The sequence below is a fragment of the Euwallacea similis genome, chromosome 16 (genome assembly GCF_039881205.1).
Source record: "Euwallacea similis isolate ESF13 chromosome 16, ESF131.1, whole genome shotgun sequence".
NCBI lineage: Eukaryota > Metazoa > Arthropoda > Insecta > Coleoptera > Curculionidae > Euwallacea > Euwallacea similis.
Genome location: NC_089624.1, coordinates 1562326 through 1706504, shown reverse-complemented (window position 1 = coordinate 1706504; position 144179 = coordinate 1562326). Strand labels below are relative to the sequence as shown.

General features: G+C 35.4%; 7 protein-coding genes across 11 annotated transcripts in view; 4 read left to right on the top strand and 3 right to left on the bottom strand.

Annotated features, from left to right (window-relative positions):
• The first annotated feature begins 38005 nt into the window (after window positions 1–38005).
• LOC136414116 (uncharacterized) lies at window positions 38006–43770 on the top strand. The gene is made up of 8 exons (XM_066397943.1): window positions 38006–38174; window positions 38561–38751; window positions 39420–39690; window positions 40467–40613; window positions 40958–41145; window positions 41472–41620; window positions 41680–41817; window positions 43036–43770. Exons 1-8 carry the CDS (start codon window positions 38092–38094, stop codon window positions 43690–43692), a joined length of 1824 nt encoding a protein of 607 aa, XP_066254040.1. The 5' UTR covers window positions 38006–38091; the 3' UTR covers window positions 43693–43770.
• Window positions 43771–44081: 311 nt separating this feature from the next.
• On the bottom strand, window positions 44082–88728 carry LOC136414111 (dipeptidyl aminopeptidase-like protein 6). 3 transcript variants are annotated; one of them, XM_066397934.1, is made up of 19 exons: window positions 88449–88728; window positions 70987–71175; window positions 70466–70547; window positions 62326–62496; window positions 62127–62267; window positions 61992–62066; window positions 61070–61122; window positions 56765–56979; window positions 55489–55682; window positions 55324–55427; window positions 53732–53861; window positions 51555–51784; window positions 50498–50672; window positions 49112–49297; window positions 48955–49055; window positions 48714–48873; window positions 48459–48660; window positions 48200–48405; window positions 44082–48146 (listed from the first exon to the last, which is right to left on the bottom strand). In XM_066397934.1, the coding sequence occupies exons 2-19, from the start codon at window positions 71010–71012 to the stop codon at window positions 48015–48017; spliced, it is 2583 nt and encodes an 860-aa protein (XP_066254031.1). In that variant the 5' UTR covers window positions 71013–71175; window positions 88449–88728; the 3' UTR covers window positions 44082–48014. The 3 variants fall into 3 exon arrangements, with proteins under 3 accessions (XP_066254031.1, XP_066254032.1, XP_066254030.1); XM_066397935.1 differs by having other exon boundaries at window positions 70481–70547; XM_066397933.1 differs by lacking the exons at window positions 70466–70547; window positions 70987–71175; window positions 88449–88728 and adding an exon at window positions 63506–63741.
• Window positions 88729–92514: 3786 nt separating this feature from the next.
• LOC136413945 (venom dipeptidyl peptidase 4) lies at window positions 92515–99880 on the top strand. Its single transcript, XM_066397717.1, has 15 exons — window positions 92515–92730; window positions 93984–94155; window positions 94722–94816; window positions 95289–95363; window positions 95424–95476; window positions 96448–96644; window positions 96699–96868; window positions 96938–97165; window positions 97835–98055; window positions 98108–98324; window positions 98390–98568; window positions 98632–98826; window positions 99218–99378; window positions 99432–99643; window positions 99697–99880. The coding sequence occupies exons 1-15, from the start codon at window positions 92701–92703 to the stop codon at window positions 99811–99813; spliced, it is 2322 nt and encodes a 773-aa protein (XP_066253814.1). The 5' UTR covers window positions 92515–92700; the 3' UTR covers window positions 99814–99880.
• Window positions 99881–100845: 965 nt separating this feature from the next.
• On the top strand, window positions 100846–105993 carry LOC136414006 (integrin beta-PS-like). Its single transcript, XM_066397789.1, has 12 exons — window positions 100846–101179; window positions 101464–101677; window positions 102159–102333; window positions 102389–102571; window positions 103182–103318; window positions 103495–103727; window positions 103838–104006; window positions 104062–104331; window positions 104446–104604; window positions 104653–104833; window positions 105257–105522; window positions 105602–105993. Exons 1-12 carry the CDS (start codon window positions 101030–101032, stop codon window positions 105886–105888), a joined length of 2424 nt encoding a protein of 807 aa, XP_066253886.1. The 5' UTR covers window positions 100846–101029; the 3' UTR covers window positions 105889–105993.
• Window positions 105994–107782: 1789 nt separating this feature from the next.
• On the bottom strand, window positions 107783–128904 carry Atg17 (autophagy-related 17). Of its 3 annotated transcripts, XM_066397985.1 has the most exons (26): window positions 128676–128904; window positions 125558–125702; window positions 123299–123510; window positions 123087–123242; window positions 122870–122996; window positions 122584–122818; window positions 122063–122245; window positions 121413–121585; window positions 121151–121337; window positions 120482–120790; window positions 119864–120015; window positions 117082–117223; window positions 116197–116760; window positions 114637–114960; window positions 114373–114581; window positions 113828–114034; window positions 113477–113772; window positions 113092–113231; window positions 112576–112707; window positions 112231–112502; window positions 111305–111579; window positions 110789–110967; window positions 110530–110661; window positions 110089–110468; window positions 109791–109905; window positions 107783–108138 (listed from the first exon to the last, which is right to left on the bottom strand). In XM_066397985.1, exons 2-25 carry the CDS (start codon window positions 125626–125628, stop codon window positions 109809–109811), a joined length of 5154 nt encoding a protein of 1717 aa, XP_066254082.1. In that variant the 5' UTR covers window positions 125629–125702; window positions 128676–128904; the 3' UTR covers window positions 107783–108138; window positions 109791–109808. The 3 variants fall into 3 exon arrangements, with proteins under 3 accessions (XP_066254082.1, XP_066254083.1, XP_066254084.1); XM_066397986.1 differs by lacking the exon at window positions 109791–109905 and having other exon boundaries at window positions 128676–128903; XM_066397987.1 differs by lacking the exon at window positions 116197–116760 and having other exon boundaries at window positions 128676–128900.
• Window positions 128905–129928: 1024 nt separating this feature from the next.
• On the bottom strand, window positions 129929–133652 carry LOC136414045 (zinc finger protein 501-like). Its single transcript, XM_066397839.1, has 7 exons — window positions 133446–133652; window positions 132777–132977; window positions 131896–132102; window positions 131457–131709; window positions 131229–131402; window positions 130882–131085; window positions 129929–130436 (listed from the first exon to the last, which is right to left on the bottom strand). The coding sequence occupies exons 1-7, from the start codon at window positions 133557–133559 to the stop codon at window positions 130120–130122; spliced, it is 1470 nt and encodes a 489-aa protein (XP_066253936.1). The 5' UTR covers window positions 133560–133652; the 3' UTR covers window positions 129929–130119.
• A 6438-nt stretch (window positions 133653–140090) lies between these two features.
• Window positions 140091–144179, top strand: part of ninaC (STKc_myosinIII_N_like and MYSc_Myo21 domain-containing protein ninaC) — an 8827-nt gene continuing 4738 nt past the window's right edge. Inside the window, exons 1-11 of the mRNA XM_066397758.1 lie at window positions 140091–140201; window positions 141697–141829; window positions 141947–142133; window positions 142190–142294; window positions 142346–142572; window positions 142627–142794; window positions 142847–142937; window positions 142995–143273; window positions 143324–143444; window positions 143506–143668; window positions 143801–143905. Coding sequence (XP_066253855.1) covers window positions 141741–141829; window positions 141947–142133; window positions 142190–142294; window positions 142346–142572; window positions 142627–142794; window positions 142847–142937; window positions 142995–143273; window positions 143324–143444; window positions 143506–143668; window positions 143801–143905 — 1535 coding nt within the window. The 5' untranslated portion in view covers window positions 140091–140201; window positions 141697–141740. The remainder of the gene's footprint in view (window positions 140202–141696; window positions 141830–141946; window positions 142134–142189; window positions 142295–142345; window positions 142573–142626; window positions 142795–142846; window positions 142938–142994; window positions 143274–143323; window positions 143445–143505; window positions 143669–143800; window positions 143906–144179) is intronic.

Here is a 144179-nt window from a genome sequence, read left to right as displayed (position 1 = left end):
GGTAAAAAGATGTTCGTTATCTCAACTTCATTAATTTCATCAATTCCGGCGATATTTCGGCGTTCTCTCATCGACCGACTCTAAATTCCGACAAAGTCTGAGTAAACGATGTTTTATTCTTAACTCCTACAATTCATTAATTCCAGAGATATTTCCGCTTTCTTTGGATACTAATTAACTTACCTTAAGTACGTGTCTCGTTATCTCACAAATAAATTAAAAGCGAAAATTAAAATACTGTGCTACCGAGTTTATGGTACAAGCACAAGTCTCGAGCACTAAATTAACCCTGAATGATATATGCGTTCTTTGCTCAAGATAAGTTTGAAATAAATCTCAACAACACCTGCTCCTTTCCGATTTCCTTACATCCCATTGGAGCTTTTATCACCATTTAAAGTCGACCAGTTAAAATCTTTTTCGTTATGCACGCACTCTATATTAGTCCTTGTAATTACTTTACCGAAGGTGTTAGGATGCGGCTAATGCATCCTGTGCTATTAAAACTTTACTTATCTTTTGATTTAAAGTAGGTAGTATCATATTCATTAACCTTCAGCTTTTATGTCTTATTATTGAATGATACTCCGGCTTAAACACGAAAAGAAAAAAAACATTACGACTAATTGGACAATTCCTCTGAAACAAATTTAATAAGTAGGTATCTTAAGAGGCTGTATTGTGTCATAAGAAGCATCTGCAGGCAAACGGAATTATTATATACATTACAGACAACATATTTCCTGTGAGTGATCGAAGGCATTTTTTCAATGTCCGGCATGGGTCAGTAGCTGGAAATGCGACCGGTACGATTACGTTCTGATATTATCATTCGAATCAAATTTCTCTTTCGGATGCTTTAAGATTTTTCCTTCACCAAGGTTAATGATTATAGTTATTGAAATTTTATAGATTCGCATTCAAGTGAGATCTTAAGTTGTTTTTTTAGGACTTAATTGACTTTAATTACTCCCCGCAAGAAAAAACAACCTATAGATTACATTAATGACTCTGGATGTGCCCTGATAATCGCTTTCATACAGATTTTTTCATGTAAATGAATTTGTAGATGTTGACTTGAGATTCCCCGCATAAATATTCAGGTTTTTATTACTATATATAGGTTGGTTTCACTTACTAATGCGGTGACAGCTGTGGTTTTAAATTATATTTCCAATAAAATATTTCACTTTGTCAAGTTTTTATTACACTATATAACGAGATTAATAAATTTAGCGACATTGTGATGCAAAAACCTTCGACAAAAACAGTAAGATTTAACCTAATTTACTTATCTAAAAGTTAACACTTTCATTTTTTAATGTCTTTGGGAAAGTCAAATGTACAAATCATTCGTGTTTTTCAAAAATTAATAAATAGTTAAAAAATCTTTGGCATACTTGCCGTATGAATTTTCTGTTTACCTTCCTAATACCAGTATTTTTGACTATACAGAGCGTTGCTGTAGTATTTGCCGCCCGATTCAATACGCTTTGCAGTTTTTGTTGCTTTGAGGGTTTTTCTAAGTTGGACGCATTGGCCACTCCCTGGTCAGCGTCCCTTAATATTGTATGTACAGCACGCATTCTTCGCATTCTTTTGTGCAACCTTCTCACAGAATTGAGAAACACAAAATTCTGTGATATTTTTTCCCGCATTGATAGCAACTACTTCTGCAATCAGCATTTGCCGTATCTGTCAATTTTGATTTGTTCTTCTATTTTGCATGATGACCAGAACTAACTAGAATTAATCCGAATTTACCTTAACAAACTTTTTTTTGTATCTGAGGAGTTGAAAATCTTTAAAAACACTTGACCATTCGAGTGTCCATTGCAGACAGCCCGGTAGTCATAGCCGGGTAGCGTGGGGTTAAGAATATTTTCATCTACTCACTAAAACCATCCTCTCTCTTTTCCCTGGCCCCGGAATTGCCTTGTCAGCATTACTTCGAGGCACAACAAACGTGCACACACACATAACTTCTCCTTTTTCCTTTCTTCCTTATTTCCTCTATTATTTTCCTTTTTTTAATATACTCCACCATAATTTAGAATTCTATACATTTCCTTTCTTTTTCCGTCAGTTTTCTCCCCATTATTTCATGTCTCAGTCTTTATTCATTCTCTCTCTCTCTCTCTCTCTCTTTCTCTTTCTTTCTCTCTGTCTACTTCTTTCCCTCTCCACTTTCTACTCAAAACCCACCAACAGAGTATGCTTTGAAGTGTCTTCAGCTCCCTCCTGGTAAAACTCAGCAGCAATTCTCGCTTTCCACTCTTATTCTGCACAGACATTTACCTAAAACTCCATGCTCCGTAGGCATCTGTGTGAACATATAATTGCACTGTGTCTATTCTGCCCTATACCATTCAGTAAGGCTTGGAATTTTAACTAACCTGAACTAACCTGAACTGACTCGAAACAAGCATAAAAACATTCACGATGTTTTAACGCAAAATCCCCATATTATTCATCGTTAGTAACGTTTTCTCACTTTCATCGTTCACATATTAATTCACAGCGTGGTAAAGGCGATAATCAAAAGCGAGTAGCAATTTTTAACGTTGACACATGCGGCTAGAGAGGTATTACAGAGGTAAAAATGGTAAGTAATTGCCGGGAATTATCGGTATTACGCCGAAGAATGTACAGTAGTTTATCATGTTTTATTTACACTGATGTTGAATCAAATTTATATCTTTCGCTTCTCATCATTTCCACACCCCTACATGGACGCGAAATGTGAAAGAACCGTAAAAAAATTAAATTGTCGTTTGTATCATTTGCCTCTCAAATCTGTGGAACGTTATTGCCGAAGTCAGTTGATTCGTGGACGTACCAAAATTTTATTTTAATCTTCCTTTGAATTTGAAAATCTCTTTCACCTAATTTTCGATTACTTTAATCGATATTAAAAATCGTTCAACTTTCAAGAAATGTTAACATTTTTTCTTTACGAGCCTCAACATTTTTGGGATATTCAATTCGGGTTTTAGGTGACTTGGTACTCTCTAATGTTAATATACACACACTGAGAATTCTCAAAAGGCACAAGCAATATACAGGGTGATAGGCAACATTCGGATTGGGCCCTTTGTCCTCCCCTCTAATGTTGTCTGTTATCTTGTCTGTTTTCGTTTCTCTTTGCCTTCGCTTTAAGAATACATTCCCACTGAATAAAACGTGCTCGTCATAATCGCCTCGCCAAATCGGCGGAATATAATGTTTCAATGAATCTTCGTATTTTTCATCGCGACCTTAAGTACCAACAAGTGAGCCGTGTAAATATTAAATGAATAACCGCAAATGGTCATTCGTTTACTGGATAAATCGCGTTGGTACTTCGAAATTACGCTTATCGGAGTTACTTTGACCATACCGATTACGTGAATTTGAATTATGTGATTTCTTCTGATGGCCTAAAATTCCGCTAAATTCATTATTGGACAACATAAGAAGTTACTTATTTGACAATAGTTTGTTGTTCTACGAGTGACGAAAGTAGCGTTTTTTGTCACTGGGGGAACAGTTTCAGCCTCCTCGTCAATCAGAAGTTAAAACGACGCTAAATCAACATTAAATCAAAGACATAAAGAAATTGAGACTCAAAACTCAGTTTGAGGACATAATTGCCGTTTTATAATTTTTTTAGCTCAGTCAGTAACTCTTGATGATTAAATGGATCATTTTAGCTTTTTACCATTTGTTTGGGTTTTACGTCGACACCGGTGTGAGCTCGACCACCTCATGTGAAAAAATCTCCTCAAGTCTCCTCAAAAAATCAAATTAAAAGCAGGAAATAAAAAATCAGACAAAAGGATACACAAGTTTACTAAAACAAAATAAAAACAATCAAAACGCACTCTTATGTTATGAATGTGATGTGATGATGATGAATGATAAAACTAAATCTCTTACAGATGCTTTTCCAATCGCCTTTTAACGGATGCAAAGTAATTGATCTCTCAGGGACATCAACTTGCAATTAGAACAGACACTTCTGTACTTTTTCTTTCATTTGAATTTGAGGAGTGTTATAAAACCTCATTATTAGGTCAAATTATATGTCTCATTAACGCATATTTCAACTCATTCAGCTGAATCATTGGAACTGGTTTCCAGTCCCTAATGGCTCTGTTACGTATTCCCAGCTTCAAAAAGGCATCACACTTCGTAGTAAAGAAAAACTTTAGAAAGCACTAAAGTTTTATCACCTAATTTAACGACTTGTCAAGTGTTACTAGCAGTGACAATTCAAAACCACTTTTTCTTCCTACCGTCATTGTCGAGATGTTTTGATGGCCTGGTGACAAACTTTTATCACTATCTCTACCTCAGACTTTTACGGCCTCGTAAACATCGGCCACTGAATAGAATCGAGGTGGTTTTTGCGGGACTAGAGCATTATGCAAATTTTTACCACCTGTAGTTCTTTTATCGCCTAATTTCAAATAAATATCATTCTTCTCATCTGAATTCATTACTACATGGTAGTGGAAAGACTTCTTTTTTTATCGAGATAAATTGTTTTTTACAATGTGCTGGTTTGACAACTTTCTACTACATATTTATGTGTTATTTGACATCGTACAACGATTGAGATAGTAATTTTTGGTATCCTCCATTTCATTATTGCTCCTGTTTTGTAGGTCCACTAACCTGAACTAACCTTTTTTTGGCTGAGGAGTTGGAAATCTTTAAAAAACACCCGACGGTTCGATGTTCTCCGCAGATGGCCTGATGATAACATCCAGGTAGTGTGGGATTTTATGATAATCCCACTTTACTAGTAAAACCACCCCTTTTCTTCTCCATAACCCGGAACTACCTTGTTGATATTATTTCGAGATACACCACACGTATACTCCCTTTTCTCCTCTTTTCTTCTACGGCTTTCCTCCCATAACCTCTTCAATCATCTATTTGAATGTCTCTCATTTCATCCCACATTTCGTGAGTTTTCTCTCTATTGTTTCACGCTCACCATCAGGGTATGCTTCGGAGTGTCTTCAACTTTCTCCTGGCAGAATCAGCAACTACTCTCATTTTCCACACCTATTTTGCACAGATATTTATCGAAGACTTCATGTTTTGTAAATATCTCTGTCGGTGCATAATTACATTGCGTCCATTCTGCCTTATATCATTTATTTACATTTGGCACTAAAGCTTTTGTCCATCCTTCGCATAGCTCCCATATTTTCTCTTAGTGCTTTAGTATTCTCTTTTTGGTACATGATTATTCTTAGACCAAAGAGACATCCTACTCTCTTTCATATTTTCAGACGTGAACCTCATCTCATCCACTCTCAGCCTGATCGACTGGACCTTGGTTAGTACCAAGATCCAACCAAAGGTCTTTTGTCATCGTCTTATAAGCACTTGTTACCTTTATCGTTAGGGTGCGATTCGCTGGTTCTAGTAACCTGAACTAACCTAATGTCAAGAGCTGAAATCTGTCAAGACATGCGATGTGTTGTTAGGGGATCGGGTAGAGCGGGATTAACCTCAGACATTTTCCTGTGGCTCTTTTCCCTATTCTCCCCCCATTGATATTACGACAACAATGACACCATAAAATCAGATTGTTGGTCGAATCTGGGCATTTAAAAATTAACTTTGACGGGTTAGAGGCATTTTTTTGTCACTCTATGTATGTCTGATCGAATGTGCTCCAACTTGCACGTCCTCGTTGTAGCATTTGGCATATAGATTTGAATTATTTCTAAATAAATCCCAACTCAAACCAATTACTACCAACTCCATCCCATTTGAGTCGATGCCCTGAAGCTGTAGTTAACACCATCATATTATAACTCATCATGGGTAAATAATAGTTTTATCAAGCCAAAGATCTTTAAAATCTATTCTTCGAGTGTGTTAAAAAGTAAATCAGTATTTTTAACGATCACTGAATCGTTAATAATGACCTGCATCTCCGAGATAACTTCAATGGGATTTCGGTAGCGTTTGAGATATTTATCTTTAAACACTTAATGAAGGATATGGGTTCTGTATTGAGACAAACTAGCGTGAGTGCCATTATTGGTAATAGAATGCTAATAGGTTCCGTTAAAGAAACAAACATTAACACATGCCAAAATAGTAAAAATCGGAGCTATCGTAGAAAAATATCGCACAAATAACGCAATCAAACAACTATTAGTTGCTCATTCAATATCGATACCAGTTCGAATTCGAATAAAGAGTTACGATGGTTGAACAATGGGACGCAAGAAGGGGTGATGGGTTCGCACGGATGTAGCACGCGACCCCCCCACCGATTGATCTCATTTATCATTTGGGCGCAGAATGGGAGCATATGTCGAAATGTTGAAGTTATTTATTTTACGTAGGATATATTGAGTTTGGGCGGTTCAGTGCCATCGTTGAGAAAATGCCATGCGAGTTACTCCTTTCATCTGAAGGAGTTGGAAGCTTGGTCTCTTTATAATATGATAAAACTAGTTTCTATTTTCCCTTAAGTTCCTCTTTTAAATGGCTTAAGAATAAAGGCGTCGTCGTTGCAGGTTTATAGTTAGTCTTAGCATGCTTCAAATGATCCAGAATAAGAAATATCTGACCCAAAAGAAAGCAGAAAAAATTGTGAGGCGCTACTGCTTTATTACTTTAAGTGTGTGATGTCTTTGTTGAAAAAAATCTCGTACATTAAGTGACGATCAGAGATGAGAACAAATTTTTATTATTTAATATTAAATTGTTACTAATAAAGCAGATTAATTATTTATGTGAATATTAAGTTTTACTTTTTATCTGAAAATTTGTTTATTCTTGTTTCTCTTTCGTGGGCTTCCTTTAGTATATTCTCACTACATCAATGTTAAATTGTCTCTGATAAGCAGCTTTATTCGAAAAGTTCTAAACCTGGCGCATAGTCCCAAGACTCAGATAGTACCGTTAACACATTGGCAAAACACCAGCAGATATTATCAGACGATATTAACACATAATTAACATCACAGTAGCAAAATTTGCATATTATTGTAACTTACCGGCTAATAACTTTTGGGCCATTTACTTCTCCAACAGCGCTGATGTAGGTAAACGAGAAATCGTGTGGGTTTGAAGCAAATACCTCACTTATTCCTTTCTTGTTCGAAATCACGCATTCCTGGAATACTTACTTGTGCAAATGGAAATGAAAAGATTTGACCTGCAAAATATATCTTTAATTATTTAAAATTGATTCAGCCTCCCAGAAGTCCAAATATGGAGCGAAATTCCATTGGAAGGACGGTAGGAACGGGGTTGCCATAAAGTTAGAGCGAGTAGGCACAACGTTTGTCAAGATAGCTTCCGTCGACCGGCCTAAAATTTCGATTGACCAATTAACTCTGTCCATCATTCAAAAGGCGTTAGTCGTTAGCCCAATAAGTCGATGAGACCTACCTGCGAAACCATTAACAAGGGCTTTGTCACCAAACGAGAAGGAGAAACTCGCTTTCGACAAACATCAGTAACAGCAATCCAGCAAGACTGAAGGACCGTTATCTGCGATCAGCATTCACACAACACGTTAGACGAAACAATCAAAATCAAAAAATAAATAATAAAAAAACCACATGTGTGGAACTCACGCATGAATAGAACCGGGACCACCTTTAAGAATGGATCCAAGCTGTGAAATATTATCACTTTATTATTCGTGTGATCTAATCGGTGTCAAATCAAAGACGTCTCGATAGGGCGCTGAGGGCTGAAAAAAAGCTGCAAAGGGCGAATGAAAGGGTTTCGAAGGGCCCGACCGCTCGCCGAGTCTTAACGGTAGCAACTTATCGAGATTTTTGATGGGTCTGTTATTTTCAAGGTTTGTTTGATGGACTACGAGGTATAAGCGTTTTTTTTTAAGATAAAACTGCCCATGTGTAATAAAAATGATCCTCATGGACAAACAAGGGGCTTACCAATTTTTTATCTCTCTCTTCTGACCAGTGTTCGGATCATAAAACAGTGCTTAGGAGGCTCGATTTTTGAATTTCTTTGGAAACTGAAGTTTGCACTGTTAAGGATGAAGTTGTCCATTATGGACAAACACGATACTTATCTGAACTTCCTCTCTCCCTCTCCCCCTCCCCCCTTTCTGTCTACCTTCTCCCTCTCTTTCCCTCGTTCTTCGAAGTGGTGTTTAGAAAGCTGCATTTTTGAAAATCTTTGAAAAATTGAATCCCGCACTGTTTAGCACGGAGCTGTCCAGGTTGGACCAGGGAGTTCAAGAAGATGGTGACCGTGTAGATGTTCCTCAACAAGATCGATCAGTGGGAAGCGGACTGATTGAGGGGCTCAGTGGCGTGCTTACGTTTGCGTAATGATCGCTCGGGAGCAAGACAAGTTTTTATCTCGTAAAAAGTAGATGTCCATTGTGTTATTTTCACATGCCTACAACTTATTTTATTGGTTTTCACAAAGATAACAGCTAAATCAAAATATGGCTGAATTCAAAAGAGATCAAAATTTACAGCAACACTAAACAAGAAGTGATTCTTAATCACCTTGTTTATTAATCCACATAAAAGTCAATATAGTGACCTGCTAGGCGAGAAACAGCTGAAGCAACTCAATTTTATTCGCAGCATCTGCCTAGTTAGGCCTCTAACCTACCATTGATTGCTGTTATATATTGCACATTAAAGAGGACCATAAACGAGAAACAATAAGAGGATTGCATCGTCATTAAATTCGATGACTGTAAATCTGCCCGATTGAAACCTTTATTTGCTCTTTCACTTGCACCAAAAGTTTTTATTCAAATTCGGGGAACAATACGCAGACGTTGGTTTTCTAATCTGATAATTCTGAATGGTTTTAGGAGCTCCATGGAAACCTAAACAGAAAACCAAACAGACAAAATGTCCCTAATTAGCGTAGATTGAAGTTGAACGATTTCCCATCGCGGATATATTGACTTTGAGGGGCGAAAACTGCCGAACACAATGGTGTAATTTAACCCTTGTTATCCGGAGCTTATACCCTTTATAAAGGGGTTTTAAAAGGGTTTAATAGTAGAGGTTAACGGAAAAGCGTGTCAATAAGTCAATGCGTTGGTATGAGCAACAATACCAAAATCACATAATCGAAAATTTTACATTGAAAAATGTCGAAGTTATCGACTAGTCTGTCTGGGTAGTTTTAAACTGGAACAACCATGCTATATGGTATGGTCGAAATTTATGCACCCCCCATGTGCCCTAATTTAAATAAATAGACTCACTTAAGGGTCATCCGTAAATTATGCTGTCTGTCGACCGTGGAAGAGAGCGATCAACACATTTAAATAATTTTTAATTTATACCATTCATTCCCTTGACTGCTGCTATTTGTACCCATTTGGCGTTAGGGCGCAAAAATTGAACATTATGGATTTCATCGCTGAAGCATTGAAGCTAGAAAATTTTCCGAATGGCAATTTAGCAAGTAGAAATTTAACAATGTTAGATGGAAATTTTCTTAGTTCATTTCTGTAAAGATTCTTTTTCAAAAATTACCTTTTTGGGTTCGAGGCACTCTGTGTAATTAGTAGACCGCAAAAATTGGGCATCAGATTTTCTTTACGGAGTCTGAATTTTACAGATAAGTGTGTGTAATAAAGCCTCAAGCCGTGCATAATAACATTACGTAACAGTGTTTAGCTGGGACAAACTGATAAATTAGCCTCACCACGACAACCACGCCTTGATGCAGGTGTTATATTGGTGTTAGTGTTAAAGTAAGGCGTGTTATTTGGCTGACCGACTTTTTAAAAAATTTTTTATACTTAATTATCTTTTCTTTTAATTTTATTTAGTAAATTTTTTGAAATTCTTTTACCCAAAAATTACATTTCAGGTGGTTAAGCTGACGTTCCCTAAGCTTATTTATGACACGCTGTATGTCTATATAATTAATAGAGCATTGAATTTCTGTTGGTTTTATGCGGAATGTAAAAGAGGTAAAATAGTACGAGCGCGTACTAACTACCACCTGCGCAACCGTCTTATCAGAATGCAGTTTTTCCACGTAAACGATTATGCGGGCACGTGTCGCGGTTCTATTTTTATTTATTAGATATGAGACTTCTTTTTGTAACGGTTGAGGACGTTTGTTATTTGTTGCATTAAAATCCCCAATAAAAAGCCATAATGCACCGTTCTCGGTGGAAACTAGTGAGCACTAAATGGGGGAAAGTCTTTAAATGAAAAAAAAATTCTGAAATTTATAGGAGGATTGATTTAAAGAAAATGTAGTTCCTATCCTCTTTTTGCTCCTAGGGGTTTCCGCTCAGAGGGTTTCGTGACTTTCTGAAAGTAAGAGATTCAAAGTTTCCTGGAGGATAAAGACCAGCAACTCGGCACTTTCATGTAGAAGACTTTACACACTTTTTTGTCTTCGCATTGCACTATACCAATAAAGAAATTAATTTTTTTCACGTCATTTAGAGGCTAAAAACTGTACTTCTTCAAATGTAAGACTCTGTAGATGTTTGTCCACAAGACTAGTCCACCGGTAGTCGATTGAGCGTTTCGCGCTTTGCCGCGATTTGCAGCTGAAGAAGCAATCCGTTTGACAAATTTTGTGTCGATTTCTTCTAAAATCCAATCCTGCTGCTCGGTTTCCATCCGAAACAAGAACCGAAGCAGGTGTCTAGGAAAGAAAGCAGCATTGAAGAAATACGAATTCCGGATGTTAATTCTAAAGTTTTCCGTATTTGGTCCAAGTTTCTTCCTAGCGTTTTGTCCACGCATGCGCTGGACATTATCAAAGACAATGAGGCAATTTAAATTCTTCTTTTTATATCTTTTTCCTGAATCTTTTCTTTTTTTTTCTGTTCGCTCCGCATCACTTGAACTTGCAATGGACTTCTTTTGCTATAGATGCCTAATAAACTTGCTTTGCGGCAACAAGACTTTACATTCTCGCAAATCTAAACTTAATCTTGACTAGAGTATTATCAATTCCATAATGTCCTCCACTTGTTGCGTTGTTTATACTAATAATTTCTCCCTTAGTTTCAACCATTTCTCTGAACATTCCGTCTTCGATCGAAGAGAGACTTATTGACGTCCTCCTTTAGAATTTCAATTTAGGACATCATGTCATTTCACAAAAAAATTATCTATAGGTTTGATTGGGGATAAAGCCACTCTAGTCTTTTTAACGATGTCGTTATGGGGTTTGCAGATGCTGCACGTAACATCACAAATTCACTTTATAACGTGGCGTATATGCCATACACGGAATTCATAATATCAATTAGGATACGTATTATAAGTTTGAAATATTTTAATGAGGTGATGGAGCAAGAAACATCACTTTGTATAAAAATGGTAAATTAATCGACTTAATTCCACTCTATTAATTGACGGACAAGCTTGTACACACCATTTTTTATAACCTTTATCCCCATGGACATAAAAATATGACCGTCCGGTAGAATGAATTATTAATAAATTTGATCCAACTAACGAACTTGCTTTGACTTAAGCAACACAGGCGCTCGTCCCGTCACAGCCTTGATGGAATTTTTTGCAGACCATAGCGAGGATTCTGCAACGTCGTAAGTGATAGTGTTAAATGTTACTACTAATTTTGAAATAAATTTAATGAAGTCCTCGTACCTCATCGAGTGAGGATTTTCATGTGGAAGTTCATTAGAAACTAAATGAACATTGTTGATTTAATATGTGTAACGGTCTGTCGAGTTCCTTCAAAAGTTTTTGTGATTCTACTACTAGATTTATTCTCAGTTAATGGACGATGTCCGAAGGAAGAATTTGAAATTCGCAGGAAGATGAACCAATTATAACGTCTCAAGGGAATACTCTACAATATCGGACGAATAAAAAAGTCTTAATTTAATTGAATAAAACTAAGTTCATCATTAACACTTTTCACAAAAGTACTCATTAAAATGAAGTCAAGAAGATCAATAACTTCTTAAAATGCAAATTCTGGGAGATTATTTTGAAACGATGTATTGATTATTTAAAGCGTTCAATATACTAATTTTGCATAATCCCTTCAGACTGATTGCATAATTAATTAGTTAATTCAAAAGCTCAAGTTATTGTGCACCTTTTGTGATGTGATTAGGAATACACTTGCAATATAAATTGAAAGAAAAACGATGATAAACAAACTGAACCTGGTTTTCCTTCGGACCGGTGTTTTGTTTTGTAAATTTCAAATTCATGGGTGTTAAATCCGGAGGTAAAAGAGGCCATTCTGCAGTTATTTGCGTGATTTCTAGGATTTTGTATCAAAGAGGTGAAAATAAATTATTTTCCTTTTAGTAGGTTAACAAACTAAAAAGCGTCCGTCACCCTTTTATCGACAACTATTGGAAAATGCATTAATTACCACCCGCATACAAATATAAAAACGTTTTTATCTGTGGTTTTAGAAATCGTTTCACATTTTGCTTTATGCACGAAAACAACTAATGAATATTTACATAAGAGATGTGCAACTAGTGAATTTCAAGTGATACGATATGATTTGGCTGATATTTAAATACGGTCGCTATTTGAAATATTATTATGTCTCGTGAGGCCTGGGTATGCCTGGTCATAACGATTCATGGTATCAAAACAATGGAATATAGATTTTGCAGTACCTCTAGTCAGCGGAAACAAAAGTCGACTTATCTTAACGAAAATCACTGACCTCAATAATCAAATACACTATCTTAAATGAAAATCTGCTCCGCATTTCTTAATCGTCCGTATTAAACCAGGTGTAGGAGGTAGCTGATCCGATATAGCACATCATAAGTGGCCCACTAACGATCCTGTTTAAGACTACAATCTTCAGAATTCTCGAACCGCACAGGTTCCACCGCAAATATAATCGGTAGGTACCTACTTATCAAAGGCAAAAAACGCGCAAATTATTATTAAACTCAAACGTGCAAGAATACAAATTATCAGGAGATGCCGCAGTCGTGACTTATGATAGAGGAGAGATGTGGCCGATCTTTTAATATTGCTAACTACCGATACGTACCTGCTAATAAGAAAAAATACTGCAAATGACCAGTTGGTGTAAATTGGATTTGATCGTTAAATGCAGTGAACACAGTCATGCCAGTGCGTTTGGTGTTGTTGGTACCTGGGGACGTAAATCATAACTTAATTAGATACAACGAGCAGCGGTTAAGAGGCAAGAGTAGAATTAGTAGAATTAGCTCAAGCTAAGTGGTGTTAATATGAATCAGATACATAGGTTTACGTACATATCATCAATCAGCAAAAATAAATATTTGGAATATGCCAGGATTAGTAACTTCCCTGGTCTCAGTTTTGTTAGTAGTGGTAATTTATCTCACGCTTTTAAATTTATTTTGTATATAATTAATTAAAATGAAACTGCCAGTAATTAACTATAATTCAATTAGGGTTCACTTCGAAAAAGTACCAATTGTGCGAGCGAATGAGCAGCATGATGGAAAAAGACACCGGGCCACTCATCTGAGTCCTCCTCAGAGGCAGCTCCATCATTGAGAAGATTAGGCACGTCGGCCTCCTACAAATCTCCATTTTCAGGTATACAAACGATTTCTTCGCAAATAAATCCTTGAAGTGATGACAGAAATACCATGATAACCCTAAAATCCTAAAGTCCATGAAGTTCGGAGCACAGTATGAAGCAAGCGGCATTCTATCAAACGCCACAATACTAGTACTAATAAATATACAAGAATAGCAAGACAATTTAAAAGGGCATTACAATTAATTTTACGGGTTAATGTTTTGTTCGCTATTTTATACAAATCGACCGCGCAGACCAACCGCCTTAAGTGAGAACGTATTTTTCAGGGCATATTTATATGTCAACCAAATGACTCCTGCGAATGTATTAAACATGTTTAAATGTTTTCTGTTCGTGTACTTCAAAGTCGAGGTCGTAACCGAGTCGCGGCAACCACACGAGTGCCGCGCGGGCATTATAGTTGCTAATATACATTATTCTTACTAAATGCTTGTACATCCTGTGTAAATGAATATAAAAATGGCCATAAAATTTTTCATGATAACAAAAAGCGTGTAAATTTCGCGAATTCCACACCCCGGGTCGATAGTGAACGATTGAAAACAGTTTTTCATTTACGTGCGATAAATTTTTTAACATTCTTAGGCGCGGCGGTTTCACTACGCGTCCAATTGCGTGCATTATCGCGCGTCAGACTATGTCGTAATTGCCAAATAAATTGTGAACGTGCGATGCGACGATCGCATCGCGTGTAAGCGCGATCATCGGGCTCTTGTTGTCCAAATTGAACAGGGAATTTAGTGAATTAAATGGTAAGTTAGACAAAATGGCATGCAAGCAGAATAAAACGCGAATAATTTGGGAAAACTACATTACTAATCATGAAGGACCAGATCATTGAATTTTCAAACGACTTTACGACAGAAACAAATAGTTTTTCTAACCTTAATGCAATAGTTTTGGTTTGGGCAAGATAAAGCTTCTGTTTATGATCCTGTACATAAGAGAGTTCCAGAATGCGAATTTTCCACATCCACAGGGCAGTAAAGATGCGTGGCCACCACAAAGTCCCGACTTGACCCCATTAGATTTCTTTTTGACTGCGTCCAAAACTCGTTTGCATAATTATTTCTGGGACATCCTATGCATTTAACGCGTTTTAGTTTAAGGAACTGCGTCAATATGCTTCCGAAGAATTACAAATTGAGTTGGTCTTTAAGAACGTGGAAAGACTGCAAGCGCGTTTGCTCTGATAATGTGCCTTGAATGTGTTATAATGAAGAAGATAACCCACCCACCTAGCCCAAAACAATAAGAATCCATTTAACACACACGTGTGACTTTTTATGTGATACGAAATTATAGTAGGCATTAAAGTAGTTGCGTAGATATACTCATACATAACCTGGCCGGGGCAGATGTTCCATCCTAGCCATTGGGGCAGCTGAATACTGTCATGTGCCACTTCGGTGTGAATACCTGGCGTGTGCCGTTTTATTCCGTTATTTAATGCGATTTACCTCTTTCGTTACCGATGTGTTGCTTTATTACTGCAAATTTTCCAACTTCATTGCTACGCGTGAAGTGAGACTCAGTCTTCATTAGTGTAGACTTGCTAGCTTGTCGTCAGAGATCAGGATAAACACATTACCCCTATCAATAGACAAAGGAGATCTACGAAAATAGCAGGAAGATAAGGGGAATCTGGTGCAATTAGTCGAAGCGCAAGAAACGTAATAATCCGCGCTTATCTTTCAGGTCTGTCTTATGCCGCTCTTAACTACGGCAATAGCGGGATGCTCTTATCTGAAGCTGTTAATACTGCCAATTGATGAACTTAATTATCGGATAACTTGGCCTGGTGCTAGGTAGCTTTTTGTTTGATTAGATTACTAGTTTTAATAGGGCCGCAATTTTCCTCGTCACCTTCTGCATCTAGATCGTATAAGCACGTTTGATAAAAAGGGACATACGCGAATCTTTAATTTTCTCGCAGTTTCACTTGAAAACGTTGAATAATTGTGGTATAAAAGAGCATTTACGAGCATAACCCTCGGACCAACGTTTTTCACTAATAATTCCATAAACTCCCTTCCCAACAATGCGTAATAAACGGAACATCCGCAGTTGGCAGCGTAACAACGCACTGAAGATCACACGTCAGATAATACACAAACTCCCTTAATTTCCCGACACCGAAATGCGCCGTTTTGGCAGCAGTCCCTAAGGGTCAGATTCCATTACCGACACTTTCCCCTAACGTTTATTAATTCTATTGTCAGGGTGAGCACGATTGTGGCCACATTGTAAGTTGACCTGATCCTATTTGTATGTTTTGTGTTGCTCAAGTGATGTCAATAAATATTTAGCTGCAATTTGGATGACCGGGAGGGTTTATACAGACGTACCGGAAATATTCACGTTTTTTTAGGTTTAATAATTAACGTAATAAATTACAATTTGGGGCCTTTATTGTCAGAGTCGATACGCGAACTGCCATTCCTACTCTGTCCAAGTAGAATGAATAGGACTAAAGATTTCCGCTTTTTTGTAGCAGGTTTTTAATAGATTGTACAATAATGCAATACAGAGTGTCCGTTTCTGGAGTTCAACCATTACGATCTAGGTGACCATATATAATTCCGTACATACATTATCTCGACGAGGTCGATTGGATTGGGGTCAAGTTGGGCAGTTTTAAGTCCGAGAATATGCCCCTTCGATTATTTTTGGACTCAATCGAAAAAAACTGAAATTTATTGGCACTTTGATGTCGCAACTTTTCCTGCAAAAGTGGCGATATCATATTTGAAATCCGACGTTACGGTTTCTGGCAAGCATCATCAATATGCTCTCATGGAAGAACAGGATTTTTGTAATTTCCACCAGACTGCAACGCCAAACCTTAACACCTTCAGTCGATCATCATGATGAGAACAAAAGCTGAATTTAAAACTGCGAAAATCTAAGATGACGCAAATAAGAAAAAACAAAGTTGATTGGTACTGAAAATTGAAACTCGGATTTCCAATATGACATCACCACATGGTAGAAGAGGAAAAGTTGCGATGGTGAAGTGTAAATTTAAAAACGCTTAATAAGCTGAGGAAAAAATAAAAACATTTTTCCAAAATTTTATTTTTTTTAAATACTTCTGAAAGGCATCGGAAACGACATATTCTTGAATTCCATTTAAAAAAAAATAGCGAAGTACATTTTTGAATCAAAAGGATACCTGGAATACGCCTCATCTTTCTCTAAAAAATCATTTAAGTAAAGACAAATGAGGAATATTGTGTTTTAAAATTACAGGAAGGTTCTATCCGAATTTTACAATTCAGAATAAAATATAAAAAAATCAAAACTTCGACCACGGTTTTGGTGTCTCCATTAGTATTGCTTGTTGTATCGAAGAGACCCTGATTTTCAATTTCTTTATTTTTTTCTTTTTCAGTTTTTTACCCTTAAGGAATATTGTATTATTTTATAAAATTACAGTAATACTTCATTTTATTTAGTATTAGAGATACAGAGCACTCTTTACACTTTTTTTTACTTGTAGGTCTTCTTCGCCATAGATTTTCCAATGAAGGTTCACATTTTCCTATTTTTAGGAGGTTCGTGCAGTTCTCCTACAACAGCTTCAACTGTAGCCAATTGCCAATGTTAAATATCTCTTCCTTAATTCACTATTTTTTTCCCTTTGACTTGCAAAAAACAAAACACAACATGTAAAAGAAGAAATATTCAAAATATAGCTCCAACCGGTTTATTCTATTGTCATTCAACAGACCTTGAAGAGATTGAAATGTATCCAATATTTTATAAATCTCATATAATGCATACGATTCCACCTCATTTGATGCCTTGAAATGATTGCCCTGTCTGATTTATGCCAAATGAGTTGTACATAATCAGGCAGTGCTTACTTATGTAAAAGAAATCCATGTACACCTATTGAAAATTAAACTTGTTCAAATATATGACGACAAGTTTCTGAATGAACGTAGATTTCTTTCGAGTTAATGACGCGAATGATGTTGATTTGGCAGTTTTAAGTATTCATGAGTCAGATTCAGAAAGGCGATAATTTATTTGAAATGAGCGAATGAAAAGATAAGCAAATATTGGTACAATTGATAGGGGCTTATAGGTGCTTCTTTTTTATTCAAAATGGAATTGATCGTGCTGTCTCTATTTTAAGTGTTGTCTATCAGAGGAATAGGCAAAAGATGAAAATGCTAAATTTTTTATGAAAAATCTGTAAAAGAAGCTGAAAAAAAATGAAAATTCTATGGTCAGAAGAATTCTCTGCTGACACAGTTTTTTCAGGTGAACTTAATATTGGTGACATTGATGAGAATTCCCAAAATCTGATGAATATTATTCCGGAAAACTATAGACTAACATTGCTTAATAAGATATCTTCAGTATATAAACTTCATTTAGAAGATCTTAGCCAGTCTTGGTTTATCTTTAAAATCCTAATAATATTTTTTAAATATCTTCTCTTTACATTTATACACGTCTTACAGTTATGTAATGTGATAGGTGCTAACATGAGCATGGCACTTGTACTTTTTAAAATATTCTAAAGATTGCTAAGATAAAGATTTACATAAATTTTCTGTTATCTGTACAAGAATATCGAAGGCGCCGCCAAAGGTTTATATTCAATAGGTTGGGTGTCATTATCCGGCGACGTTCCTACTGGTTTGCAGATGAAGATATTAGAATTTATTTCAGTACCCATGTTTTCCAATATTTCCTTTTTTCTTTCTAACATTAGCAGCAGATTAAATATTTCTTAGATCCTTGATTACCACTACTGCACCATACAAACCATCAAACACTGAATACACAGGGTGGTCCAAATTAGATGGGATTTAGGATTTTGTTAGAATACGGACGAGATATTAAAAAAGTGATGTAACATACGTTTTCTTCGCGCGATTTAAAAAAAATAATCATTGGGGCAAACCGGACTTCTTTATCGTTTTTAGAGATGTTGCGGTTTTTTTACAGCTTTAGGATTTATGAGATATTAAGTTCAAATTTGAAATATAGCTAACTTTTTTAGAGCCTGCACCCTCAAGTAATGCTGGCGAGAATCTACATCTACAGGGTGTTATTTTTTCCCCGCCTTACTTCCCAAACTTCTATGCGCCACCTTATCTTCTAAACTTTTTTATTGCGTGCCAAAGATGGCTTTTTCGTTGATTCAGTGGTTTTTCAGTTAGATATTTGAAAAATAATTAGACAAACCTCCCTGCTTTCATCATAATTTATTATGTATTATATATTCCAAAAATTTAAATGTATTATTTGTCACCAAAATATTTAAGTTAAGGTAGATTTTTCTGTTTATGTGTGGATCATATCCCCTGTCTTCTTCAATTTAAATTTAAGGAGAAGTAACACCTAAAAAATTGACTCCCTTTTTCCGTAGGTTTATAAGCCGAGAAGTTTAAGTATTGCTTAAATTGACAAGTTCTACGTATAAAATTGGTAATTTAAGCCACTCCTAGATTAGAGAATACAGAGCTTGGAAATTTGTCTTTCTTTTGGTGCAAGCGGGCATTAGTGACTAAACTTATTTAGATCCTAAGAGACCTTCTGCAGTGAAAAAGGCAGACAAATTCAGTAACTCATTCTGAAAGTTCCATTAAATTATGTCATACTAATTTTATGATGTAAAATCCGTGGCTTAATAGAAGATATTATAAATCTACTGTTGTCACTATGCTTAAAAAGCGATTACTTAGCAATTATTTAACGAGCAAACCTTGCAACAATTAGTAAATTCTCTCATACATCAACATTTTAAATTAATCTGCATATAACATAGGTACTCGTTTTAACGTCGTAGGTAAATGAAAAATCGTTTAAAAAGTTTTTCTTTTTTTCGTAATTAGCTATGAATGGCCGTGGCCGTTAGACCGGTGGTAGTTGATAAGCACACGCGCTTCTTACAGATAAAAAAAAAATTATCACCTGTACCCCCATCGTCAGCACACGCCAGTAATAAGTTCTATCGTTCAATATTTATTATCTATGGTTAGCGACGAGTCAATATACATTTATGTATGTGTAATGCATTTTTACTGTTAATGATTAACTACATGCATAATGCGGTCCAGATTAGTGATGATAAATTTGTTTTTAAACAAAATTTTCTGGGTTTTGTAACTCATTTCAAGTTAAAAGTAGAATATCATTATCCCAAGTTGCGAAGCAGATTACACTGTAATATAATTCATTTCAAGCTAGCTAAAATTGTTTTTTTAAATAATTTTTTTCGAAAATTTTTATTTCCTGTCATGTTTTCTACATTTTTAGTTACTCTATATATTCCCATTTCATTGTTTGTTTCTCTTGGCGAAACAAACTTAATTCCAAAAAAAGCCCTTTTTCGAAAGGGGTTGAATCTGGAGATTTCGGAGGCATCAAACCGATAATTTATGCAGAAGTTCTTTCCAAGTATTTCACACTAGATAGAAAATCGTATCTATTAGACTTAATCGTCTATATTCATTGAATCACTCAATATAACTAAAATCTCAATCAATCGTAATCATTTCGGTTTACCGTCTGCGTGTGAACGGGGTGGTCCGAAGCTCTTATCTGAAAATCACTCGGCAGGGTGGCACTTTGGTCTACGCAATTTGGACGCAAGAGCTCTGAAGGGTCGCTATTCTCTGTGAGAAACTGTTGCAATCGGAACAGAAGTTCGTTACAACTTAAACTTTAAATAAAGACTGTTTCAGTACTTCTACTGTGGTTTAAAGAATGTGTAATCCATTTGAGATTCTTAACAGTTACAAAGCAATTTGAAAGCCTCTGGAAAGACAATTTTCGTAAATTTTAACTAAATTTTATGTTTATGTTTATAAAAACAGGATCATACTCTAATTTGTTGTGTTCAGAAAAGTGCTATCAAATGTGTCAACATCTGTAGTTATCTACCTTCCTATTAACTTATTCATTGATTACCCTAATTGATTAATCGTTTTTCATTCTTGCATGATGTTGCAAATGTGATGACCCAATGTGATCAACTAATCGCATTGCGTTAAATGTCTCTAATGTGATCAGTATCTCTCATTTATGAAGGTTTTCACCTTTAACATTAGAAGTTTTCAATTTCGAACGGAAGAGCAAAAATAGAGTAAGCAGAGTGACTTTTATACTGGTTTGTTAAGTAATTATTATCACATTCGTTTATGGCAAAGCACGACATTCAGGTTGCGAAGGAGTGGGATAAAGTGACTTTACCGCACAGTCGCTAGAAATATTTATTTTTCATTAACGTGTGGGAAAACGCACTTTTTGCACCCATTTTACTGCAGAAAGCGGTGCTTTCAATGGTAAACTTAAATGAGGTATTGCATAAATTAAAAATGGGAATGACATTGGACTAAATTGAGTAATTTTCAATATTCATCAACGTTGCTCAATCCGTAAATTAGTTCAAACGGAAGTCAAACTGCTTGTAGCAAGTATTGCTGCATAACAAACTTTTTGTTTCAACAAAAAGACCATCCGAAATGGGCCTCCTTAATGGCGACCCTTAATTTAACTATAAAGGGGAGGCGCCCCCAACAACCAAAGAACTCATCCGAAATCGAGGTTACCAAGTGGGTCACGTGACCCGTACAAATCGGCACGTGCCTTACTCGTCACTCTGCCTTGCCTTTATGACGTAAAACCGCCTAAACGTTTTATCCTCCCCAAAACATGGGCAAAGGGCCCAACCATTAAATTGTGTAACAATAAATTCATTTAAAAAAATACAAACTGCACGAATTTCTAATCCATGCAGTTTGCACTATTTTGGTTTCTATGGTAACAGAAAGATTTCAGCCAGTCTCAAGTTGCATTAACTTAAAGTTTTTTTTGAACATACAAAAGTAATATAATATAAAAGTAATTAAAATTTACATTATGATGAATACTAATTAATTCAGTTTTCTCGGTGCCAACAGTAAACGAGCCTAAACTTTAGGCACGTGTCTCTTTACTTCTGACCTTTTCATTGTTATGCTAATCAAACTCTGTATTCGCTGAAAGGGTGACTATTTACATAATTAAACGGACGCCTCATAGATTAACTAAATGACTAAAGTCTTAATGTTTATTGCCTTTTATCAATACAACTTAGCAGTCTCAAAAAGTTGACACCATTGTCTTCTAATCAAGGGAAGCTAGATAGGGGTATAAACCTAACTAATCTAAAGTTTCTAAAAGTGTATATTAATTTTTACGATGTACTAGTCGTAGGCAAGTGGACCAAAGTTACACGAGTGCAGAAACTATTTCTTACCGAATACCTCTGCTAGACTGCTTAAAAAAGGTTTAATCAAGTATAACATACAACAATTTGTACTACACACGCATCTTAAAATAGTTATTTACTTAACAAGTACGAAAAGTGATATTTTACCGCACCCGAAGTGGGGTTTGATTAGCAATGGAGTGCGGTAAAAACACCTTCGCACATGTTAACTCTCTTGTCTTCTGTAAGTTCAATTAAATATATGTAGTGCCCGGGAAAACCTGTACACCCACATGTGCGATAAAAGTTTTACTGCCGCATATCAGTGACCATAGTTTAACGTTGCCCATAAAATCTTTTTACACTGCCATGTGCCAGTCTGTTTTGCGTGCGGTAAAGGTTCTCATTGCACACGGTAATGTGCTACGTTCGTCCGAATGTTGGCGTTTTTTGTTCGTAGAAAATGTTTGGAAAAATACCAAAATGTTATGTCTTTTGGGGGTTTGAGATTTTGGTAGGTTACAAGCTGACAAAAATAAAATAGAAAAAGCTTACAGCTCATAAAAACCTTAACGACTTTTAACATGAAATCTGGAACACAGCACTAGGCGTTAACGTTCACAACCAATTTTATATTCTCTATTTGAATAGGCATGAATTTCGAGATGGTTATCCGTATTAAACCACTTTAGAACCGATTCAAAGAGCAAATTTACGGTTTATATAATGTAAGTTGGTATTTTTGTTGCACAGTATGCCTCATTTACATATTTCCCTTATAAATTGTCCATGCAACGGCAGCGGCGGATATTTGCACTATTCAAATGGCCGTTGGTCAAGATACTTATGATTTTTTCCGGAATATGCTTATTCTCAAGAGAATATCGGCATCACTGCTTTATTCGACTGAAATGTTTTGTGGATGTTTTCAGACTTAAAACTGCGAATATTTCAGATGTTCTTGAATTTCATTTACAAGCGACTGCTATTTTTCTTTTTTTTTAATTTATTGTGGAATCCTTTACAGCACAGGCGTATATACTTTATCAACGACATCAACAAAAAGAAGTTTAATAAGTAATTTGCAGCGAAGCTTCAACTAAGTTTTTACGCCTCTTGCGTAAATTGTAATTCATTTACTATAAGTAATAACTAATAAACGCAATAAGGATCAAATTTCGCCTAAATATTCAACGAATGCGATATGTTCGCAGATATGCGAGTTTAATGCCAACTCAATTCATTGTCTGTGCCGAGGATAGTTCTAAGGGTTAAAAAGTTCATTAAAAATATAAGGCGTAAGCTGAACCTGTTGAAAGGGATGAATTTTTATCCTGACATACACTCTTTTGATTCCATTATGCGATGGACAAAAGCATATAATAAAGTAGAAAAGAAAGCCGATATCATTATGTAGGTGGTCCTAGTACAAACAAACATGAAAAAATTCTTTTTGTCCATAAAGGGCCTTACACACACGCTCCATTTTACCTTGATACTTGCATGCGCAGTATTGAGTTAAGGTATGCCTTAATATCTGCATTAACTTCACACGCCCTTTCTACGCATGACTTTACAGTTATTTGGTACTTTGAAACTGCACTTGGATTTAAAAACTACGTGAAAATATTTTTTTGCTCTAAACATGACCTCAAAAAATTTTGCTGAGAGTTTTCAAAGGAGCTGGAGATACCCAATTTTGCCCACTTTTCAAATTATAAACGATGATCTTTTGGGAACCCAAAAAGCAATTACCTTAAAATACAGATCGTGTTAATCGACTCAATTTAGGTCTATTAGTCTGAGCTTTATGGGCTCCTCTCTTTCTTTCAGTTCCTGTGTATTTATAGGGTAGGAGCTTCATTCCCAATTTAGGAATTTTATATTTTAGAAGTTGAGAACATAAAATTGCGGTATAATGGAAAATTGAATGGAAAAAATGCATACCGCTACTGGACCTTAACAAGGTGCCCAAAATTCCTCACAGCGGCGCTATATTGCCTTACAGGTTCATGATCGTAGATGTCTTTTTTCCGATTACGGAATCTTCAAATTGAAGCAGTTTGATTTGGGAAACGAAAATATTATCTGTTGGAAAAATGGTAGATATGAGAAATATCCATTACTCCACTTTTCGTCCGCACTGTACATTATCATCCCAAATTTTAAAATTAGGCAAAATGTTTGTATGGCACCCTTCATACATCCGTTGTTGATCTACCTATATGCACAACCCTCAGCTGCTCTAATCCTTTTTGCTAGTCACACTTCTGCATTATACTTTAATATCAAGTTTCGATTTCTACCCTTAACTTTTCGGGTAAACCAGCTATTATGCTCTGCAACACCCTTTGATGGGATGATGATTCGAGTTGCCTCCTCTCTATGTGCGAGCGTGGGTGACCGAATAATAAGTTTTAGTGGAGAGAATTTCGACTCTTCATGAAATTACAGCAAGTTTTATTTTAATTAAAATATCTATCATGTTATATATAATTTAAGACATTCTCTGAGCATTTGCAGCTAGAAAGTAGAAACAAGAAAGAACTTCAAATCTCTGGATTCCACAATGACGTACCCCAGCTCCACTAATTTCTAATATAAAGTTACCTCTCACAAAAGAGGGAAAACTATAATCAGTCTATTATTTCCTCATTTATTCACTTTTGCTATTTTGACTAGTGTCGGGGGAGGAATTTTTGTATATGATGGTATTGATAAGGGGTGATTTTGTACGTTAAGATAGCACAATGGATGGCTGTTGTGCAAGGCCTCGTATATTGATTATTCCTGTGGGAAAAATAAGCATATTCGAATTGATTTTTATTTACGTTTGCCATTTGCAGCTGGATATTTTTGGTGAATATAAGGATAATTGAGATACTATACAATAGTGTAAGTAGAGCATAATTGATTAACGGTATTACGGTATGTACTTCATAAGGAGTCTCACTTCTGTGTTATGTTTAACTATTATATTAAATTACTCGTCAAATTTACAACTTAATTTCGTCGCCGAACTTGTTAATCCGTTGGTTCATCGTGTCACATCATTTTATGTAGAGATTAAAAGGGCTTTGTTATTGGCACTGGTTTTGTGACCCTCACTTTTAACCCTTTACCCGCTGCTAATTTTAAAAGGCTTAGAAATTTTAATGAACTGGAGATGTTTGGGGTATGAAGGAATAGTTAGTTACGTCATAAATCTAGAAAGGTGGCTTGTTACCGTTCGAGTTTACAGTACGATGTCAGTAAACACTGTGTTAATACCTAATGGGGATGAAGAGCATTTTGCGAATGGTACACGCAGAAATGTGCTAATGATCAAATTGTTCCACATAAAATTGTTTGATCATGTGAGGATCAAGTGACAAACAGTAGAAGTTTCAGAAAAAGAAATTCGTATGACTCCCAACACGCGGAACATCCTTGGCCAGCCCATTCACCGGGCATGAACCCATTAAACTTTTTTCTTAGGAAACTCTTCAAAAATCATGTTTATCGATATACCTCTGAGATGGAAGAAGAACTACAAAGAAGAGTTCTTTAAGCTATCACCGAACTTCGTCGGTATATTAAACAGATTTCTCCCTAACTCTCCAAATTACCTACCTACTTCCCCCCTATCCCACCCGACCAACAGTGCAGCAGGACAGAAGTATGGGTGTTACAGTCGTCATCAAACATACCGTCAGCTGCAGGAATGTACACGCGTTCTATGGCTCTATGACAAGCTGAATTAAAACACTTTATGATAATGTAGGGTCACATTCTATCAGACAGTGTTACAGGACACATGTTCTCGCGTCCCATTGTCTAGCTGACACGAAAATACATTACGTCATGGCGAATTTCATCGCAGGAAACCCGCTTTTGTGCAGGAGTTAATTATCAGACTCAGTTTTATCATCATATGGCACAGTTTTGGTAAATTATTCCCTTTGTTAGATAATAATATGGCAGTTGATGTATGGCGTTCTTTTCGAGTTCTGGACGATTTAATATGAGCCTCTGGCGCGTGTTTTTAAAGTTGGATTGATGGATAAAAGTTAGTTTGAGGGGAGAAGACTTGTGTGCCATTAGGTGTTAAGTGTGTTGATGTACTCCGGAAATTCTCTTCTTATACAGGGTGTCCGTTTATAGAGTTTAGCCATGAGGATCTCGGTTAAAACGGGGCACAGCTGCGCGATTTGAAGTTCAAGAATATGCCGTTTTAAAATTTGAAAAATCCCAGTGACTTTCGGGGATATTCGAAATTTCGAAAAAACTTGTTCGAAAAAATTTGTTCCTCAGCTTATTTGGCGAGGTAATTCGCAATGATTGACACTTCATTACTACAACTTTTCCTCTTCTAGGACGTAACGATACCACATTTGAAGTCCAACATTTCGATTTTCGACACTCATCATCAAACTGTTTTTTTACGGGCGCTATCTTGGATTTTCACATTTTTGAATTCGGCCCTCTCTATGATTTCCAGGATGTATCACATGTTAAGGTCCAGTCTTAATGTGTTTAAGTCGGTCTGACAACTCTGTCAATAGTCCGAAGTGTCAAATACAACATTAAAACTGTTGACAATGTTTGTTAAAATATGAAGGGGGCGGGGGTAATGTGTCAAAATTTTACGGCACGCTCCGCCCCCAATATAAAAAAATGTATTGCTTGTAACGGCACTTCCCTAATGGGTTTTCGTTACAATGTAATGAAGCGTTCTTCACTTAATACCATGTCGCTGCCATAAATCTGCATAGTTATCACACGTTCCGACCGAAAATTTGCATTGTCAGTACCTAACGATCATCAAGCACTATTTGTTAAGGCCGCAGCACAAAGGACAAAGGGCAATCATTGACCAGGCCACACGTCTGATGTCAATATTCTGTCAAATTACAAGATTGATACGTTTTAGATAGGCCGATGGTAAATGAAACACCATTCATCCCGCCCTTTGGGTTAATAAAATAGGAAAGCGAAAACGACGTGACTATTTGGGGTTTCCGCTTTTATGGGATGATGCAGAAACCCATCGCTAACGAGCCTTTTATTTAATATTCGGGGAGATAGTTGAGGAATAAAGATTCAAATTTTGAATTTTTCTCTCCTGTGCAAATCATCGCAAATGCAAGGTGCGTGAAGTTGTTCGTTAACGCAACAGGTAAAAACCAATTATCCTTGAACATCGCAATCACTAATTAAGGGACACTAATTCGAACCTCAAGTGTCTGCTTTAACTCCGACCGTATATGGTCAAGAGGAAACGGATATATTTTTTCGAAGTCTGGACTAGTTTTTACCGAGTGCAGATTATATTTAACAGAAGCCACTTTGCAGTTAGTACCAGAGTTATTGGCAGATAAGTGATTGTATCAGGCGATGACCATGATTGATTAGAAGCCTAGAGGTGTAATGACATAATATTACCACGGACTATTTCTCCCTTTTTTAGCGCACAAATAAAATTCGAAATTCTGATTCATCGCTAAGAGAATTATTCTTTGTTTTTAAACAGATTTTTTCCGTACAGACTCAACGTTTGCAGGCTCGAGGAACACAAACCCCTAGACGAAGAGCCAAACAAGAACAATTCGCACAAGGTCTTCATGCGTTGTAAAATTCAAATAATACAAGAGCTTATTTGAGCTTAATCAAGCAGAATAAGAGGTTCATATCACCCCTCAAATAATCATTTTCGAATATCCATTGTGTCACAGTGTTCAAGTGGCATTGTCCATTAGAACGTTAAAGCCTCGTGCGGTTTCCCCCGTGCCAATCACAGTCCCATGTGACATGGTTGGACGATGAATATTATGAAAGTCAGCAGGCGTCCAGCAGATACTTTTTGTTATTTTTGGCCACTATCGGGTTTTGAACATAAGTTATAACGGTTGAATTTTGAGGTTTTGTAGTCGTGTTGGGGCTGGCTGCTGATGTTTATCATCGTATAATTGAAACCGTACTCTAAGCCACATAAAGAAATCTAGTTGTATCAGTGCATAGCCACCACAGAAAGTATCAATTCCGGGCACTTATACAGTCGAGAATATCAGCAGTAAAAATTTAGACCCTTCGAGGTCTTAATAGGACTTAATTGGTAGACGAGGGGTGACCCAAATGGAACTAATAAAATCTTGTTAAGGTTTGTAACTGAAGGAATTCTATTCATATGTGTGTGGTATTAGTCCTCTCAGCTCATAAGATTGCCTGAAATGTTGAATTGCAATATCATTTTCTACGTTTCTTCAATTTTACTCTGACGCATTAGTAGGAAGCGCGCTAGGCTAAAGGACGTTTATCCTTCTAGAAGTGGGTTCGAGGCACCCGATTCCAAAAAGAATTGATTTTTACCTCATTTCCCTTAAAAAAATTCACTGACGGGCACAACATTTTAATCGCTAAAATGATTCCTGTATACAACAGATGATCGTAACTCACCCCCTTTTGAACATAAATTAACATGCCCAGTCAACAACTGACCCCCAAAGGGTACCAATCTGGTGACGATCTAAAGCGCATCTACTTGAGATAAACCTGTCAGATAAAAAAAGGTGACGCATCAGAGCTCATTAAATATTATACAGGGAAGCAAATAGTAATTACCGACACCAATTAAAAAAGCATAGAGATAGTGTCGGTAGCAGATAATTGTAAAATTAAATTGTGCAATATGGCTGTGTTATGTAGGGTGAACTGCTTTTACCTCGATGAATATTTATGATTCAAAGGAAATTGAGCGTGAATTTTCTCTGCCCGTATGTTTCCATGTTTTACCATAGACTCTGTGTTTTATTTATTGACGTTCATGGGCTATTTTAGTACACAACATATAAGTACAGAGTGTTTTGTTACCGGGTTTTTCCCGTAGAGCAATTTATTTGATTTTTTTTTCACTGGTCGGACATTTAATCTTCACAAAGTCTCGGACGCTCATGGTTGCTTAATCTGGGGCTCTACACCTATTTTTCATGCTTTCACGCAGCTGTAGGAACTGGGAGCTCCTCCTCCTTGAGCTCACGCGTTCACGCTTCTTTGTCCAGGGTTATTCGACTAGAGTTGGGACAAATCATCTTTGGTAGGTTTGGAATTATTGACCTGAGCGACTTCCGTAAACTTGTAACGAAATTAAGAGCTTGGCATGAGTGGATGGAATCGGAGATGTTTTGCAATGCATATTTTGTTCTGATGTGCATAATTTACAATGTGTTGCGAATTTCTTGAATATAAGAAGAAAAAAGCCACGACTGTACAGGGTGTTCCAGAATTATGGAATCAAACTTCTAAGAATTATTCAGCGCAACAATAGAAGACATCTAAGTATAAGAACCCGCGCCCGCAAACGTCTCCTTGAGGCGCTACGATCTTATGACGCTTTAAAACAGTTATGTGCAAAAATGTTGTTATCGAGCTTTAGTACATTTCATTTTAATTTATTTGCACAAAATAACACTACAGCAATTGGTCCCAATGTTGTCCTTGAGCTTCATTGTGCCTGTTTAAACCACGTACATGGTTTCTGCGGACTTAGTTAAAAATTTGATAATCGTTTTGAACGACTTCAAATGCCGCAAAGATTCATGCAATCAGGTCTTGCTCTGCTTCCACTAGTGTTGCATAAACCAGAGACTTTACGTGTCCCAACGGAAAAAATCTAAAGATGTTAGGTCGGGCGACCTAGGGGTCCACGGAACTCGATTACTTCTCTCGATTCAATGTTGTCCCATTTGATGAAGTTCAAGAACGACATTTTGAGCAATTTCTGTAGTTACTTTGTACAAACAAATTAAAATTATACGTACTAAAACTGGATAAAACACATTTTCGCACTTAACTGTTTTAAAACATCATAAGGCCGTAGCGCCTTAGAGAGACATTTGCGGACACGGGTTGTTATACTCAGGTGTCTTCTATTGTTGGACTGAAAACCCCTAGTAGTTTGATCCCATAGTTCTGAAACATCCTGTATAATCTCGCTTTTTTTTAGTTGATTAAAGAACAGGTTTTCGTTAACAATATTTCAAGTCGGCACGTACTTACCGCCAGCACGTACGTACCAAAAATTCACAAAAACTCGATACACACATACATATGTGTATTAATATTTATTAAATCTGGTTCTGGCTTAACCCGAACAAATCATTCATTTTTCTTGTCAGGAATATACTTGTGCCCCAAGGACGAAGTGATTGCATATTGATGATTTTGTAACGTCGTCCTAAAGCTTCCCTATTTTTATTCTGCTCTGAAAACAAATAAATGTCAACACAATGAAATTACTTAATCTCAACCACCAAATGACCAAAACAATGGATCCAAAACGATTTACAATAACACTTTCCCACGGTCCAGAGAAGTATCATTGTATAAACTTCACAATGGTGTAGTGTTACCCATTGTTTACCCTTTCTCGATAAAACAAAGTGAAGCATTTAGACAATGTTTTGTCTCTATTATTAGGGGCTATTAAGGGATGAAGTGCGTCTAACCCTTTCGTTTAGATTAAGTCCTGCGCTTAGGGTTCGAAAGCTGATCGATATGGCTGCTTTGAAATTTGCTCTTGTGGCATTATCTTTCGACCTGCTCTACTTTCAGACAGAATAATATGCAGGCTACATCTCATTTTTTATTATAGTAAAAGAAGTAGCACTTCAGGACATCTTTGTTAATCCACTCTGCCTTCATATATTTTCCACGATTATTCAATTTCAATGCCCCATAAATAAGGCGATTTTAACACGAATATGTACTTCTGAAGACGGAGATATTTTTTAAATGGTCTCCAATATTCGCTAACAACGTTTCCGAAGTGATTTATATTAATTTCGAGTGTTAAAAGCCTTTAAATTTATAACACCAATGCTAAATGCCGACTCTAATGCATAAATAAGGGAATAAGCAATTATGAAAAATGGAATTTGTAAGTGAATATGACGTGCTTGGAATGCCTGCTGCGTTTTTAAATGAATCCCTGGAAAAAGTTGTATATTTTTAGGAAGTAAATTACAATAGGTTATTTTTAAGTCGTCTTGAGCCTTGAAGACGAAAGACTTATTGTTTGATGTGTCTGATACTTTCAAAAAGGTGTATGCTGAGAACGTCTTAATGTTACTGTGTCGAGGATCGAGGAAAGAACGATTTCGATTTCATTTGATTTTGAGCGAAGCCCAAAAGAATCTTCAGCGAGGGTGAAAAAGTTTGGCAAAATTTAAGGGAGTTTCGGCGAGGGTCAAAAAGTTAGTAAAAACAAGTGCGAAAAGCGTCGCTACTGTGTAACGAATTCGTGTAAAACCCCGTGTCGATTTGCTTCTAATGAATTGAGAATTGTGTCCAGATCTCAATATTATAATTATAATCTTATTTCTTGATATTAGAATTAAATGAAAAATTGATAATTTTAAGCGATTTTTACATTAATATACAGCATGATATATATATTTTTTTATGTTTAAACTTTATAGAGTTTCTAAATATATTATTACGCAGAGTCCTTTGATCCTCACTAGGAAATTGATGAAAATGTAAACAAATTATATTTATTGCTACAACATTTAATTAAATTTACATAAGAGGACAAAGTTAACGCAAACACGTGCCAAAGTATCTTTACCGCACTCGATTGCTGACGGATCTCTGCTTCGCATCGTTTGGTCAACTGCGGAAATCAGCATCGGTGAAGTTTCACTTTCCACACTTGTTAGGTAAATGAATATTCATCCAAACATCTCTTGAGACTAACATACACTGAAAACAATATTACAAAATTTCGTATTTTTTCTAAGCTTCAAAATTATTCCAAAACAGCATTTCATTGGGAAGGTAATTGTACAATTGTGCCACACCTTAATCCACCCTGTAGAGAGTTTTCAAGACCTACAAGAAGCTACTCTGATTATCATTATTTGACAAGTTTAACATGCCTATATGTGAGTTAGCGTTTACCACCATCATTAATTGATTAAATTGATGTCTAGTCCATTAATCGACATCATAAAACCCCCGAAAACTGTTACGTTATTGCGTATTCAACTAACACGTGCTTTCTGAATTAAAATTTCCAAAATTTTTTATTTACCATCTACCTAATGAGATAAGTAATAGTCATGAATGCCTGCCAGATGGTCGGAATCACGCCATGAGAAGCCCCGGCATTCAGATTCTCATTTAGTTGGCCGAAAACTTATCAAATAGTCACGTGTCTGCCCTAAGGTCCACGGAATCTAGTAGATAACAAATGGCCTTTTTATGATGTGAACGCCGAAAACGGGCGGGTCATCTTTGTAAATTAAATTTTATCCAACACGAAACACTTTTTCGATGACTAATGATTACCTGTAGAGCGTGAGAAAATCCCTTCGGCCTTTGATAGGAACTACAAATTTTTCGGATTTTCGTATGTAGTAAAATGGCATATATCTCTGTTTTATCGTCCTTTAAAACCTTTTGTTGGGAAATATCCCGAAAATGTGACTTTTAACGTAGATATTTGTAGATAACAGCTTATTGTTCGCATCAGTTCCTGTGAATAGCGACCGCACTATTTGTAGTAATTTTTAAATACAGATCTCGGAGAATAGAACATAAAAGATTTTATATTCCACTTAAGGGCTACTTCACCTTAGGTGGTTGAATTTTATTTGTGAAGTGGAGTTTTCGCATGTGGAAGCATTTTTGTGTTGGCAAAATCTGAAGCGAGTCTAAATAATGCGCGTTCATAATGTTGCAAATTATATTCTTAATTCATTCGTGCTTGAACAAATAATTTCAGAATAATTAACCTGAGTTATTCACAGGTGATGCAATAATGGATATTTAACAGGAGAGTTCCAGCAATTACATATGTGCGAAAACTATTTAAAAACCTCAAATTCCTTCTAATGCAACGGTAGGATCTCTCAAAGAACAATGCTCGACAATGGCAAGTGGTTTCGGTACCCATAATAGGGCTCAATTTTATTGTCCGCAGCTGTTGCAGTTATGTTTAAACATTAGCACATTTATTTAAGAAACGGTGTACCGAAGCATTTGTACAATGTCTCTATAGTTCTCGAATTGAAATTTATTTTTTTTACCCAATGGTGTAATCTAATTCGATTTAAAATCAGAAAAAAGAATTGACACGTAAAATTTTGGATATTTTCCAAAAAACGTTGTTTGTCGCCATTTTCAGCTCAAATATCCACTTCTGATAACATCATTGTAGAGGAAGTTTTATGGTATTTTCCGAATATGCAAAAATATTTATAATTTAAAAAGTGAAGTTGAGATCACTTTTAGTTAAAGTGAAAGGTGAACATGAAAAAAAGGAAAGATATTAGGTACGTGATGAAAAATTGTGTACCAGACGGTTGGAGTATTTGTATGGGATCTAGTGCTCACAACTGCTGATAATCATCAAGACTAATATGAATGATCAGCGTTACATCCAGAGAGTATTGGAACATCTACCCTTCCCTAATCCAGTTTTTCAATAAGACAACGCATTCCTGCATTGTTACATGTATATGTTGGACTACTTTCAATAAAATGAGATTATTTTTTATATGGCCACCTGAATTACCAGATCTTTCACCCATCGAATAAGTGTGAGACGTTGATAGATACAAAACTATAAAATTTCCTCGCAAATATTAGCGGCTCTTTGTAATGCTACATAAATGGCCTGAAATGAAATCCCTAATGAGCAGATCAGTCGCCTGATTATACGTACATACATATATACATATATATGTACGTATGTCCATGGGTAAGTGTGTATACGAGTGTATGCGATATGGTGGAGGGCCGAGCTATTATTATTTCTTTGAAGTCTTATTGATACTCAAATTTGTTTAATTTTTATTGATGTAGTGACTCATCTTGATATAAGAAACATGCATATTAAAAATCATTTAAATAAAACCATTTTTACAGGGTGTTCTGGTTGTTTTTTTTATATCATTTAAGATGTTTGCACTTTGTTGGACTGCCATGCATTTTCTTGTAAAATCACGACACCTTATGAATTATGTACATAATATGATTTTGAATCACCGTGCAAAACGCCCAAGTTATAATGCGAAGATTCCAATAATTACAAGGGCATAGTAGCGTTCGCCATAAAATCCAGAAAATATCAGTCTGTAATAGTAAACTTGTTAGTCGTCCGACGCCTTCACCATTTTTGTGCTCCTGTTAAATAGGAAACTCAACAAATTTTCCAGTAGGCCATGCATGGAATCCATTGTGACTGACATTTAAAACAATTGCCAGTAGGAATATGGGCCTGAAGTATTATTGTTTACTTCTATTTATTTTTTATTTCCAGTCCTGCTTTTTTATATAATTTGTTGCGTTTATATTGATTATGTTTTCATTAGAGCTTTGTCACGTATCCGCAAGATAAAATTTTATCCGTCGAAACCTGTGTGAGCACCTTAATTTGTAAGGTAAGTTAATTCAGTCTTTAAATGTGATAGTACCTTGTTGGCTTAAATCAAACTATGCCAGTGGTCCTTAATTCGAATATAGATCTGGTAGGAAAGGTATTTAGTTACATTTTAATCTATCTTAAATTGATTACTTGTTAAATTTATCAACTAAGCGCAAGTTATTGCAAGTTTTCAAATATATCAGATGTCCCAAAAATTGCATTTTAGACCTACGCAATGCAACTACATATAAATGAATAGCCCCGAAATTAACATTAGATAAGAAGATGGTTCGACGCTACTTGAAGTTTTTGAATGCAAAAATTTATCGATTTTAAATTATTTTTAGGCAAATATTATTGCTTATTGTTCTCCCAGTAAGAGAAAATTATTTAATTTGAGTAGAACAGTTGTGGAAAGGTTGCTGGTCGTAAATCAGCAAAGCGCAGTATAGGGTAAACAGATTGAACTGGACAGTACAACGTAAAGGCACTTTTACATGTATTCGGCTAAATGTTTATCCTACAGGAACATATGTGTTAACTTTATTTTTTTCTGTAGGTGGAATTAAGTATTAGTGTGCGGAAGAACCTTTACATCCACATGTGCGGTAAAAAGTCATCACACACAGAAATAGTAATGACACTAACACATATCACTATGATTTGCGAGTGGTAAATTTTTATTCGCACATGTGAGATAAAGTGTTACTTTTAGCTCGCAAATGCATGCGGTAAAATAATTTGCTGTGCGGTAGTAGGAAAAAAATCTGTATATCTTTGCTTGTGGGCAATTGTTGTTTTTTAAACTAGAACATCTTGTAAATTCTAAAATGTTGATGTTCTCTCGTTTTTCTTCAGAAAAGATGGAAAGCCCCTCAAGTTTTTTGCTGAAAAAGTTCTTTAGTTCCATGTCTACTAGCGGTGAAACGAGTTTATGGAACTCAAACATTGACCCTGAAAGTATAGAAAGTGCAGCTTTTCTAACAGAGCAAAACGAAGACAAAACTGCAGCAATCGAACAGCAACTTGTAAATGCAGATATTAAAAAACTTGTTAAAATAGCGGAAGGTGAAAAATCCGAAATTGAATTTTTCCCTTTCTTTGAAAATGTTAGTAATCCATCTATTACAGGTAAAAAAGTATCTAGAAAACAAAAGCATTTAGCTGATTATATGCTAGATATAGAGGGTTCCAGAATTTTATTGTGAATTATATTATGTACATGTTTTGGAGTTTGGTTTCTCAGACAATTTTGCACAGGTGATTTTGAAATTGCACAGGTGGTATGTTTTACGGGGCTAATCCTGTCGACCTTTTTACTTTCCATCAGTGACCGTTTTTATTGGAAAATTTGAGTTGCCTGTTCAGAAAGTTGTTTGATCCTTGAATTTTCCTCGCATTTATCTCCGTTTTCAAACTTTTAAAAACTGTTTTGTCAGTAACCTTAGAAAGCACACAGTTCCGCTTCGCCTCGTTTGTTAGTGTCTAAATAACAGAAAATGCTCTTTTCAGTTGAGCAATATACTATAATATTATGTCATTATTCACTACAAGTCTCTATGATTATTTTTGTTTACTTATTATTTTTAAAACAATGTTCTTCTCAACATTTATTCACAAAATGACTGAGGAATGGTATCCTGAAATATGTGCATACGTAGGATTCTGGAACTCCCTGTATAATCAAATAAAATGAATAAAAAAGTTTATTTAAGAAATGGAAAAAGACTAAACGACCCCAAGTATCTGTAGTTAAAAGAGAAGGATTATTAGAACCGATTGCAAAAAAGGTGTCTCGTAAAAGAAAACTTTCAAACAAAACGAATAGCAGCCCAGAAGGACATGAGATTTTACTACGATCGCAATCGAAGGAAAAATTAAGGTCATCATCAAATTTGAGTATGCAAAATAATTTTGATCCACATAGCCCTAGCTCCGATTCAAGTGATGCAACTGAAGATCTGGATAGCAATTTTAAAGAAAACTGGTTCCTAAAAAATTCGGAAAAAGAGTACAAAATGGGAAATGATGTGTTAGAAATAAGTTGCCGGCGTAGAAAGATTGGAGGGTTTAAGGGAACAAGCTTATTACTACACCAACCGAAAGGTACGTTAACGTTACGAGAGGGTTTCCTAGGAAAGCGGTACCATAATATAACGGCCATCATAAAATGTCGCCCATGAATTTTACCATGGAGTTTTTTTAACTAGCAGTAGGGAAGACCATTTTACGGCCAATATATTGCAGTATTGCCTCTAGACCCTTCATTTCACTGTACATACATATTCAGCTGGTACGTTTAAAATACTTTGATTTTCATTGAAATTCACACAACTTTATTTCTCCTGTTATAAAAGTGTCATGACATTGTACGAATCTAATTTATCCTACTCTCCCAGACTGATAGATTTCGGTTCCGTGGGAAGCGAGCTTTAGAAAGGCACGCTGTCGTTAGAACCGTCATATACTAAAATTTACTCTAATAAAGTACGTTAATTTTTAGATTTCTGCATGTAATGTTTTATTAGCAGTATCCAATAATATTATAATTTTTTTAGTTGTCAATCCTGAACTTGATCTAATAGACAGAAAACTATGCGATTATTTAATTAAAAGCCTGTCTATTCGGAGAAATTGTTCTTGTTTTCAAGATTTACTTTTGAAACACCCACTAAACCTAAGTAATATGATTTGGGGATATTTGTTCTCCTTTTAATTAGCTAGAGATATCAGAAATGGCTTTTTTGAAGTTAATGGTAAACTCTAACAAAAAAGAGACGAAGAAATAATACTTAATTCAACTTGGTCTAAGTACGATTTGCATTTTGCTGCCTCATTTTAAATGTTATCTTTCAGTTGCATCCCTCTAAAGCACAGTACATGCAAATTTTATATTTAACAATTTATTTCAATTCCTTGTTTTTTTAATTACTTTTCAGAATGGCCTTTAAAAGAGAACGAAATTCACAATAAAAAAATACAGCAGAATCTCTGGTCCAGTGAGGGTTTCCACGAATCCATGTCATTAGAATATTTTAGTGACCCAAGTGCTAATAATAAAATGAGTTGTGAGGGCAAAGGCTTTCGGTTTGAAGAAAATTTATATAAGCAGAATAGATCAAGAGATGATATATACACGTATCAAGCTACCAACTCGAAATCTCAGAAGAAAGACGAATCTCAAAGAACAAATAGTTGTCAATCAAAAACAATTCAAACCGAAACGGAAACTAATAGCTCTATATTTACAAGGAAATTTTCTTTATTTAGTGAATATTCAGACTTTCATTCAATTTCTAGAACTATGAAACTCATAACGGCAAATGAATCGATTTATTTGAAGAGGGAAAGTCAAAGCAGCGACATAGTTCAAGATAAAAGACGACCAATTTTTGATTTTCTAAAAGAGCCTCATTCCTTATTTGAAAATTGTTCAAAGTATGACACACAGAGTAAAAATTTTCAAAGATTAAAAGAGAGTGAAAAATCTCAAGATTGTGAGAAACCAGAGAATAATTCACAATCTGAATTAGCTATGACATCCAACAATTTGGTTGGCATTTCTGAATCCCTTGTTCAAAATGCTGAAATGTCGTTAAAAGAACAGGAGGAAATGGATGCCAAGTTGTTACTTAGGGAAGCATGGATGATAGCAGGAACATCCTCAAATTCTTTAGAAAAACAGCAAAATATTGTTCCAATAAATGGTACACAAATTAACAGCATCCCTGATCGTGATTGTATTGCTGGCACATCGACATCTCCTTTAACTGAGAAGATGTTAACAAACATGCCTGAAATAAAGTCAGCACCTTTACTTGTATCTCAAAGACGGATATGTAAACCATCTTACACTTTAAATGAAAGCTGCATTTTGTATAATGAAAATTTGCTAAATCAATTGTTAGAAGAAAGGTCCCAAATTATGAAAACCCACAAAAAATATTCTCAAAAGAGGAATTTAGTGAGGAAAAGTGAAGAAGTATTAGCGTGTACTTACATCAAAAGGTTGGTATCTATTATATATTCTGTTTACGAATTAAATGTATCTCGTTAGCCTTTTTTTTATTTGCTTTGACATGATAAAAGATTTGCCAAAAATTACAATTTACAAAGGTGACGAGATTATTGTCATAAGTTTCCACTGGACTTAATTTATTTAAGCTAATCTGACTGAAATATGATTTTACACCGGGGGTCAATGTCTGTCATAGTATACAGGGGGAATATGTCAAATATGAAAGGTGTACTCTGCTGCAAATAAAAAATGAATGGACTATACTCATTTTTGAATGGTTTCAAAAATTTGATGAATAAATAAATTTAAACCGTATTCGTAAAATAAGAAATGTAATGTATATAAAATAGTGCTAAAGTATGTTATACCTTTTCAGGTACCGTAAAGGCAAGAAAAAAATATTTGCAGTAAAAAAACGAGACAAGCCTATCTGTAAAGGACAATACAAACCACCAGAACATAAATTTGTAGAGAAGTTAACACGTCGAGAATTTGCAGACAATACATCAGTAAGTGAGATCAGTGCAGAAGGCGAAAGTATTTCGACTCCAACGTCATATGTAACAGGTAGCAAGAATTTATTATATAGCAATAATTTATAATTATGTGCAAAGTGAGACTGCATTTACAAACATGCCCGGATAAGCCGCAATAATGTTAAAAAATCACCAAGGATTGAATTAAATAACGCTTGTGTCCAACTGCGCGGATACTTTAAGAGTAACTTAAATTTTAAGGGACATTTTTATTTTTTAACCAATGCTTTTACAATTAGACACTAAATCTGCCTAAGGTGCGTTTTTTAAATAGAACACCCTGTATATTAACAAATGCGTTTGATTCAAATATTTGTGGGTTTATATTGCTTTAAAGTAGTGTGACGTATCACATTGTGGTAAAAGTACAGTGGCTTGAATCCAGGTCAATGGTGCCGATAACAAATTAAGTTTTATGACTACATTGTAAAACAAATGTGTTATCTAACCTTGTTATGCAGCATTGTTTTTTTTTCCTTTAATCCTATTTGGCAATAAGGCCTCACGCCTAAATAGGTGTAAATTATTCTCAGTTAAAACTAATTGAGAATAAGATTCATCATTTACTAACGACTTGAATGAGCACTGAATAGTTATAATAAGAATAATGTAGATGCAAAGACAGTAATAAATTTATCCAATGGAAACCTGGGGCGTGAAAAATGGGACACACCGTGTTATATTTTCGCTTTTTTACAGACGAAACAAGATCTGACGTGTTGTCAACCACAGGAAATTTATCTGAATACCAGAAAATTTTGCGAGATGAAATTGACAAACTTTGCAAGAATCGAAAATTGCTGTTCTCGAGGTTTTCTGATTCCGTACCTGAAGATGTTGATACCACGGAATTGTTAATTTCCATTCATAAGATTATTTTCAATGTCTTAGATGATTTTGAAAATGGTCGTGTGCCCTACTTCTGTATACCTAAAGATAGTGCCTCGAATTACACATTTAAGGACGGTAGGTGAGTGCTGTCGTTTACATACTACAGGATGTTGCAGGTGTATTTTTAAAAAAACAACAAATTTTGAATTTGGTATGCTACTGTTCCGGTCCCCATTTTCTTACGACTTTGGAGAAAGCGCGTTTGAAAACCCAAATTTACTTCTTAGAATTACCCGCTCTCTATATCCCTCAAAGCCTAAAACTACGTAAAATTCTACAATCATAACACAAAAGGGACAAAGGTATACAGGGTGCTCCAATTAAAACGAAACTAAGTTGTTTTCTTGGTTGATGAAAAGTTATGTAAAAAAAACTAGGACACGTCAACTTTAATATGGAGGGAGAAAGTTTTTTAATTATAATAAATCGACGGTGATTTTCTTCAAATCCTAGGCAATGGAAGAATCACCTCCAAAATTTTAAATGGCAAGAGAAGGTCGAGTCATACATCAAATTAAAGGTTTCTTGAAGGGCTTTATGGTAATACCAAAATATCTTACTTTTAAACAACCGTTGACGAGTAAATCGTTTATTTCTGTATAAACATTATTATGATGCATAAAGCGTAAAAACATTTAAATTAATTGTTCAAAATGCTGTTCATTATATTCCTAAAGTAAAGCAAGATTTTTTCGAAAGGCTTTCGCATCTTTTGGCATATTTCGGGGCTAATTTGACGGTATTCATTGAAAATGTGTTCCCAGTCATTAGATGGCAGAGCGTTGTAAAGAACTTTTAGAGATACTATGTACGATGTGTTCATATAATGTAATAGGATATTATTATTAATTATAGGTATCAAATGAAAGAACATATTCACTATCAGAAAAAATTTGCCAAATTTAAAACCAGCTCGATAATAAGGCCACGATTTAATTTGGTTCTGTTTATACTGAACAAGATAAGGATTCTGTTAGAAACTAGAACAAAAGTAACAAAAAGGTGGGTTTTTATTATGTAGGTAGTAATGGTACAGGGTGGTGACTATCTACCCTAATTTATTATTTACTTTTTTATTAATAAAGATACAAATTGGGTTAGATAGGTAAATTTGTTGCGTATAGGTAATGTGGAATTCAGAAACGACCACCAACATTCGCTTATACTCATATTATATTTCCACTAACTTTAATTAAGCTCTCGCCCTTACTTATAAAGGCATATTTTTAGATATGTTTGTCAAATTGGATTAGAATGAGTTAAATGTGGGATTGAGTGAGTGTAAGTGAAAGTTTGGGGATGTTTATGAATTTCCTATTAATTCTTGAGATAACGATTATTTTAAGGGAAATTTATTACATGCTTAAGCCAATGGTAACAACTCAAGGCATCACAGATCGAGTCATCAGAACCATATGTAGGATGTTGGGAGTTGGCCCTTGGGCCCTCAACTTAACCACCCAGAAAGGCCTGGTCTATGGTGACATTAAGATAATACTGACAAATGGCGAATCTATAGATTGCAGTGTACCGGGTATGCACGACATGAAATTCATCGAATTTTCATAGAGTACGGTTCAGCCAAATGGAAGAAATTCAGTATCTTAATTAATACGGATAAAAAAATAAATTATGCCAATTTTAGACTTCAAAATGGCATTCTGCAAAGTATCATCAACCCTCTTCCAAGAACAAATACAATTCCTAAATTCATAAATTGTTAGCATGGACTTGCCATACGTTATTTGAAAGATTTTTTTCACTCTCTATTAAGAAAAACATAATCATTGTAAAAATTAAGTGTACCCACTTTTTCAGGACTCATTGAAAACTCATTGTTATTATTGCTTGTATTTTCAGGTACTTCAATACCTATAAATATATGCGACATATGCGAGGTACAATCAAACGCATATTTTATTATGGTTGTAGAGAAGGAGTCAATATTTCATAAATTATTGGAAGAAGACTTACCAAACAGGTTACCGCGACCATTCGTTTTGATCACAGTGAGCCATATTAGCTGTAAAAACTAAAAAATTCCTAAACAATTTCTTACCCGATGTAGGGCAAAGGTTTTCCAGACAATATCACTCAGCTTTTCCTAAAGAAATTGTGGATGCTAATTTCAGTTCCAGTCTTCATCCTTGTTGATGCTGATCCAGATGGTATAGCTGTAATGCTGAATTATCGGTTTGGCTCAATTGTGAGTTCATTTTGAGTTTACAAAATTAGAAACTTCCAGACCATTTATTATCCAAATTTGAACAAGACAATTCCGCATTTGAATGACGTCAAAACTAACAAGAACTTTAATCATTATTGTAAATATTATAATTTCGTCAAAATGTGCCATTTTGACGTCATGAGAATATGGAACTGCTCAAATAGAAATTCGAAAAGACTCTCAGAGTGTCTTATTTTAGTCACTCTGAAACTTAGTCACACATTTTGGACTTTCCTTTTTTGTTATTGGTTTTAATCAGCTAGGAAGCAATTAATTATCCAACTGAGTGTATGTTGAACGATGAATATTTCAGGCTAGCGCACACATTTCCCAGCATCTAGCCATCCCTAAAGCCAAATGGCTAGGGGTGTTTCCTTCTGACATTCAAAAATTTGAGGGAGACACTACACATTTAACCCATAGGGATGTGAAGAAAATTAATGACATGCTTGAATGGCAATGTGTCCAGGAAAACCCTGGCATTAATGAGGAATTGAAGACGTTATTGAAAAACAATGTAAAAATGGGGATTGAAGGGCTAATGAAAACTCAAACATATCTCAGTCATCAGTATTTAAGTGTGAAGTTCCTTTCCAGCAACTTTATTTAAATTCATTTTGGATAATCGAGTTTTTTTTTATTTAGTCTATTGATTGTGGAAAATCATTTTTTATTTCTTCTCACTGGTGTCTGCGTTGGAGAATAATGAGTTGAATTTATTTAATCATCATAAATAATTTCTTTTTTAAATGTTTCTTTAGTTCAAGTTCGTTAAGGTTAGTAAACACATTGCAATTAATAAAAAATTTCGTTTTCACCATTCGACATATTTTGGGGCTGATTTGCTATAGAAAATTTGGAACTAGGAATCTCCTATAGAACTCGTTTAAGTCTGGAGGTCTAGATCTGTCAGAATGTAAGCAACTTTATGGGCAACTTTCGCGTCGGTCTTGGAGATCTTTTATATTTTAGCATATTTACCTTTGCATTCATGATAGCATGACTTAACAACAATGGTATTCCAAGCAAATTAAATTTGACAATCCGTCAAGCAATCTTGTATTGTCAATAAACTGGGGCTGATTGTATCATTGTCAGCCCCGTGAAAATTGTTCCTTAAAAATGCATAGAGGGGTATGTAGCATTAAAAATAAAACACTTCCGAGCTTTATATTCAAGTATCAAACACATTTGCAGGCGCCTAAATTACCCATTTTCCGGAACAACTCAAATAAGGGAGTTAAAAAAGGGCAGAAAAAGAGGTGCGAGAAGAGATCGAATAGTTTCGCAAGTAGATCGAAGAGAATTACATCGAAGCCCGGGAAGGCCCCGAAATATTTTAACGGATATTCCCAATACAACTCGAGCAGAATGGATTTGAGCCGACCTCATCAACTTCAAAAAGCACCACCAGATAATTCAACCATTTACGTTGAAACTTTCCCTGAAAGAGAAACATTTCCAATCATCGATTTCTCAAAAAATTCTCACAGCACCTCGTCCTTGGCAGTAACCTCCAGGCTTTCTAGATCCACTTCAATGAGGCTTATTTACAAATTCAACAACTTCAAAGCCAAATTGCAAAAATACTTATCATCATCACTGTTAACTTTTCCCATGCCCAGAAGCAGCGAGAGTGTGAGAAATGTAAAAGGCACCTCAAATCTCACAAGGTGTAGCAGAGAGAGGTTGTCTATTTTGGATATACCCTCAGAGTTTCTTGATGAAGACATTGGCGGTAGTGAGTACGGTTTCTATGATCTTTCGAAGGCTGATTTGAATGAGGAAGATAGGAGTATGATTGAGTGCATTGCTATGAAAGAGGATGAAAACCTTTCTGTTTGCCATTTGTAAAGCAAACAAAATTAAATATTGATTTAAGTTGAGAATATTTCTATTGTTACAAGAAAGAAATAAAGTTTTTTTCTGTTTTTCATGGTTTTTCTCGAGATTTGTATGTCTTCACTCATATTAAAATTTTACTGCTCCATACCACCTCTTCCATACATGTAGCATTCTACACTGTACTATCCTCCCTTAGACGATGGGGGTTTTATCCCCCATCGTTTAAGCTTAGACTGCCTAAGGGCGTTGTTATGATATTTCAGCTAATTGCACAGATCTTCAGATTTCAGATTTTCCAAACAAATTTTAACCTCGGAAACAATGTGAAATTATTTTCATTATAATTGTTCGTATCTCCCTAGAAGTAAGAGCCTAAAGTGAATAATTAGAATTAGCAGTAAACTTTAATCATTTATTTCCATAATTTAATAGATATTACAAAAACGAAAACGTTTAACATTTGATTTCTAACGTAGCTGCAATCTTAAAAATTAATGTTTATCCTTAGTTGGTGTTTTGTATTTTATTATTACTTACCACGGATGACGTACAACAGTTAATAATATTTTGAGAAAAACGAGAATTTTGAGAGGATTGAAAATATTTTAGATTGTTTTGATTTAATAATCATATGGTACATTTGAATATCTTCAACATGTAGGCAAATAACGGAAATAAAACTAACATAAGCTGACTAAAATTCTCACAAAAATAATAACGTTTTTTGATTGAAATACAAATTGCATACCTATTGAAACACACACATAATTTATACAAATTTAGGAAGACTTGCTCTCACGAAAGTTATTTTTATTCGTAGAAGGTAACATATTTTATTGTGAGGTCAACAGCTTACAGTGTGAAAATCAGTTATTAGATATTTTAGAAATAATCCTTAGATAGTAGAAAAGCCTTGTTTCTTAGTTCCTACGGAATTTCTGAATTATTGAAAACTTCCTGTCTTCGTTAGTTGGATCTTTTGAAGTTTATTAAAATTAAATAACTTTTATGGTTTGAACGAGTAAATTGCGAGAAGTTTTCAATAATTATATGTCGAAATGTCGATATTTATAGTTTATGTTCAGATTGTCTGATCTGCGATTACAGCATAGCTATGTAGAGATTGAAATAAAACTAAAGGAGAGGAACATAGTTTTAGTATTTGATAATCATTTTCATTAGTTATAGAAGAACTAAGGGTGGATCAAAGACCATTCACACTAAGACCACTAATGCGTAACTAAAATTCGTCAATCCATGTACATCTTATTTTCTTTTAATGTTATTGGTTCAGGATAGTTTTTCGATTGCTGCATTTTGATACCAAGATTTCCATAATTTTTTTCGCAAAATGTTGAAAAATTTAAGATTAAAGATTACCTCACTTTATCTCCAGGCAGCCTCATTGTTCTGCTTGATTTGAGACAAAAGAAAAATTAATTTTTGATATCATTAACTCCAAACAGTTACAACCTCATATAAAATATTTCAGGACTGATTATGTGATTGTCAATTTGTACAGTTAACTGATTTGGCAAAGCCTTCTTCCCTGAACCTGGCTTTAATATACAGGGTAATCGAAGGGCGGGCGCTGGATGCATAGCTCTTTTGCTAGTCAATATATCACTGTGTGGTTTTCGTCACTTACAGGTACATCTATGTGTCATAAATACTTTCATACAGAATGTGCGTAGTATACAGGGTGGCGATCTAAAGATATTTTCACAGTACACTATCAATTGGCTTTTTATTGGTGATGCTAATCAATTCCTATTACCACTATTGTGACAAGGATAAGGGGGTAAATTCTAATAAAAGGCACATCTTATCCAATGATCTTCCTATATTGAAGTAATTGGGCAACAGTAGAAGAGACAATGTTTCGAGGGATAGGATGATTATCCCCTTCTCGGGGGCCATTCCCCTGGGGGTGTATTGATCAATCGAAAAGAGACGGCTGTGCATAGCTATTTATACCCAATTCGCTATGATCAATTATAGGTGACTTGCTTGCGAGATGATCGACTGTAACTTGGTGATGAATATTAACTTAAAGTACACACTAAGTGCACACCGTTTAAATTTCTAGAGTTGCCCAAAAGGCAGAAAAAAATCCGCAGTTTTTGAGATAGTGACACTAGTATGTCGCATATTTCTTATTTTTATGGGTTTTAATTTCAAATTAATTGAAATAAAATATAAATTTTTGCCGTCGTGTGGGTGTAAAGAGGCTGATATACGAACGAACTTTCCCATTGGCGGATGTGCATTTGACTTCTTTTTAAAACTAGACACTCTTTGAATTTCAAGCTTTTCTTACCACTCATCGGCGAGTCTGTAAGAGATATCGAAATGTGATACGACACCCTGAAACCACCTATAAATCACTCAATATTTCACTTCCTAATTCTGCACCTTACCTTCTTCGCCATATATATATTTCAAATCTATGTGTGGATGGTCTTGGTCTCTAGACGGAAGTAGGGTATTAGGAAATTTGATTTAAGAAATTCATGCAGATTGTCAAATACTAAATTATACTACATACACTGGGTGACCATAAAAATAACTGACAAAAATTAGTATACTTAAAGCAGAAATAAACAAACTGGTGATGAACTGTGCATATTCGACAAGACATTAGTACCTATCACCTATACAAAGTCATAAAAATAAAATGCTATTTTTGTGGTCACCGTGTATTTACGAGAGGGAATGAGCGCAAAAGCTAACACTTTCACGCTAAAAAAAGTTTATTTTCACAACCCTTTTTTTGAATTTGTATAAGCTCCAAATAATTATGATGAGCAAAATTTCCTCTTTTTTTCATCAGTGTTTTAAACTCATACCATCCCTACCTATCTACTTCATTCAAGATTATCATGCCCATAACAAACATCAGAGAAAAACTTGCTCCTTTATAATCTCACAAACATTACTGGAATAATACATAATTGACTGTTGCTTTTCTAACTTCAGTAATACGACTTAACAAATATTTAAAAGATGTAACAATTAATATATCTATCTATTTCATTATATTACAAAACGAGTCGTAGAAATACAAAGTTTTTACACGCATTCTACAACTACTTTTATACACTATTGAAACGTTTTAATGAGAATATACAAAATAAACCATCTATATTACCATAGTAATTATAAATACCTTGTATTTCTTGTCTATTCACTTCTATAACTATACGTAGAAATAATCTTTAGAAGTCCGATTTGTTCCTAGAGATTCTTCGGTGATAGAAGTGGCTGGTTGGGGATTTGAGGTTTATCTAAGTACATTAAGTTAGATACTAATTAGCTATCTACGAGTAAGTGGAAGAAATTAAGTTACACGTTAAACTATATTTCAAGCAGTCCTATAGAAAACCGTGGTTGGGGATTTCTTCTAATATTCCTTTAGAGTGGAGTGAAGTTCTACGATTTCTAACGAGCCTTTCCAATTTGAACTCTAATAGTATATTGTCCTTTCTATGCTTTATCACATTCACTATAACCACTGTGAGTACTTCTCTAGACCTACTACAGGTACAATAATGCTTCTACAACTTTTATAGAAATCGTCAGGCTTATCTTTAGCAAAACAATGCTAACTTTGTTGGTTTGATTTTCGAGAACACTTTAACAGTAACTTGCTTGTAGCTGTAATGCAAGACTTGTTTGATCTTTGCGTTGGTCTTAGTTTAAATGTGATTTGGAATAAAGCCGGGAAGATGGTTTGAAATAGAACCCGAAGTTGAGAAATTAATAAAATAAATTAAAACAAAATTAATGAAATAATGTGTTGTGTTTCAAATAAATTGAATCATTGGTTTCAGTTATGAAAGTGAAAAACATACTCACCGCTGGCAGCAATCTGGTCTTGATCGGTATTGCCCAGGAAGACAGTCAATCTCAAGTTATCATTATAAAAAGTTTTATTTTAGAGACTCCTTGCAGGCCTATTGATAACTGAAAGGCTGCAGAAAATGGATATGGGAATGGTTAAGGAACAATGACTCATTTTCGATCTCGTTTCTCATCAAAAAATTATGTTTCCGTGTACCTAATTAGAAAAATATACAGAAAAATTTACTCCAAATCACATGAAATCCCTGATAAATACTCCTCTAAAAAATACTCAATGCCAATTAACGGATTAGCCTAATACCTCCTTCATGAATCAACTTCATGAACCAACTTCACTACCTCTCGCAGTCTTTAGTGCACCCTAAAAGCACTCGGCTTTTAGAGCATTAAATCCCTTCACTCCTATTGAAAAGTCTCCTAAAAGCCGTCACGTGACTGTGATAGGGCAAAAGGTGTTTCAGCCAATTTCAGGTGTCCTCAGTTTCGAGAGGTTCGCGCTCTTCAGTATCGAGCTTAAGGCACTCTTCGAAGAAGTTTTGCATCGAACTGTAGACGTGTTCTAGTACTCCGGATAATTCGTGACCTTCATCGGGGTAACTCTGTGAAATTAAAAGACATAAAATTGGTACTTGTGGCTGTGTGGTAATATTACCTGATATTTAAACAATACCCCATTTTCCGCTAGAGCCCTAGAAAGCAGAATGCTGTGTTGATAAGGGGCAGTAAGATCGGCCATTCCATGAAGAAGGAAGAAAGCTTTTCGAGGTATATTTTTCGCCGTCTGAGTAGCATCCGCTTCAACGTAACCTTTGTAGTTTTCTGCGGGGAAGCCGAGGATTTTTTCCGTGAAAGCGGAATCTGCAAATTTTTTTAATTACATTTCTCCGAAAAACGATTTTTTGAATGCATACTGTAATACAGCCAGTCAGTTATGGGGTTCACTGCAACGCCGCATTTGAAAACCTTCTGCTGATTGCCCATGCCCAAAACCATTGTCGTGACGTAGCCACCATATCCCCATCCCCATATCCCTATCCTCGATTGGTCTAAGTATTTATGGTACTTGTGGTCTTTATTCAAAAGGTAATCTATTACTGAGAGTTGATCTTCCACCTAGGTTCCCAAACACGTTAACGACTACAAATTCCTTTTATCAGATTTTTTACCTCCACGCCACCAAGCTGGTGATATAAGGCTCTATTTGTCTGTCCCCTGGACCCCCTTACGTCTAACTTAACATAAACTACATCACAATGGCTCGACATAAAAGTGGCCCAATCTACTAGGAATTCCTCGGTTACTGCTTTGCTACCTGGCCTACCATTTCTGTAATTTTCAGACATGATGAGGCTTGCTATTTGACACTTAACTTGATCATGATCGTTACGAACATGATCATTAACTTACACTTCGACAACTACAGGATATGCTGCATCTCGCAATTCTTCCCTCCACGAGGGGGGCAATAGTAACTGCACCTGAGCTAAATTGCCTTGTGGTAGTGGAATCTAAGAAAATTATAAAAAGAGCATGACACGGGTTGAATAAGATTTTTTATAGATACCTCAAAGGACCTCTTCTTAGGCATTGCAAGATCCTGCAAAAGTGCCCCTTGGGTGATCCTAGTGTCATATAATATCTTCAAGAGTTTATGACTGGTTGAATTGTGTATACCAGCTAGTGGAAGACCCGGTCCTTCACATTGGAGGACATAAAATGGTGCGTGGTACGTACCATTTTGTGGACTGATCTAGAAGGGAATGAGAGGTGAATATGAGATGGGACTAGAGGGTTTTCGCTTCCAAACGGGCTATTCTGTAATTACTTATGTGACTAATTTGGAAGTGCATCACTTTTGGTAACAAATTGGATTTTACGGGACAACGGGCGTAAGAGCCTGCAATTTGTTCCGAGATATGTAAAATCATATTTTCTAATCAGTATGATAAAAACTTCTTTAGAAAATGGCATACATTTGACCCTATTCAAGCTGAGTTTTGAAATGAAGATGCCGAATTTTTTTATGTAACTAGTTAGGAAACGAAATCTCTTTAGTCACCAGAAAATTCTCACTTTAATTGTTCAAATTGAAATGAGGCAATACAAATTTAAAATTAATCAAATCACATTAATGCCATTTTCAATGCTTATTCATTCATGAATTGGCATATTAAGCAATTTCCCAGTTCCATGTAACCAAGTGCAGTGCAACAATTTGCAAAACCGTAGTTTCTAAAGTTGACCCAATTTAACGTTTTCAAAGTTTCAGGTCAAATTTCGAAAACTAGCAAAGTGTCGTTCCTAATACCTTAAATTCTAGACGGGTTTCAATTCCTCAAGTCGGCATCTGTTCTAGATCGACCCTGTTTCGTCTTAGTTACTTCTCGTTACAAAGTTTAAATGAGTTTCATTCCACCAATCCTTGATCGTTTTCAATTGGATATTGAGACAGAAATTTGAACAAAGTAAACCAATTCTTTTGCAGCACTTGTTCTACATAAAACTCTTTTGTTAGTATTTGATGCTGTTCGCACAATACGGGCGTTTTAATAACTTGATTGTGCTGTGATATTTCAGAGGGAGGGAATTAGGGTACATTAAGAAAGGGACATTTTCATTAGTGAATAAAATACGAACTATTTCAAATTTTCACTCTGTTGGACCCTACCGAATGCCGTTATTTGCAAGTAAGAAACTATCCGAGATATTTAAATAAAATGAACTAAGTTCTCAGCACAAATAACCCTTAGAACATATGCTCGGATTTAAATTAGTATCGAGAGATTAATAAAATCTCATGAGCAGGAATTAAGGGTATTTTAGGGATTTGCTCAAATTTATTGATATTACGTTTTATATTATTCTGCTTCTGCAAATCAGATATTTGAAGCTCTGGTAAAATATGAATATTTCATTATTGAGATCTCAATTTAGGATACAGTAAACTTACCACAGCATTAAAATGACTACAATTTCCATAAAGATATCTACTGCTCCATAGCACGTCTCCTAGATCACACGTGATACAGGATGATTCCAAACGACGAGGATCATCAGTCGTGGGGTCTTGAGAAACGTACAGGTGTTTTTGACCAGGTTTATGTTGTTCTGTAGCTAAATACCATCTAAAATATCATTAGTTTGATGAGAATGCATATACGGGAACGTTCAAGATAGTGGCGAATTACAGACCAATTTAGTAACGATGTAACCAAATATTGTCAGAAAATGAGACTGAACCACTAAGTACTAAGCTAGTCTCTTCATAAATTATTTTAGATAAATCTTTCTTATAAAAATATCGGAATATATTAAAATTGGAGGAAACATTTGTGAGGTATGGGACACATGACAATGGGCGCACTCCCATTAATAATTATTTTACCTGAAACACCCCACCTTTGTTCATGGATGTTGCTGGTCGATATTTTCAATATTTACTTTTGTGACTAAGTTTATGACTAAAATTTATTTAATTTTTGCATGTTTAGATAAATTAGTGACATTTTAATTATCAGTAACTCCTAAGCGAGATGAATGAATAGCAGGAAGCTTCGGTACATGGAAAGGGAAAAATCTTTTAACTTAACTTGGAAAATATATTTTTGGGGCGGCAAATTACCTCGTCGACTCTTACCACAACACATCGATTTCTTGTTACATTGGCGAAAATAATGTTTAAATTATACTAACTTGAAATACCATTATTTAATAAATAGTTGCAAAACCAGATGTTAATTATCTAAGACTATTAATATCCTTAATTGAGGCAAGTGCTCTTGAATAAACTTAGATGAGACTTAAGAAGGGTTGCAAGTAGCGGTTGGAGTTTTAGCAATTCCTGTATTATAAAATTCCTAGCCGTGATCGCTCTGATATTAATTCAAAACTATTTTCACTGCCCTACCATCTTGCAATTAATTTTCGATTAAACTCGTAATCAATATCTTCATTATATTCCGGTGAAACCAAATATCCAAAATTACTAAACGATAAAGCCCACTTACATTAGATGACTTGTGGTATCCCAGGCCAAAATTTTACTAACTTCATGCGGTCCGTGGCTGAGCACAGCGATATGTTGCTGAGTCACTGTTATGTGTTTAATATGGGTGTAGGTTTCTCTGCTCCCTTCTTGAACGTGAGCTAGCATTAAAAAGCTATCACCATCAGGAGAAAATATGGGATGTTCTTGTGCCTCCAGCCATGCTCTCTCCAGGGCTCGCTCCGTGTGACTCTGGAAGTTAATAGTAATATTTCAGCTCAAGAGCTTAATATATTCCATGAGGTAGTAATCTTGATTAAGAATTGTGGTCGCATATGAGTTTTGAAGTGCAAAATAAGTTAAATGACAAAGAGTATTTACAACTGGGACTGAAAGTAATAATTAGTTTGCGTGCCTACTTCGTAACCTCGTTTGTATGTGTTTCCTAGCCATGTGTGATAATCGCACTCGTACGTGGGTTAGTAGCTCGCAGACACGCGATTTTTATTTCTCCCTCTTAAGATAATCCGGATTTTAAATGGTATCAATGTTTAACGATAATTTGTCTCAACAACCTAATGATTGAGAAAATTACCGTTATTTGCAATAACTACTATGTATAATAATAGCAGGTTAAGGGCGATAGTGTATACAAATACTGTCCTAAAGGAAAACCCTAGAAGACTACAATAATGGTATAAGTAAACGATTTTTCTCTATGCCATAGTATATTCATAACTAAAGGCTGATTTTTCACTGTCCTGCTAAAAGTGCATGTGAAGATACTTACAGTCAAGGGTAATCATCAGTCAAAACGTCGCTGTTAATTATGGAGATGTTCCAAATTTGTCTTGGCCTTAAAGACCATTATTATACCTTCCAAATCCGATAGATTTAATACTTTCTTAGCCAAAATTAGAAGCATAATAATTACATAGAGATAACATCACCGTAATCTACATTTAGAACCTCTACTCCTAATGTCTTGACCTTAATTTCTCAAGTACAAAATAAGGCCAAGTATGCCATAAATCATTAACGGCGAGGCAAGAAAAGCAGTTTTGTCAGAAATTATTTTAAAGATGTAGGAAGTATTTAAGGAGTCCGTGGATCTAGATTTATGTGGATATAAATAATTTGCCTAGATCTATATTATCATATTTGCTATCGCGCTTAAAATATTCTTCTAAAGCTATTTTCAGAGGTCTCTGCTAATTATGCATTTCATAGGGAATTTCTTCAAACACGATACGATTCTAAAAGTAAAGGGAAACTACATATTTTAAGCAGTCTATTTGATTCCTCTATATCAATTACAGAACAAATATTTATTAACAGGGAAAGACTCCAAAGGTAAAAATTCTACAAGTCACATGTTGACCATTGGCGCAAATATGCCTTACATAAGGTCCCAGACAAGAATAATTTCCACCATGGTGCGTATACTATTTTATTTGCAACAAAAAATTAATGAAAATAAAAAAACAATTATATTTAAACACTATTGAAAGTTTATTATTATTATTTAAACGAGCCCTGCTATGTGCAACCAAAATAGTATGTAAATAAAAGATTAAGCACTTCATCAAATTTTGTAATATCTGGCGCCAACATGCGCTTTTAGATTCGTTTCTCATTATAAAATTTTTGGTTCGAGAAATATGGACAGTTTTATGACTGTAGATTAAGAGGTAAATATGTACAGTTCCCTTTTGAAGTTCATTTCCCTTAACTGAAACAAAACTCCCTTATGTTTGAATTGCTTCCATGCACGTACCTTCCGATCCTAATTTCCACACGCAAATTTCCTCGATAAAACGATTTTCTGAACTTTCGGTGTTCTAGTTCGGCTGGCAACTTCAGCTGGTACAAATTGCACGTTTAATGAAAATTCAAGAAATTTAATACATTATCCTGCAAGTGTAACCTGTGCATGTTTTCAATGCAGTGAACATGCAGAAGCAGAGTTATTTACCACGTTTCTGGATTAAATAATACTGCTAGAGCCTCGGAATGAGTGTGACCGTTAAACATCAAAATCTAATTGAAATGCATGTAACTCAATATGCTACCTGAAAGACCAAATAGACAGTATGGTTTCACGAGCCATCTGCAACTGAAGCATAACAATTCCGCGGTTTTCTAGGCGAGCTAATTTATAACGATTGGAGGAGTTGCAGGAGGGCTTTGATCACTAACCTCAATACAGGTCCAGTTCGGAGCCAGGCAAGCGGAAACGATGCTTAAATTTTGAGCCCTGTTTATCCACACCACTGATACTTGAGAGTTCTTCTGACCGATCCATCCTGCAGATGTTAAGTAATAATCTCTGAAAAAATAGGAAATAAAATGTGAAACGCTGATTTCACCCTTGGCAGACTGAGGTAGCGACTTCTCTCCCTCCTACGAGGGATTAAAGTGGATCATTTATTCCCAAAGGGGGTAAAAATCCCTTTGATGCAATCATTCGTATAATATCATGTAATAAAAAACTTTGTGGGAAATGCCAAGCCCTAGGCAATGACATGCTTGCGGTAAAAAATGTCGATTCCGCATACATCATAATGGGTGTTCCATGCATGACCGGTTACTGGGGAAAAATATTATTAACAATTCAGTTCTGGCATGTCTAAACTCTTTGACAAACGCACAAGACTTCTTGACGCCTAAAAGAGTTAATCAGTTGTAATAATGATGCACTTGCAATGAAAAATATTATATAACGTTCGTGTCTAAGAGCCTTTAAAGCCCTATCGCCTTATAAAACACTTCGCTGCATGTCGTGTTTTGCAACATCTCACGCGTACTTCAAAGGTCTCTTTACACACCTGTATTATAATATATTACGAGTATTATCGCCCGTGTACTTGTTTCTACCTAACTCAAACACTTAATTAAACTTACAGAAGGCAATAAAGCATGCGCTAGTAAGAAATATATTATACTTAACACGTGCGAAAAGTGATCCTTTGCCGCACGCTGATTGCATGTGAACGAACGACACGAAGCGGGTGCTTATTCAATTTACACTTAATATAAATTGTATATTTTATATGATTTTCACTTTCAATCTCGGGATTTCGCAACTAAATGACCTGAACTAACCTAAATATCAAGGAAGAAAGGCAATGTAGGAATGACATGTTTTTATGTAATTAGTTTGTCTAATGCGTAATGAAAATGGCAATAGTCATAAAGTAGCGCTGATAGCTCAACTAATAATATTAATCTCCTTCGACAGTGAGATAGAGATGGTAATTGTGATATCATTCGCGTAATGTTTGATTATCTTCGTAAAGAGGCAAATTATGTTGTAGACGTATATTTAATTGTTAAAACAACATGGCAACCAGAGGCACTTGATATCAGTTAATGGGAGCTTAATTGGGTCATAGAGGAATAATTGAATGATTATGAATGTTAGTAATGGCTCGTGCAGATGTTCTTCCTATTATTCATTGTCTACTTAAACGACATTCGGGTACATAATACCATCCAGTTCCTTAAGCTTATTCCCAAGCAATTACTACAAAATTCAAATCCCCAGTTTTGTTAATGAACAAACATTAATTTGTCTCTATATTTATTGCATGACTGGTTTTCTACGTCTGAGCATCTATTTTTCCCCGCCCCAAGAAAGTTATTTATGGTCGCCTCCAGACAGCCATTTAAAGGGACATTAACTCCCTTATCGGGTCCCGATTACTCGTTGAAATTAAACAGCAAAATCAGTGAATCCAAAATAATTATTTATCGAGCTGTTAATGTGGATCATTACAAAGAATACTTACTGTCCCTCGAATGCTTTGGGTGGTACGACTTGATGGTATTCCAATTCGGACACATTGGCCATATCTAAAACCCACAGTTGGACTTGCGGAATAGGAGTTCCTGGCTGAAGGTAAAAAAAAAATCACTTAATATTTTTGCAGTATTTTAGGATATATGGTGCTTACTGTGGGATATCGAACGCTTCTGGAAGAGGGAAAAGACATAGGCCTTAACGAGGCTTTTCCTGTAGTCAGTACTGTCCCAGTTTGAAACCAGGGGAAATTCAGGATGCCAACTTCGCTATCGTTGAAAGTGGCATATAACAGGTGGGTGCCATCATAAGAGGTCCAGAGGGCTTCAGACGCCTGGAGAACTTCCTCTGGAACATAATAATTAAAAAATGCTATTTGTTAGTGAAATTTAAGTACAAATTTCATAGGGTTTTGGGTTTGATGGGTTGAAAATAGATCGGGTTAAAAGAAATTTCCTAAAAATACCAAAAAAGATGTAGGAATTCTCTCTTAGAATTCTCTAAAAATATGTTTAGATCGAAAAACTTGTAGACTTTGGAATGATAAGACTTCTCATCCACGGTACGTGTTCTCACATCAAGGACCTTATGGTCGCCCTAACAGATTATTTCAAATCGCGGGCGCCGCTTAGAACTCGAAGAAATCCGCATAACAACACAAGAAGAACACAATTTAAGGATAGGAAATGAATATTAATGAATGAGAAATTCACAGGCAAATCTCTATCAAATTTGATTAACATCTTAGTGGTAAGAGCTCAACAAGTTTTTGCAGACGTAATGGAGACACTCGCGAACAGGACATCGGAAACAGGAAACGTGTTGCATCAGTTTAAGCGGCAGGCATCGCTGCGGAAAATTGGGTCTGCATAACTCACCTGTTGAAGAGCTGCCGAGAGATTTAAGACAGGTATTTTATGTCTGCATGCGACAAATTATTCATAATATGCCTGAAATTGCATAATAAAGACTTCATAAGTAAACGTAATTGGGCGAGTGTTGATATGAATCTTGGTTTGGCATGGAAAAAGATGTTCTCCCCTTGTATAAATAACGGGGAGTCGCACGGGCCTGAATTTCGAAAATATGTATGGGTATGGAATGTGCCAATTGGGTTAAGTACACAGGGCGTCCGCTTTTGAAGCTTACCCTCATGAGGATCTTTATGATCGTCTCAATCGTCACGAGGATCTCAATAACCGTAAGAGATAAGGGTCGGTTAAATTGGGGCAAAATTGCACAATTTGGAGTTCAAGAATATGCCGTTTCAAAATTTGAAAAATTCGATGGAGGTGATCAAATTTCAAGTTTGGAGAGAATTGTTTTGGTGCTTTATCGCGCGGTGGATTAGAACTGGACTACTCGTCTTTCTTAATTTTGTGAATGATGCCGTTACCGTTTTTACCCGATTTGATTTTAAGGTGACATACCTTGGTACAACCAATCAGGTATCCCGTTATAAACAACATCAGGTTCTCCTGTAAACGTAAGCCTAGTGTCAGTCTCATCTTCTGGGGAGCTCCTATAGTAGATATCGTTGTTGAAGATTATCAGTAGTGACGTAGTGTCACCCAGCCAGTTGACATACTGAAGACGTTCCGGTTGGGCCTTCGGAGAAGATTCTAGTCGAACGGGTATATGATGACTGCAAGTAAATGTCTTAATCTTAGTTTAAAAAATCTTAATTCGATCAGCACTCCCTGTTGATCGAATTAGTGTTGATTTGATAATTCGAGTTAATTATTATTTTTTTAACTGTGTGTAATGATCATCTGGAAATTTTTAGAGTCAAAAAAATTTGATTCTTTGAACTGACCGGGATAACGGTTCAACTTAATTGAATTTAAGCGAATGTCGCACAAAGTACCGCCCATTAGAGCAACGTATTATGTGTACAAATGTTGCTATGGAATGTGCAGGTTTCACGCGTCCCGAACGGAGTACTTGGGACAACAAACCTTGATATCCAACGAGGTCCAAGAGTTACACCCCAAAACACGTACATGGCAAAGGCACTCTTGTGCGTACCGCCTCTTTTTTATTCTCATTTTCTATTCTCTAGCTCTGTGAACTGACTGAACCGCACCTCTCTACTTTCCCAATCTAGCAGGGTCAGGTCAAAATGTTGCGTGCAAATTTCCTCAAAGGAATAGCCCATTTCGCATGACATTCGACTGAAAAGAATAGCTAGAAATGCAGCAAATTTAAATTTTCAAATGAAAACTAATTGCCTATCGCGGGTCGTTATTTATTCTAGGGGTAGCGTTTAAATTAAAGGTCTTTCTACAGCAATCACTATCTTTCAAGAAATTAATGGCGGCGGATGTTATGTCGCGTGCCAAGACAAGGGAAATTTTCAGGGAGCGCATACGGTTAACCTAGATATTTAATTTTACGATTCTGCTCCTGAAGAAAATTAATTAGATTTTGAAGGCGATATCCCACTTCTGAAACCTCACACCGGTGGCATTAGGGAAACATAACTTCTCCAGTTCGTGAGGTAGATCACTCTGATTATGTGTCAAATAAATTTTGTAATTTTCAATATGGCCCTATAACACCCTATAACGGAAATTTCCAATTCGAGCTCGCTCACACCCGGGAGACTTTCACTCGATATAAATTTCTTTCAGCAGTCATCACCGCAGGGTCGATTTGAAAGTATTTGTCTCTGAAGGAGAATAAAAAGGGGAAAATGCAGCGATTATTATTTGCATAAAAACTTCTTTAGAAAGTTTCGCGTCATAAAAAGCGGAAGAGGCAAAAAGGCCTTTTCAAAGGAAAATGGCCGAATCAGATAAATGCGGGAGTGGGATGCTTTATTCGAAATAAACTTTTCACAAAAATAGCCGAAATGACACTTTTTTCAGTCGTTTGTGGTTGTACGAGGGTTTTTTGATTTTTAAAATTAATTACAAGCAGGTGACAACTTTTCGAAAATACCCCGTAATTTGATTAAAAAAACGAAAATGTACAATAGATATCTTGAGATTTCAAGCAAGGCGACCACCTGAGGTTACTAAAAGAGTTCGAAAGTAGCCGAAGCTACCAAAAGCAGTGGGTTGGAAATATACAATTTTGCAGGGCAATTTGCTTCGCCCTGTGTGGCATTAAGATCTTTTTTGAAAGCGAGTGTTCGTCAGTGATTCCGATTCATCATGAAGAGACGTGTTTTTAGAATTTCAAAAATGACTGAAGATTGCGCCATGTCTTCTAATTCTGTGAGTGGTATATTTACAAGAGGACGACAACCGGGAACAAGATTTTTTGAAAATAAACTGCTGCAAAGTTTTAAAGTCGTATTCTATAAAAACCGGTAAAGTCGATACCTAGCGGTAATTTCTGATATTAGGTATAAAAAGGAACGACCTCTAATATAGGTTATCAAGTCTCCTGAAACGAGACGCTATTCCCACCGCTATAAAGTCCAATTTCTCTGGTTGCGCTCCGAGGGATTTGCAATCGAATATTGAAAGAGGGCAGAATTACGAGATATTCACTCCTATTTTTAGATGTTGGATATTATGTTCCTGACTTAAGAAATCTGATTTATGAGGGTGGTTGAATTTCGCTCCAAATATGTCTCAGACTTGATTTTTTCCTAAATAGCTGAGAGCAATTAAACGCCAGAAAAATAGACATTAACGACTTCGCAACGCATCCCAGAACAAACATTGACAAAATAACCCTCCTAGGTTCTTTTTAAAAGGGATTTAAAGTTTAACAACAGGGTTCATTAAATTTAGTTAATATTAAAATGTTTGGTGAAACTTCGTTGCATGTTTGGTGTTAATGTGGAGGAATTAAACTAACCTAAACCAACCTGAACTAAGCTGTAGATATGAAATTATATGAAATATAATCTGAATACATTTGAATTTTAATGGCTACGTGTAGATTCTAGTTCCTCGAGATCTTCAACTGAAAGTTCAACCAAGCAATTCAACTGCTCCAACTCCAGAAACTAATCCATAAACTTCAAAATCGAGTTACATATGTTGATGTTTTTGATTATTATCATGAACATTTGTTGTATTATATGAAAAGTTCTATTACTGCGAAATATCAAATACATGCTTTGCCTATAGAAATCCAAATGTAACATACAATATTTTATCTTTTGGTATTCTACGTTCGAGAGATAACGCTTTTAACACAGTTGGAATGGGAGGAAAACAAAGAGTCTCACGGACGTATTATATTCGTATTGTGTTTCGAAATATATGTAGCAAATTTTCTATTCCGAAAATGTATTTGATAGGAAAGTTTTCATTGGATAGCGTGGCTCAACTGGATACTTACATACATGTATGTGCTCTGGGGAAACTTGTTAATTTAGATTTCTGTACGTACGAGTTGAAATGAGAAAATTCTCGCTTTTATTTTGATGTTAATACCATTATCGAAATATAATAATTTTAACACGAATTTTCAAAATATACATCAGAACACAAGACGAACTCACTACAAAGAAGCTGGAAAATTTAGTTAAGACGTAAGAAATAAAGGTTTTGTTGTCAGTCAAAAAGCTCTTTGATGTGCCAAACATCGTGAATTTAGCTACAACCGGTGCAAGTTTGGTTAAATTGGTTTGAATGCAAAATTTCCTAAACGCAAAAGAAGCCTGAGGAATAGAGATAGTAATAGGCCCGAATGCACTAGTGGTCTGTTCCAATAGAGAGGAAAACCGATTGCGGACCATCAGAAACAATTAGAAATATGAAATATTACTGGCTAAAAAAACGATATGGCCAAAAATGTAGTTTGAAAAATCTTAATTTTGAGACACTTTCAAAATGAGGAAAACCAGTATTAAACTTAGTTCATATCTCGGGAACGCCTGTCGGGAAAAAATCAACTTTTTCAAACTCGAAAATAAATTGGAAGAATATTTTTAACATGAACGACAGGGTCCTCTTGGGAGGAAAATTCTCGGAAATGCTTTATTCAGTACATTTTACCATTTACCCATGATTTACAAAATGAGTGTTACACCTCCGAAGTTATTCCAGATGATAGCAAAGTAGTATCAGATAAAAAGGATAACATTCATTAGAATTATAGGTCAATATTTCTATTGCTACCATTTTCTAAAGTTTGTGAAAAGGCCATATATCGCACAGTTTTAAACTACACGTGAAACAATAAGATATTAGCAAATCACCACTTGGGATTTGTCCCAAAAAGGTCAACAAAAATCGAAAATTTAAATTGTACATCAACACTATGCATTTAAAAAGTTCCACTAAATAGCAGTTACTGTTAACACTGAATTGCAGCTGAAAGTGAAATATTTTTATGCACATTCTTACAAATAACTCGATAACGGTTTGGTGTAAGACAACGCCGAGAGAATTTTTTTTGTGCGTGGTCAGTGGGGTACCAGAGGAAAATTTGGGGGTGGCAAATTGGCCCTGAATAAATTCAACACCCCATAACAAGAAATTTAAACCTCTGCAAACGCATCTTTACACGAATTATTCTTCATAAACTGAGGAATATTTCTCTGATAACAGGACATTAAGGAACGCCCTGTATGGTTTCCGAATATAAATTTTGCCTGGAGTGTCATGGAGTATGTACATATAAGTAAGTACCAAATTACGTAACAAGTACCTACTCACTTTTCAGGCAGTATAACAATACGAGTAATCCGTGCTTATAAGGTATGAAAATGTTATGTTCTGTGTACCTACCGCTTAGTTGATAGATTTATTTGTGCAATTAATACTTACTCTTTATTTACGTCATAGATAGTATAATGCGCTGTATAGGATTGTCTAAAGACCTGCAACACCAAAAAGCTCAATTAATGCTGGAAAACTCGTTAAATGTAAAGGACTAAAGGGTCAAATATTATTATTTAACTACTTTTGTTGTAAATGTGTTCTAGACATCCGAGGCGAAATGGTAATTTTTTTTAATAAAAAAAATTATAGATAAACGTAATAATAATTCAAAATAATAATAATGAGAAGAAGGGTAGCTAAGTGTTGTTTAATTCAGGTAAAAAAATCTGTTAGAGATTTACTGTTAATTAATCACTAATAGGTGCATGTTCAAAGAGCCTATTAAGATTATCTGAATCAGAAAAGCCAGCCATTAAAAGTTTCCCAAAAATACAATTGAACTTGTACAACTACAACTTCAGTTGTAGTTCAAACAAGTACAAACTAGATACTTGTCGTAGCATGAGACGCCGATTAGATTGGGTAATAGGACGAAGGGCAACTGAATTAAGTACAATAGTTATGGATTTTCAAGCTCTGCCTCGGGAACAAATTGTTTTCGTCACGCATTCGTTTTTTTTTGTAAATGGTTTACATTGTTCCTGAAGGGTTGAAATGTATGTTTTCCGGTACGTACCAAACCATAAAAAGCCGACACTTTTTTTAAGTCGTTTTGGGAAATGTGTGGTATGCACGCAAATCTACTGAAGCTCGTAAGAGGCCAATTTGCTTATACAGAGATTAAAGTAAACAAATAAGTTTTAATAACCGGCAATTTTTCAATCCACTGTTAAGAAATATCTATCAATTTTCCGTGAAAATGTAGACAATCCATTATCGAATTTTCTCTCGTGATAAATTTACCATGTGATGAAAAAACTACCCCCAGTAGATATGAACTCATTTATCTACGGTGTTTGGTGCTTACCGATTTAACGTTGTGATGAAAAAGTACATATTTTAAGTTTTTTGAACACTGGTATCCTCTAACGTTTAATTGTCTCTGAAACAGAACGGAATAATTGAACTTTACTCTTATTCCTTCATATAAGAATATACTCACCAACGTATGATTAGTAACTAAGACCGAAACGGTAAAATTCTTATCAGTATCTAAAATAGATAGGCTACCATCATCAGCTTGGAAAACGAAATGACTGGAAGATATCCATGATGAGGGAAGGCGTTTAGGATTTAATTCACCCTGGAAACCAATTATCACATTCATTTTCAATTCATGAATCTCTGGAAGATTTCGTTGCCTGTAAAAACTGCTCAAGCTTCATTCTTTCTCCTTGCCAATAGAGAAGTTCGTCGACGTATCCTACTAAAAATATGGCAGCTACTATGCCAGATATCACTAGGCCGATCACTAGGAGGGCGAAGACTATTGACCACCAGTTGTGTCCTTCATCTCCGTGTAGTGCTAGCTCCTGGAGGATAATAATAAAATTAAGAATATGTGTATGACACTATAGTTAGTTACGTGACAGCTGCAAAGGTGACTCTTTACCACACGCTGACTGCAGTAGAACGAGCGCCACGCAGCGAAGTTCAGTCAGCAATTGAGTGCGGTAAAAAAATGTACATGCATACGTGTGCTAAATGCTAAAAAATACAAGGTTTTTGTTAGGTCAATGGTTAGGAATTGTTGTTTGATATTATTCGTAAGAGGATAAATAAATAAATTGAAGATGTATAATGGAACTTTCATCGATATTGATGTTTCTTCTATTGTATGAAAAACTTAACGTTTGTGGATATTGCTAGGCCCTATCGAAGTATAAGAATACAGAAAATATTTTAAGCTAAAGAAAATACAAATTTAGATTGGCCAGCGAATTCACCGGATCTGAAGTCCTTTGAGAATTTATGAGGTTTGATTTCTAGGACGACCTTTAATCGCAACAATACGCTCAAAACTTCGAATAAATTTGCTCAAGTCGCGTATGAAAGCCGTAAAAAACTTTATTAGTTCCTTAACTGAAAGTTGCACTCTTCACTTACTTAATAAAAGCGTTCGATAAAATCGAAGTTACTCACAATAAGTCTAATTTATTACAAAATATTTTTAATCTTATAACTAAACATATAAAGAGCTTTGCTCCATCTTTCAACATTATGTGCGTTGTGAAATCCCAGTCCAGAAAAAGGAAGCTTGAAATTACTAAACGAATAAACGCTGAGCTGTATAATCCATATTTATGCTGCTGAAGTTTCGGGTTAAGCTTAAATCAATGAAAATAACGTATGAATTATGACTCGTAAACTCCGACCTGCAAAATAAATTCTAAGAAAAATGATAAATTATCATGAGCAAAGCTCAGATCAACTCCAAAAGACAGCTTTTGCATGCAGTTCTATATGAGAACGATTATCTCGTTATATGAACAGATTAACTATTTTAAATAAAATTAAAAGCTTTTTTCATAAATCTCTTACTTTAGGAATCTCACAAAGTCCCTGATGCACTGTGCCGCACTGAGTGCAACTAATCCTGCTCTGTCTACCTTGTGAAACCACACTAATTCTTTGAAGCTTCACATTATGAGTCTCATCATAGTCCATATCATAATCCACTGAGAGCGTCGATCGGGGATTTGCTGACATTTTAAAGACACTTAAATTTATCTACGTATTTATTTTTCAGCTTTTCAAGGAATTTTCTGGTGGAGGTACATCAGACGCGAAATTCCTTTAAATTCATTGAAGTTGTTACGCTATAATTCACTAATAGAAAATATCATACATATATACACAAGTTGATAAATACTAAGTTCAGATTTACAGGAATTCATTATTAAACTGCCGCGTTTAAAACACGAATTACCGCGTTCCCGATTAATTACCGAGTTGCAAAAGAGGATTAAATATTTATTTTAAAACCCTGTTATTTGAGTTAGGTCTACGGTTTTGATAGTTTTAAATTAAAGTCTTTTGTTGTGAAATTTTTCAATTTAATGCGAAGTAGCACTGTCGAACCATATGCAAAAGTTTCAATGTGAACACTGTTCGACAAGCTAAGCTGAGCTGAGAGCAATCAAATTAGCGAATTATGTTTTGCTTACGTTTCATTAGCGTAACATCGGAGTTTCGTAGATCAAAAGGGAAAGAAGAAAATCCATGACAGTTTCTAAATAATGAAGTTGGTAAAACTAAAAAAACTGAATGGATTTTTTGGGCCTTAAATTATTTTTTTGTGTTTGTAAATCTTGAAAATTGCAAGAGTTACGGAGTCAAATGATAAAAGTTCTGGGTAATTATGGCGGTAATGCAATTGTAAAGATGGGGCGGTTGTAATCGCTCAGGTTTTTGAGAAAAACCAGATTACGAATTTTCAAACATTTTTTTCTCAATATTTATATATTTTGTATTGTATGTATTTGTGATTATTATTTAAAATGTTTCTGGACATAATCGAAACTTTTAAAAAACATATGCAGCTCAAGTCCATTTTTAAGTAAAATGGGCCTGTGCAGTTGCACGTTCAAAGCATCACTTTGATTTCTGGAAACATTATTTACTTGTATGTATGAAATTTTTCCCAAACGAAGGGACACAACAGCCGTACATGCATTCAGTTAGGAAGTGCATAATTTTATGTAACGAATAGGACGAACGAAGCAAGCTTCCGCAATATGAGGTGAGTTACATAAAATAGCATTTTCTAATGAGGACTATTTTTTTCTAATTTTGCTGTACAATAAAGGAACCATTAAAAATTGCACACATTTGAGCACATTCAAACTGCGCCCTGTGTGAGTAAAAAGAAAACTCTAGCGGTCACTGTTTTTAGTGATCCCATTTAGAAACTGAGTTATGGAATGAACATTTGCGAAACGAAACCCATGCGGTGATCAGCTTTAATTAAAGAAACTCTCACTTTATTTGCCAAAATTAGAAAAATTATATTATGTATTACTTTGCGTTGCGCTAAAAATGTATAATTTGCGAAGACATGTTGAGTGTGCTTTTGTGGGACACCTGACAATAATTCATTTTCAAGCCTTCATATAACTGATATTGACTGAACTGAGAATTAAATCATCGATTGCGAAACTCATCGTTTTGTTCGCTCGAAGTATATTGCATTATCCTTTTTTGTCTGCATCCATGCTACTAATTAACGAGTAATTAGATTCCGGACTGAATTTCGTGATTTATTGAAAATCCGTGTGATACGCCTCTGTTAAGCAGTACTGTAGAAGATAACTGCCATAAAATTATCCAAGGTAAGTATACATTAGAAACCCGATAATAAATTTCGAAAAACGATCGGACGTTATGCTAAAAATAACACTCATAGGATATGGACCAGTAATACAGTTCATATATCGTAAGAGCATTGGAAAGTTGTTTTAATGAAGGAGAGCCTTCACTTTTTACAGTAGTGTTTATTATATTGGGGGAACAGAGAGACAAATAAATTAGACTGAGCCCTAAGGCACTAGAATAATGAGGGTTATTAGTGACATTCGTTATTTCCGTGCTATGATCTAATTCCGTGTTGAGTTCTTTCATCATGGTTTCACTATTCGATGATATTCCTCACGGATGTAAAATCGTCGGTTTCTACTTTCAAATATTTTGTGTTCAGGGAAAAACACCTGCAAACTTCGTGGCATCCTCCTTCAAATTATCGTGAATTCTCGACTATTTCCATCCTAATCTCGTATTGTTGTTAAGTGGCACTAGTCACTCCGAAAGAGCCTCTATTGCGATATCAGCACCGCTCAACAAATGGAGGGCAGAAAAGTCTGCCACGCCTCTTTCTACCTATAAAAACACCACTCACAACCGCGACTTAGCTCGTTTCTTTCAGTTCTGGTTTTAATACTGTTTTCTTACTGTTTCTCTAGAAGCACAGTTTGGATTTTCCGAAAATATTATAGGGTCTCTTTGAGCACCCTAATCAGTTCTAGAGCAGCCGTAGATTTCGTGCTCCCCATGGGCGCGCCAGAATTTACGTGAGTAACTACTTCAGCACCGACTCTCCAGTGACGATCCAGACCTCGCCTAAATCGGAACGCAAACATTATTTTCGATACGAGAACTCCAATCTTTTCACTCCACTATCCGATCCCGCATTGATAACATGAAATATTCATGATTTGCTCTTCCTGAACGTATTAACAGAATTTTCTGGAAGATATTCCACATGGATGAAAAACAATTGGTTTCCATATATGGAAGCAACGCCTGGCGGAAATAACTCCGGCGAAATTAATTCGCAACATTTCCTCTTTTCCACACGCCAGAGCTTTCATGAAAAGCGGCTCAAGTCTCAATTATGTTATTATGTCGAAATGTAGCTGTGTGTTTCTTTTCAATTTTCTCTCTGTATTGTTGAGTACATTTATTGTCGTATTCACGATAAATTGGCTTCTAATGGCTATCGTGTAAAAGGATACTTAACAAGTTTCATAATGGGGCCAGAGTGTGTTGGAGGGCCTTAGTTGAGATTTTATCGAAAAGCGACTCGTAGATAGCGAGAGTGGCTTGCAGTTATGATGTTCATGCATATTAAATTAGCTTGAACACCCACCCTATATTAGTTTCTGTTTTAGTCAAAAACGATGAAAATTCACTAAAGGAAGAAGAATGGAGGAAAAACGAAAAAGAACATAATGGAGATTGCCGTCATAGTTTCTTGATCTTACTGAGGAGTTTCTTAAGGAAACCTTCTGTTCAAAATGATCAAGAAGGTGTTCAGCTCAGGAACGAACCTTTCTAAGGGTCGTCAGGAAAAATAGGGGTTCCAACTAGGAAGACAAGATTTCGCAACTCGCGGCGTTTGCAGGAATAAGTAAAGATCAGGAATTGGGGCGAAAATGTTCGGGAATGTTCTCAATTTAGAAGAGGAAGAGAACTCGTAACCTTCGCTCACTTCTCTGATTCACCGTATTAACCGGCGATCCGCTGTCCCTACTATTAACACTGGACATACTGAGCACTCATTTGACGTCTGGCGAAAGAGAAAATTTATCCTTCAAATTTCACGATTTTTTTAAAACATTCCTTGTTGGAAAATTACATAAGAGTCATTGGCGTAGTATGGCTTCATAAGCCGAAACATTAAACTTACTTAAGGTTTTCGTAGGTAATTTCGCTCCACTTCATCAACCCTATGTCTATTCTAGTTTATCTGAAACGTGCTATACGGGCTCAAAATTGTATACTGTGCCTTTTACACTTTAAGACGTTTTGTTTTGTCAAGCTCTTATCTTCGTGATAAATAAAAGATTAAGTAAATTACTGAATTTCATGCACTATGCGATATTCCATTTCAACCCCCATTCATAGATTGATAAAACAATCCTTAACCCTAGAATCACCGATATATTAAAAGTACCTAGTTCTATATAATGGAAAAGCATTTTCTCACTAGTTTGGAACGTTTCTGCCACACGTGACTTTCATATATATAGGGACGGAATAAGGACGTCCAGGCAAACAACATGTGATTTTGTTTTGAGTGTGTAACGAATATTAATAGTTGTGTAAATAAGGGTAGGTAAGCGAATTTTGGGGCCAAATGTACCCTGTCAATTAGGTTCTGGAGTACATCCGCTATGAAGTAATAAACGAACTGTCTTGTGTGCATAGAGCGGGCAATCAAAAACCAGTGACAGCATTCGGACTAAGAGGTAATAGCTTATTGATTTCGCTAGTTTAATGATTTATTATCGCCACAAGTCGTTAAACTATTATATCTTAAATCCCTGTGCAAATCTTCATGTATTAAAATCAGTATATACACGGTGTCCCATTAAAACATAAAAGTGTCATATTTCAAAAAGAAGCCGCTTAATTGTTTTTTCCTTACGCTTCTGTAAAAATCCACGTTAGTGCCTATAACTTGTGTATTTAACGTTTTACTCTAAAGCTATGAATAACAAAACACAGGGGATTACCATTTTGATGAGACCCCTACCCGCAAATTCTGTGCTACTGACTGACCCCGCTCTCTTCAAGGCCAATTTTTATTGAAATTCTTTCTTATGGATTTTCTGAATTGCGGATCGTATTGGCACTTTTTTTTAAGTTGAAGCCCCATTCCTCGATTTTAGTACATGTAAATTTCTGTAAGTACCGTATTGATCAAATTCCTGGATTAATCATGCGCTAATCTTCACCTTAAGGCCCATTAAAATAATTAATAAGTTTACTTGAGCTAACATTATTTAAGTAGATCAGAAGTAGTATTTCTAATTAATAGTGATATCTACATCAAAGAACTAAAAAGAATGTTATCTCGTTACCCTTGGAAATTTGCTTCGACATTCTCAGCATATTATCTTTTCAACATGTACAAATTGGACATAAAGAGAGAAAAGGGTAATGGACAATATTAGAGAAAAATGAAAATGACAAAGCTAACGAGACACATTTAATTCATGAAAAGTGCTAGGGTTACCTTGTAACTCTAATCGTCTAATATGCTAAGGGTGTTTCATACTCAAAAGTGCTGCGTGGCTGTGAGAGATATAATAATAGGAGGTGTATAAGGACTAAAACTATCTATTATAGGGGTATTGAATACTCCTACTTGGTTAACTTGAAGCTCGATATGACATTAAAACGGCATTAATCCTCCCAAACTTTAAAACTCTGTTCAAGTCGATATACACCCCAAATTTTCCTAGACAACTTCCAAGCTAGAAATGAGAAAAGTCTATATGAGTGTACTAGTTTCGTCCTAAAGTTTGAGCTTTTCTTAAACTAATTAGCCACTCGTCCGGAATTGCAATTTTAACAACCGTATAATGGATCATTTAAATTTTGCTGCAACTTGAACTGTACTTAATTTTTAAGTTTTTCAGGTTTTTAGCGAGAATTCACCAGAGAGGAGAAGTACGCTTGATGCATGTAAGATTGATGAATTAAAAAAGATGAGGGAGATAAAAAAAAACAGGAGGTGCTGAATTTTAACGATCCAGACAAAAAGCTTGTATCCCGCAAAGGCCATTAAAAGGATAAAGAGGCTTAAAGTAACCTTAGCAGATAATGACGGGAATCGATTGATCGAATAATTTGATACTTTATTAAGTTCCATCTAAGAAAGAAAATGAAGTAAATAATGCCATTTCAGACGAGTAAATAAGAAACACAAGGTATTGGTTAGTGTTTGTTTATGATAAATAATTTATTTCTTGGCGGCAAAAACATAAATGCCCGGTATTTCTTATTGGGTGGAAAATACTAGTCTAAATATCTAAAACTAGAAAAATATACCAAAAATTTCAGTCAGTACTCATTCCTGAACATACCACTAGTCCATTCCGGATGCATAGTCAAAATTGAACAAGAAGTTTCCAAAGTTTACTCTTGATCTCAAGCAGGTGCCCATTAACGTTACACATCAACATTTAACAACAACGTTGAGATTTGAACAGTTGGAAAGAAGGAAAATATTTTGTAAACTAATCAACTGTGAAATACCATTAGGCGGCAATACAGGGTGTGCTAGTCAAACGTTCCTGCAACTCAGAAACCTTTAATTCTTAGACCAAAACAAGAAATTGGGGATTGGGATGGAGCGTCTGAAAGGCTCAAATGTAAAAGATTTCAAAGTCAAACTATCCTTTGTGAGTAGATTAGTCCTGGCAGTTAGCTAAAATTTCTATTTCCATAGGATGGAGTAGCCTGAATTCAAATACTGCTGCTTCCATGCTGGACGGAGCTTCCGATAGAGTTAAAAAATCACACCGACAAGGAAAGAAAGAGAGGCATGAAGTGCAACCACAAACAGGGATTACTCGGGAATGAGATTAAGGAGATATTTCAGGGATTGAGAATGAGGACTGCTTTTGAAAACAGGGCGATAGTTTCGCCTTCGTTCAAGAAACTGGTATCATTAAAAAGGCTGAAGTCTGTTGGCTTAGTGTGTGACACTAAAATAAACATTTTGATAATTTTCATAGTGTGTTTGCATCACCGTTATACTTGCCCCACTTGTGTATTTGCACTAGACATGCCACTCTGTAACTGCAAGAGATTCGTCTTGGTATTTTAGTTGAGGTATAATTGAATCTTCGAATCAAGTAATATTTTCAGGAAATCTGCCACATCAATTTTAAACCGGAATCTCAGAAAGGATTAAAGGACGGATTTGGGTATTTGCCAAAGGTTTTTAAGTTAAAAGTTGCAAAACTGAACAGGTCATTACTTTCATTACTTTTTCGTGGAATGCAGGAGCAAAAATAAAAGTCCTCTACTTTTAACGAAGTAAGAGGCAAGTGAGACGGGACAAATGATAAATAGTTATTGTTAAAAATATTTAAATTAAATTTTCCTGCTTGAGATCTCCTATTAGCATAAAAAATTAACTACTACCAAAAACTGCATTAAACCAGGAAAACATGGTGCAGTGGTGATTCCTCTGGTGTTGAGAGTACTGACCTCTTCATCACCTACCTCAGCCTTCTTTGCCTTTGGATCGGCAACCTGTAAGGTCTCGTCTGGAGGTAGTCTCCACGAGTTTCTACAAAAATGTCACAAATAATCTAGTAGCAAAACAGGGTGTACAGAATACCAACTAGTACTAAGGCCATCTTGATAACTATAAAGCCCAGTTGTTGAATTATGGCTGAAGTCCACAGCTCAGGGTCCAACACCCACGAGCAAATGTTCAATTGTATCCTGTGAAATTAGAAAACATTTGATCGTGTGTGCGGCCAATCATCCAATTTTGGCATATTTTTAGAAAATCTATAGTGTAATCATACGATTATGAAGTACTGCAGTGCTGGATCGGATGGATGACGCCTTTAGAGCTAGTCACGCTTGCTCGTTTAGAACGGACCATACTCAGCTTCAACCGTGATTCAACAATTCGGCCGACATACTACCACATGTGATATGAATCATCCTGTATAATTTCAATGACGTTGCAGTTTTTTACTCATAGAATTAACGCTTACCTGTCGGCATGCACATTGGCGTGCATCCCGTAGCCGTCGGCGCGTGTAACGCCGCCCTACGTCGCCGCCACGTTGCCTGCCGAGCCCCCGCCACTGTCCCGACTTACCGAGCCGACGAGACCCGAACACTGTCGAAACTCACACTGGGTTGGGATGAATCGAATCCAGCCGGAGAAACGCTGGATTTTTCTGGAAAAAAAATGCATTAATCAATGCCCCGTGAATTGATATTTGTGCGTAAATATGACTTTATCCATCTGCGACACTCGAGTGCGGCAAAGACATTAGCGCAAGGGTTAGAGGTGCACAATTTTTCCCCCGTCCACGGCGATAATATAACGACAGAGATTTTTTTTCGCGTTCGAAGTTTTGGCGTGTTAAACTAAATTTCTGTGAGATCTCTATGATTATCATGTTATCCGTGATTTCTGACTGATGTCCACAGTTCAAATGCATCCGGCTCATGGGCAATAAATCACTAAAATTAAGTTTACGGCAAAACAGCGAGAAATATCCAGGGACACTTTTGGTCCATAACCGAATGCCCCATCTCGTGATGAAGCTCATTTTTCTTTTTTCCGATGCGTACTTTATTTTTATTAGTACTCGAATGCTCACGTCTCCGCCACTGGAAACGCTTGATATTATTTATTCTTCTGATGGTTTATCAGAGCTTTCAGCGTATCAAATTTGATTTGAGACGCTGTGACTCTTGGGAAATGAAAAAAACTTTTTTTTTTAAACTTTATCATCCAGTCACTCAGAACATTATTATTATGCCAGAAATCCACCTTCAATGTGCTTTTTTTGACCGCTCCTGAGGTCCTGGCCATAAAACCTGGGACAGCCTGTAGATGTTAAAGGAGTATATCGAGTTGGAATACGCTCAACATATTTATTGTACTACTAGTGAAACCTAGACCTAATTCCACAATGCCGTGTCACTGCCATATGCACACATGCGACCTTCTTTCGCACAAATTTCTCTGTGATAAATAACACATTTTCAGGCACATACCTTATTATTTGAAACGAAATCCACCAAAATCCCCAATAGGGAAACTAAAAGCGTAAAATAGGATATACAACGCGGGTAAGGGCTTATCCGAGCCTTATCTCAACAAATGAAACGAACGCCACCTCAAATATACGTTTACAGCTTTCAATTTTTCCCAAGTTTAGTTTCGGCGAAATATTATGGCTCAAGTTTCTAGATTTTATTTTATTGGAGAATTTTATTGGGGTATTTGAGTTTCGTCAAATAAAACATGTAAGTTATGGTGATGTAAGATCTACGATATCTATGCCTCAAACCATACGAATTTGCGGCTTAAACCATAAAGTACCACAGTTGAAAGATCATTTTTCAACTACATATATTCGAATGTAACCCTGAATGACATCAATTCTAGCAATAAGTGGGCAGTAAAATTACTCATTTCGCTATGAGAATCTTGGAGGAGCTCGAAAACGTTTTACGACGCATATATTCGCTACGCATCACGTGTTATTTGAAAAATGACTAGTCTCTTCAGTCGCAGTTTAAAGATTAATACGAGGTATGTCAGCATTAGACTTTCCTATCTCTATTAATCGCATTATGTTTTTTCACGAGCGTGCGGTAATAGTAACGGTTATTTACGTGACAAGCGAAGAAAGTGACTCTTAACGCACGAGAGTTGCATACGAGCTATAAGCGAGGACTTTCTAATCAGGGTTTTCGAACCGTAGCGTTGTTGAAAGTGTTAAAAAACCACACCCGAGCACATACCTCTGACTTAGAGTGAGCTCACCTCAAGTGTTTTTGCCTAGAAATACGTCTGAGGAGGTCCCGCTCCATTGACGTTAAAGAATATGCATCCTGTTCTATCACCGTCTAGACAATTATTATTTTTGTCTTTACATAAGCCAAAGCCTCAGCATAAGTAAAAGTGGCCTATCCATTTTTCCTACGAGAGAGCGCTAAAGTGGCACTACTGCATACATTTGCAAGTTGAAAGTGGCTCTTTACCGTATGCTATCAATGTGGCATGTGTCAGCGTCAAAACTTTTTGCGGATGTTTGACTTTTTACCGCACGTAGGTGTGTAAAGATTTTCCTGCACGTTAATATTTAATTTAACTTACAGAAAACTACAAAGTTCACACACATGCGCTCCAGGCAAAAATCACACGTAACACGTGCGAAAATGTCTTTACCGCCCTGCAGTCAGCGTGTGATATCGCTTTCCGCACTTGTTAAAAGTTCAAGCATCGAACCCACAATACTTGTACAGTATGTAAGCTTTCATATTTATGTAAATATATTTAGGTAGGAGATGTGTGAATTGAAGCCAGGGTTGTTCGCAATGTTATAAATACAGAGCCTAAAATCGTGCCAAGAGCACTGAAACGATTTGTGGTCGCAGTCGTAGATAAATTATGTACAAAGTACTCGACATACACTTAAATGATGCACTTTGAAATATTATCATGCCGCTGTTTGTGGCGAAGGCGTTAATCTCAACTTGGCATTTCCAAGTTTGACCTACAATTTTGTGTTAGTTAGCGTTAGATCCGCAAATCGAATAAAACATATAATATCAGTTGAAAAGAGGAGACATATAATGCATTTAATGACTCTTCTTAACGATTCGCGTTGACCTTTAGCATTTTATTATGCACTCTATCATTACGTACGATTGTTAATAGCGCACGAGGAGTTAATGCGGCATTTTAAAATCGGAATTTGAAAATGCACAAATGTCGGTATCTTTTTTTTAAGGAGTCTCTAATGAGAGAAGCGAACGTTGCAAGCAGGCGTCCCAGCACTGAAATAACCTCGTCTGTTTGCGACTGCTACCTTGATCTAGAACTTTCCTAGAAAATTGCTAACCATATTATCTAGGTTTTCATGCAAAATTTAAGAATCTCATGCCCCATCGAGAAATCTGGAAAGTTCAAATTTGCGTCCAAAGCGAGACGCACCTGCCTGTGATTTCAAAGGCTCGCTACGCAGTCTCCTTCAGATCGATACGTTTACTCCATTTCGGGAGAAAAAGATGTAATCTCTTCCAGTTATTTATCCTCCACTTAAAGACTCCACTCTATCGGAAAATGTAAACACGAGATTGGGCCATATTGTTGCTTCTCCATTGATTGCCATCACAGGTTTTTGCCCCATAATAATTAGTTACTTAACATAGAATCACCTGGTTTTCTAATTGCCAGCCCCCTTTAACTGCACAAAACTTGCACTGCATTAATTATAATTAACTGTATGAAATTTGTTTCACAAATCTGGCTACGAAAACGGCAAGCGTTTTTCTTCTGTCCATTAAAAATTAGGGTCATTTATAACTCTGGATTCCCATTAGTCTCTATCCGGGTTTTCCAAAAATAGTTTCAACAAGCGAATATCGCCTGTGCTTGTATGTGCAAGGGTTGGATGCTAATTTTAGTCCAATATTTCCTTTTAAAATACGGAATTTAAAGTTTGAGTGTCTCTGCGACCTTTAAGCACGACGATGATCTGCCACCTTAAATAGTAAAGGGTTCGCCCCAGAGAAATTAAAGGGTATTTTCCATGGGAGGTACGATTAAGAACGTTCTGGTATCGACAGAAAGATGAGTTGATGGTTGAAGGAAAGAAGCTGGAATCTTGCAGACATCTTCTCCAATTCCATAAGAACCATGTTTCCTGGGGTGGTGGGCACCTAACTACTTATAGACAATTTTGAAGGAAGAGTGTGTATTTAGCTGATAATGCATGAACAGCTAGTTCAATCATTCAATCTTCTCATCATACATACCTCACTTATTATATAGAATATTCTATAAGCTCCCTTCTTGAGGTTTGGCTGGGAAAATGCTTCTGGCGATTTAGGGTTAATGGAACCACTTCACCAGTTGCCACATCAGGCAACCAATCCCCCGGGATATTACACTGCCCAAAATAATCAAGTGAACAAGGACGATTGTTCACAAAGTCTCATATTTGATACATTTGTGATAAAAAAATTCAGCTTCGATCAGTTGTTAATCGAATGTGAGCAGGATACCAAAAAACTGGAGATGTGGCAGAAAGGCATACTAGCCATACATGAATTAGGACAGCAGCGCAAGGTCATTTTCTGGTCTTTCAGGCTATGCATACAAGAACACCTACAGCTAGGGATCTTATTGGAAACCTACACGGGGTACCCGGTATGTTGATTTCGGACCAATCTGCTAGAAACCGATCACATAATTTTGATCTACACTCTTCATCCAATACGGATCCCTGCAACGGTAACATTGGGGTTTAGAAGAATGGGCTAATATGTTATTCACAGATGAATCTTGGTTTGGATATCGACCTGATACCTGAAGGCAATGGGTTTGGCGTGAATCAAGACAGTTAGAAAGAAATTCTATGTGAATTAAAGTCATTAAATAAACCCTATAGCCAAAGTATGCTTGTTGGTTAAATTCTTTTGAGCAGTGTATTAGTGCCAACCAATAGTAACTGCCGGGATGGTATTATTAATGGGTTGAGTTTATATTGTAGAAATTCTGCAAGACCTGAGGTGTATGCTAATCATCAGATAACAATGCGGGATACTAACCTGAATTAAATTTATCTAAAATTGGACCTGTCCATACTCACAGAAAAGTGGACTAAAATTTAAACAAACCGTTCTGTTCGGAGTTATTTTTTGCCACGAAAGAGTAACTGACAACAAAGTACTGATGAGTAAATAACAACGGTCATTTATTAAATAAATTCCTAATTTTTAACATTAAAAGTGCGCATTTGTGGCAATATTTTTAGACCATGGTCGATATGTTGTGTAAATCCCACTTTTTTGTAGTCCTGAGGAAGCTTTAAGGTAGAAAGAACCGTCGAGCGAACAGGAAATCTCTGTTTCAATTATCGCCGATCCGACGAATAACCTGAGATATAGTTGATTATCAGCTTTATTCCCATGGATTTTATGCTTTGTCTGATAAGCATTCAGAAGGCCTTTTCAATATTATGAACCACATTGACATATAATAGATGATAAAGAAGGAAATACATAATGGAAACTGGTTGCATCAAAATTCCTGGCGGCAGTGTTTGCTTGAAGCTGTGTTAAGAATGTTATTCCTAAAAAATGATCCTCGAAACTGCAAAAGTTTTTGTTTTGTATTCGAAGCATTCCTTGAGAGATAATCTACAAATTTCGTATTCCTTATCCGTGTTTTTTCACAAACCATAAAATATAGCCCATCAAATTCGAGGGTCCTGGTAATCGAAAAATATAGCCAACTGCTAACAACTCTTGTAGGGAAATGCTGTTGGAACGTGGTTTGATGTTTACGGTAAATAGAATTCATATCAAATTACTACAGAAGAGCGTTGTCAAAGCGAATATGAGGTGAATATGAAATAACCAGGACCAAATAATCTAAATTAATTATGAAATCAAATGTTTTGAATATTTATATTCCTGTATGAAACTGACCGATCGACTTTCCATCACTTTCCATGCTATTTTAATGCGATAAATATCGGCGAGGTATTGAAAACCCCATTGTATTAAACGGAATTCCATTTCATTCCCTTCACGATTCGTGAAGCACACCAGCGAGACGGATTTAAGTGGAAAATTTCCGATCTTAAGAACCTCAAAGAATGAAAATATTTCCCAGTAAAGGAGGAAATGCCTTGAAATGAAGGAAATGGATTTGCCTGTCATGCTGTAACGGGGACCTTCAGAGCCTTTCAAAATTACTAATAAGTATTTTTGATCATCAATATATTGAGATTTGATTTCAGGGAGAACGAGGAACGTAAGAAAAAGTTAATTATAATCTTGGGCATGGACAATAGTTTCTTGTCTAATCCGATTTGATGAATATCGTAAAGGCAAATTCTAGAAATGCAATTCGTCTCCGCCTTTGGAAAGTTTCCTCCAGAACTTTCAAGGGAACGAAACTGGATGAAATAATTGGAGTAAACGATGTGAAACTTAATGTTATCGTTATGTATTAACAGTGACAAATCTACAGAAAGTTTCCGATTAATTGAACAAGTTAATGGTCTTCCAATAAACCTCATATATTGTTCACGTTTACTGAAATCTTCATGATCGAGACCCAACAAAATCGAGAGCGTAATTGCTTCCTCGAGAGCAGACTAGATCCTCGTTCTCGATACGCCAAACCGAGACTTAATTGTAAATACGAGACTGAGAGCGAGACCGCAGAAATATCGCTCTCAGTTTCACTAAGCCTCACACGCGCGTATAGAGCCTGAATTTCCGATTGCACTGTTGGCTAGTTTTCCTCGATTTAAAAAAAAATCCAAGCAAGTTTTTCATGAAGCTAAAAGTATAGATTCGTGCTATTACGATTCTCCAATGATATTGTTCCAATTTGGACTTAAACTTCAAGTTTTTCCAGAACTCAGGAAGCAACTCGTCATGGCATCACTATTATCATTAAGATTAAATCTATAGGTATCTGAACTTGAATATTTCGTTATCTGCTTGGAGGACCACCCCCACATTAATTACGACTTAACATCTAACTTAATAGTTTTTACGTAAAAGTTCTACAAAGAACTTATTAAACTTATCATTAGAAAACTAACCGGGGGATATGTTGGACGTCCTAATTGTGCGAGCTACGAACTGGGAAATAGAATTTCATCTTTTTCTGGAAGCTTGAAAAGAGTTGCTGAAGTTCTTGTAATTGCGCCCTTAATTATTCCGTGGAATGAAATTTGTAGGAAGTTCGGTTATTTCACAGAATTTCAGATTTAATAACGTAATTACTTCTTCGATCTTCTTCAAATTGCGTTGTAAATCTGCTACAAAAGCGGTCAAGATACCCCGCAATTTAAGTAGTTGTATTAATCACTGTAAAATCATTCAAAGTTGTTCCAAGTTATTCTTAAGATAAACGGTGGTTACGCAACGCTGAAGTACTGCATGTATTGAATAAACCACTTGCTATTTTAGGGTCTAATTTCCTTATATTGAATATAATAGCGAACATTTTCACGTAATGGGAAGTAGGCAAGATGACCCAAAAATCGATTATCAAACTATTTTTAAGTAATATCAACACTCTATTTTTTCATTATTTGGAAGTCCTATACCGATATTGAACTATTAGGAACCATCATTTCAATACTGGCGTCTAATCCGGGTCAACAAGACCACTTGGGCAATTCCGAGTCGTCGAAGGTTGGTACTTAGGAACCCCACAGTTCTTAGGGTGTAGGAGCTTGGACGAATCACGTGTCACAACGATAGGTAGGGTGTCTTTTCGAAGATTTTCCTTGTGGCGAAAAAGGTCAATAAAACCAGAAATGAAAAACTTGAAGGACAATAGAGAAGGCCCAATTAGGGAATTGCAGGTACGAAATTTTCAGGAAAAGGCATTTTGTATAACAGGGATTTTTTTAATTACATCACTTAAATAACCCCATCTAGGCTGCTAGCACCATTGAAGTTTAATCCGAAAGTTTTGCATCATCCACGCCAACATTTGAATTGAGATTGCGTTAATCTCCATCCGAATATCATGTTTCAACTTTCTAATTGTTATTCTACTCGGAACTAGATCCCGTGGATTTAAATGAAAGTTACGATCAAATAGATGTTGGATGGTTACAATAAAATTATTACTCTTAAGATAAATTTCTACAGCAAAAGAACGTTGAATATTTAACTTACCCTCCATATTCACAACTAAAGAGAAAATTCTTGCGATCGTTTTAACAACTTTTTAAATTTCCATTTATCGGGAAGAAACGAACTAACTTGGAAAATGAATATTTCCTTCTGCTTAATTCTGTATTTAAAAAAATCGTATTTTTGTAGCGAATTTACTATTTGCCCCCCCGATCTTGTTATTTAAGCTCATAACCAATAAATATGTCTCCTAAATGGACTTTCTGCTTTAAATTTAACTTCCAACATATTTCAAAACATTAAAACGCATATATATGGGCTCATTAGGTTTTTGCAGAACTCGCACGAGATTTCAGTTTCTCTATCCAGTAACGGAAGAATATGCCGCAATATCAAGTTTTTCAGTTAGCTGTTCTTCTTCGGCTCAGATTCAGCAACTAACCGATCTGAAATTTTCCCGACTTTACCTTGATCCCGAAAATGCAAATCCAGTTATGCATGCAAAATGCCTTGCCAGAGTAAATGTAAAGAATTGATGGTTATCGTCGCTTTTAACATAAAACTTTATGGAAATCAGCTAGATGAATTTCCAATAAAGGATTTGGGAGCTTGGCTTGGTAAACATATTAGTTAACATTTTGATACGTTTTACTTTCCTGTTTTCAGAAGCGAGCAAAGGACAAAATGTCTCTATTTTTCAGCTGTACCTACCTAAAATTTAAATATGATCGGTCATCAATCAACTTTATCCAAAGTACTGTCTGCTGTGGCTGCAAAAGGCGATTCACAATATCGGTCAGGTCACGGTCAGGTCAAATATTGAAATTTATTCACATTGGCGGGCACGTCACGGTCAAACAATACGAAATGAATGTTCCAATCTTTGACCTGATCGTGACTAGACCATAATCTGACCGACGACGTGAATCATCCAGAAATTGCAATTTCTAGAAATTTATCCTCACTATTTGTGAAGTTTCTTGCTCCCGTCAACTCATTCTTCGAATAATAAATAATGTATGTTTCCTAGGAACTATGTATATAGGGCTCAAAAGTGCTAATTAAAATTTTAAATATGAAAGGCGAGTTTCGAACGATTAACCCGCTCTTAACTCGTAGTTCAGGTTCTAAATAGGGCTCATTAAATGCCGGAAGTAGTACCAAGATTTATGCTTACGGTTGCGTTCATTGCTTTACTACTTAACGCTACATACGAGGATTACAATCTTATTATGTTTTGAAATTCTGAGCGAAAAAATCGCACGGTCAACTGGAGTTTATAAAGGGAACCGCTTTGTCTGCTCTAAGGAAAATTTTACATAATTTTTGAAGATATGACGCTCATTTACTGTTGTAGAGCTTCTATATACCGGGTGATTCAGACTTCAATCCGGAGGATTTTACAAGTGATCCAACTCGTAAAAATAGAAAGTTAATTTGGATTCTTATAATAAGCTTGGTACGTAAAACTTTGTTGTCCAAACGGAAATGTAGAACTTCTAAGATTATTTTTATAGCTCCTACAGATTGTGAAATAATCAAGACAAATTTTGAGAGTTCGAGAGTCTCCAGGATGGTGTTTTCTCACGTCCACATAAGACACTGACCGATCATTTCTTGACTTGTCCAAGTAATGCGGCGTTTCCGATTAAAATTCCTTTAGATTTTCCTGGAGTTTATATGGCACGGAGTGTTCACATATGTCTCGAGGTCCTGACTCGTGTTACGTCTTCATTTCTGTGGAATTATAGGGCTCCTTCCAGATTTTTTTAATGTGCAAAAAGTGTTTCTGTCAGATTCTGAGCCAGCCAATGTCATGTCCTGGACGGTTCTGCCATACCAAATTTACAATGAATTTCTACAAGTTCTCCGATCTCAATAGGGATAAGTTGCCTCGATCAGTTCCACTCCCTTAGCAATTAACAAACAATATTCAAATCAATAACCAGGAAGCCCCATTCAGTTGAGCAATACAGTTAATTAAACTCTGTGAAACCTCAAAACGTGCAACCAATATCTCGTTCAATTTAGCAACCTTTTATTTATTAGGGAGTGGCAACTAATTTTCCATTCCAGTTCGTGCTTTACCCATACATCCACTTGGAAAAGGAAAATCCCAGTGCATTACCAGATTGAAGGGAAATTCCGAAGCTTAATCCGACGTTAATCCCTTCGGATCAGGTTTCCCAGTTGATGCGTGATGGCTTTATTGACAGTTGGTTTCATGATTTGTGACTAACATGCAACAATGTGATCTTTGATTGAAACTTTATCGACAGAGCGATCAATTTCGTGAAGTTAGCTGGTTAAGTAAAACAGAAGTGAAAATGTTTAAACACTACGTAGATTAAAGAGAGTCCCGGAACGTCGATGCAAAATTTGGGAGAAACGTTGAATAAGAGCCAAATGTTCCAATGGCTTTCCGATATCGGATAGTAATTAGTCGGATTATATATGGGATATTTTCCGAGAAATGTGGAACTGGGCTGTCACAGCAGTAATAAATGTTTTTGGCGTCCACCTATTCGCGTTTTCATTTATGACATCATCTACAAATTTGCTCATATCTGTCCGTGACAAGTTTACCATAAAAATCAGATGTGAATACACCTAAGTAGATTAGTAGCTACTGCCTGGAATGAAAAGGAATTAATTATGCAATTATTGTTCCTGGAAAGTGTTAAACGATTCGAGACAAAATTGGGTTTCACACTCGGTTTTAACTGAGTTACACCCCGACAGCTCTGTTGTTTCCACTAATTTGACCCACATTAGTGCTGAAAGCGTCTAGTTCTAGGACTGACTCACTAAATTGTTTACACTGGTGATGAACGGGAATATTGACTTGAATAAAGATTTATATACTTCGGTTATCTCATTGCTTAGCCATCGATCATATTAACTTAATTCGCCATTTTACACGCCTTCTCAGTTAAACTGAACGTTTTGTTTTTTTTTTGCTTTTTAGCATCAAGAGCTATAAGTGTTAACAAGACATGCTTAGACGACATGTTATCGCCTCATATTAATCCTCCACCCTATGATCGCGACAATCATGATGACGATGATCGTTAGTTCATATGTGACAGTTGCCTAAACTCCAGAGGTAAATCTCTCTAGCAGCGAAATCTCCTAACGTAGCATCTTTAATACTCCTGGTTTAAGTATTATTAATGAATTTTGTCCAGTATCAACAATGGAGCTTCGCGAGATCAAGACCGGCGTCGGTCCCCTATTTACAACGAAGTCTCCGTCTGGGTTTTAGTCTTGGATCTTAAGACCGAGACGGACGACCCCGGTCGAATCTGCAGGGTCCGATAATTTAAAAATGTTAAAATTTAAGTATTGTGAAAATCGGGACATTGGAAGAAACCCAAATTTGTTATGTTATTAATATCTCTATCATAATACTCAGAATTCGCTTCCTGGCATTAGTAGGGCAATTACGGACCATATCTAATGTTCATAAACTATTTCTTGACATAATGGTGTTCTTAAATTGCATTAGAAATTCTAATTTCCTCATGTTAGTCTGCTTCCGCAATATTTCTTGGCATCAGAAGCAATATATCCTGAATAATTGATGCTCTGACACACTGTTCCCAATCAAGTAAATAGTTTAGTGACGTCGAAAAGAACTAAGAACGCGCCCTTTTCCGAATCTTACTTATATCGATGGCCTCAAGTCAGATAATGATTTATGAACGTACACCAAAATTATGTACCTCTTCCCAATATTTGGATCGTGTGTTTCCACGTAAACGATGAAAAATTATTAGAGCATAATGGCCCTATTTTTGAGTATATATTTCGCCTATACAGACAGATGCCAAGGGGGCCATAAGTCAACTTTTTTGGCAGCTGGCTCTCGACGCTACTTTCCGCAACATCCGCAAGGTTGAGTCATCATGGCGGCCTTCTTCCTTCGAATAACAATACCACCCTCCAATACTACTTAATAATTTATTGTCTTTTGAGGAAGGTTATGTAAAGCAGCAAAGATCACTTTTCAATATTGAGTAAAATAAAGGTTAGCGGAGTTTCAGGAACGCTCCATCATGTCTAATTAATCCTTCTCTTCTTGAGTGGGGCTAAGTTTTTCATCTTTGTTATTTATTTTAAAGCGAATCTAGTCCAAGCCAGGCAAGGTGACAAGTGAAAGGAGGACTGAGCATTATTATGCCAAGATAAGAGACGAAATTCTACATGTGCAACATAGCATACTAAGCATTGTGTTGCTACACGCCATTCTTGCATAAGTTGTAATAATCTCGGAAACAGCTCAAGCACGAAGGCACGACACAGTACGATGTATTATTCCTGAATGGAGTTGTGAGTGATTCAAATTAAATCATCATGGAAGTTGAGGTATGAGCATGAAAACTTTTTGTGTCCAAACGTTTACATGCGGGAACGAATTCAAACAATTAGTTTCTAAAATGTACATAGGGGCTTAATTTCTCAAGATTTACAGGGTGTTCCTTTCTGAAACTTAACCATAAAAGATAGGAGATCGGTTAAATTGGAGCAAAGCTGTGCAATACGCTGTTCAAGAATATCCCCATTAGATTATTATTTATGAAACTACAATAAACCCTCATTTATAAATCTGTACTCACCGATATTAATGATTTGCAAAGGAAGATCATCACAAATTTAAGGACGAAAATGTGAATAAGGGACGTTTTAAGATCAATGCAGAATTTAAGAAGTCGCACAAGACGCTTGGAAGTGGTAGATGAACCTTACGAGCACCTCTTATAATTAACTTTATTTACTTTTTTATTTTGTCGTTTCCAAGGCAATCGCATGACGTTAAGTTGTACTTAAGCTGAAAGTAGTGCTTTTAGCAGAGGAGGAGAGTCTTAAATATCTTTGAGAAATTAGCCTCGAAGAAGTGTTATTTCAGTTGAAATGTTAAAACTTTAAATGAGATTTTTTTGCCATTCAGGGCAAACAACGAGAAAAGTTATCTAGCGCGTTAGTCCATTTAATAATTTAATTCACTTTTACGGCATTATGCTGAAAATCTCAGTTTTCCTGTTTCGGGTGCGTTATTTTAAACAATTGAAATTATTAACATTCATTTTTGGAATAGAATTTCATCAGTTCGTGTTATTTTCCATGGAGAGCCAATTAAAATTGCTATTTAATTAATCCGCAATTAATAGAAATCTTATTTTAATAAATGCTGTTCACAAAATAGCACTTTATGTTATTAATTTCGGTTCAGAAAGTCCAATTACGTATCTAGGTCGGAAAGTATGCTATTACCACTACTGCTACTACACTTCCCCTTAAATTTACCAGTATATCTGGCCCCTCAATGTCTACAAAAAAAGGGGAAGTAAAAGCCGTTTATCATAAGCGCCCCCTCAGCTGAAAACAGCAGTCTAAACATATTTTCTTTATGTCACAAATATGATAATTCAGTTACGCATTCTGTCTAAACGCATTTTCCTCGTGTTTTCAACTAAGCCGGAACGGTACCAAGTATTTTTGTGTATATTTAGTGAGGGCATTTAAAATCTGAAACCGCACAATAGCTGCTTAGATGGAGTACCCTACCTAAATGCTTTAAAAAGGACACCGCAATGATGATCTGAGACGTGGTAAAACGATGACAATGGTGGACTAATTTTGGACTCTACAGGGTGTTCATGAAACTGACATAGCTGACAGATCACGGAGAGTAAGTCCAGTTTGATAAATAAAGCTCTGTTCGCAAATCTATAATTTTTGAGATACGGGCTTCAAATTTTTATTAAAATTATCGGAAATCTAAAAAGTCTGCAAAGTCGCTTGTGCGATTTTTATGAAATTTTTACACAATGCTTGCAGTGCGAATTATATTTTTAGTTCCACCCGTGGCGTGCTTAACAATACTAATCTGGATCTTAAAAAAATAAAAATTCTACGCCACTGCCCCTCCGCATAGCAAAAATCATGCCTGCGATTTGTAGTGAGTTTGAAGCGAAAAATTTCTCATAACTTTTCCTACTATGACGCACCATTTTTCATGAAAAAATTAGATGATTTTAATTTATGTCATAACAATTGATGATACAATACAACCTCCTCCCCAGAGAGTCCGATAGCTAAGGTGTACAGAGTTTATGAGTCATCGAAAGGAGTACAGTCTGCTTAATAAATTAGTGTCCCCCCGTGCCCTGTATAATGGTTTTCGGCGTTGAGATTCTTCTACTCCACATCAAGTGTTCTAGATGTTTCCATTTGCAGAAAACGGAAAATTCCATACCGGTTTAACAAAGAGTTTGTCAAGAGTATGTAAATCACGCACGTATGCCGGAAAACGGATTATGTAGAAATGTTTAAGCATTTACAGGAAATATCACGAACATTCATCCCTCCTCGAGCGTAGACGCAATGGAATCAATGTGTAGGACTGTTACATTTGCTTTAGCTTACGAAGGTGTTGCTGTTCGATCAACCCTACCACACACCTTGCACAGTTGTGCAACTGTTGGGATGTTGCTAAATGACATGCTACTTTTCAAATACTTAGTTTCGAAATTTGCTGGCATTCTTACTATTTAGCTCGTGGTAAACCGGTTTTAACTCAGAGTAATGGACAATTCCATCACTCCAACAACCCCTACTGGGACGTGAGAGGTTGTTTCTAAAAAATAATAAAAGGAATGAATAATCCGCCTCAAACTTGCAAAAGATATTGACGAAAAAATGATAAATTTTGTGTGAAGTTCTCGTGGGAGGCAATACGGATAACCAATGCATCCACCACAATACTGAAAGCTGAACAAAAAGTAATTGTTTCCTCTGTGCTTTTTATTTCGATCTGAAACCCTGGCAACTATTGTCATAACGCCCTAATAAGCCAGTTGAAACTGGTTTCAAAGGCTGGATCGGTGCCTCAATGTCCTAATAACCGTACGAGAGAAAGGAGAGAAGAGCGCCTGAAAATTATTTCTCTCCTTGAAATGTCTGTTTGTTGTGCTTCCGTTCCAGCAACACTGCGACTGCTTAAAAACTTTCCAAAACTAAACGAAATAACTTCTAGTTTAAATCGAACTTTTGGAAAGTATGTGCAGCCAGATTCTATTTTCTATTATGGTAGTCTTTTACTGAAATTCGTGAAATATCTCGATACAGTGTCTATCAGTACAAGAATCAATTGAGAAATCATATAACTCGGTTGACTGAATGGATGGTAATAGCAAAATATGGGGGAGGAATTCAGTTTATCACCTTGCAGGTATTTCGTTTATTTATTACTCCCGAATCTGATTTCAAGTTTTTATTCCTTGCGAATTGAAAAGCCGAACGATAAGAAACTGACGTAGCAAGTTACAACTTCCAGTAGCCGTGTTCCTTTTGCTGCCTCCAAGTTCCCGAAACGACCTATAAAACTAATTTTCATTAGCAAAATTTACGTCTGCCAATTTAGCTGGGCCCATTAATCTGGAAGAAAAATTACCGCTTTCCACAATGTTTCGCCCTTAGCCAATCGAAGGAAGGAAAAGTTTTTTTTTCAATTCGATGGATAGTAAATTTCTGTTTGGGCCATAATCAAATAAATGCGTCCTGTCCCTGAAGAAATGCAACACTCTCAGAATAATTGATGCAGTACGGTTTTATCGCGCTGGGCGTGGATATTTCATTATATTATCCAATTATTTCATTGAGATGCATTCAAAGTCGTTTGCTTAATGATATGAAAGCTCCTACAGATGGACGACTTGGTCTTGCCATCCGGGAACAAATATTTATGATAGAACACTCACTTGGCTAAACGCCCGAATACGCTACCGATAGCTCGACTGCCCTTACCTCTTGTCTCGCACACCAGCTAGAAGCAATGAAAGCAAGAACTTTATTTACTTATAAATGATGGAATTGTGAATACAGGACACTCTGGGTTCTATCAGCGTTTCGCTTTGATCTGACCATATCAAAGCTTTGAAACCGAACTTTCTATGATAAATATTTGTTCAGTGACGCCACCGAATAGCGCCACTCGGTCCCTATAAAACGTTTCTCATTTAAATTAAAATAATTGTTAATGTGTCTACTATAGAATTGTTCAGAGGTCTATCAGTCCGTTTTGTGTCCAAAGATGTCCGATGGCCTCAAATCGAGAGATTCCGCCGGCCCAACCATTCAATTATAACATTTCTCTGTAATCCATGTTGCCTATTATGCAGTTGAACCTCAATAAATATTTCATTACTCTGTTGGTTGCTTATTTCTATTTGCAATTTATTTTTCTTAATCGAAAATGACTGATTTAATTTTATTTTTTTTTAAGCGGTTGTATCTGTAATAATAAATTTCAATCAGTGGAATGGCCGTAAAGTAGATTTGCTTGCTGATTTTCATATTATAATTTTATTACTTACTTCATATACATTGATCCTAAATACTTCTGCATAAACACCAAAAATTACAAATTTAAACTATTTCCTGCAGAAAATAAATCTTCTATTCAATTCTAAGTTTTCAAGTTTTTTCAATGATCACCCGTTAGAAGAAATACAGTTTTAAAAATAAGCAGTTTTATTGCCAAAATTTTTCGGTGACACATTGAAAGACGAGATGAAAATAGTATACAGTGTTTATTTCTGACTACTGAACTTGTGGTCAGTTATAAATTCTTCTTATTTATATCGCAAAATAATTTAATATCATGGGAATATCACAATAAGGTATTGCGCCATAGAATCCAAGCATAGCTCTATGCGTCTTTTAAAATTCTGCATTGATCTTAGAAAGTTCCTTATTTCTATATTGGTTCTTAAAGATGTAGTCATACTTTGCAGTTCTTTAATATCGGCAGGTACAGATTATTTATTAATATTATATATATTATTTATAAATGAAGTTTTTCGTAGTTCTCCATAAACTATAATCTAATGACGCAGATCTGGTGAGTATACCGGCCAACCTAAGTTTCCATTGTTTGATATGACTCTATCGGGAAATATTTGTGAATTTGTGGAGGAAATGGGTATTTTGCTTCAACAATGCCATGATGTACTACAAAACGTGACCCTCCCTTCGGTATACCCTGGATGAAAGACTTAGATGATGCAAATCTTAAGCGGGCGATAATAACGATGTTTCCAAGACTCCTCACACAACCTCATGAGATATGTTTGCTAATTTTTTACCACCCAAAGTGATCAGAACTTTTCAAATTTTAAAATTGCATATTCTTAAACTCGAAACTGCGCAACTTTGCCCTAATTTAACCAAACTCCTATCATTTATGGTTACCGAGGCCCTCATAGTTGAGCTCAGAAAGGGGCACCTTGTATGCTGTAGCACCTCATAGCTTCACTCCTTGTTTTGCAACTTGGACTAGTCCGACTAGGAGTTGCTTTGTGGGACAAGGTATACTAAGGCTTGTATGGATTTTCTTTTTTATGTGACATTTGACAATAATTTTACGTTTTGCTAATTAATTAATTATCAATTTTGTAATTTTTTCTCGAAATTGCATCATTCTATTCTCTGACTTGCTCCAGTGTCCCTATTTAAACCGTGTGTAAATCGTATTTGGTTCTTTCCTGCTATTGACTGTGGTCATAAACCTTACGTAAACATCCCGAAATCATTAGAAGGACCTCCCATTACGCATACCAGCTCAAAACGCCAAATCTGGCCAAAATATTCCTCAAGGGCCACTAATGAAATTCTTTCATAACGCATGTCACTTCCCCAAACACAGCTTTTCAAAATCATGACTTAAAAGAGTTCTCAACCAAATCCCTGTCACCTGCTTTAGTGAGTATAAAACCGACTCTTCTACATCAAAGCCCAGTTTCACTCCCCTTACCTTATCTCAAGGAATAAAGCCACATCAGAAAGGATGCTTTTACTATAATACAGGTACATTCACTGAAAGCGTCTCCAATTTACTGTGACACATTTACACAGACTTAAGCCAAACAAATACAACTTTAACTCTCGGCAAGTGAGTTTATGTCATAATGCGAAGTTTCAAACTCTATCTTGGGTCAGACAGAGTCCAACATCATCCATTGATGACGTACGTAGGCGAAGCGTCGCGACGCATGGCGCACCAAAACCGACGGAATACTGCATCAGCAGGGATCTCCGGGACGCCAGCAGATATCCTGCTACTGTGGCGCCCTCCAACGGAATCCCAACTCCCGTTATCCTTCGGGATGGTTTAGGGAGTCGGCATCGTGGTGAGATTTTATTGAATGGTGCCAATTAAGTGCCTTAGAATACGGGAAGCACGGGAAAGGAGTTTGGGGCTGAATGTGATTGCGTATTTTCCATGAAAAGTGAATGGTAATGTTTAACCATGGATAATTAATGTGAGGACCTTTTGGGAATATTGGAATATTGACGAAACTTTTGCTATGTGTAATTCTTAGGTCATCTTTTTTTTTTCGGTGTTTCATTCCAAAAGTTAATTTCCTGGCTGTTTTCACACTCCGGCGGCCTCATTGGAATGATCGTTGGGTCTTCGGTGAAATATTTTTCAAAAAGTCCATTTTTCACGAACACGGAAAAGTCATTTATATTTCAAAAACTCATCTTTTTAATTTTGATTTTGTAGTTAATTCAAAACTTAATTCAATTTGACCGAAATTAACATATTGAATGAATTTTGAATTTTATTCTGTATTTAAATTTGGTTTTGTATCACCATTAATTACGAAATATGCAGTGTGAAAAGGCCCTCGCCTCTGAGTGGGTCGTTTGAAAATTGTTGTATTCCAAACGCAGCTCGGGTCATTAAAAAAACCTTTTTACCATGAAAAAACGTTTTATTATGGAATGTAGATCCACTAAAAGCCAAGTTTTCCAGAATATCCAAATAGAATTTGAAAATAGTTTCGAGTATACAAGGTGGCAAAAATTCGTATCGGCGCTGCAGATCGAAAGTTTAGTGATTCTCTGATATATTGAAAAGTTACCAAAATAAAAAGGTCAATCCATCACTTCGATGCCATTGGCACGCGATCATGGAAATCACGACAAACAACCTCTTTCCACACCTCAAAATTAAAGGCGAGTCAATTGAGTTATTTATAAGTTAATTTTCATTGTGTTTATTGTTGAGTGATGAATAGGCACATTTAACCTGGAAAAAAGATTTCTTTCGGAGATTTATTTTTAGAGCCTCTATTGTATGTCCCACCAGTAACGCAACAATTTGCATATTGGTTGAACGAAAATAGAAAAAATAATTTAGATTCCTGGGAGCGATACTTTAGGCAGATTTTATTAGTATCAAAATATTAGTCGTGTGTTAAAATTCGGTTCGATTTTAAAGTCAAAAGGAATTACAAGGGATATTAGTCTTGTATAATAAGCATCTGAACTCTGAATGCTTCCCAATTTCTATGTAAATAGTCTTTTCCCAATTAATTTACATTCAATTTCATTAAAATCCAATTTCCAGTTCATAGACGTAGCATTTAAATGGAATGCATCAATTTTAGATCCCATTTAAATGTGGAACACAAATATTGCAATTTATTCTTTTGGCGTGTAGGTATTTGGATCTAATAATTAGGTTCTGAAATTGCCTCAATTTCATGATTTCATCATGATTGCTCCCTGTTGCTTCCATATCTGTTGGAATACATCAATAGGTAATTAGGTGATTGGCAACGCACGAAGCCATCAAAACAATGTTGTTCTATTTATTTTATGTAATTGAAATGGCAGGTATTTAAGTATTTAGAACACTGAACAGCAGTATGTTCGAATGCAATTGTAAATGCAAAAAAAAGTTTTTAATAGAATTTAAGGTATCCAGGAATTAAAAAAAAAATAACGTGCAAAATTATCGATAACTCTTTCACCCCTCTGGACTACAGCCCTGTTTAGATTTTATATCTCGGCCCTGCAGAGCAACAACTGGCGTTTTATTATTGGTTATGCAGTAAGTAGGCAAAAGATAAATATGAAAGTAGGTCAAAAACGGTTGAAATGAAAATTTTATGATTGATAATAAAGTATAAGTTCGGGTCCCTTCCAATGCTCATAGACACGCGTTTATTTTCTGCATATTTGCACTTCAGTCATACTTAAGTTGCAAGTAAGTTTCAATCAGATTCGTCATCGAAATTTACTGTGGTGGCATTGTAGTTGCTATGGTGGCACTGTGGTTGTTGTGGTGGCAGTGTAGTCACTGTGGTGGCAATGTGGTTACTGTCGTGACACTGTAGTTACTGTAGTGGCACTGAGGTTACTGTGGTGGGACTATAGTTACTGTGATGGCAGTATAGTTACTATGGTGGCAATGTGGTTACTGTGGTGACACTGTAGTTACTGTGATGGCACTGAGGTTACTGTGGGGGCACTGTAGTTACTGTGGTGGCAGTGTAGTTAATGTGGTGAAAAATCAAATTTACAACTGGAACGTATTCTTTTCTATATCTTGGTAAGATCGATAAATACGATATAATAATAAATAAATCGTATACCACATTTTCGAAAAAATCCACCTTATTCCAACTGTTTAAGTTAAAATGCATTCCGCTTGACAATTTTATTCATTATTCCATGCTGAATAAATGCAGTGAGATTACAGCGGTTTATGCATGCGCTAGAAATGAGTTCAGCATGTTTATATGTTAGGTGTATGTGTCAGGCATACACTGGAAAAGAAGAAATTTATGTTGAGCGATATTTTCTCAATTGACCGAATCAATACCACATTATCGATATTAGGTACTGATCAAGGCGTTTAGCTTTTTTAGAAATGGTTTTAAAGTCGTACATTCTACCTTTTTTTCAAACGTTTTTTGTCGTTTTTAATAATACTTCTTAATAATACCTACTATTCTGTTCGTATTGTCATTTATGCACGCAAAAACGTTAAAAATGCACTTCTACAGTGTGTGGTTGCTTTCCACGTATCTAACGTAACTACTCAAATTCAATTTTATTTTTTATTAAATTAATGATAACCGGTCGGAACAAAACGAATAGAATATAGAGAGAAAAATCACATTTCACAGAGTTTCAACAAATCCATTATATCAGATATTAAAACAATTGCGCATTTTTCCTAAATAAGCGACGAGCAAAATGAACGTTTGGAAAACTGTTTTCTTTTAAGCGTATTTCAGTTGAAGAGGATCAATCGCATGTAGATGTGTTTTCGAATACCACTATTGATTTTATTTAACATTTTGGCATCTATAATTGAGTTATTATTTATTTTCAGCTGGTCATTGTTTTAGTCTGACGAATAAAATGAACGAAAAATGTAATAATCAATTATAAATACGTACATTTTTATAACCGTTTTTCTTAGTCCTTTTTCTCTCAGCTTTTCACATAGTTACCATTCATTTCCCTGTGAGGTAATTATATTCAGCCACTTCCCTTTCTCAAACTCAACTGGATCAACTAGAGCACGTAATTAATGGGTCGATTATTAATGTCTCAATTAGAATATTTATTGTAGCATTATTGTGCAACTCATTTGAACAGCTAGAAAATATTACCTGTGATTAATAAAATAATTATTGCACCATACAAACTACTTTGGTATTGACCATGTACTCGTTTTAACACAATTTTTTAGTTCCCTGTGTAATTCGGGTCTTGTATCTGGAATTTGTGTCATTAAGAGTACTAATCTCCTGCTTATCAGAATGCCGTATATTGAAATAAATACTCGTGTTTTGGCGTAATTATGATTTATACCTTGATAAGCAATCCTTTATCTTAGTGAAAGACAATTTGATGATAATATTTGATCGATAAATCAATTTCTTTTTTGCCCCAAAATCCGTTTATGTTCCTAATTTTCTATCCTGTCATAAAGTACTAATGGTATTCTTAATTCTCACAGATCTTATCATAATTCACTGCCGAAGAATGCAGATAACGTAAGCGAGATTTGTCGTACATTTGAATTTATTCTTATCAATTATTGTTGTTTAACCCTATAAAGTTTCATTATTCCGGCAAAATTCGATATGAAGTGTTGTTTTGTGCGACATCCTTCGATCTTTGTCTTATGTAAAGTGAATTGTTCGTTATAGTTTTGGTGAACTGCTTATATTTGGGAATCAAAATCTATCAGAGTCGACATGAGTTGTTCACTACTTCTCTTTAAAATTGTGAGTATTATTTTGTCATCACAAATTTATATAATTTTAAAATGGAAGTCTATCGAGTCTCTCTAATTTTTCAAAATTTACTAAAAAATTCATTTAGCAGCATTAGCAGCATTAGCTGCTTGTGCAGCAGCTAATGCTTCAGCGTCAATTTTTTAGCACTTCGTTCTAATAATTAGTGACTTGCATGTTTCAAGTATCGCACCGTATCATAAAATATTTAAAAAGATTTAGGAATTTTATGTCAAGCGATCATGATGCTTAATTGAATCTGCCATTATCCTTAACGCCTTTAGATGGATTTGAGGTATGTTGGTTAAACCCTTTATTCACGATATAGTTAAAAAACGACGATAATCATAATACATAACCGCTTTTATGTATATAAACCGTCGATTACTATAAAAACCATACGAGAGCGAGCAAAATGTTAAACATAAAAGTTTTACGATATCTCATAAGCTTTAAAATCGAGGTATCCTCGAGATTAGCACAGAGTGTCCCAAAAAGAATCGCGACGGCTACCGCCTTCTCATATTTTAAACAAAACGCCAAATATAATTGTCTATTATTTAGTTGGATTATTTGTGGGATATCCTGTTTATGAAAAAGGGGGGTAGCTGTTACGGTTTTTACTTTTTATTGCAGTGTGAGGCTTTTCATTAATTTTTTATGTTTAATGTTTTGCTCCGCCTCACCTTCACCGACCGTTTTCACACACAAAAGGGCACCTGTATATTAAGAGTGTTGGAACTTATCTTTCAGGTTCAAATCCAGTGTGATCTATTGAATAATTCTCCAATCGATACCATTCTTCATTTGAAGAAGGGTAATTTTAAAGGCTCCTGCTCCTACAAATAGGAATTGCCCCAAAAAAATACCACCTTGTAGATTCTTGCAGTCAGTTGACATATCTAACGATGTAGGCCCTAAAATGTTAACTACGTCCTCAATTTGAGTTAAATATCTCATAAAAATAAAGAGAACATTTAAACAAATTTATAATTTTAATCCTCTCTATTTCGGAAACGAAGCACTTGAGGACCTTAAATATATGAACTTTTTGTCTTATTTTTGATTGTAGTATCTTTTAGCGACACCCTCTCTTTAACTATCTTATCATTCATATGTGCGGGAATTGAGAGTGTATTGTTGGTCAATCCAGATGCCATTAAATTCTACCTTGTTAACTAAAATGAAATTAATTTAACTATTTGCTCAATATTGTACTGATAAATAATTGAAAAATATTGCAGGTTTCGTTCTTATTTCTCTTCAATCTGTGGATACAAATAATTAACGCAAAGGCGGTAAGCATAGAGTCAAATCACTTAACAAGGGATGATGATGGTAAAACTGCATTTACTCTGGAAGAATACTTTTTAGGAACATTCTCTGCGTCTTCTTTTAATGGCACTTGGCTGAGCGGTAAGAAAATGTATAAAGTATTAAAACAATCTCTGTTTAAACGGACAATATTAATTATTAAGGTATTATATTAGGACCCTAAATTTGGAGTAAATATCTTATTTACTTTAAGGGTCGTAGGGAATTGAAGGGCTCCAGTGGCGTAGAATCAAATGACTAGCCAAATTGACGTTGCATAAAAATTTTAATAACATATAATAACATAAGAACTGGTATCATTTCTCGATTTAGATGACATGTTTAATATATGAAAGTTTACTTTCAAGACATCCTGTATGCCCATTCCCAAAAGATAAATAGCCGAATTATTCTTAAAATTTCTTGGGCGGTTTGCGCAACAATAAATTATTGATCACCAACCAATGAGGGCAGAGTGTTCGCCGGGGGTTTGCTCTCTTCGTAACAATATAAATATCAACCATTTCACTTAAGAAATTTTTAAACAGACAACTTTAAATTTGAGGTAAGGAAATTTCTTATGGTTCAAAAATTATACTTTAACTTTTTGTGGTCGACTTAGTATATTAGACGACATATACCATCTATAACTTCGTATTATATTTTAGGTAACGAGCTTTTATACAGAAAAACAGATGGCAATTACTACAAATTTGATGTTTCCAAAAAAACGGAGGAAATTTTTTTGGACGGATCGTTTTTGGTCAGTTTGCACATACAGAGTGTTACATGATGAAATGTGCATACTAATAAGGGTAATACGTTTTGCCTAGAACGACACGACCTAATCACTATTATAAATGTTCGGAATCCAGTTGTTACTAATATACAAGGCGTTTTATGTGAATTTGGCACAAATTTTGAAATATCATATTTCTCAGAGTTTCAAATTCTTGAGTTAATTATTTATGTGCGTTAGACATTTCAGGATTGGAAAGGAGGGAAGCAAAACATAATTTAAAAATATTCTGGAGTATGTTTGAGAAGATAACTTTTTAATCCGGGTTTGGAAAATTTAAAAAAAATTACTTTCCTGTTTTGTTATCTTCAAATGCCTGACCCACACAAAATGTGAATAATTAGTATATTTTGTCATGCAACCTCTGAATAGTATTTCGTACTAACAAAACGAAACAACACCTCAAATAAATATATCCTCCTCACGATTTTTTTAGTCGGAATATTTGGGAGCGTCCATAACATTATCACCAGACCAAACTTACGTCCTTATCAGATACAATGTATCTTCCGTAAGTAATTGTTCCCAAAGCTTAAGTTCCAACAAGAAATAACACTTCATCTACTTCTAGGTCTTTAGGCATTCAACCACAGCCTTGTACGCAGTTTATGATATCGCTGAGAAGTAAGCAAATTTATTATATTGTTACTTATTATACAGGGTGTATCAAAAAATGTGCGTTGACTATACATAGCGGGTTTCTACGTCTAAAAATAAGAAAAAAAATGATATCAACAGGGACCTGGAAATGCTATCTAACGGAAATAGAGCCCTTTAAAGATGGCAACCAAAAAGTGGTTTTTATTTAATATCAGTGGAATTACTTTGGGCAGAGTTTTTAATTTTGGTACAATATTTACTAGTGCTAGTACCTACTTCTAGCAATTAATCGCAATTTTCTATCATGTTCAGGAGCGGAGCTTAGGGAGGGGCGCTTTTGATTAATTTTTCATAACTACGGTGATGTGCAGTACTACACAGAATATTCAACTCAATTTTTCTCGAAAGCGATGCATCTAAAAGCTTTGAAACAAGAGTATGTTTTCTACGTAGAAACCGTTAAAAAGTCATGTTCCGTAACAAAAAATGTGAAAAAGTCAGTGGAAAGAGTTAGAAGTAAAATCCAGAGCGGCCCTCCCTCAGCTCCGGTTCTAAACATGATAGAAAATTGCGACTCATTGCTAAAACTAGGTACTAACACTAGTAAATATTGTACCAAAGTTGAAAACTTTGCGCAGAGTAATTCCAGTGATATTAAATAAAAACCACTTTTTGATCGCCATCTTTAAAGGGTTGTATTTCTGTTCGGAAGCACTTTCGGGTCCATGTTCATATAATTTTTTTCTTATTTTTAGACGTAGAAACCCGCTATGTATAGCCAGCCTACATTTTTTGATACACTCTGTGTACTTAATGAGAAACGTAATGCGATTCGTGTCGCCTAACTGTATCGTTCCTGTAAAATGTCATTTTTAATTTCGTTTTGGACTATGTACATAGGTATTTTACGACTACAATAAAACTTATATGTGACTAAAAATAAATTAAGATGATTTTCATGGAGGTTAATATTTACATGAATAATGGACTTTTAGAAAACACTATAACATAAATAATAAAACAGCAGTCCAGCTGGCAACCTTCGACCCTGTGGGCCATGGATTTGCTTACGTTTATTTAAACAACATTTACTATCTATCCAGCGTCTTAGATACCGAAAATCCCACAGCCATCACGAATGATGGCATCGATGGTATAATTTATAACGGTGTTCCTGATTGGGTCTATGAAGGTCTGTATATGAAACAGCGATTTTTTGCTATACCTAAGAAATCTCCTCCAACAGAGGAAGTTCTGGGAAGTGGTTCAGCATTATGGTTCTCCCCGGATGGCAAGAACTTGGCCTATGCCAAGTTCAATGACACGGATGTAAAAGATTTTTTTTATTACGTTTATGGAACGCCTGGGGACTTGGAAGATCAATATCCCGTTTTCAGGGAGATTAAGTATCCAAAGGTATTTAATATTTTTGCACTCATTGGATTGTGGTCAATGTTGCATCAACATAATAATTATATTTTTTAGGTTGGACAGAAGAACCCAATAGTAGAGACGTATGTGTATAACATTGAAACTGATGTACGGAACAAACTTAAACTCATCGACTCAATACACGACACTGAAGAAAATAATGACTATGTTTTGTTTGATATCAAATGGACATCTGACTCAGAATTGGTGATGATATCTTCGAACAGGGTCCAGAATGAATCAATTATTATTAGGTGCAATTTGGAAGGGAACTGTGAAGAGGTTAGTTTAGACTAGCTATTAAAACAATAACATACATGGTACTTAGTCATCTTATCAAGGCGCAACCTTACATCCATTTATTTGCCTGTGTAGTCCTAATAACTCTCCAGATCTCTATATTGAGAGAAGATTTTGGAACACCCTGTATGGTGCCCTAAAATGCAGGTGGCCATTAGGACCCCTGAAACTACAAGACACTGCCACTTCGGCACTGCTTCTTTATTTTGCATGCGGTAATGGTTATCTACCTGTCAAAACCTGACGAATCAGCGTGCGGTATGACACCGCCAGCTGCTTTTAGTTGAACGAACTACACGTGACGGAGTTCAATTAGGAAGTAAATGCGGTAAAGATACTTTCGCGCACATCAAGTAGAATATTTTTCCTCCAGAGCACATGTGAGTTAATTTTGTTATCTTCAATTAAATATCAGCGTGGGGTAAATACTTACGTCGCTAAAAAGTTTTGCACCACGCATGTCAAAGCCAATTGCTTAACTACCCACAAACATTTTTGAGAACTACGCATGTCGCCTTGTTTCGCGTGCGGTAAAGTTTCAATAAACAAATGAGTGCGGTAATCCAGTACAATAAATGTGTGCTATTACGATGTTAATTAGTTTTTATTTATTTACTAGTTGACTAGTATTTTAATTATTTATTATTACAGGAAGTGTCTTATCAACAAACTAAAGGTTGGTTGTCCCCAGTTATTCCAACTTATAACGAAAATAGCACCATGAGACTTCAAATTCTGGCACAGCCTGAAGGAGACGACTACTTTAACCACTTGGTAATAACGGAGATCAGCACAAACACACCTAAAAGACTTACTTTTGGAAACCGGGTGGTTACATCTATCTATGGATGGGATGAAGAAAATTATTTAATGTAGGCCAGCCTGCTTAAATCTTCCATTCAAACTGAAATGTTTGGCTTTCAGATATTATGCAGGCTCAGTAAACGATACTCCATCGCAACAACAAGTTTCTGTAGTCAATACTGAGACCCTCGAAGATACCTGTCTGACTTGTGATTTTAAAGTCTATAATGAGACTTGCAAATATGCGGGGGCATCTTTCAACTCTCCATTTACTTATTTCGTCAAAACGTGTCAAGGGCCCGATCCCTATTATGTAGTCCTGCAGAATCTCAAAAATGTAAGTTACAATCTTTTCAGGAAACAGAAAAAAAAAAGAAAATAAATAATCGAATAAATCTCCAGGAATCGGATGTTTATATTTGGAACGAAAATTTGGTAGTCAGGAAGAGATTAGAGGCAAAATTGAGACATTCTCAAATGGACCTAAAGGTGCCATTGAGCAGTAACTTTACTGCCAGAGTTCGGCTGTCTTTGCCTCCAAATTTTGATAATACTAAGAAGTATCCGACAGTAGTTAACGTGTAAGTTCCCTCAACTCATTCTTCCAAGCTTAAGTTAAGTGACTCTTTTGTAATTGTTATTAGGTATGCTGGACCAAATTCCAATCAAATAAATGACGCCTTCTCAAGCGGTGTTATGAACTACTTCGTTACGAATAGAAGTTATATTTATATATACATAGACGCGAGGGGCTCTGGAAGAGATGGACAAAACAAGATGTTCCAAATTTATAGGAAGATGGGAACGGTGGAAATCGAAGACCAAATTGAAGTAACCAAGTAAGGTTTATTAATAGTTTGTGGGCGAAAATTTGAAACTTATCTTGACTAGTAATTTGAACAACATTTAAAGAACAGAAATTTTTGATGATCGCATTGGTTTGACAACCCATGCCATTGTAGGAAAACCCCGTTAAATAATTCCCAGATTAATATTTTTTATAATTGCTAGAGGTTCAAGCACATCCCTATATTTTTGACAAGTTTTAATATCGTCATATTCAAGCAAAAACCTTTCTCCGTTCTTTTACGTTTTGTTTGCATGACCTTCCGAGCGAGCCGTGTTCCCACGTGCTCCCTAGATCAGCACCAGACTAAAACTGAACTCAAGAAATATATTAAATTCAACATATCCACCACCTCTATCTTCCTCATTAACAATTTTTTGCAGATATCTGCAAGACAACTATCCTTTCATAGACAGAGACAGAACTGGAATTTGGGGATGGAGTTATGGAGGTTTCGCCTCGACGTGGGTTTTAATAAAAGATCAAGAAAAAATATTCAAATTTGCTCTAGCCGTTGCGCCAGTTACTAGTTTTATTTATTACGGTTGGAGACCGCACTATAATCACATATTGTGAATGAATAGTTCAAATTTTCAGATACTATTTACACGGAAAGGTATATGGGATTGCCATCACTTGAAGACAACTTGCTTGGCTACAACAATACTGATACCACGAGAAACGTTGAAGCTCTTAGGGATAGGTTGTATTACATAATCCATGGAAACGCTGACGATAATGTCCATTATCAAAATGCCCTAATGCTCATTAAGGCCTTGGAAGAAGCCGATATATCTTTCTATCAGCAGGCACGTATTATGCGAAAAAGTCAAAGCATACTATTGAATATATTAATTTTTAGAGTTATCCCGACGAAAATCACTCTCTTTCTGGGGTCTATGCGCATCTGTATCATACTATAGATAAATTTTGGGGCAGAGCTTTTGAGATTGAAGGTCCGCCTTTAGCCACATGGTGAGATCTGCATTGCACCAAGCTTGATTTTTCAGCCAACGCGAACGGCAGTTACATAAAGTATTTGTTGTAAATAAAGTAATATTCCTAGAGTTTGTTCAAAAAGGTCATTTTTTATTTACATCCCAGAGACTTTTTAGAACTTTTTTCACGAAACCTTAAAAACATTTTCGGAGATTTTCTTGAACTAGCGAAACGGGCAAAGAGAAGTATACATGGTAATGGAGCATACCGAAGTAAAGCTGTGCGGTAAAAGCTCAGGCGTTTTGATGGGTAGGTGCCCAGGGTGGTTCTTGTCTACGACCCATCGGGGCAACGTAAGGCCGAATGAGGCGTAGAAGAGAATGCCTAGAGTAAATTCCACACTATCTGGTCACAAGAAGACCATATCGGGTGTCTTCAAAAGTCTCCTCTCGTGAGAAAGTAAAACACATATTGTCGCACTCGCTTAAATGTAGCAAATAAGTTTTCAGACATGTTAAGAGCAAAAGTTTTACTACTGCTTGAAAATAAATAGGAACACCCTAATAACACAATCTGAATGGTAGATTACAAACTCTTGGATGCACAGTCATATGTGTGTGGAAAGTGAACTTTGCACACGCTAATTAAGGAATCGTTATGTTGACAATAAAAATATATCAAATATTTTCATTTTAACTTCGTACCTTATCTACCGAATTAGTGACCTAAGCGCAGACCCCCCGTATAACCCATGAGTATCCGATAACATTATAAGAACCACCTATAGATTTTTCCAATGACTCATATCTACTTATTGAATTTCCGTTCTCGCCTCACTTAGCAGTAATTAAAAACTTATTACCAGCATTATAGGTACTTACCTAAGGTACGAACTTAAGGAATTTGCTCAAAGCAGAGGCATAATATAACCATAGTTGCTTATGCCTAGTGGAGTCGATGGTCAAGATTTCATTTAATTGTAATAAATGTATAAAACAAGGAAAGAAACGGATAACTAATAAATAAGTGAATCATAAGACTTAACGAGTAGTGGTTTCTTATCAACGTAATAATTTCCGCTTCAAACAATAATGCGCGATGTGAATATATTTTAAAAACCCAGACGTGTATCATACATTCTTCCGGCGTTATTGTCTCAAGCGAACAGTGTGTGTGTATAAGTCAATGTATAAATAAGAGTGAAAGTGAAATAGCTTTAGAACACTACGATATGACCCTCTAAACATTAGTGTTTCATGAACGATTGGCTCAAAATGAAATTCTACGCTTCCTGTCTGGTGATCTCCCTTTGGATATTAAAAATCAGCCAAGCTCAGGATTGCGAATCGAAGGATACGTGCGATAAGTGCATACAAGAGCTCCATTGCTTTTGGTGTAGTTCACCGGTAAGTTGTAGTTTCTTCCGATTGCAACAAACGTACTTCCTAAAAGTACAAAAAAAAACCATGAAAAAGTGCTCCGTCAATTAGCGCATGAAAAATACACTTTGCACATGCCTGTTAGTGTGCAAAGTGCGGCAAGTGGCCTGTTATTTTCATTAATTGTTCATCCGAAATTTAAAGTTGCTGGTAAGTTTCCAATGAAGCTAATCCGAACTGTTTAAAAACAAGGTATGAAACACTTTAGCCATTCGATTTTGGACGCTCTGTATTAACGCAAACATTTGTAGAAATCGGGGACGTCACATTGCTTAAGCCGATCCGAGCTGAGTTCATGCGACAGTGAAGACACTGAAGATCCTAAAGGTGGTTTTAAAATAATAGATGCGAACCAACTAACGGAATCTGAACAAATTAGTCCTCAAAGAATTCGACTTCAACTGAGGAAAAACCAACGATATGAGATCAATTTTCAATACAGACAGAGTGCGAATTATCCAGTAGGTAAGTAAGTACAACGTCTGTGATATGCACACAGAATTTAAATTTCAGTGGTTTTGGTTTTTATTGCTTTATGTATAATGGAAATGAAGACGTTTTCAGACTTTAGGAAATTGAATAGCTTCCTTTGTGTTTCGCCAAAAACATCAACGACGAGCTTTTTCAATGCAAATGATGTGAATAAATGCTGGTTTGCAATTGTATTAGGAGCATTGAAAATAATTTAGTTAATATATCTTCATTGCCCCCCATTAAGTACCTCTATCCTAATTATAGTAATTTAGTTTGATATGGAATCGATTCAGAGATTTTGCATAAAGCACTAAAAGAAGCTTACCGCTGGCATTGTTACCTCACGTAGAATTTTCAACAGATTTTATGCTCTTTCAGAGCCAAAAAACTTCTTCATTTCCTTTCTAATCTTTGCGTCACTTGAATTATACATGTTCAAAATATCCCACCTATAAATACGTGTTTTATATAGACTTATATTATATAATGGACCTTTCCAATTCAATGTTGGCGTCTAAAGACAAATTAGCTACCCTAGGAGGAAAACTCGTAGAAGAAATGCGACGTAAAACAACAGATTTTCTTATCGGATTCGGAAGTTTTGTAGATAAGCTCACTTTACCCTTCGTTAATACACATCCCGAGAAGCAAGTTGCCATTTACTAATTTACTATATTCCATTTAACATTCTCTACACCGCAGACTTAAAGAGCCTTGCAGGCGATGTGCTCCTCCGTACAGCTTCAAGAATCATTTGTCTTTAATCAATGATTCCAGATTATTTTCTAATGGAGTCAAAAATACTCAAGTCTCTGGAAATTTAGATACTCCTGAAGGAGGCCTGGATGCTGTTATGCAAGCCATTGTGTGTAAAGAGGAAATAGGGTAAGTTTTACTGGACGCATGTACAAGCTACGCCACAGAAAATCTAAATAGAATTTTAATTATGTACTTATTCCTCGTTATTGTTGAGGAGGCACACCTATTTCACAAAATTTTACCCGGGTCGCATTGGTAAACGGACAACTTATTGGTCTCTTTGTGCTGCCAAATCGATTAACCAGGTGTAATTTATTTTTACGAAAGAACTCTTAGAATATATCCCTTTAGATGTACGTCAGCAAATGTAGTTCTTACAAGGTTGAGCACTCCCTCACTTAAATCGTTTTTTGAATGGTCCCTTTCAAAAATCAATGTGTTAATCGTGGTGGTCCATTCTATGGCCACCTCGGTCACCCGATCTGAAACCTCTTCGTTTTTATTTACGAGGTGTTATGAGGATCATGGTGTACACCAACAAAATACGTGATGTTGAAGCACTTTGTAACTCTGTTGAACCAGCTGCTACTAAAATTTGAAGGCAGGGCCTACGTCTTGCAAGTTATGCGGATTCCTACAACAAATCCATAAGTGATTTCTGTCACATCAATAAAATATTATTAAAAAAAACGTTACTGTTTTCTTAATTGAAATAATATTCAATTTGCTCTTTCAGTTGGCGCCCTAATGCTAGACATCTTTTGGTAATGTCTACAGATGCAGAATCCCATGTGGCTGGAGATGGGAAATTGGGAGGGGTGGTGGAACCGAATGATGCGACTTGTCATATGAAGAATCATGAGTACACTCATGGTAAGTGAATTTGACGAATAGTAATTTCTAGTGGTCCAGCTTAAAAACTGTTTATAAACTTTCGTATTTGACAACTCTTAAGGTTTGTGAGGTATTGAATCGTTGTCAGACTAATAGGTGACCGAAATGATTTTTTGGAAAATTATTACAAATTAATTTTTGAATTATTGTTTTAGGGCTAATATACGACTATCCATCAGTTTCACAAATTAACTATGTGGCTCGCGAGAATAACATTAATTTAATCTTCGCCATAGTATTAAACACCTCAACAGACTCTAAGGCAAGACAATCAGCTTCCTCAAAGACCTTCTATCAGGCATTATCCACGGTCATTGAGAACTCTAAAACTGGCACCCTTGACGAAAAATCTGATAATGTCGTCAAGTTTATTTCGGATATTTATGATGTAAGTACGCCGAATTTTACGTGTGGAAATTTAAACAAACCCCATGCTAGTCATCCTTATCTTGGATACGCTGTATCCTGAATAACAACGCCAACTTATTCATGTTTCAGGAAATCAGGGACTCAGTAAGAATAACTTCAGATGCTAATAAAAATGAAGTAGACGTAAGCATAGCAGCGAGTTGCGCAAGTGCCATTCCTGGGGGATGCACTAATGTGAAACCTGGGCAAACCATAAACTTCAGAGCCAGCATAAAACCACTAACGTGTAGCGAGGATGGTAAATATTTCGAACTTTCCCGCAACTAAACACCATTTCATTACAATCATTGCAGCAAATCTAAACAGGAGAACTATTACAATTAAACCTGAGGGACTCAAAGATAAGTTGGTTATTGACCTAGAAGTGTTATGTGACTGTGCGTGCGCCGCAAATAAGAAGCAAAGAGACGCGAATTGTAGCTTGCAAGGCGATTTGGAATGCGGAATTTGTCGTTGCCAAGAAGGGAGATTTGGAGCCAATTGTCAATGTGACTGGAAAGATAGCAAAGGGGAAGATCCCAGTCTATGTATCAAACCAGGAGGAAAAGGCGAAATTTGTTCAGGTAGACATCGGATCTTTCTTCCAAAACCAAATGTTTTTTTCCTCAATTCAAATTCAAATTTCTTAACCATTCGCACACGCCAGCGACGTCCACACGTTATTATTAAATTTACAGGACAAGGAAAGTGCATATGTGGCAACTGCCACTGCAAAGTTGTGCCTGACTTTAGCGGACTGATCTATGGAAAATATTGCGAATGTGACAATTTCAGTTGTCTCCAAAAATGTTCCGGAAGAGGAACTTGCGACTGCGGAACTTGCAGATGCAATAATGGTAAGGGAAAAAAAATTAATTTGCATGCTAGAATGGAGCTTTCCTTAGGATGGACCGGTCCGGGATGTGACTGCAGTACGGACCAAAGTCAATGTATGACCTCCAAAACTAACGAATTGTGTTCTGGACACGGCAATTGCGTTTGTGGACATTGCCAGTGCAACACTGAGGGGGATAAGAGGTATTCGGGAAAATACTGCGAACGATGCATAAATTGCCCTGAACAAAGGTAAGAAGTGTGCTGCGAAATTGCATACTATTCTATTAACTGCAACAAAGTTATAACAGAGTAGATTCAGCTGAACTTAAAAAAAAATTCTTATGTCGCGCCACTGATCATTTTCCCCTGAAAATATGAATCCTGTGTTCAATTTACATTTTTTAACTTTCACACGTGTGATGAAAATTGGAATCTCGTTTGCGTCAAACCCACTCTTCTCCAGTGTTGAGTGCAAATCTCATGCAAAGTTAGTTTTACTAATAGAAAAGGCTATTAGTCAAAAGTAAACTGTTATTCGAATGATTATTCCCAAACAGTTTTAATTAAGATTAGTGCCCACTCCCATTTTTCCCACAATCACAAACTCGGAAAATCTTCAACTTGTGTGTCAGGCGTGGTTCCAAAAAATTTTTATTTTTCTTATGTAATTAGATGTGATGAGCTGAAGGATTGCGTAGAATGTCAGGCATATCAATCAGGCCCATTAGCAAACTCCGCGGTGTGCGCGGACAACTGCACCATTTTCAAAACTCAAATAATTAAAAAACTAGATGAAACGTCCAACAAAGGACAGAAATGCAGAGTCTTAGTAGAGGGAGACTGTACTATACAGTTCGAATATAGTTACGACGAACACGACAATCTAGTTCTAGTGGCTGAGGAGAACAAAATTTGCCCATATTTACCACAGTACCTAGGTAACTTCTTCCATTATTTATCAATCTTATCGTCATAGAAGTATATCTAATCATTATTATCATCACTTAAATCTTTCAGTGTACATCTTAGGAGTGATTGCTTCAATCCTGCTAGTGGGCATAATAACTCTGATCATATGGAAAATAGTGACTACAGTCCACGATAAAAACGAGTACGCTCGATTTCTGAGAGAACGAGACAAAACCACATGGAGCAAGGGAGAAAACCCCCTGTATAAACCGGGGACTAGTCACTTCCAAAATCCAGCCTACAAAAGGGCGAGTCAGAGAATGTCTACTGTGAATCAAGTGCCTAAGAAAATTGAAGCTGAATTTAATCCAAGTCGGTCTAGCCAAAATAACTGAGAAGTAAATAATTCTGACCTAGATCTCTGAAATTATTAATGTATTAGTGAGGTGGTTCGGAAGGCTGTTAAATTTAAATACAGAATTAGTACAGAGTTCCTTATAATTTACCACTTACTCATTTTCACTTGAATACATTTTCTCAAATAATATAGAAAATTTCTTTTTCCTTCGTCTTCATAACAGTTTTCGTGTTTTTCAATATCTGGAACTCAATAAAGCTATAGAGTTTTTTTTGCTTTATTCCCGTAAAATCGCTAGGTATGTAACTAGTTACAGCTATCTACGTGCTCGAAATCCTCGCGTCAGGTGTTTTTCAAGGTGGATTACGAATTTTCATCCCACCTATCCAATTATCGTGTTTACAATAACTTTGCTTTTCCATCCTTTTATTTATTTTAAATGTAACTAAAGATCAGCGGTGGCACTCCACAATTTCATATTTCTACCCTTTGTGTTACTTTTGAATCAAATTTCAGATTCCCCGATTTTTTTCTTATTTATAATATCTATGATGAAACGAAATTTTCTTCCGAGATGCAAGAGCCGAAGCGGACCTCTGACAACCACTCTGTTTTCCTTCGCTAAACAAAAACACCGAAATTCGATAAAGGTTTATTAATCATATGTTCGCAACATATAAAAATGACAGTCTATATGTACAGACACCAGGTATCTGTGTAATAAAAATAGTCTTAACGTTTATAATTATAACAAGCCGATGATTTCTATGGTCACTTGCTTTTGATTTATCTCCAGCAATCCAGCTTGCTGTGGTCGATACGAAAGTGCAGAAGTCACAATAATAAGTATCATATATTTACGTTATGCTCGTTTGTGACTAGTGACTATTGACTATCATCCGCAATGCTGTACGTCGTATTCTGGCCAATCAAAAACCACAATATAAATTGGTATGAAATTCTATATTATAGCTTAACTACTATGAACGAACGACGAGTCTCGAACACTTACATGTAAGGCCTTAATATAGGAATATCAATTAAGCATAATTTTCAACAATGACCATCGATTATTATCGTTATACATAATGTATAAAGTATATGCTCGTAATTTAGTTCACGAATATGTACACTTTAAGTATAATTGGCCCACTACTCATTGATTAAATTATGTCGGTGGCATTCCGAATGGTGCAGAGATGCGGTATCAGAAGTATAGTGCTAATTATTAAATTTGAGTAAAAAGTAAAAAAAAATTAAGCTCCAATAAATTCTGGGATCTTCTATGGACAAATTGCAGGAAAAGTTGCAAACAAAAATGTTAGGGCTAAAAATACCCTAAACTGGCCCTGTTTAACATAACCCTAAACAAGATTTTTATACTTCATTTAAATTTTCGAATTCGGCATAAAATTCTAAGTGAAAATTCTACAACTGTCTCAAACCGTTTTGTTTATATCGATACATATTCAACCTTTTAACCTTTTTCAAACTTAAAAAGGTTGAACTTTCTTAGGGCCCATTTCCTGACCTTTGTATATATGAAGTTTTTTGCCATACAATCATTTCCTGAAATATCTACATTCAACTTTGGAACACTCTGTATCCATTGAAAAGTGCCACTTTTGGGGGCCTAATAATTCGAAAACTAAAAGCAATATCGAGGTGCGGTGTGGAATGTTACCAAACTTTGAAACTTAACAATGATAGCTTTCTGTTTTTTAATATCACTGGGCTTTGTTACGATCAGAAAACCAAATCATTTTAATGATTAAAAATATATCCAACAATACAATTAATGAAGCTCTAAATGTTGGTACTTTTCGATGGGACGCCCATAGAATACGAATTTGCCCGATTAATAGACCTACCTTTAATATTACAGCTATGAACTAAATAGTAATAAAAAAAAGGGTCAAAGAAAAAAAAAAAAAGTAAAAAACGTTTTATTAAGTATATCACTTTCATAATCATAATATTATCTACTACTCTATATTCTAAGGGTATAATAATATCGGGAATAAGCTTAGCACTCTACTAATCAATACCAACTCGTCCTTTAATAAGCATATAACGAACGAATCTCCAATCAACGCACGTAAAACACAACCTCTTTGTTTTGATACATATGAAACAAGGCATTTAATATCACAAAAACAACTACGGCCCAAAATTATTATTATTTAATACCACTTAATTCTAACCTAAATTTCAAGTGCAAATTGTTATTTGAAAGTCGGTTAGTCGGTTGTTGGAGAAAATTGGCGTTTCACTACCACTGGACTACCTGCAATATCATAAAAATATATTTAATTTTATAAAATATTTAGAGGTCAAATTAAAACTTTTGACATCTTAGGTTAATCTCAGGAATGATCTCTTGTAATTGACTGATCCCTCAGCTTAACTTTCAGATTTACTTTAGGTGAAACTATAAGTCTAGCCGTAAGGGTAAGAAAGATGTAGTAATAATGTGTTTCAGTTAACTACTTCCAGTTATACAAAAATCAGCGGTAATCTTATCAAACGTGTCTTACCATATTTTCTTTTGATCCTTGGACACTTGCTATGCATAGCTGGTGAACACACATTTTTAAGGACGTTCTAGTCAATGGGTTATTTCTTAAATTATTAATTATCAATTATATTTTAGCCCTTTCATCTCTTTAAAAGTGGATCGAATAAGTTGTAAAAATGTACCAGAAAAAATGCTAATTGTTCTGTACCATTATAAATATTATAATTATAGGAAAAAATGACTTTTATTTACCTTTTTAACGGTAACACCAAGAAAATAATGAAAAAGTGTGGATACCAATGTATTAAGAAATATACAAGGTGTTCGGAAAAAAGTTGTACAGGTTTTATGGGGTGTCCTGTAGCGATAAAATCGATAGCATGCTTTAAATTTTATACTTTTAAACAATTACAAAATCACGTTTTCCTCGATTGTGGCCAGGTTGCGAATTTTGGTTATAACTCTAACCATATCATAAAAATGCGCCAAACGACTTGGTCGGCTTTACTAAGGCGATTTCATCCGCTGGTAAGGACGATTTAATGAATCATGGCTTAAGCTTGGTTCATTTAAAGGCGGTCCTTGTACATTTTGATGGCCTTAAGAAATGTGTTGCTGGCTTTTTGACATAGACAAGTTCCTTTTATGTATTCGACGTGGACGATTATAGGAAAACCATATAACATTTTAATTTGAGGTTTAGAGTGATTGAGGCTATTTTCAAAGACACATTTTAAAATTATCTGGAGTAACACAGGGTTGCTTAGAACAAAGTCATATACGAAATTTACTTTTTTTCAACCGAATAGCCTATATATGAACGGATTTTTGAATTCACTTAAGAATTTTTCATATAATAATACTCTGTTACGATTTTCATGTGCTTTCGAAAGGAAAATCCAAATGTGCAATAAAAATGGGTTTCTTTCAAAATGTTTAGCAGTATTACCTCTATTTGTTAATGAAATGATCTACACTCTATGATTTCAAATTTAATACATCGTCACTGGAAATCAGAATTAACCTTCAACTAATTTTAGTTAAATTGGGATGCTTGATAAACAGCAATACAAATATGATTAAGGATCTGAAGCAAATATTGCTTGTCCATCCAGGTGTTCACCTAACTATTTTAATACAAACAGAACTACGTTTTGTTAAAGAAAATTAAAGACAGTACTCTATTCCTGTTTCTTCAATTCCTATATTTACCGAGATTTCGTATATAAACTGCCAAAATTTCTTACCTTGTACATAGGCTAGTTCTGATGACTAGTGACGACATGATCGATATAAAAATAATGGATATCTTAATGCAGCGTTAAAAAAAGCACTTCATAATTCGAAAATAAGATGCCTTATGTTATTAGCGCCACAAACCCTTTTTTGTGGTTATATGAAAAAAGCCATATAATACATACTTTATTCAAGCTAAAAGTTTATTTGCTAAACATGCTTCGAAACATCGCTTCTAACCAATTTGTGTTTACATAGGTCGACTGCTCAAACACCTCTTTACAAGAGTCACCCTCAAACCTGACAAAATAATAAAAAAAGTTCAGAACTTTCATGGATATGGCCTATAGTTGAAAGTCATTTTATTAATTAAATGTTGCCTTAAATTTGTAATAGAGTTGGTAGTGTCACGCAAAACGAAAAAATCGAATATTCATCGATGTTCCCTGTTCCCTTAAAAAAATATTTAAATTTCCAACTTACCGATCACTGTGTTCTATGGCAACAACGGCCTCTTCAATCCCACTATCTTCGGCCAATTTTTTCTCGATATTTCTGCTCTCCACATCTACCTGTTCGGGCACATTCTCCGAGGCCGTTTCACTTTCGCTTTTCATCTCCCCCTCAAGATCCTTATCGATATCTTCAGAAGACAGTTGCGGCATTCGATCTTGGGGTTGGCTTTCCTCCATTACTGGATCAAAAGTGGTGATTACCGAGTGACTGGTCGACATACCAGAAGAGTGTTTGGCCATGTATACAGATTGCGACAATTCCTTGGAATCGCGATGAATGGGTGACACAGGTTTTACTTTCACTCTAAAGAATTTAGCTCCTTTGGGGAGATTGTAACGATTCTCGTTCTGTAAATTAATCCATTGATGTTTTTACTACGGGATGGTAATGTAAGAGTTGATTAATTACCTTTTTAGTTTGGCAATACTCTTTGTCCGCCACTTCGCCAGTGCAGTACATTTTGTTGGGTTTACCTTCTGTGATGTTCAGACCTAACTTGTCCAGACAATCCGAATGTAAGAAATATGTGTATCTAGATTCCTAAATAAAAACAAGACGTGTCACAATAAGAGTGTGTATATATATATATATACATGGCCCTAATATTTAAGAGTTTGAAATTTGAGCAACCTGAATAAAAGTTACAAAAACCATACATGGACGCTACCTGTAGAACTTTGAAATTCTCATGAGTTTGATCCCATAATAGCAACACCACATCGCCTGCTTTGCAAGTGTCGATATTAAGCCGATGTTGCCGGCTAGAACTGGAAGTTACTTCGCTTCTAGACATATCCGACATGGGAGGAGACATAGCTAGAGGGCTCGTCATCGCATTTACCTTACCTGAAATATGGATTTGCAACGTCATCAAGATTTCACTTTATACAAATCATAATTATTTATAATTAAAACCAATGGGAACTCATGAATGCAACTTTTGATGAGCAACATGCAAAGGGAAGAAAGCTAGTAATTTTAAAATTAGATTTAACGTGCAATGCCAGTTGAGATTATAATTTAGTACTCGTTTTCCTTGGTTTGTTTACATTTAGCAGCGCCTGTCAGTAGTTTCCGTTTCCAATTATTATGATGGAATTATTATATGGATGTTTTAGAGATTTAAGTCATGTACCTAAAGCTGCGTTACGTGTGTGCAACTAACATAAGTTTATCAACTTACCCTCACACAAAGCCATCGAAGAAGACATAAGTGCCTCTTTTTCACTCTTCACTTTGACAAGTTCTTCTTGGAGTTTTTCATTGTCACTTTTTAAAGATTCTAATTCCACGGATTCCGTTTTAGTGCTATTTTGTGATTTCACCAGCTGCTCTATAGTACTTTTATACTTGGAAATCTCTAGTTGGTACTGTTTTTCTCTTTCCAAAAACTCATGGAGTAATCTGTCACGGTCATCAGAAATGTACTGCGTCGACCAGAATGTTTCTTCAGCATTCCTAGTGAAATTGCGATATTTATTAGCACAGTTGACTCAATAGAAGATAATATATGGATTCTGAACATTATTGGGGAATATGGGGAAAGTCCGATACATCTAGAATGCAACAGAAAAATGGGAAAAACTCCTTGATATGAATTCAAAAAACTCTTAGAGTAAATTAAAACATTTAAACTAAACCTATATATTTTATGTTACATATAAGCAACCTGTAGGTAGTTGTGCAGACAACACGTTGTTCACGGAATAATGTACTCGAAAGGATTTGCGCTACAAGTATTTTACTGTTGTGCTGGTTTGTTATGTAAGTTGTGGTCTTCATGATATCAAAACTTATTTAAAACATACTAGCAAGTAGACGATATTAGCGCGCTAATTCTTGATAAATTGGTGAAAGGTTTATGACACATTGGCAAGGAAAATTATTTCATCATTAACAGAATTTAATATGTCCAACAAAATTTAAAGTTTTATTACGTAAATGTAGTTAAAGGATATTAATGAAGAAGTTTTTCGAAAGGTAGGTAAATCTTTTTATTGACTTTGACTGATGCTTCAAACCATAGATATATACATATATATGTAAGAGAAAAGATTTACTTCCTAATAGAAGGGAATCCCCAACTTAAAAATCGCCCTGTATATGTACCTCTCCGGATCCTCCACTGCAGCAGCGGCCTGTTCAACGTTCTCAACTATACCAGTGTCTTCTACCAGTTGCTCTTCAACTCCCTTCAAGGTCAATTCCAAAGGTGACTGGATGATATTAAAGTCCAGAACAGGGGGTTCCTTTGTTTCGGACAGATTTACAGCATTGGGTAAAAGGTACTGGGATTGTAGGATATCATCAGGAGAAGCCACTGACTTTATTTTAACTATGAAGAATTTGGATCCTTTTTTAACTTTATAACGATTGTTGTCCTAGAAAATGAAACAAAGATAGGCAATAAGTGCTCTAAATTCTAAAATCCTTCCTAGATTAACTAAAACTTACCTTACGTGATTCACAAAATTCTACATCCACAACCTCACCGACACAATGACTTATGTTGGGTTTATCATTTGTTACGCTTAATCCAAGAAGTACTAAGCAATCCTGATGTAAGAAATACATCCGTTTTGATTCCTAAAAAAAAGACAAAATAAAAAATTTTAGACATGTGGTTTTTCACACCAAAAGTTATTATTATTGCAAAAATTCAGAATCCACTATAATATGCTGGATCTATGCAGTTTTGATCGATACTGGTTCCAGCATTTGAACAATTGCATTTGAAAGAATACATTAATAGATCGAAATTTGAACTTTAGAAAAAACTATTTTTAACGTCATTAAACACTACTTTTTGGTACTAAGTTTAGTTATTTTTGAAATAAGATTTTTAGACTTTGCAAAGAAAAATACAAAATAGCTGGTTTAAAATTTCTAAATAACACAGGGAAAGCCTAAAATTTTGTTGTTCCATCCTCAGTGGGATATCTTATATTTCAATTTTAACCTTTCACTAACCTGTAATATCTTAAAAACACCACGATCCTGATCCCATAGCACCAAAACAACATCACCAATTTTGCAAGTGTCTATATTTACTCGCGCAGACACTACTTGACTTTTAGACTCAGCAGCAATCGAGCTTTTTAGAGTATCACCTGCAACAATTATTATACGGTCAGACATGAATACGGGGTATTTCGATATAAATTAATGTTTTGGAACAACACGATATTTTACGTTTTTTAGAAATGTTTGTAAATCTTTTCCGATCCAAAAATTTGATTTTGCATTAAAGTATGCAAAGCAATTTTTTACACAGATTTCAACGACCTAATTTCACTTCTCAAAAGCAACATTTTTGCTACAAACAACAAACTAACAAATAAATTGTTATTTTCACCTTTAGAAACCGTAGCCGATGTAGACATGACATCACTTCCTTGGATTTTAAACTGCGACAATGTGTTTTGCAACTCTTTATTTTCCAGTCTCAGTAATTCTAATTCCTCAACTAACATAGGATCTTCGATCCTTTCTTCCTGACATTCTGTTAACTGCTGAATAGTCGTCTTGTGCTTAATAATTTCAAGGCTGAGATTTCTTTCTCGTTCCCTCAGTACGTCGATTTGTTTTTCTTTATCTTGAGACAGTCTTTTGGCAAGATCTTGGCTTATTATCTGTTTGTCTAGGTCAAATCTGCAAACCAAATATAAATAGAAATACAGTAATATTTGAGGGTTTATTGACTTACTTGCGTTGAAGTTCTTTTATTTTTTCCTCCAGTAAATTTTCCCACCGCTGCCTTTCTTCTGATACTGCCTTTTCTTTATCCAACTCGAAATTTTCCGTCATTTGCACCAAGAGCGTTGTATGACCAGATAAACTGCTAAAATCTCCGGATTTATCTTTCTCCAGTGATGTTAAGGAAGGACTTCTCTCCATTGTCATTAATTTAAATCTGTAGTATCAAAATTATGGATAGAAAAATAGTGGCTGCCCTACGCAATATGACAGAAAAATAAAACTAAAAATTATTGTCATTTGCTTGAAAATAGGATAGTTAAGTGACCCCTGATCTTCAAATTTATTTATTCGTACACCAATAACTGTTTTAATTTTTCTGGTTTCTTCAGAATATTGAAATTCCTAAAGCAATATTACTATGTGAACATAAAAAAGAGACAAAATTCAATATAACCAAATCACCAAGACAAACATTAATTAAACTCATGAGAAAGTATAATAACATTTTATGGCTGACGGTTTTTTTTGTAACATCCTGTACGACCAATTTACCTGGACTTCATATTGTCTATTTCTGCTCGATGTTCCATTTTCAAATTTTCGCTCAGTTCTTTCAAACACTGCTCCTTATCCGCGTCTTTTTCACTCAGTTGCTTTAAGAGATCATTGATTCTACTTGCATTTTCACTATTTTGTTTCCTTAATTTTTCTTCCAATGATGCTAAATCTAGGCACGTCCCATGTATCCGATCTTCCATTGCCTTAATACGAAACAGCATAATAATTTTATTAAAGTTGGGGAAGAAATTTAAATACCCGTTTATCTTCCTCAAGCCTACGCACAATATCTTCTTTCTCCAAAATATTATACCTATATTGTTCCTTCTCCCTTTCATTTTCCCGTCTCATGCATTCAAGTATTTCTTTCTCGTTACGATCAAATTCGCTCAAAATGGTTTCCCACGAAGTGCCCAATTCTTCGTACTGTTTTCTCAATTCACTAGACTGCTCGGCGAATTGTACTTTTAAGTTATTGAGGTCCCCACGTAAGCTTGTAGCAGATGATTTGGCGATGTTACTTAGAGTTTGGACTGTGGTTTTAAGCTTCTCGTACTCTGATCGTGATATTTGTAGGTTATCCTAAAAGAAGAAATTAATTGTTAAGTAAAACAGCAAATAAACATAGTTCATGAACTTGATGCATGGAGATTCCTGCTCAAAAAAATTTGATTTTGAGTTGGAGACATTTATTACTAAACGTTACATAGCTTTTTTCATGGTCACGAGTTTACACATATCTGGTGATTGCGATATACCACATTTCTCTGAAAAATGACCCCCTTCTCCTCCGATTTCCCGTAGCAATTTCTATATCGTCAACTCGTATAAATCTTAGAAGCTGTAGGATAAAATTGAGAACCATTTTAAGCCATTGAGTTTCCCCATTGTGTTTACCATTTCTTGTGTATTCTTCACCATCTAAAAATTGACTTAGGATCTATAGAAGTTTCTTTGTCGCTCAATTCAAAGGGTGGTGCTCGAGATTTACTGGAACCATAAAACAAATCCAGGTGCAACAAGTTACTTAAACATATATTGAATAAAGGGGAGTACAACAGTTCAAATACCCAAGTTATATATATAGATATGATGAATTTTCTATTTCCAACCACTCAAAGACCCGTCTGAAGCGTTCTACCCTGTATAGAGTAAATATAAAACTGAAACCACATGCAAACTATTTACAAACTAAAGACATCCCTTGTATAATTCAGGGAAGAAACATTATGGTTTTGAATGTGGGGCTAAACTATCAGGTATCCATCTACCTATAAAGGTCTAAAAAAAGGAAGGTAAATAAAACATCTCCGTTATAAACCTCTGACAAGCAACCTTATAGATTATCGGCTGCAAGTAACTAAGCACAAGCGCAACATAAAATTTTGTTAAGTGATAACAAAGTGGTGCATATACATATGTAGGATATTATAAGAGTGCGAATACAACACACAAGGCTAGGTCTATCTCTAAGGAAATCAATAAACAGCAAGCTGCTGCAATGCAAAAATCAAAATCCGATAGAAAAAATTAAATAATGGAAACTGAATTCCTGAAAAAAATTATTACACCACCAAAAATTTGATGAACTTTGATGCTAAATAACTTAAAATAAAAAAGCCTACAATTAAAAAATTATTAAATAGGACAATAGGTTTAGAGATGGCATATTAAGCATCAACGTTGTCGCATATTTATTGTGGTGCGATAATCGTGTCCAGGAGTTTATTAAACTAAAATCATTCAAACTAGAATGTAACTTATCGACGGGGCTGCAATATATGCATATACAACAACAACGTACGAAAAGATAGATACCTGAAGCATAGCGACCACAATGTTCGCGGTGTCCAGCTGTCTGACAAATTCAGAACCTTGACTGTTGCCGGTGCCGACACTAGAGGGCAAACTTTCGTCGATATAAAACTCATCGGTAGAGAAATCCGACTGGTGTATCAATTGAGGAGAAACAGTCTCTTGAAAACTCATGTCTCTGGGACTTTGAGGGGAAATGGACTTTGAACGGCTGAGCATCAGGCTACAACCTTGGTAATGCGACAATATATTTGCTTTCGAATTAATCGACAAGCTGGTTACGTCAGTCAGGTGCAAGGAACTGGTGTTAGTACTTGATAAATAAGTAGCTTGATCTTTGCAGTAAGCGTTTTGATTGTAATGGGAGTTAAAGCAACTGTCAGTAGTACTGGAAAAGTTTTTGATACTGGATAGTTCGTCGATGGAATCAAGGGAGATGTTTTTAATGTTAGAGAAACTTTCGTTTGTGCTGATGCTCGGCGTTCGTTGTAGGGGATCTGCTTCGAAGGATTGGACAACACGGAAAGAGCGAGGAGGTTTTTTTGGAGGAAGAATTTGACTGCGTACCTAAAAAATGTATTTTAATGTTAGTGTTGAGAGGTTATTTTTGCTATTATAATCAAGTAACACCCATATAGCAATGAAAATACTGTGAAGTGCGTAGCTTCTTTAGAACAATAGAATATGATTGAAAAAATATATTGGTAAAAAAATAGGAATAGTGGTAACATGGTTAATGATGAACTGAATGACAGACTAAAATACATATATACAACCAACTAGGTTTCTATTTCGTTTCACCAGGTTTAAAGAGCATTAAAATGTTAAAATATACCTATGTCATATAGACTTAAATTTAACGAAAACAAAATATTCAAAATAACATACCTCCGTGCTAGTAGATGCGTCAATTTTTTCTAAGACATGTGAAGAACCGACTCCAGTGGAAACTGTTTGGGGATAAGCAAGCTCCAAAGGATTTTCACTGATTTTCTCGTACTCTTCAGTGTCCGTTTCGGACTCACAGCCTCTATTTAGGATACAGAAAAGACAATTAATACAGGTTATCCCACAACGTTAGATGATTATGGAAAACTAGACATAAGATTGTTATGAAAATTTGACCAATTAACTACAGTGAAATCTCCCATAAGCGGACACCGGTGGTCGTCTTCTATTTGTCCGCTTATAGGAGGTGTCCGCTTATTAGAAAATGTGAAAATATAGATGGGTTTTTTAAAACTTATTTATTAAATAAATATTTTATTCAATTAAGAGAGTAAAATAAGAATAATCTTAACTAATCAGCCACAAAAAAAGAAATATTTTAAAATGAGAAATTAACAAGTACGTATATGTATGTACATGTATGTACTACATATATACATACATATTTAGGTAACTAAAGTTTAGAAGTAAAATACTCAGTAATTGAAGTTTGACGGGTCTTTTTCTTCATAAAATCCTCTTCAAAATGTATCTCTAACTTACTTAACATTTCGAATCCTCTCAAATCACTGTTCTTCAAAGAAAACTCTTTTAATTTATTTACATTATTAAACGCGTCACTGTAAGAATGTATTTTACTATCGCTCATATTATTGTTGTATATCATCGTATCCGATTCATCTTCAGAGTCTATCTCTTCCGTGTTTTCATTAGAAATTGAAACTTCCATTTCTTGATCTTCAACTTGAACAGCGTTATCAACATTAATAAAAGCATCTGTATCAGTTTGTTCATGTCCAGCATGTCTCATCATTTTGCACACCTCCGCAAGTTTTGATAACGGGACTTCGTCATCTGGGTCCCAACCCTCACCTGATATTGGTGTAACTTCATATCTAAACCCAGCTTTAGTAAAGCAATTCTTTATGGTCGTAGAAGATACTTGTTTCCAAGCTGAATGAATGAAAAACACCGCCTCCAGTACATTTATACATTTGGCTAACTCATTAGCGTTGTTAACACTGTCCATTTTTATTAAAATGTGTCTTAATATAATTGAGCGGTAACATATTTTAAAATTCTTTATTATTCCCTGATCCAATGGTTGACACAAAGCTGTCGTATTTGGTGGTAAGAAAATTATTTTGATATTCTGCAGATTGAGGTCTCTTGGGTGAGAAGCGGCATTGTCCATAAATAATAAAATCTTCCGTTTTTCCCTGGCCATTTTGTGATCAAACACTTGTAGCCATTCTGTCATGATATTACTTGTCATCCAAGATTTGTTATTTGAATACCACGTGACAGGTAAAGTACGTAGGTCCAACTTCTTGAAACAACGAGGCCTTGCTGATTTTCCGATAACTAAAAGCTTTTCCTTCTCACCTGCCATATTTGTACAGTGTAAAATAGTGAGGCGTTCTTTGGCCATTTTTCCACCCGCACATTTTTCACCTTTTAAAGCGAATGTTTTTTCGGGTAAGGCACGAAAGAAAAGGCCAGTCTCGTCAGCATTATAGATATTTCTTGGCTCGTAGTGTTTCAGTAACACCGAAATATTGTTCTTGAAAATGGCGACGTGCTCCGTATTGACAGTAGCAGCCTCTCCTGAAATTGAACGAAACGTAATGTTGTGTCGAATCCGAAATTTTTCAAGCCATCCAGAAGAAGCGCGAAAATCCTGGTACCCCATTTTTTCTGCAAGTTCTTTCGCCTTTGATCGAATTATAGGCCCTGATATAGGAAAATTTTTATTCCGGGCTTTAACAAACCATTCATAAGTTAGTTTGTCGATGTTAAATCCCTTAGTTTTGAAGAATGATCTCTTCTGCTCCGAGTTAAATGATGTAACACAACTGTTTAATAGTTGTTCTCTCTTCTTAATTATTTCACTTGCCTGGGTTTTTCCTATATTAAATCGGGCCGCTAAGTTACGTACACTAAGTTTTTCTCTATCGTAAACTTCCACTACTTGCAGCTTTTCTTTTAAAGTTAACAGACGTTTTGTTGGAGCCATTATTAACATATAAACACTAAAAACACACAAGGAGAAATACTACTACTACTACGACTACTCCGAACGTTGCGTTAAATACAAATGTAGTAGACAAAAATAGTGGCATGGTTATACATACATAATATGCCTTTCGGGAGTCCGGTAATTCCCCTACGAAAGACGTGCGGCCAGGCAAAACGTTGCCATTCGTTAAATATATTAAAAGGAACGGCAACGTTCATTCGAAAATTATTTCCTGGTCGCGGGCTAAATAAATGTCCGTTTATGAGAGAAAAAATGTAAAAATGGAGTTAGATTCAATGTCCGTGTCCGTTTAATAGACAGTCCGCTTAATAGAGAAATATTTATTAGAATATCTTATGGGAAAGAGTTGGTCCCCAGAAAACTGTCCGGTTATTAGAGAGGTCCGCTTATCGGAGGTGTCCGTCAAGGGAGATTTTACTGTACATGGTCCTGACCTATCGAAATAAATACTTTTATAATTGCGACGTAGCAGCTTAAATTAAACAGTTGTAGCATCTTCTGTTATTTCATGCGGCCCATTCTGTATTCAAGGGACCCATTTTTCCTACCTTATCGCTGGAATTTGTAAATCTCTTTTCCGAAATTCCAAATTTATATTTAAAGTTAAAAAAATATATATGTACATATATCTGATTCAAAAACAATAGACTGCATTTTAAACATTTTTAATATTATACTAACTTGTCATCTTTGAGAACGGGAAAACCAGGTGCGGAGGCCAATGAAGATTCACTCCCAGTAGCTTGCAACAAATTTTTATCTAAGTTACTAGACAACCCCACATCGGAAACTGCTTGAATTAACTTTTCTTCCACAGCCTTAGCATCATCTACCTACAATTAAAAAACATACAGCGTATTTCTTAAACATCGGGAAAGAATTTAATTCGATATTTCTTATAGAAGTTAAAATACCGGGATTCCGGATTCCAGTGAAATTACCCGCCTCGAGAATTTGGTAATCCAAAATTTAATCCCAAAAAATCCTGACCATGTGTTTTATAATTGTGTATCTCAACATAAAAAGTCCTCTACCGAAATGTTATTATATCTTTTCCAAACACCCTGTTAATATTATAGCTCTTCTTACTTTTTTCGCGAAAAAAGACTTCAAAATTGCCTTAAATCGCTTATTGAAGGAGAAAATCTAACTTTCTACTTTAAAGTGGAGTTTTCTTTAATAAATAATACGATAAAATCATTTATGGGGAACAGACTAGCATAAAAATGAGCGAACTAATGGTAGATGTGGAAGTACACACCTGTATTTTCAATGGTTTTTCAATAACGTATCTTTTACCTTATCTTCTTTGAGCTTTGTGCCAGTCCCCATAAAAAAACTAATAACATGGCTCATGTCAGGTACAGTCAGGTGCTCCGAGAAATCGGGCAACCCCTGGCGTAGTCTCTCAAGGTCTTCTTCACTAATTTGAGGCAATTTCGCATCAAACATTGGCGGCGCTTCTATGGCGAACGGGGGAGGCATATCTTCCATGCCAGGAAATAAGGCATTTAAAAAATGTCCTTCAAACTGGGAACTGAAATCTTTTCGTCGAGTCAATTCTTCGTTGTAAATTGTCATCATTTGGCACGCTAAATCTGAAGCCCACTGAAGGAAAAATTATGTATTTAAATAATTTCGCAAAAAAACAAATATATGCAATTTAATACTCATTTTGAATCTGCCAATTGCCAAAATCGCCATTTGTTAGGGCGTAATTAGTGAAAAAAGAATAGATTTGAGTGGATTGTAGTGTGTAAGACAGGGACTGGAATTTTTCCTAATTTTCCAAAACATAAATCGATAACGTGGCACTGCGCTCTTAATATAGAAATAACTATTTAATCATTAGTGCCAAGTTTTCTTCAGATTATTCCACTATTTATCGAAATAATTGAGAATTTCAGTATTTTTTGGGCACATTTTATTTAATGCAAGGATAACAGACACAAATTACGGTACGCTTACCATAAGAAATAGTTGGGAAAAAGATCGTCTCCTAACAACTTCAACTACCGCGTTCATGTAAATCACTGGAGCTAAATGAATCTGTTGAAACAACTCTAAATGTTTGCGGAGCCTATTAACTTGTCCATTGAAATACACCAACAAAAAATCCAGTTCCCAAAATTTATCTTCGACGGTTTGTACCCACCTAAAAACAAGACATAAGTAAGTAATCCTGTGAAAAGTTTGGGAGATTAAAGAGATGATATATTCCTATACGTACGCGATTCTAGCGCACAAACTTTTACTAAGTTCGTTCTTTGATTTGACAATTCTACTGCGGTCTTCTATAATTCGTTGATGGCAGTTCTTTACTAAATCCAACTGTTGAGCATGTGTTACGCACAGATCTGGCAGGATTGATGTGTCTTTCATATGTGCAACACTGTTCTGGTTCTGAAATCAAATATGAAAATCAAAAACACATTCCGGTTCCCATTTGGAATGTTATTTAGATGAGAGATCAGTTTCTATGGAATTGATAGATATTTTCCAAAAGACAGTAGTTTTCAATAATTCAATTGTCAAACATGAACATTAGCAATTTACCAACTTAAAACCTATTTATTAAGGTCGAAACTGCAATACGTTGACCACTTGTTAAACAGTAGATTCGTATTCTTATAGAGCAGTGGATAAAGGTACATCGTTCAGTATCCGATTTTAAAAAGTGATTGAAAGATTTTTGCAAAGTAATGACAAATGTTAAGCTACCATATAAAACTATTTTTTAGCTTAATGGTGGGTAACCTTTTACATAATAAAGCTCGCAAAACTGTCTCGTATTTGTGCCTTGCTCTCTCTGATATACTTATAAACAGCATTTTTAGAGGAAAACATTTAAATATATCTAATAATGAGTCAATTACCTACCTGCAAAAAGCTCTGAGCCATATCCGATTGGTGCTCAACGGCTTTTTTCATTTTTCGAAGCAAATCGTCCAAGTCAAACAATCGTTTACCTAAGCCTTCAATTTCCTTTCGTTCAGGTTTTTCAGCGCTACTCAAAGTTTCTGCAATTCGCTTTCTCAGTTTCGGTATCATTTCGATTTCAAACTAAGAATATAAATTTTGGATTAATTTTCTTACAGTTTTAACTCACTCCCTTAAATGTATTTGTGAATAGTTATTTGAAATAATGGTCTGATGTTCCATTAAGGCTAAGCTACGACAACATCCTTTTTTACTACAGGTGGTGTGTAAAATTAAAATGTATAATTGAACTTAAGTGTCAAATTATTAATATTTGATTAACTTTAACATCAAGACATTTGCAATAGAGCCTACGAATCTAACCAATAACCAAGCTATGTTTGAACTTTTCTATGGAAATTAATTTGCAGTTAAAGTTAACAATACATTAATGATTTAACCTGGAGTATGATAATAGATACCTTATGTAAACTAGATCTGCACAAAGCATACAAGTCCTCAAGTCTACGAGTACTGCTGCTGCTGCTGCTTGAAGAAGAAATCCACTCAAATAAACTTATTTCTGTACTCGGCACCGTCTGGGAGGTACTGCTAGTAGTTTCAGATGTGTTGGGTGTAACATTTGGCTTCTTTTGTGAATCAAACAATACGTCAATTAAAGGAATTCTTTGAAGAATCCTCTTATCCTCTTCAAAACTGAAGTTTACATTAATTTTTTTCTCGTAGAAAAACGAAGTTATTACAAACCTAAGTAAGAAACCTTCAAAAGTGTGACGTTCGGCTATGAAATCGTTATACATTTTTTGAAATAGCTCCCATCTCTTTCTAAATTCTGTAACTATATCTTCTAAATTAGCTATAACTGCAGACCAACCTGCAAACAATTGAAATTATATTTAACATATTAATAACAAGCTAATAAGCATGACAACGTGTTATGCATTCTATTCAGCTACTTCTATACCTTGTTGCTGTAAATGTTGCTCAAGTACCATATTCTCACAAAACTCTAATTGGAGCTTCGCAACACTAAAAAAATCTTGTGCAACCAGCGCACGTAATTTAACGGTGGTCAATGACACTGGGAGGGAGAGGGATTCTATCAGTCTTTTTTTCAATTCTATAAGAAATCATATTAGATTTGTGGAAATTGTTAAATCCGAATTTAGGGCTCACCGGAATCATCGTAATTTAAATTTTTTAAAATATCCAATTTTGCTATGTCGTAATTTGTCGAAAAAAGATAGATTGGATTAGTGTCAGTCCCAGCCATGTAAGAACAAAGGTTTTTTTGTGACTCCAAAGATTCGCCGCCATTGATCAGCAAAACTTGTTGCTGAACAGGAATCTGGCATCGATCCTGAATTTTTTCATTGAGGTTGGCAACGCTGAAATTTAAAAATAAAGATCAAAAATTTCGCTAAAAGGCTTCATATTTGCTAGGAAGTAACAATATATATATAACAACCAAATAGTTGTTAAATCACCACACGATGAAAAGCATTTTTTTATTTTGGGTTCCTAGATACGACCTAGCTTTAAAAATATTTTCACAAAAGAAACGTTGCCAGTTCTATGAAAAAATAATAGTCACATAAGAATTTTGAATCAAAAACCCCATAGATATATTGTTGCATTTTTAAATTTGGTTCATTACTGTAGGAAATATTCTATTCCTTGTTCATATTTCCATGCGATTTCAATAAAAAAAACAGCATTTCCATTCCTACTGAAACTTTTTAAGGACAGTTTAATTATTTATGTCTCTTTTAATTTAATTTCTTTATATGTTTTTACATTTGTAATTATCTGTTTTTAACATGTCATTGGATATTGTCGCTGTCCAGTAGAAACCTGCTATGTAGACAGTATTGTTTTAAACAAATTAACATTCTTCGTCATCCCCGAATGCAATATTGCGTGAATTATATAAATACAATTTTACAAAATCTGCTGATCATTGCGGTTTATTTGACCTCTTGCAAAAAATCGGTTACTCACGTAGGATTTCGTCGTGTAAGTTTTATTTCATAGGAGATTTAATCTCGATGTTTTATTAATCATATCAAGTCAGATGTATTATTCTGATCCGGGAATAACTTTCGGACCAACTTAAAATATCAATCCGATGTTTTATAATTCCACCACAATAAGAATCTTCCTATTAGGTATGTCCAAAGCCTTAGCGGTTCGCGTTTTTACTACATAATTTTACTACCTACGTTACATGTTCTTCTAGTCAAAAAGGCAGGGAATACTTGAATTAAATAAAAATTCAAATGAGAGGATGGCGGACACACTGGTCTTTCCTGTTACTTTTTTTATGTATTAAATTTTTTTGCCGTTCTGGTAATCGTGCTCTCAAAAATCGGAACTCTGAAAGAACTGCGAATAACACTCTAAAGGGGCAGCCATATTTGTGATATTATGCAGGGGGCCAGGAAGAAAAGGTCCATTTAATATATGGATAGTTCATGTATACATAAGTAATCTATAAATAGTTTTTACAGGAAATTTACAATGAACCAGCGCATTTCTATAATAAGGCGAAATATGTTTAAAAATAAAGCACTGGAAATCAAGAGAATAGTCATTATGAAAGCTCAATAATTACCACATTTTTCTTGCATTTCAAGCGCCTATTCTTAGTTCGGGTCAACATGCCAGTGTAGGGCTCAGATAACAAAGACAAATAAATATTCAAAAATTGACTTCTATGGTTTTATCTCTAGAATAAAGTCATATCTTTCTTTTTTACATAACTACCAACCACATAAGTACATTTTTATCTGTGTAAAGAAAATTTAATTAGTTCAAGGCTGACCAATTCATTATTGAAAATCGGCATGCGCCTTTATTTCTATCACCTAAATTGCTGTTCGCATTTCTAAGGTTATAGGGTAAAATGTATATTTGGGTTAGGCGAGTTCTTTCAAGTTAAAAATCGTGGCGAAGATTGTGTAACGTTATAGTTCCAATTCCAATCTACGCAGCAAGCTACATTGCTCCAGATCTTTATGTTGATAAATTACTCAAACCTCAGTTCCCTTTCCCCGTCTAACTTTAGTGTACTAATAAATAGAAGTAACGATGTCAGCTAGAGCGTTAGTTCTTTAAAATGAGATATGCATTATCATTTAGTTTTTGGCTTAGTGACATAGAAAAACACATACACCACGTCGTTAAATGAATAAAGCTGGATTTATAAACTTCACTGTTCCCGCTGTTCGCTTGCTGCTGGGACAATTGAGCAAGACAACAACATATAAAATCATAGTGTCAAACGAAGAAAGCGCATTAGCAGCAAACGAGGAACGGGAACGGCAGTTTATAAATCCAGCTTTCTGGACATGATGCAAAATAAGATATTAAAAGACCCGAACGTAATAATTCATCTTGAAAGATATCCTATAGAGCTGTGTGATTATAACTTACCTTTCCATAATAGAGATTTCATTGTCAAAGGTCATCATGGTTCCTGATTGAACAAAGAATATGTACACCATCTTGAAGAAATTTATTTATGCAAAGACGATAAGAACAGTCATTGGGTTTTTTCAATCACTGCAACTAGATCTACCTGTAAATAATGGGACATTGCTATTACATAAGGAAAATATTGTAAACCAGAAGAGTAAAAATACTAGAGCCGAAACTGGGACTCACATTTCTGGTGCTTGACACATGTATCATTAGCGTACTAATTAGGATATGGGATGTTCCAAAAGGCTCGTCGGGCAAAAAGTGACCCAAAATCACACCTCACACATGTGAATAATTACAAGCAGGACACTAAGCATTTAAACATTTTTTGTTTTTAAAATTGGCGTAATTCATAAACTTTTGGGAGGAACTTCGTTTTTCAAAAACACCTGGCAAATTTATGAATCCATCAGAATTATATCGCCACAAATATATCAACCTTCTTGGGACAATGCCCTGAGTTGAGTATATTTACTTAAAAAATTATGTTTATCAAAGCATCCACAGAGGCAATTTCCACGAGAGTAACTGGAAACGGTTATAAAGTATGTAGTTTGTTTCATCGTACTTACGTCACTTGGAAAACTGCAGTTTTCCAAGTCCCTTACCCTTCAAGTACATATCGCCCTTTAGTTTAATGTTTAACGCAATTTGACAATTAGGGCAGATAATTATTGTTTACGTTTTAGTATTTTCTATTCTTCCTGTCTCCGCACTTCGAGTGACAAAACATTTAAGGGCAGTGCACCAAAACAAACAAACAGTACTTATTTTATCAACAAAAATAAAAATACAGTCAGTATAATCGCCCATGGCAGTCACGTTATTTTTTAGGCTGCCGCATTAAAATCCGAGCATTCAAAATGTAAACAAACAAATTATTGAAAAAGAAATAAAGTTTTTTGCTTTTGTATTGCTTTATTTGAACCTTATTTAATGCGCACTGTGAAAGTATACTCATTTAAAATCTGATTTGAGTGTCATCTCGTTAAATTTAAACTTGAAAAGAACCTATGATGGATCTCCGCAACTGCAGGAAATCTTAAGGAGAGTCATTTGTGTTGGGAAAAGCGAAAGGAGTTATAAAAAAAAACGAAATTTAGAGTATCGAAAATTGTATTTATCACAGTTACGAAACCAGTACCATACAGTTCAAAGAAATATAGATTTACATGTTATCAATTCGTTCAGTGGAGGATAAAACGGGATTGAGATCATTTGGAGATTAGACCTCTTCTTTGTTTTTTCATCAATTGTCTATTAATTAAAAAAATTGCATGATTTATTAAAAATCTTTTTTTTTTACATAAGAAAAGCTACGAGAATTGTAGCACATTGTTGCACCGCTCCAGTTTTCGAATCGAGGAATAAAGCAACCAGTTTTGCATTAGACCTGTGCGACGACTACCCCAAAGCTGGATTTATAAGCTCTGTTGTTCGTGTTCCTCGTAATTCGTTGTTCATGATCCCCGCAGTTCGGAAAATAAACATTCGAAATTGTACATCGTTTACAAACCTTGGCTGCCGCGCTATTGGATGTTTCCATTATTGCTGGCTTCTGCACCAGGTGATATTTTTCCGTTACGGGAGATTTTGCAACGGGAGCTTACGCTGTACTTTTTTGCTTATTTTCACTTTAAAAATTTAAAATTAAATTTTTTAGGTTGTCAATTATGCTGACATAATGTACACGCCACTTTTCTGACCAATGAACGGCCAACAACAACCAATATCTGTAGCACCAATAAATCTAGTGCTAAGCTCCAGCTCTGATCCTGACAACTTTTAAGCTTTCTTTATTAACAAATGTACGTCGAGAGGAATTCCAAGTGGGGTGTCATTTATTGATGGGCGTTATTAAACCCACGCTTGTAGGGCGAATGCTTCTGCTAATTACTTCTCCTCTGTCTATCAATCATCTTCGATCACACATGTGCATGAAGAGGGCACGCATCCTTGTGGCCCATTTAACTTTTCTTATGTCACTGCTAACGTGGTTAAAAATAATATAAATGCATTCCTTCTCACATACAGGGTGTCGCAGAAAGAATGGTATAAATGAGCATTGACTGCTGTACACAAAAGTGCTAAAGATGACACGCAATTTCCTTTAAAATGATGCGTCACGTTCATATACCGAAACTAAAAAATATAGTGCCATTTTGACAATTAAATAAAAACATGTTTGCCACAGTTTGGAATAAAGTATCAAAGCATCATACATCATTGCAAAGAAAATGTTATGCCCCTTTCGAACATATGAACATATTAGAAACATTAGATGCATGAATTTAAAATAGTGAAGTTGAGGTCAATTTTGGTTAAACCAAAAGTTGTAAATCACTGCCACAAATATAAAAAAGGCAAATTGTTAACATGTTAAACATTTACATGACCAAAAGGTCAAATTTTCATTTTGCAAAATCAAAAAATTGGGAGGGGACCACTTTGCACAAACACCCGTGAAAGTTCTGGTAGAGTGTTAGTTAATATTTTCTTTGTTATGCTAAAATCAAGAAATCACAAGGATACAAGGCAATGAGTGGCAAAAACTGGGGCTCAAAGTTTAATAACAATCCTAGTATGTACCCAGTTTGGGATGTTCTAAAAACCAAAATAACAAGTGAAATGCTCACTTTAGCATTTATCTACCCCAAAATTAGCATCTAAGGGGTAACCCAGCACCCAGCCCGCATCAATGATGGTCAAGAAGACAGAGCCCTTTTAAATGGAAGGAACCTTAATAAACCACTAAACTTAAAGGCCACATTCCTAAATCCTACCTGGGTGTATAGGGTAAGACTTGTTTTGGTACCCTTACTAGCTAATGCATGCTAACGCTCAAAAAACACCAGGTAGGTAAACATACCTGCGCAGGTAATTTTCAGAAACATAAACAAAGACTGGATATGAAGTCAGCAAATAATAATCAGGTTTAACTAATGTCAATCGCATGCAATAACTGAAACTCCTCCATAAAGCTTTGAGATTGAAGAATACAGATTTCATCACATGGTTCACTCCCTTCAAATGAAGGGATACAAAGGCCAACCAACCCTATGCTCCTTACCTGACGATTAGTGGACATTTTCACAGCTGATTATTGTTTAAATACAAACAACAACATCCTCACTTATGCACGGAAATGATTCTTCACTAAACAATATTGTTCGTTAATAGTTCACAAAGCAAAAACGTAATCAACCATGGGGCTAAAATTAGGCATTTTTAGCCAAAGCGCAATTTCACGTCCTCCATCAGCTGACAAAATGTTTTGCAAATTACAAAATGAAAAATCAAGGCCATTCCACTCAACTTTGGCTGGGTGTTGCGCAGTCATCTCACCGCGCAATACGTAACACGACCGTCATTTATGCCATCTAGAAACACTCGAAATACTAAATTTTACAGATTGCTAACGTTGACACAACAGAGTTCTTTAATTACCGTAATGAGAGACCACCATATTTGAAAAACTTATTGCTATTAAATACATATACAATTTTTCCAACAGCTAGAGGACCTCAAAGAAATAACGGGGGATGTAGCTGGACACGACAAATGTGCCAGAATCAGATGCCCTCCTAAACGCTGAAAAAAAGACAGTTAAAAATAAATGAAATATTCTGCACTTTATGGTGACTGCGATTAAATTGCGTATATTCCGCAGAAAAAATCCAAAATAAAACTTATTGAATATATACCAGACCATAACAATCAAATAATACACTAAATCAGTATTAGATAAACTATAATATACAAAGCATTCTAACGTTACCACGACCACTTCAGTCTGTGAAGATTTTCTGTCATGTCTAGCTAAAAATCTTGTGAAAGGTGTGCAGTAAGCCCTAAACGTTGATGCGAAACTTGTGTGAGGGAACGCATCGTGAAAATTCGAATTCACATATGAAACTTCAAAAGAAACGAATTTCTCGGGCGTGTGGCAAGTTAATTAATATTTTAGAACTGAAAGTAAAAAACGGACAATTTCTGAGAATAACTACATGCAAAAATTGGCGATACTTATCCTTTTGGGTCTATTATATTTATGTTTTCAAAAAGCCACAAACTGCATACTGACAACTTCTTTTTTCGCCAGCCCGCTTTTCGCCTAAAGTTTGTAACCGAGATTTGCGTCCACTCTTAAGCCAATCAATCAATTGGAAGAACCTCAAAAAATTAGGGTTTTATTATATAAAAGGGTTATGCAGAAAGTCGTGACACGTAAAGGACTTTGTAAGATGATACATCACATTCGCACCAGGCCTGAACAGCAAAGGAATGTGAACATCATGATCATTCATGTATAGGTAAATAATATTATTGATTCAGCGTTGCAATTTCTGTAATTTGTAAATTCATCAATAACAAATTTTCTTAATACTACGAAAAATCAATAATATGTAAAAATCCTTAAAACTGTCACTAGAACAGCACTCTAAACACATAATAAATACTAGCAGAGATCATACAAAGTTCACATTTAAACAAAGCAGATTATTAGACACTAGCTAATTAATCATCTCTTCATGTGTCCTCATGTGAGTAAAATAGTCGTTGACTCGCTCGAATGAACTATCGCACATCTTACATTGGATCAGTTCTGCTACATTATGGTCGGCAGTCATATGCTCTTTCAAGCTGGAAAGAGATTGAAAAGTTTGATCGCACTGACCGCACTTAAGTGGATACGCCTTGTTGTGGGTTTTAATGTGTGAGGAAAGGCAATTTGAAGAGGCGAAACCTCGGCTGCAATGGGGACATGTGTAGGGACGTTCACCAGTGTGTTGTCTACGATGAGTGAGAAGACCACTGGAACCATTGAAACCTAGATTTCGAGAAATTTGGTAATAAAGATCGTGTTAAACTTTCTTTCCTTCTCTTAGATATACAGGAATACAAATACTATTTTTAATTTAAAATTTTTAGCGTTTATGCAGAAGTACGACGAATATGAAAGTCAAAATTACAAAATAGAAATTTGCAAGCAAATCTGATTTGTAGTTATTTCATTAATCTTTAAATAATTAAATAAATCTTCTATTTAATTACAGCAACAAGAGCTTCATCCTGTTTAAGGCCCAGACATAGTTCACCTAGCAAATTAAACATTACATCTAAGGATAGATCTATTCAATCAAAAACCAGAGTCTAAAGACAATATATCATATTTGTTCAGAAAAAAACTTCTTTTTTCAGCACTGATTCAACAATTTTGCTAAGTTAGTGAATATCCTCACGTAAAAATTTGTAAGTGTGTTTGAATTTCTTGCCTTTTTGACAAATATCACATATATGACTCTTCTCCCCAGTGTGTGTCCGCATATGCTTCGTAAGTTCACTAGATTGACAGAAAGCTTTCTGACATACACAGCATACATAAGGCCTTTCACCAGTATGTATTCTAATATGTGCTGTTAAATTTGAACTTGTAGCAAACGCTTTTGGACAAAAACCGCATTTGTGAGGGCGCTCACCTGGAAATTATAATATCAAAGTACAGTGGGTTAAGAGCGAGTATGGGTTAAGTGTATTCAAATAATTTTGAAAAACAAACAAATCCATTCTGAATATTAGCAAAAGTGAAAATTAAAGGGTTATTATACATAATTTATCGTACCAGTGTGCGTTCTCATATGTTTTTCCAAATCTTGTGCTTGCCGACAACCTTTTTCACAAACCGGGCATTTAAACGGCCTTTCATTACTATGAATTCTGAGATGCATCTTGTAGTTTCCACCATGAGCAAATGCTTTTCCGCAAATATTGCACTTGAATGGAAATTCTGTGGGTGCTGCAATACTGAAGTCGGTAAATCTATACACTCCAAATGACTTAAGAGACTTACAAGTCGTATGAATCTTCATGTGTCTATTTAACTTAACATTTGTACGAAATATTTTCCCACATGTAGGGCATGCTTTACCGTCTCGTTCATCTACATTTTCGATACTTTTCTCTATACTATCAATATTTTCAGTCTTTTCTTTGGTTTGTATTGGCAGTTGAGTTTCAACCTCTAGTGGTATAATTTGGGATTGTTGTATTTGAGGTTGGGTATTTAAGTGTTGAGTTTGAATGTTATATTGAGGAGCATATATCTACAAGTTTGTGAAATTGGTGAGAAATTGCCATTAACAAAAGAACTGAGGAACCCTTTATATTAATAGAAACATGTAACTGAAAAGAGGAAAAAGTTGAGTGCAATAATTTACATATCAAAAAAAACAAGAACTTGCCATTTTTCCTAAATACAGATTTCACATAACAAAATGGCAAAACCTTACCATATGGCCTTGAACATTGTATCCTGGAACGTGTATTTCACCTTCCATAGTAGATAAACTGGTATAAGAAACTTGAGAAATGGGTTCTCCATTTGATGCCATTGTCATAAAATGATCGTAATTTAGATCTGGAGGTTTCAAATTTTCGATTAAGTCAGCTTCATTGTTCTGAATGAACACCTTTTGAGTTACGGCCTGAACATTTATCTGTGAAACTCAGTTTTAATAAGTATTAAGTAAAATTCCAATATAATTATGTATGTTCAAATGTTGTAGGTAATCTTTGACCTTCCTTTCCATATTTTAAAACTGTTTACTTAAATTGTGATTGTGTATTTTTTCATTTATTCACGTTTCTACTTTTAAGTGACTTAATTAATCTTTATCAGTATAACAATAATAGAGAATACAATTAAATTTTCCATGTCTACATACATAGGTTCCTAAAAGCTAAAATCACTTTAATTTATAAAGTAAGACTAATTTCGAAATCCTATCGTTTATTAAGCTCTATATTTTTCATAGGCTAAAATTGAACTTAAAGGGTAAGTGTTGCTTAAATTGGCAATTCTGCATGAAAAATTGTTAATTTAATCTATTATTTGACTTTAAGTTTGGCTTTGGTTTCAAGAGATTATGGGTTTGAAAAATATTAGGTTTACCATGTGCTTTATCAACCTGGCTACAATATAAGAGAAACAGATAAGTATTTGCTGCTTATTTATTTAATAATTATTTTGCCACCTTTGAAAATTTGATTTTGACATTTTTAGCATATCTTCTTAACATGTGCAAAAAGGGAGATGAATAGAAGAAACATTAAGACTTTAAGGCTAACAAGACACATTTTTTAAATAGACAGGACATATCTGATCTATTACCTGCTGTGAGAGTCCCTCCTCAACTAGGTCAATATTAGCTTGAACTGGCTCAAATATTTTCTTGTCATTTGGTATGGACGATTTAAATTGCCTCAATTTTAAATCAGTTTTCTCACACTGTTTTTTCAACTGGAATGCAATGTGTAATTTTGAAGCACAGCGTCTGCATATTTGCCCTGGTAATCCATCATTAGGCCAAACCTATTAAAAGTTAAACAAGAAGTTGAAAAATGTTTAATTAGTTGATTAAAATTAAATCACCAGACTTTATCGAATTTAAATAATTAAAATTTAAACTATTGAGATGATAAAATTTAATAAAATATAAATAATAAAATAATCTAAAACTTTAACACTGTCGATATCTCAGTCAGTAATTGGAAAGGGATCATTCACAAAATCATATTTCAAATGAAAAATCATCATTTTTCTTTATTTTCAACCATCAAATAGAAGACACCCATACATTTCATCACCTAACACCCTGTATATCAATGCTTAACATGAAAAAGTTAAGCCAGTTCAAACGTACTGGGCAGTATAAACATTTATGTTTATATCAGAGTCAAGGATTTTCTGTTTAATGAGCAGTATATATTTGACATTATCTCTCCTTGATTTATAAATCAAAATTCAAGAGTATTGAAAGTGTGATGTAATAATACTTACCTGGACAGAGGCAATGGCCATCATCTTCTTAAACATGCTAACTTTGAATAGGGACATTGTAGTTCCCTCATTCATACAAATTCTGCATATCTTTTTAAAATTTAGATGTTCCATGTTATTCAAAATTTTTCGGCTTTAAAGTTAATTTTTATCATATGTTAGTCATTCTTATTTTAATATTGATATTCATTCGTTTAAGGAATATTTCATATTATTTTAAACATTTTATTATTAAGTATCAAAGACTCAATGCATATTTATTTTTCATTAGTTAACCTATAAATAAAACCTTGATAGACAATGTTTTTGGCAAGTTTGGCAAAATTGACGTTTATGTCATATCCTTGGGCGTTAAGGTGTTTTTAATTTTGACACCAATCTGAACTAATCTGAACATGTTCCTTGTTCGTAAAGTTTGAGGGAATTTGGATTTCTTATACAGTGTCAGTTTTTGGAATTCAACGATGAAGACCTCGGTAACCATAAAAAAATTACAAAGTTGGTTAAACTGGGGCAAAATTACGCAATTTAGAGTTCAAGAATATGCTATTTTAAAATTTTAAAAAATTTAATAACTTTCGGTAATATCCAAAGCAAACTGAAGTTTTTAAAAAACATTTTTATCTTTTCTTCAGCTTAATTAGGTAATTCAAAAAGCACTTTATCATTGTAACTTTTCCTCTTACACAACGAGGAGATGTCTTAATCGAAACCCGACGTTTCAGTTTTCGACAACCATCACCAACTTTGTCTTATTGTATGAGCGCCATCTTAAATTTCACATTTCAGAATTAAGCTTCTTTGCATAAAAATTGATTGCTTATCCCAGAACACGCATATTATAAAGAATTATATATCCTTTCGCCTATCCATTAGTGCCACAATCACCAGCGGCAAAATCAACCTATGATACTTTTTCAATGCAATATGACCCGAATTAATATTTAAATTGCCTGATCTCGTTTTCCAATAGACTTGATTCTTTCCCATCTATTGGAGGGAAGCTATCAGCGAGAACGTCTAGCTGTGAATTATTTAATCCACTCCAACCTAATAATAAATATCCTTTATTGGAGTTTTGCTTACTGGTGAAGTCAGAGTGGACCTAAAATCTTCCGATGGACGCGCTTTTATCTGGAGAAAACCAGGTGACAGATACAGCCAAACATGTATGGTTTCCTAAGTGGCTTACCATGGTGGCGCAATAATGTTTTCGGATGGCATTTCTTTCGAGGCCCATATGGACCTTGCAGTGATCCGAGGAAGAGCATTATCCTCTCAGAGGCACATCCAAGTCATTTTAGAAGAACACGTACCTTTTGCACCTCACATTGGCGACAATTTTTTGTTTATGGATGATAATGCCAGACCGCATCGAGCTTTGGTCATGCGCGAACATCTAAACGAGGTTGGCATTCAACGTTTAGCGTAGCCGGCGCGTAGTTATGATTTGAACCTGATTGAACATGTTTGGGATTATCTCAAACGGAGTATTCGACGACGATCCTGTTTCTGACAACTTGGCTGAGCTGGAAAACGCAGTTTTTCAAGAATGGCACAACATACCCCAAGAATTCATCGCAAAACTTTTTAATGGCATTCTAAGACATTTGAGGGAAATTGTTCGAGCTAGAGGCGGGAATACACGATATTGAACCTAATAAAAACGAGAAATTCAGTTTATCTTCGATTTTTGTTATTCGTAAATTTTTAACAAAAAATCTGAAAAACTAAAAAAACTGAGCTAACCTAATGTTATCCAAGTTAGCATAGAGGAGGGGAAGAAATTTAATTCTATTATTACTTTTCTCAATAAATAAAATTAATTTTTGTTATTCATGATTTTTATTAAAATTCCTTTGAAGTTGTGGTGGTTGAAATTGAAGTTGAAGGTGGTGCGCTAATTTTGTCCATCAGTGTACAAACGCATGTTACTCATGTTAACGAGAACACAACAATATTTATATCAATTTCCACCAACTTTGTCAATAGCAAAAACGAAGTAAACTTTCTCCTAAGTATGTTAAAGTCGCGACCATCATTCCAACTAACCACATGCAGAAAATATATCTAATTTCCGCAAGAGAAACAGCTTTACTTCTTATTTTAGTTTTTCGATAAGTTTTCAGTGAGAACAGATGTTTCATATCAGCAAATTCTTTTGCGAACCAGCCGTTTGCCATGCTGCGCAGTATTATTTCACTGCACTGCGCATACAGGGGATTTCCCCTGCGGAAGAGCAAAAGCACGTGGAATGGATAAATGATTTCTTTGGAGATGTGAATGGTAACCTCTCCATTTTTCATGTAGTACTTTGGTATGTAGTAATAAGTCAGTACACTGCGCCCACCTACCGTCACGAAATCCTGGTTCATGGAAACATTCCGCTGGCATTGCTGGAATGATGAGCAAGATCCGATTGAGTTAAAATCAAGTTTCCTGGGTTCTTCTGGTATATCATAATAGGGCCTCAAGTCAAACATAGAGTTTAAGGGTAGTTTTGACTGAATTATGGCATCTAAAGTATCAAGTGGATCGGTCTTTAGAGTTGTTCCCATTATAAAAAATAAACGGCTTTTGAAGCCAGTACTCAGGATTATCGCCAAAAGAAACCATGAAGCTTGCAAAATTCGATTCGAGTCTCTTTGCGAGTTCGATAGGCGAGAGCTCTCAGTGATTAAAGCGACGAAGTCTATTAAAGTTTCAATGAAGGGCACATGGTAAAATACTTTGACTATGACGGAGGTAATTACAAGTAATATTGCCAGTAGCATGTAGAATGTAGGAGTAAGTACTAAAAACAATCTTGTCCATACAGGCTTGATCAAGGGTACGGGGCAAATAAAGTGCTGGGAGTCGACAAAGTATGAAGGCGAAAGATCGAAATCCCACACATCACTTGGCACTGCGGTAATGTAGCCCCCGAAAAAGTCCACTTCGCCTGATTTCATAGCAGCCTTTTCCTCTGTATATGGAACAGCAGTAGTCTGGAATATTATTATTTTAGGCGAGATAGTTATGCTTGCTCCCCAACTTACCCCTGCAGGCACATATAACACAGACGCAGTAAATTTCAAACGTTTTTCCAGAATTTTTACCATTCGCTCCTCCATACCGTCTCCATTCCCTGTTACATATGGCTCATTTATTCTAAGAATGACATTTAAAGTAGCATTATTCCACTCTCTGGGGATTTCTGCTTCAATCTCATTATCATAATATTTAATCTTCTTCTCAAACTTGGGTGGAAGCAGTATGAATGCTTCATTAGCATTCACGTTTATGATTAAAAGTTTCGTGATAAAATGGTGAACTAAACTTGGTATTTCACAAGTTTCAGCAGTGCTCGTGGTTGCAATAATCAATAAAGCTTTGGACCTTAGAACAGAATTTGTAGTCAAATTTTTCAGAATATTTGGAATCCACTTGCATTCTGCGTATAATATGAATGCTTGGACCTCTGTGCCCTTTGAGACTATTTCTTGACAATTGCTAAAGTTTTGCACAAGTATCATTGGAATTTTTATTGGGACTCCTCCAATCTTCACTACATTACTGAGAACAGTTTTCCTTGGCATTGTCAGACTTTTTTTTAGAATAGCGTTAAGGCGTCTTGGAATAGCTTGATCGCTTTCTATCATCCTTGGGCATAGGAGCTTACCATAACATGATGTAAGTAGCAGCAATGAACAAACGATTGTCTTCATTTCTTAGGGGGAGATTAGAGAATACTTACACTCAACAATATCTTAGCCATGCGGACATAAGAACCCACTTCCTTCGAAATAGAATTAATTAAGTAGGGGCAATTGGTACGATATGGCGTAGTGTTATAAAATCGCACAGTATGTTCATTTAAGTTTCAATTAATTAAAATTTTTAAAATTAGTAGATGTTTCAAATAGGTTATTCGGCTGTTTGATGCTAAATTGATAGCTAATTGTGTTTTTGTATTCAGCCTTTGTAACCAATAGAACATTAACTACAGTATCCAGTAAGACGTTCTTACTCTGGTTTTCTTTTAAAATTAACTTTATTAATATTAATTTATTAATCTATAATCTCTAAAATCTCGTAATGTAATTTGCAAATTGGTCCCTAAAATAGCCAATTTTTTGTCAACATTTGCAACTCCATTATAATCAAAACCTAAGAAAATATGGGTTCGATATTAACACTGCAAAAATAGTGCTTTTCTGTGTATGTCGAATGTGCAGGTATTTCCAGAAGAAACTAACAGGGTTTTTTTTTTGGTTATTTGCTATTAAATAAGCTAATTGGTCGTGAGACTACCAAGTTAAAAAAACGTGACAATTCGGATGAAAAAACTGGGTTTGAAGGTAAGTTGTCCTCAATTTTATTGATGCAAATGCCGATATTTACAGGTTTGATGTGGTATGTAATTTTACTCAAGGAGGGTGGATCAAATGGTACATTTGCACCAGTGCAACAGCATGACTTTTTTATATTTATTTTCTTTTTTTATGTTTTTATTTTTTTCCATAAAACCAATTGCTACTATTATTATCATTTTGTATTTTTTTTATGTATAAAGTATGCCGTATTATACTAACTTCCCCTACCTCTCTATCGTTTTCTTCGCCTTCTGAAACTACTCCATGAATTTCTATAATAACAATTTTCCTAATGTATTTTGTACACAATGGTAAGCTACAGTTTGTAAATAATATAATGGCGGAATAAGCTGCTTAACTCGTTTGGCTTGGCGTGCAATCAATTTTCATTAAACCGTGGTCAGAAAACGACGTTTAAGTAAATAATAGAGAATTGTGATAATATCAGTTTTTTTATACGAGATTAGGGCGGTGCTTTTCGTCACACCAGCTAAATTATTTAATGAGCTTAAACATATCGTGTAATTTAAAATAGCATTAATGGCACAAGAATAATATTAAATTTGGACCTTGTAAATTTTATGAAATGTTCTTAAATGAAAATATACTTCTGAAAGGTACTACGGAAAAGTAAGGAAAGTATCTAGATAATATCCTTTTTTCTCATTTTGCAGGCCTTTAGCTACAAAAACTATCCTATAAAATTAAAATTCTTTTTACGCACTTTTAAAAGAATATCAATATAATGGATATCGATAGATCAGTAAAGAGTCCTTTTTTTCCTGAAATGCTTTTACTGAAGGTTTTTTTGTATCTTTTATAAATATAGCTGATATATATTGATAATTTGAAAATATCGATAGTTTATTCCATCTTGTATAGAATTATACTTTCCATGGAACATTTTCACCCTAAACGACTACCCTTTATCTTCGAAACGTAAACGCTATTATATGTCGTTTGTGCATTGCTCTAAATTTATCATCTGCTTCCTTTGCCATAAGGTGAGATCCAGATAATACCTCAATTAGATATATACTTTGTAGAGCTCTATATTCGGAAATAATTAAAATAACAAAGACTTGATTTATTTTATATATTTTTTTATTACTGAAATAATCGTTACGTTAATGTTATTCTGAGCAATACTGAGAAAAAGTTAATCTTAAAATATATAATATTCTTTATCTAATGACGGCGTTTTATTAAATTCATCTAACACTTATACAGACATGATTTTAAAGTAAAAATTTCGGAAATTCTGCGAAATATACCGCAAAATTTGACTGGAAAAAGGTACATAAGAGTACCGTCGTGTGTAATACGGTTATTATACCAAAGAGAGCGCCGATGCTTTGTCTTGTGCATCATTTATCAAATAAGTTAAGCGTTATCCGCTAAGCGCAGGCAGATTTCTTAGGTTACACAATATTTAGTTTTACTACTCGTGTCTAGATGACGTTGTAAAAAATTACAGATTCGTTTACGTTGAAAAGGTCTTAATCGACTTAAAGGTGTATAGATGGCGTCACGACTAACAATTTTTCCTTGGCGAAATCTTTTTACTTTTTTTTTTCTTAAACATTTTATGTGCAATTTAGAAACTTTTTTTTATTTTTTCTCTTCCAATCTGGTTTACGAAATGATCAACTGAGTCGGAAATGGATTTTTAATGTATTGAATGGTATCAATTTTGTAATTTTCAAGAATCGTTAATAAAAAGAAGTAATTTAGTAACCTTTTGAAATAATAATGGTTTCTACAGATTGATTGAATTTTTTCCTACCAAATTTCACAAATATCTAAAGGGTCACACACTTCGAACACAAATTCTAACTTAGGCAATATTACGTCAATATAAAAACCGATCCTATATTAAGAGGTTCTAAAGAGGTTTGCGCTTATTGCTTTAATTATGTGTTAATAATTAAGGAACATAAGTAAAAAGTGAGAAAAACCAAATTTTGCCATATTCTCTTGCGAAATCCACAGACATTATACTGTCCGTATTGATGAGGTCATAATATCGTCCTGGTCACCTGCCTCTTTCCATTTGTATATCGTTAAAAGACCGAAGTGTGTATAAAACAAGAAAGTTCTCACCGCAAAAACTTAATTACCCTATTTAACGTTAGTGTAATGTTTCAATAAAAAGCTGATATATCTTCTTCATACAGAAACACGGGAGGTTAATTCAAATCCCATTTAAAAAGCCTTAAACGGCTTCTATATAATTAGCTTAGACCTGTTACAAAAACGCTCTTGCAGTAAATTTCTTTACCTTCTGCGAATTAGGTGTGTAATTGATATGGGAAGTAAAAAGTCACGATGTATCGTGGATTTTTAGATGAGAAAGAAGGAATCAAGTGGAATTGAGGAAATAGCTTCTTTTGCTTTATTGGTAAGACAATTTTCAACAGTTCTTCAAGAGAGTTTTTTTCAGTTTTTATTGGCATCTTTTATGTCCTTGATTTATTTTCTATAACGTATAAAAATATATATCTATGGCGAAGTACCTAACGACGTTAAATTTTATAGAATAAATGAAAAAAAAAACATAAAATATCTGTTAAAAATATGCGCGTGAGCACATTTAATTTTATTTTCGTTCCTTTCGTTCGCTTAATCATATTTTTAATTTCTCCTGGAAACCTGAAAACTATGATGTTGTGCGTTATAACGAACATATCGAATTTAATTTTCAATCCTATTTTTGATACAGATAAATGTGGAGATACTGATCCCCGATATGGCGTTCACATCATCGCTATTCACTTAAACTTTTTCTGTGAAAATCATTAAAACCGATTATGTGTGAATCATTAAGCCCGAGTATGGTATATGAAAAGAAAACAATTTACGATGGTGTTTTCATTCGTTCTTAAAGCGCCGAGTGAAAGTAGTTTAGATAGATGATATTGATCAGAGGTGACAATTAAAGGTCAGTTAGGCAGTACTATTAAATTGAATTGAACAATGTAAAATCATTTACAAATTAGTCAATTAGCTGTAAAAGCATGACGATTAACTCGATCTATCTGTGTTAACGACAGAAATGTAACATTCAACATTTTTCAATATGAAAAAGGCTTTGGCTAATTGACCGGCCATGTTTTGAATAATTGCGCCGTTTTCCTTTAATTAGCAAATTGTTCAGAAGATAATTGAGACGATTTTTCCATTAATGGACCAACTATGTCGATTTATCGGGAACCGCGGATTGCGGCGCAAATGGAGTAGTTATCTCGTTATGTAATTTGCGGGAATTTTATACCTTCTAGACGGCACAGATGACATGGAGACATATAGGGCTAAACATTCCCTGCCATCGAATTATATGTATGTTGTAATGGGAAACATTCTTTTGTGCTAAAACTACTATACAAGGTGATGTTTAAGTTGAGAATTTCCTTCTACCAGAAAGTACAATCAGTAAATAAGCATTTTTCTCCCTTGGCATCTTTCGGGGAATAACATTTCTTCCCGCAAAGATATCGAATGTCCTCCTGGTAGGCGCGTCACTGAGCGAATCAAAAATAGTTGTTTTTTTAATTGAAAAAAATGCTTTTGAAAAATAGCTACGAACCCCTACCAAAAAAAAAAAGGTTCAAACGTAATTTCAGACAGCAAAAGAGATGTTGCAACTCCATTTATGCAAGGTTTACAGACGTCGGGGTCCCCAACAAGTTTTTTTTGTGCACACGAATAATCTTTTAAAAACCTTTAGAAATTTCAAAGGTTGCCAGCAGGAAAATTGTAAATTTATACCGTTACGGCCTTGGTTTTAAGCCAATCAAGTTAAAAGCTTTCCTGGACATATCAGATGAAACTGGGACAAATTGATCAAACCACTTTTGACTGTTATACTCATCAACTAAGTTAGTTAAGCATTTCAGGATGCCATACCAACACAGACATTTTGAAATTTAAATTCAGTAAAATGAAAAATACCTTATTGGCCACCATACCAGGTGTCGGAGACCGATATTCGCTGGGTGACCTGTTGGGCCAAGGGGTTTTCGGCAATGTGTAAGTCAACAATTTTTAAATGTAAACGCGTTCAACAACTGCTTTAATTTAAACAACTTCAAGTTTTAACTTAACAACTTAAACTGTAGCTTTAACTTAAATTTCAACAACTTTAAGATACAATGCCACTGATACGCAAGCTTCACATAAGAAGGTTGCGATAAAAATTCAAAAATACGACAAAGATACGACAGCTTATGTTGATGAGGAGTATGAAATTCTCAAAGAATTGGGAAGTTGTGTCTACATTGTGGGATTTTATGGCATCTTCAAGAAGAGCGACGAAGTGTGGCTTGTGCTAGAGGTAGGACCAAGATTTATAGCTGATAGAGCTGTTTAAATTCGGTTCATCTTTGGCAGAATTGTGAAGGTAACAATGCATTGGATTTGGTTATCGGGTTGATGAGAAAGAACAAAAGGATGTCGGAGGAGCATATTGCTTATATTTTAAAAGAAATTGTGAAGGTAATAAACACTTCAGGCTTTCAAAACAGACCAAGAAATCAAGGCTTTCAGGCGATTATTTACTTACACGAGCATAAAATCATTCACAGAGATATCAAGGCTTCTAATATTTTGTTAACTAAAGAAGGAGAAGTGAAACTATGCGATTTTGGACTTTCCAAGAAACTTATAACAGCAACCGGAGTTCTATGTGAGACTGTAGGATCTCCATGCTGGATGGCACCAGAAGTTGTTACAGCTAATTCTAAGGACAACCAAAAGGGCTTCTATGATAATCGGTTAGGGACAGCTTTATCGCAGAAGTTTTTTTTGAGTTAATATATTATTGACAGGGTTGATGTCTGGAGCTTAGGCATAACTGCGATTGAATTAGCTGAAGGGAAAGCACCTCTTCAGAATATGCACCCTTCAAGGGTTCTTATTCAAATCGCCAAGAATCCCCCTCCTACCTTGGAGAAGCTGGGGAATTGTTCAGAGCAGTTCCACGATTTTATTAGCGAGTAAGTTGTTTCAGATAAAAACCCGGAATGATCTGATTGAAGAACTTTGCAGATGTCTAGTAAAGAATTTTGAACATAGACCCTACATTGTCGAGATAATCGAACATCCATTTTTCGGACAGGTTCCGAAGAATAACTATCATGTATTAGAGCAACTGCTGATAGATAAGATGCATATACTAATGGAAAATTCGTTATAGCTAAGCTTAGAAGTAAAATCCTTGGTGCAGGACAATAGAATCAGTACTTGGGACAGACAGTCAGATGTTGCAGTAGTCGGAAAGTATTTGAAACGCTCAGTAGATGGAAATCTGGAAAAAATCCTGGAGGAAGATTTAGCCGATCTAGATACAATCACAGAAAGGGCCGTTCTAAACTTACTGGAAGAACGATTTAAAAGTAAGGAGTTTTATACCTTCGTTGGAGACATTTTGTTAAGTTTCAATCCTTATCAAAAGCTCAATACTTATGGAACAGAGGTAGGTACCGTTTATAAGTTTAAGCATGTGACGAATTTTGCTCTTTGCAGTTCCATAAAAAATATGTCCAGAAGTCTCGATCAGACAATGCTCCTCATATTTACGCAATTGCTGACACAGCTTATCAGAATGCTTTGCATCATAAAATCACTCAACAGATAGTCCTTACAGGTACTCTTTAGCAATTCAGTAATCATCTCATGGTATATTTGAGTGTTCGTTGTCATTTCAGGTGAAAGTGCCTCAGGAAAGACGACAAATTACCTTCATCTTATAGATCATTTATTTTATATTGGGGGACAGATGCCTGTAAATGTCTTTAGAATCAGACATGGTGTGAAACTGATTCACGCTTTAACCCACGCAAGTACTCCTACTAATGATTATTCTACAAGGTGAGGTTGACGAAAGGCCTGAACTACGTTAACGAGATGATGAAAAATTTTCCGGAAAAAAATAAGAAAAAAATAAAAATTGTTCGATTGAAAGTTAAATTCTGAACATACAATAAGATTAAAATGTTTTAGATGTGTCTTCAAGACCGATATATCCTTCGGTCAATCAGGAAAGTTAACTGCAGCAAAGTTTAAAACTTTAGCTTTGGAGAAGTGGAGAGTATCATCTGCTGATTTGTAAGTTTAGTTAGCTTTTGCTTCTTAGAGCTTCTCTTTTCAACTTTAATACAGGCGTACATCTATAGTTTGATATCAACCGTCAGCACGGTTGGTATATGGTAAGTGAATGTTATCGATCGGAAATAGCGAGTGAAACTTGCCATATTTCTCAGTCAAATATTGACCAATAGTTTCCGTTCTATCCGTTATTGAGGCTTATTAGAAATAGGAATGATTAGAGAGAAATTTGAGCGTCTTGTGATATTCGTGTGAATTCGATCCAACAAGGGGG

Excerpts from the sequence above, each read along its gene's own strand:
- LOC136413945 (XM_066397717.1), top strand. The coding sequence starts at position 92,701 with ATGAGTTGTTCACTACTTCTCTTTAAAATT. Across the intron at positions 95,364-95,423 it reads TCAGATACAATGTATCTTCC|GTCTTTAGGCATTCAACCAC; the intron begins GTAAGTAATTGT and ends ATCTACTTCTAG. Across the intron at positions 98,569-98,631 it reads TATCCGACAGTAGTTAACGT|GTATGCTGGACCAAATTCCA; the intron begins GTAAGTTCCCTC and ends AATTGTTATTAG.
- LOC136414111 (XM_066397933.1), bottom strand. The coding sequence starts at position 63,673 with ATGTCAGCAAATCCCCGATCGACGCTCTCAGTGGATTATGATATGGAC. Across the intron at positions 48,874-48,954 it reads TATCCTGTAGTTGTCGAAGT|AAATGGTAGGCCAGGTAGCA; the intron begins GTAAGTTAATGA and ends TGAAAATTACAG. Across the intron at positions 48,661-48,713 it reads ACCAGCTTGGTGGCGTGGAG|GTGGAAGATCAACTCTCAGT; the intron begins GTAAAAAATCTG and ends TTGGGAACCTAG.
- LOC136414045 (XM_066397839.1), bottom strand. The coding sequence starts at position 133,559 with ATGGAACATCTAAATTTTAAAAAGATATGCAGAATTTGTATGAATGAG. Across the intron at positions 131,710-131,895 it reads ACAATGTTCAAGGCCATATG|ATATATGCTCCTCAATATAA; the intron begins GTAAGGTTTTGC and ends ACAAACTTGTAG. Across the intron at positions 130,437-130,881 it reads ATGTGATATTTGTCAAAAAG|GTTTCAATGGTTCCAGTGGT; the intron begins GCAAGAAATTCA and ends CTCGAAATCTAG.
- LOC136414116 (XM_066397943.1), top strand. The coding sequence starts at position 38,092 with ATGAAAACCCACAAAAAATATTCTCAAAAGAGGAATTTAGTGAGGAAA. Across the intron at positions 38,752-39,419 it reads TCCAACGTCATATGTAACAG|ACGAAACAAGATCTGACGTG; the intron begins GTAGCAAGAATT and ends GCTTTTTTACAG. Across the intron at positions 39,691-40,466 it reads TACACATTTAAGGACGGTAG|GTATCAAATGAAAGAACATA; the intron begins GTGAGTGCTGTC and ends TATTAATTATAG.
- Atg17 (XM_066397985.1), bottom strand. The coding sequence starts at position 125,628 with ATGGTGTACATATTCTTTGTTCAATCAGGAACCATGATGACCTTTGAC. Across the intron at positions 120,791-121,150 it reads TTTCCCAACTATTTCTTATG|TGGGCTTCAGATTTAGCGTG; the intron begins GTAAGCGTACCG and ends TTTTTCCTTCAG. Across the intron at positions 109,906-110,088 it reads GCCATAGAACACAGTGATCG|GTTTGAGGGTGACTCTTGTA; the intron begins GTAAGTTGGAAA and ends TTATTTTGTCAG.
- LOC136414006 (XM_066397789.1), top strand. The coding sequence starts at position 101,030 with ATGAACGATTGGCTCAAAATGAAATTCTACGCTTCCTGTCTGGTGATC. Across the intron at positions 104,332-104,445 it reads AAAAGGCGAAATTTGTTCAG|GACAAGGAAAGTGCATATGT; the intron begins GTAGACATCGGA and ends TTAAATTTACAG. Across the intron at positions 104,834-105,256 it reads ATAAATTGCCCTGAACAAAG|ATGTGATGAGCTGAAGGATT; the intron begins GTAAGAAGTGTG and ends TTATGTAATTAG.